General features: G+C 47.3%; 5 protein-coding genes and 1 long non-coding RNA gene across 42 annotated transcripts; 4 read left to right on the forward strand and 2 right to left on the reverse strand.

Moving 5' to 3' along the window:
* Positions 1-4,439: 4,439 nt before the first annotated feature.
* NFE2 (nuclear factor, erythroid 2) lies at positions 4,440-13,342 on the forward strand. 3 transcript variants are annotated; one of them, XM_001170837.7, is made up of 4 exons: positions 4,440-4,654; positions 5,178-5,307; positions 10,128-10,297; positions 12,068-13,342. In XM_001170837.7, exons 3-4 carry the CDS (start codon positions 10,184-10,186, stop codon positions 13,073-13,075), a joined length of 1,122 nt encoding a protein of 373 aa, XP_001170837.3. In that variant the 5' UTR covers positions 4,440-4,654; positions 5,178-5,307; positions 10,128-10,183; the 3' UTR covers positions 13,076-13,342. The 3 variants fall into 3 exon arrangements, with proteins under 3 accessions (XP_001170837.3, XP_001170885.3, XP_001170865.3); XM_001170885.5 differs by lacking the exon at positions 5,178-5,307; XM_001170865.7 differs by lacking the exons at positions 4,440-4,654; positions 5,178-5,307 and adding an exon at positions 9,674-9,888.
* A 4,886-nt stretch (positions 13,343-18,228) lies between these two features.
* Positions 18,229-24,625, reverse strand: HNRNPA1 (heterogeneous nuclear ribonucleoprotein A1). Of its 4 annotated transcripts, XR_002938703.3 has the most exons (12): positions 24,503-24,625; positions 23,824-23,940; positions 23,385-23,531; positions 23,028-23,238; positions 22,842-22,934; positions 22,663-22,755; positions 22,454-22,528; positions 22,094-22,249; positions 21,361-21,516; positions 21,010-21,069; positions 18,590-18,660; positions 18,229-18,364 (listed from the first exon to the last, which is right to left on the reverse strand). XR_002938703.3 is itself a non-coding variant. In XM_063784894.1 (11 exons), the coding sequence occupies exons 1-10, from the start codon at positions 24,515-24,517 to the stop codon at positions 21,014-21,016; spliced, it is 1,119 nt and encodes a 372-aa protein (XP_063640964.1). In that variant the 5' UTR covers positions 24,518-24,625; the 3' UTR covers positions 20,080-20,778; positions 21,010-21,013.
* A 245-nt stretch (positions 24,626-24,870) lies between these two features.
* On the forward strand, positions 24,871-82,990 carry CBX5 (chromobox 5). Of its 5 annotated transcripts, none has more exons than XM_063785599.1 (5): positions 24,871-24,960; positions 56,563-56,741; positions 62,035-62,221; positions 67,719-67,819; positions 72,040-76,679. In XM_063785599.1, exons 2-5 carry the CDS (start codon positions 56,605-56,607, stop codon positions 72,188-72,190), a joined length of 576 nt encoding a protein of 191 aa, XP_063641669.1. In that variant the 5' UTR covers positions 24,871-24,960; positions 56,563-56,604; the 3' UTR covers positions 72,191-76,679. The 5 variants fall into 5 exon arrangements, with proteins under 5 accessions (XP_063641669.1, XP_016778771.1, XP_054519203.1 ...); XM_016923282.4 differs by lacking the exon at positions 24,871-24,960 and adding an exon at positions 25,200-25,317 and having other exon boundaries at positions 72,040-82,990; XM_054663228.2 differs by lacking the exon at positions 24,871-24,960 and adding an exon at positions 39,993-40,092.
* Positions 31,386-42,316, reverse strand: LOC129136529 (uncharacterized). Its single transcript, XR_008538299.2, has 3 exons — positions 41,388-42,316; positions 39,316-39,420; positions 31,386-31,598 (listed from the first exon to the last, which is right to left on the reverse strand). It is a non-coding gene; the product is annotated as an uncharacterized LOC129136529 (long non-coding RNA).
* LOC134807474 (uncharacterized) lies at positions 42,735-48,339 on the forward strand. Its single transcript, XM_063785598.1, has 2 exons — positions 42,735-45,125; positions 45,414-48,339. Exons 1-2 carry the CDS (start codon positions 42,735-42,737, stop codon positions 45,759-45,761), a joined length of 2,739 nt encoding a protein of 912 aa, XP_063641668.1. The 3' UTR covers positions 45,762-48,339.
* A 42,905-nt stretch (positions 82,991-125,895) lies between the features above and the next one.
* SMUG1 (single-strand-selective monofunctional uracil-DNA glycosylase 1) lies at positions 125,896-134,487 on the forward strand. 28 transcript variants are annotated; one of them, XM_063785573.1, is made up of 7 exons: positions 125,932-125,975; positions 126,326-126,407; positions 126,997-127,080; positions 127,889-128,007; positions 130,890-131,193; positions 132,227-132,346; positions 133,203-134,487. In XM_063785573.1, the coding sequence occupies exons 5-7, from the start codon at positions 130,909-130,911 to the stop codon at positions 133,329-133,331; spliced, it is 534 nt and encodes a 177-aa protein (XP_063641643.1). In that variant the 5' UTR covers positions 125,932-125,975; positions 126,326-126,407; positions 126,997-127,080; positions 127,889-128,007; positions 130,890-130,908; the 3' UTR covers positions 133,332-134,487. The 28 variants fall into 28 exon arrangements, with proteins under 28 accessions (XP_009423514.1, XP_016778773.1, XP_009423509.1 ...); XM_063785574.1 differs by lacking the exon at positions 127,889-128,007 and adding an exon at positions 127,605-127,861 and having other exon boundaries at positions 125,936-125,975; positions 126,326-126,411; XM_016923286.3 differs by lacking the exon at positions 127,889-128,007 and adding an exon at positions 127,605-127,861 and having other exon boundaries at positions 125,934-125,975; positions 132,227-134,487.
* Positions 134,488-139,902: the final 5,415 nt, after the last annotated feature.

Genomic DNA, 139,902 nt, shown 5'->3' on the forward strand with positions numbered 1-139,902 from the left:
TCCTTCCTCAGCCTCCCAAAGTGCTGGGATTAGAGGTGTGAGCCACTGTGCTCAGCCTCAAGCCCACGTATTAAGACTCAAGATCTATTATGCACCGTGAAACTACTTCTCTTTCTAGATTTAGAATTAAGCCCCAGGCCAACATGGTGAAACCCCATCTCTACTAAAAATACAAAAATTAGCTGGGCGTGGTGGCAGGCGCCTGTAATCCCAGCTACTTGGGAAGCTGAGGCAGGAGAATCGCTTGAAACCGGGAGGCGGAGGCTGCAGTGAGCCGAGATCACACCAGTGCATTTCAGCCTGGGTGACAGAGCAAGACTCCATCTCAAAATAATAATAATAATAATAATAATAATAATAATAATAATAACAATAATAATAAAATACAGTAGAATTAAGCCCCAGGGATTATTTCTTCTGGGACTATACTAGGTTTATCTATCAGCCTTCATCCATTTTGGTGTTAGTACTAGGCTCTGCTAAAGGGCATTAACTCTTAGATGCCAGGGTCTGGGAACCTCAGTCGTATCTAACTCCCTTGAAAGCCCCAAACCCTTTTGTCCTGAGAATGGGGTTCAGTCTCCCCTTAACTCCTGAGTCAATCGTCTAATAATTGTTATCTGAGGAAAGAAACCTCCTCAAAGACTTTTTTTTAATCCTATCCTTACCCAAACTGGAACACAAGGAACAATGAGTTAGATGCTTCAGAAAATCTAGTCCACCATCTGAGCCTCTGTGTATACCAGGGCCCCCCGCTAAGAGGGGCCTCACTATTCCTTGGTCCCAGACCCCTCTACCACCTCCCCCAAGCATCGGGGTAACCGCCTGGCTCTGCTGCCTAGGATAACGCCCAGCCCTCCCCTTGCCCCCTGTGGCTGCCTCCCCTTTCCGTCTGTTGAGAGAGGAAGCCAGGGGGTGTTGGGTGCAACCCTGCAGGGCACTGATAAAGGGCCAGCCCTGCCCCCACCCTCTGGGGCCACTGCGGTCAGACCAGCAGGCAAGCAGGCAAGGCAGCCAGCTCCCTCTGGGACCCATGGCCCTCCCCTGGTTCCACCTCTACCCACCCCGCCCTTCTCGGGAAGCTGGTTGCATAACTCAGTGGGGTGTTTGGCAACATTGCTTGTGGCTTGACCTGCTGCTGCTGGTGGTGTACACACACGTTATGAGGGTGAGGGTAGGGGTGGGTTGACCAGGTGTGACAAGAAGTGAATCTTTTAGGGGGTGGGTTAGCAGCATACGTGGAGAATGATAAAATAGTAAAGATATGTGGCCGTGGTTTTCTCCGTATCGTATTCTGTCTCTGCTACCTTTGATGAAGTGGGAGAATCTTGAGGATAGGAAAACCTTAGACATCCCTGCTTTACCAAGTCTTAGGCACTATCCAACCCATTCAGGCTGGCTCCTAATGTTTTGCAATTTGTAAATCAAACAAAGGAGACTTAAGGTAGAAAGGTGTTTGGTCTGGATTTCAGGAATCTGAGAGGAAGGGGCTAAAGGAACCATCCCCTCCTTTGAGGGCTGTAAAGGGTGTTCTGCCTCCAGAACACAGCCTGAGAACCACAGTGAAGTCCTCTTTTTCTGTAGGAGAGGAGTGAGGGTGAGATGGGAGAGACATCTCCACCTAGCCAGTCACCTTATTGAAGGAAGGCTGTCTCTTCACTTAGAACACCCTACTTGACTATGTCTGTCCCTTCAAATAAGTAGTAGATGACCTCAAACACTTCTATGAATCCCTACTATTTATAGGATAAAGTACACTCTCCCTAGATTGACTCTCAAGACATTGTATAATTTAGCCCCTGTCAAATTTTCCAGGCTTATCTTCTCCTACTTCCCATCCCATACCCCAACCTAGCAAACCCAAAGTATTGCTCTGTATTTTATACCTCCATGCCTTCACATCTTTGCTTGGAATACTCTTTTCCACTTCTCTGCCTGGGAAATTCCTAGTTTTTCTCCACAGCCTAACTTAATTGTCACCTCCTCTGTAAAGCCTTCCTTGAATTTCACTGGGCAGAATTTATTTCCTCTTCTTCTCCATAGCACTGTATACACACCTTTATTTTTTTAATTCAATTTTTTTTTTTTTTTTTTTTTTTTTTTTAGATAGAGTCTTGCTCTGTCGCCCAGGCTGGAGTGCAGTGGCGCGATCTCAGCTCACTGCAACCTCCACCCCCTGGGTTCAAGTGATTCTCCTGCCTCAGCCTCCTGAGTAGCTGGAATTACAGGCACATGCCACCACGCCTGGCTAATTTTTGTATTTTTAGTAGAGATGGGGTTTCACCATGTTGGTCAGACTGGTCTCGAACGCCCGACCTCAGGTGATCTGCCAGCCTCGGCCTCCCAAAGTGTTGGGATTACAGGCATGAGCCACAGTGCCTGGCCTATTTTATTTTATTTTATTTTATTATATACACCTTATTAATGTAATTCCCTGACTAGACTTGACTGAAGATACAGACTGTCTTGCTCATCTTTGTGTTCCTGGGATGTAAAACATAGTAGACACTCAATAAATATTTGTTGAATGAATGAATGATGAGCCTTGTGTTACCCATAATTGTCTATGCAACACCAGTATCCTGAACTGATAATTCTTATTCAATAAATGTTTGTTGACTATCTATAACCTGATATCATTATATAGTCAGCCACAAGTGTGACTGTTACCATTCTTCATCCCCTCTGAGTGGCCCAAATACATATGCAAATGAGAGAATTATATCTGAGAGCCTACATATGTGACCCAGATTCATGCCCAAGTCTGAAGAGATTCTGAACCCACATGTAACATGTAATGAAGGCATTGGATTGCCTCCTGTCTTACCTTGATCATGCATGTGCAGTCATGATCTACTGGAAAAGGGATGGAATTCAAAGCATTTAACCATAGGTTTGGCATGGGCATTGGCCAATTCCAGCAGAAGCAGGCAGCACAGGAGGCTCCTTATGGTACCAGCATTGCCTCTTTACTTCCATGGTTGTGTTGCTGGGTTGTTGGGGATCTTAGAGGAGAACTAGGCTATTGGTGGAGTCGTGGGGGACACTTAGAGGGCTCACAGCAGCTGCCTTTTATCAACTAGGACTGAACATTTTCATTATTTTAACAGCAAATACAATCCCATCAGAACATGCTGGTTGAATGCCAGTCCTACTCCAGAGTGGCACCTATCTGCTTCCCCAGTCTTCAGATGTTTCTAATTTAACTTGAACATTGTAAGAAGAAAAAATGTAAGCTGCAGATGTCAGGATTGAAGCTAGACATATAGAGCTGAAAGCCATTACAAATTAGGAGGAAGAAAGGCTCTTTTCTCACAGTCTGTGGAGAAAGATGTTTGACCTGGGGCTTTGGTGGTGTAGCTTGCAGGCAAAAAGATGAATAAGTGGGCTGGGTGAGGTGGCTCATGCCTGTAATCCCAGCACTTTGGGAGGCCAAGGGGGGAGGATTGCTTGAGCCCAAGAATTCAATATCAGCCAAGGCAATATAGTGAGACACCACTTCTACCAAAAAAAAAAAAAAATTAGCTGGGCATGGTTGCACTGACCCATAGAACCAGCTACTTGGGAGGCTGAGGTGGGAGGATTGCTTAAGCCTGGGAGTTTGAGACTGTAGTGAAACATGTTCACACCACTGCACTCCGGCCTGGGAGACAGAGTGAGCCCCTCTCTGGAAAAAAAAAAAAAAAAAAGATGAATAAGGGTACTTACTGGCCTAACAGAGTTGGGTGCCATGTGGCTGGGGTGCTTTGCCTGGGAGAAAGGAGGACAAAGGACACCTGGGGTCCCCTTTACGGAGGTGAATAATCTCCCTGCTGGGCGGCCCCCCACCTAACTCCCTTCACACACTGACAAAAACCTGGCCAAGAAAGAATCCTTTGTCCTGGGACTTCTGAGGCTGAGGGGGGAGGGGAGAAGGCTACAGGTGAAAGGACACATCAAAGCAGTCAGTTGCCCCTCCTCCTCCAAATAGTTCCCCTGCCCTTGTTCCCAGAGCCCAGGTTTTCTGTAAATGAAGGCTATACCCTAAACGTCCAACTGCCTAGACAGCTGGGAAGCTAGACACCTGGTCCTTACCTTCAGCTGCCTTCCACCTTGATATGACTCAGTTTCCCTGTCCCTAGGAGAGCCGTGGGGACACAAGGCGACGACAACCTGTATAAAGTTTAAAGGTCACATTCGAGTGGACCATCAGGTTGGAATTCGTCAAACGCATGGGAGAAACGCAGACCTGGCTGGACTCCTGGGCTGAAAAGGAGGGCTGGGAGAGGCTTGGAGCCATGTGTGCCCCCGCTGGCCAGGAGCAAGGTGGGGGCGGGGTGTGGGCAGAAACCACATCGGGCTCAAGTTTCCTCTCTTGGCCGAAAGGGGCAGGAGGAGAGGAGAGCCACGGGGAAAGGGGAGGGTTGGAGGAAGGACTGAGAACTCAGGCCGAGGGCTTCAGACGCTGGTGCGCCTGCTTGGGGCTCCTGTGCTCAGCTCAGCCTGAGCTTCCACACTCAGCGCTCAGCAATGGCCCGGGGGCGGGGCGCGGTCCTCGCAGATTCTCAAAGGTAGCCGGGATCCTCGTCCAGCAGTGTCAGCTCAGGCTCAGCCTCCCCAGAGACAACACCGGGAGCCTCATCTCTCTCCTCACCCTGCTGTGACTCCACCACAGGTGCCTGAAAGGCAGGGTGTGTGTGGGGGGGCGGATTCCAGTGAGATCCGAGGGGCAGGCTGGGGGGTGAAGGAGGTGAGGGGGGAAAATAACCAACTTTCGGTATCCTAGGAGACCTCAGACTTTCTAGATTGCCCCTGGTTTAGGAATCTGACATATTTGGGAACTCCTCTAGGAGAAGACCTAAGTGGTTTCTTGGGTGCTCTGGGATCCTTGGGGTGGAGGCTGTGAATGGGGACCAGAGAGTGGTCTCCAGAGGCAAGGCACCGCTGAGGGGCTGGGGAGTAGCCAGGAGGAATCCTTCAACTGGTGGGCTACCCTGAGGGAACCAATAGACTACCCTTTCCCCAACTCCATTCCATTACTCTGCCCTGTCTAGGCAGCTGAGAAGGTTTAGGGAAAGCTGAGGAATTGGAAACACTGGATATCTGAACCTCTGAGAAGTGTTGCAAGGTGGGGGGGTTGGATGGGAGATTGCCTCTGGGTTGTTGGCTCCTTTGCCCTTTCTCTTCTCTGTGCCCAGGGGCAGTAGAGATCAGCTGGACCTGGAGGGAGAAGGAAGACATCCCAACCCCAGCATAGTTGCTTCTAACTGGAACTCTTGGCTGCTTGGGAAATAGGGGCTTGGGAAGCAGTGGAAGAGAAGAGAGGAGGTATCAGAACTGCTGGGGCTGGGATCCCCTAGACATCGGTACCAAAGGACTGGAGTTTGGGGTCCAGGGATGAAGTGACACAATAGCAGAAACTCGTCCCCCTCTTCTTTGTTCTCACACATTTGTTTGAGTCATGCATGTCCCTAGGGCACTGAGCTCACTATACTCAAATCTCTCTCCCTCCTTTTTTCCCCCTTCATTCTGTCTCATCTCTGTGTGTCTCTCTCTCTTCGGGAGTTCTCCCTAATCTTTCTAAATAGGTTGCTTACCGGTTAACCAATACCCCAAGTTTTACTAATCCCTCCTCATCCTTTCACTGCACCTATTGACACCTGGAGAGGTGAGGTGGTCAAATAAGCCTCAGAAAAGGGATCCTGAGGCAAGCCCCCTCTCATCGTTCCCCCTCGTTAAGGAAGTTAAGAGCCCTGGGGCAGCAGCTAAGGCCAAATGTATTCCTCTCTCCATCATCCCTCTCCAAATAGTCCTCACTCTGTATTCCTAATCATGAAGCTCTGTATCATTCTGTGAGTACTTAGGGATTATGATAAAAATCTTTCTGGGTAGGACCACCAGGCTAAGAGTAAGGAGGATGGACTTTAGTCCCTGGTGACAACCCCATTTCTACCTAATCCATAATGTTGGGGAGTAAGAGAAGGAACAGACAACCCAGTGGGAGTAAGATGGTGGTGTGACCCCAAAATGCAAAAGCTAAACTGTAAAGTGGGAGCTTCTTATTGTAAAAGAAAGGGAACACAGGGAAGCCCACTTCACTTTCCCAGTATCTCCCCAGTTTCTATACCCTCTATGGTGTTCTATTTGATCCGATTCTGTCTATCTCCCTGATCTATCCCACTGCCTGCCAGCTCTGCTGTCCTCTGAAAGGTAGGCTCTGGAAACCCAGAGGGACCCTATGCCTGGTGTATAGAACACCATCCATCCTTGAGCGTCTAGGGAAAAGCATCCTGCTCCACCTGCCACCTGGTACAAACTTGCTACTGCACCCAAGAGCTGGTTGGAATGGATCCAGAGGTTCTCCTCAACTCTCTCCCCCAAACTCCTGCCTCCCCTTTCTCCCCTTCTTTTTTTTTTTTTTTTTTTGAGACAGAGTCTTACGCTGTTGCCCAGGCTGGAGTGTAGTGGCATGATCTCAGCTCACTGTAACCTCTACCGCCCAGGTTCAAGCAATTCTCATGCCTCAACCTCCTGAGTAGCTGGGATTACAGGTGCGCGCCACCAGACCTGGCTAATTTTTGTATTTTTAGTAGAGATGGGGTTTTGCCATGTTGGCCAGGCTGGTCTCAAATTCCTGACCTCAGGTGATCCACCCACCTCAGCCTCCCAAAGTGCTGGGATTACAGGTGTGAGCCACCACACCTGGCCACTGAGGCACTTTTAAAATGCTGATTCCTGGGTTTATGGATTCAATTCAGTAGATTTGAAGTGGCTTTTAGGAATCTGTGTTTTTACATGTAGCCCAGGTGAATGTGGCACACAATGAAGTTTGTGACTCCCTGAGCTAGATGCAACCTATGGCCTTTAATAGCAATTAGGTTCCTAGTCCTGTCTCCATTTAATGGAAGGGACTGAATGAGAAGCAATTTGCCCACGGTCATGTATCTTTTTTTTTTTTTTTTTTGATGTGGAGTTTCACTCTTGTTGCCCAGGCTGGAGTGCAATGGCATGATCTTGGCTCACCACAACCTCCGCCTCCTGGGTTCAAGTGATTCTCCCACCTCATCCTCCCAAGTAGCTGGGATTACAGGCATGCGCCACCATGCCCAGCTAATTTTGTATTTATAGTAGAGACAAGGTTTCTCCATGTTGGTCAGGCTGGTCTTGAACTCCCGACCTCAGGTAATCCTCCCACCTTGGCCTCCCAAAGTGCTGGGATTACAGGCGTGAGCCACCGTGCCTAGCAAGGTCCTGTATCTTAAGTGCCAGAGAACCTAGGTCTCTGGCCTCCTAGGGCAGGATCTTTGTACTGCACCTTAGAGTCAGATCCAAGAAGATAAAAGGAGAGACAAATGGGAGGATTGGGGTGAGTAAAGAACTGTGAAGCAAGAGTCATTGTCTCTGCCTCCTAAACCCCTTCTCCATTCACTTTGCCTTTGGGCAATTTCCGCCAGAACCTGGGTGGAGGAGGGTGGGGTTCCGGTGTTGAAATGGCATCCTGGACAGACATAAACACCCCACCCACTCTGCCCACTGGCAGAGTTGCCTACACCAACTCCCATCTCTGGGGATGGCAGTAAAACAAGGGGATGGAGGCAAGGGCTAGGGGAGATACTCTTTCAAAAGGATCATTTGTAGTTCCTACTAATTTTGTGGTAAGTCGAAGAGAAGATTCCATATTAAATTGCTGTGATGGGCCATCCTTGTGGTGAGTGGTCTAAGGTCATGCAATTTGAGGTCATACAATCCTATCCTCTGTCCTTCTTTTTCTTTCTTTTCTTTTTTTTTTTTTTTTTTTCGAAACAGAGTCTCACTCTGTCGCCCAGGCTGGAGTGCAGTGGTGCGATCTTAGCTCACTGCAACCTCCGCCTCCCGGGTTCAAGCAATTCTCCCTGCCTCAGCCTCCTGAGTAGCTGGGATTACAGGCGCCCACCACCAAGCCTGGCTATTATTTGTATTTTTAGTAGAGATGGGGGTTTCACCATGTTGGCCAGGCTAGTTTCGAACTCCTGACCTCAGGTGATCCACCTGCCTCAGCCTCCCAAAGTCCTAGGATTACAGGTGTGAGCCACTGCACCTGGCCTTTTTTTTTTTTTTTTTTTTTTTGAGACAGGGTCTTGCTCTGTCACCCAGGCTCTCGAGTGCGGTGGCACAATCATGGCTCACTGCAGCCGTGACCTTTCAGGTTCAAGTGATCCTCCCACCTCAGCCTCCTGAGTAGCTGGGACCACAGATGTGTGCCATTATGCCTAGCTAATTTCTGCATTTTTAGTGGAGATGGGTTTTCACCGTGTTTCTCAGGCTGATCTCAAACTCCTGGGCTCAAGCAATCCTTCCACCTTGGCCTCCCAAAGTGCTTCCCCTCTCCCATGTTTCCTTCATCCTAGCCTGCTTCCCTATACTGATATGGCACTGTATGTCTGTGTGCATGCACATAGACACAATGTCTGACCGTAGAGATCAGGAAGACCTTGCCAAATCTACTTGGAATCTCTTGCTGACGGCAGGGAAAACAGATGCAAGGAAGGTGGGTGTCAGGGAATAGGGAGGTAGCATGAGGAGAGGGACTGACAGAAGAAGATAAAGACACGGGTGAGGGTTTGCTGAGAATTCTAAGCTATCCAAGCAGAAAGGGACCTCCAAGGTCAATTTGTCCAACTCCCTGGTTTTACAAATGAGGAAACAGAGGCCCAGAGAAGTGAGATGGCTTGCCCAACATCACACTGCTGCTTTGTGGCAGAGCTGCAACTAGAACCCAGGTCAAAAGAAAAGGGACTGGAGGGCAGTGTATATTCAAGGCTCTACAGAGACATTGCCCAGAAGGAGAAAGAGAGACTGACACTCCACAGAAAGAACTGATGAATGTAGACTTCCAGTAGAGGTTTGGAGTATGAAGATACAGGGGCAGGAGGGGAAGGTGCCTAGAAGACATTATAGTCAGGTAGAGTCAGGTTCTGGACCTCATCCTGCTATTATTTATCAGCTTCAGTCTCAGTTTCTGACGTACCTTTAGAATCTTTGTGTAAACCAGTCTTTTTTTTTTTTTTTGAGACATAGTCTAACTCTGTCACCCAGGCTGGAGTGCAGTGGCGCGATCTCGGCTCTCTGCAGCCTCCACCTCCTGGGTTCAAGTGATTCTCCTGCCTCAGCTTCCCGAGTAGCTGGGACTACAGACATGTGCCACCCCACCACGCCCAGCTAATTTTTGTATTTTTAGTAGAGACGGGGTTTCCATGTTGGCCAGGCTGGTCTCGAACTCCTGACCTCAGGTGATCCACCTGCCTTGGCCTCCCAAAGTGCTGGGATTACAGGCCTGAGCCACCCGATGAAAACCAATCTTATAAACTAAGCTTGCAATACCAGCACAGTTCTTAACAAGTGCTTACTAAGTCTTTACTAAGGTTATATTACCTCAGAAGAGGAAAGACTTCTGATTGTATGGGTTAAGGTATGACCCAAATGACCCTGTGAGGACACAGGACAGAGGTCCAGTGTCTCCAGAGCCCATTCCTTCTGTGCCTCTGCTGCCTGCAACTGATAAACCTCTTATCTGGCCCAGGCAGGGGAGCCCAGGGCCAGGATAGGAGGAGAGGGCAGAGCTGCTATCAACCACCAGGCCTGGGCCATATCTTGGAGAGGGGGAGGGGCTGTCTGCTTGCCTCTTTCCACAACATGTTCTTGGGGATCCTCAAGCATATACTGTCATCATCTTGGAAAGAAAAGGCTGAGAACGTAAAACTGAGGACAGAGGAGGAAAGCAGGGTGACCCCTGATGTTGCCCTAGAAAATGGAAAACAAAACACAGCAAAACAGAAAAACAGAAGATCTGACTCTGCCTTTAGCCAGGAAAACAGTTTGGGGGAGTAAAAAGTATTAGGGAAAAGAGTGGGCATTTTGCCTGGAAAAAAGGTAAAGACCTCCTGTGCTACCAAAGCAACTGACTGTGGCCATAGTTGGCGAGGTGGAGATCACAACACAGGAAAAGACTTTCCATCTTAAGGGATTGATGAATCCAGCATGAGTGAGGATGGGGAGGAGGCGGTCTCTCCTTCCTTCAGGGGAAGCTGGAGGGAGCCCCTCCAAGGAGGTAGTGCAAACTTGCTGACCCTAGCAGGTGTAGCTCTAACACCTCTTTTCCTTTGACACAGGTTTCTAGAGCCATCTGGGCTTTCCGGGAACCTGGACCAGACTCTGGCCCAGTAGGATGTCCCCGTGTCCTCCCCAGCAGAGCAGGAACAGGGTGATACAGCTGTCCACTTCAGAGCTAGGAGAGATGGAACTGACTTGGCAGGAGATCATGTCCATCACCGAGCTGCAGGTGAGTAAGGGGGGATAGGGCAGGGGAGGCGGTGTGTCGGAGAAGAGAGAAGCAGGGAGTTGGCCTGGACTGAGGCAGAGGGCAGGAGCAAGCAGGGCTCAGGGCTGGTAATGCTCCAGGCACTGGGAAAGGAAGGGAAAGATCCGGATGGAAGACACTGAGGAACGTTGAGGAGGAGGAGTGGAGGAGCAGTGGTGGGGAGGGAATGATCTGATTGGGAGTGTAGGCTCTCTCAGCAGCCACTTGACTCACATCTCTCTCTACCCCACCTCCTGCTCTCCCTCCCTTGCTCACCTTCTTCTCTTCTGACCTGCCTCTCTGATCCTGCCATCTTCTTCCCTCATTACCTCCGCCTGCCCTTGGCAACTGGGCCCGTTTACCCCAGGTAGCAGAGCAGTAGTTCAGGGGCCTCAGGAAGGGGAGTCGGACTATGCCAGGGTCCTCTCCTCCTGCTACTTGGACAAAGGGGTGTCTGTTGGCTTGACAATGATGCCTTTGTCCCCAGCTGGGCTGGAGCAGGGTGGCTCCCTGATGTAGGTTGGGGGCCTTGTTTCTAGCATGTTCTCTACTTCTCGCTGCACCTGGGCAGGGACAGAGGGACTGAAGAGGAGAAGGCAGAGCTTGTGCTGGCTCCCCAAGGTGCTTCTTAGCCCCCAGCCACCCCCCTTTTACTACCCTGCTACCATGCTTAGCACCCTCAGGATCTGCCCTAGGCCCTCTTCCCACACAGCGGCTCCCTCTGCTGGGCATCTGGGGCATGGCCAGGATCTGAACTTGACCCTTTGACCCTAGATAACTGCAGCAGGAAAGGGTTCTGAGGGGTCATCTTGGATAAAAAGGCTTTGACTTCCTGAAGGAAATAAAGGAACATGAGCCATTTCTTTTTTTTTTTTTTTTTTTTTTTGGGACGGTGTCTTGCTCTGGCGCCCAGGCTGGAGTGCAGTGGTGCAATCTTGGTTCACTGCAAGCTCCACCTCCGGGGTTCACATCATTCTCCTGCCTCAGCCTCCCAAGTAGCTGGGACTACAGGCGCCTGCCACCACCCCAGCTAATTTTTTGTATTTTTAGTAGACAGGGGGTTTCACCGTGTTAGCCAGGACGTTCTTGATCCGATCCTGTGATCCGCCCGCCTTGGCCTCCCCAAGTGCTGGGATTACAGGCCTGAGCCACCATGCCTGGCCGAACATGAGCCATTTCAACCCAGTAAGAGCTTCTCCAAGGAGAGTTCATAATTGTTCCAATGTTAGGTAGTCTTTTCTGCAGTCCAACCTCAGTGACTTCCATTCTTGCTAAAGCTGCATTTTTCGTTTTTTCTTTTTTTGAGAGGGAGTCTTGCTCTGTCGCCCAGGCTGGATAGTGGCACTATCTTGGCTCACTTCAACCTCCACCTCCGGGGTTCAAGCAGTTCTCCTGCCTCAGCCTCCCAAGTAGCTGGGATTACAGGCATTCACCACCATGCCCGGCTAATTTTTGTATTTTTAGCAGAGATGGGGTTTCGAACTCCTGACCTCCTGACCTCAGGTGATCTGCCGCCTTGGCCTCCCATAGTGTTGGGATTATAGGTGTGAGCCACCATTCCTGGCTTTAAGCTGCATTTTTCTTGCAACAACTGTATCATAACTTTTCAGGAAGCTTCCCGTGATTTGTGGCAACTTTGTTTCCTTGTTACTACCTCACTGGGTCTTTCAGAAGAATCCAGCTTGGTCCTGAGAGAGTGTTGGTTTCTCTTCCTTAGTCTGTCTCCAAATCTCTTTGTGTCTTTCCTTGCAGGGTCTAAATGCTCCAAGTGAGCCATCATTTGAGCCCCAAGCCCCAGCTCCATACCTTGGACCTCCACCACCCACAACTTACTGCCCCTGCTCAATCCACCCAGATTCTGGCTTCCCACTTCCTCCACCACCTTATGAGCTCCCAGCATCCACATCCCATGTCCCAGATCCCCCATACTCCTATGGCAACATGGCCATACCAGTCTCCAAGCCACTGAGCCTCTCAGGCCTGCTCAGTGAGCCGCTCCAAGACCCCTTAGCCCTCCTGGACATTGGGCTGCCAGCAGGGCCACCTAAGCCCCAAGAAGACCCAGAATCCGACTCAGGATTATCCCTCAACTATAGCGATGCTGAATCTCTTGAGCTGGAGGGGACAGAGGCTGGTCGGCGGCGCAGCGAATATGTAGAGATGTACCCAGTGGAGTACCCCTACTCACTCATGCCCAACTCCTTGGCCCACTCCAACTATACCTTGCCAGCTGCTGAGACCCCCTTGGCCTTAGAGCCCTCCTCAGGCCCTGTGCGGGCTAAGCCCACTGCGCGGGGGGAGGCAGGGAGTCGGGATGAACGTCGGGCCTTGGCCATGAAGATTCCTTTTCCTACGGACAAGATTGTCAACTTGCCGGTAGATGACTTTAATGAGCTATTGGCAAGGTACCCGCTGACAGAGAGCCAGCTAGCGCTAGTCCGGGACATCCGACGACGGGGCAAAAACAAGGTGGCAGCCCAGAACTGCCGCAAGAGGAAGCTGGAAACCATTGTGCAGCTGGAGCGGGAGCTGGAGCGGCTGACCAATGAACGGGAGCGGCTTCTCAGGGCCCGTGGGGAGGCAGACCGGACCCTGGAGGTCATGCGCCAACAGCTGACAGAGCTGTACCGTGACATTTTCCAGCACCTTCGGGATGAATCAGGCAACAGCTACTCTCCTGAAGAGTACGCACTGCAACAGGCTGCCGATGGGACCATCTTCCTAGTGCCCCGGGGGGCCAAGATGGAGGCCACAGACTGAGCTGGCCCAGAGGGGTGGAACTGCTGATGGGATTTCCTTCATTCCCTTCTGATAAAGGTACTCCCCAACCCTGAGTCCCAGAAGGAGCTGAGTTCTCTAGACCAGAAGAGGATGACAATGGCAACAAGTGTTTGGAAGTTCCAAGGTGTGTTCAAAGAGGCTTGCCTTGAGGGAGGGCTGGAATCTGTCTTCCCTGACTCGGCTCCTCAGGTCTTTAGCCTCCACCTTGTCTAAGCTTTGGTCTATAAAGTGCGCTACAGAAATGGCTTTTCACTGTGTCTTCCTTCTTGAGGGAGGGTGGAAGCTGAGATAATTATCTGTTTGAATCTTACCAAGTTCACTTCATTCTCCCCAGAGCTCTGTGTGAGAGGTACCATAAAATTTGGGCTTGAGGCTGAGCATGGTGGCTCACACCTGTAATTCCAGCACTTTGGGAGGCCGAGATGGGCGGATCACAAGGTCAGGCGTTCGAGACCAACCTGGCCAAAATGGTGAAACCCCATCTCTACTAAAAGTACAAAAATTAGCTGGGTGTGGTGGTGCACGCCTGTAATCCCAGATCCTCAGGAGGCTGAGGCAGGAGAATCACTGGAATCCGGGAGGTAGAGGTTGCAGTGAGCTGAGATTGCGCCACTGCACTCTAGCCTGGGTGACAGAGCGAGACTCCATCTACAAAAAAAAAATCTGGGCTTGAGCAGTATGGGGATCTACCACCTTCACCTCCTTTTCAGAGTCAGAGGCCATGGATGATCTGAAGAACCCCACACTCCCTGGTGGTGCCCTATTTGTAGAGCTTGGAGAGCTGCCCAAACTGACTAGACACCCTGTGCAAAGGTTCCTGATGTTTACGTCTCTTTTCTCTCAATTCTCCCAGCACAAAAAAGCCCAGGATGCCCATAGGCCTTTCTTTTTTTTCTTCCCCTCCTGCTTACCTCTCAGCCTGGGTCCTCCTAATGTGCCAGAGTTCTCTCAGAAGACTGAATGGGCTGTTCTTGGCTGGAATTTATACATCAAAATTTCAGAAGATTTCACACCGAAGCTTTGGTAAAACCTGCTCCACAGTGGAGTACAATATTTATTTCTGTGAAACGTTTTCTCTGATTATGTTAGACAAACACTACCCAGATCTTTTTTTTTCTTTTTTCTGAAAGAGAGTTTTGCTCTTGTTGCCCAGGCTGGAGTGCAATGGCACGATCTTGGCTCACCGCGACCTCCACCTCCTGGGTTCAAGCGATTCTCCTGCCTCAGCCTTCGGAGAAGCTGGGATTACAGACATGCACCACCATGCCCATCTAATTTTGTATTTTTAGTAGAGACAGGGGTTTCTCCATGTTGGTCAGGCTGGTCTTGAACTCCCGACCTCAGGTGATCCATCCGCCTCAGCCTCCTAAAGTGCCGGGATTACAGGAGTGAGCCACCGCGCCCAGCCAACACTACCCAATTCTTGTTTTGGGGCCCTCCTTTTCTAGATCCTTAAAGATTTTTTTGTTTGTTTTCTTTGAGACGGAGTTTCGCTCTTGTTGCCCATGCTGGAGTACAATGGCGTGATCTCAGCTCATCACAACCTCTGCCTCCCGGGTTCAAGTGATTCTCCTGCCTCAGTCTCCCAAGGAGCTGGGATTACAGGCATCCCCCACTACGCCCAGCTAATTTTGCATTTTTAGTAGAGATGGGGTTTCTCCATGTTGGCCAAGCTGGTTTTGAACTCCCGACCTCAGGTGATCTGCCTGCCTCAGCCTCCCAAAGTGCTGGGATTACAGGCTTGAGCCACCGCGCCTGGCTTTTTTTTTTTTTGAGACAGAGTCTCGCTCTGTCACCTAGGCTAGAGTGCAGTGGCACGATCTCAGCTCATTGCAACCTCAACCTCCACCTTCTCTGCCTCAGCCTCCCAAGTAACTGGGATTACAGGCGCCCGCCACCATGCCTGGCTATTGTTTGTATTTTTAGTAGAGATGGGTTTCACCATGTTGGCCAGGCTAGTTTCGAACTCCTGACCTCAAATGATCTGCCTGCCTCGGCCTCCCAAAGTGTTGGGATTACAGGTGTGAGCCACCGTGCGCAGCCTAGATATTTTTTATTAGTCTATTTTGCTTCTTCTTGAAACAGAATATAATTCACTAAGTTTCAGATTCCTTACCCATATCAGTTAAAGTCCAGTCAAACCTCCCTGACAGGACACAATCTCCTTGCTTGGAGTTGTATGGTCTCCAGTATTCCCAGTCACTGAATTACACAGCTTACCTTTTCAGAATATTTTACATTTACTTTTTATTCAATTTTACTAGCTCCATTCCAACATTAAAACCTTACATCCAAGTTCTGATCTGGACACCACAGGCTGAGGTGGGAGGACTGCTTGAGCCCAGGAGCTTGAGACCAGCCTGGACAATATAGGGAGACCCTGTTTCTACAAAAAAAAAATTAGTGGGTGGGTACAGTGGCATATGCCTGTGGTCCCAGCTATGTTGGAAGCTGAGGTGAGAGAATTGCTTGAGCCTGGGAGTTCGAGGCTACAGTGAGCCAAGATCATGCTACTGTACTCCAGCCTGGGCGACAGAGCGAGACTGTCTCAAACAAAAATGGACACCACAGATACTGAGACCTAAAAGCAGCACAGTGATTAGGGAGATATGGAGTGTGGTCTCTAGCCTAAGTTTAGGGAACAAAAACAACTTGAAGCACTTCCTTTTTTTTTTGAGATGGAGTCTCTGTCGCCCAGGCTTGAGTGCAGTGGGCTGATCTCAGCCCACCTTAGCCTCCTGAGTAGCTAGGACTAAAGGCGCATGCCACCATGCCTGGCTAATATTTGTTAGTAGGGATGGGTTTCACCATGTTGGTCAGGCTGGTCTCCAACTCCTGGGCTCAAGCAATCTGCACACCTCAGCCTTCCAAAGTGCTAGGATTACAGGCATGAGGCATCCAGTGTTTCCACATTGTTTTTTGTTTTTGTTTTTTTTTTTTTTGAGACAGCGTCTCTCGCTCTGTCGCCCAGGCTGGAGTGCAGCAGCAGGGTCTTGGCTCACTGCAACCTCCGCTTCCCAGGTTCAAGCAATTCTCCTGCCTCAGCCTCCCAAGTAGCTGGGATTACAGGCACCTGCCACCATGCCCAGCTAATTTTGGCATTTTTAGTAGAGACGGGCTTTTCACCATGTTGGCCAGGCTGGTTTCAAACTCCTGACCTCAAGTGACCCTCCCGCCTAGGCCTCCCAGAGTGCTGGGATTACAGGTGTTGAGCTACTGTACCTGGCAATGTTTCCACATTTCTTTTTTTTTTTTTGAGACGGAGTCTTGCTCTGTCGCCCAGGCTAGAGTGTAGTGGCACGATCTCGGCTCACTGCAACCTTTGCCTCCTGGGTTCAAGTAATTCTCCTGCCTCAGCCTCCAGAGTAGCTGGGATTATAGGCATGCGCCACCACGTCCCGCTAATTTTTGTATTTTTTTTGGGCAGGGGGGACAGAGTCTCGCTCTGTCACCCAGGCTGGAGAGCAGTAGCGCGATCTCGGCTGACTGCAACCTCCGACTCCCCGGTTCAAGCAATTCTTCTGCCCCAGCCTCCTGAGTAGCTGGGACTACAGGCGCCCGCTGCCACGCCTGGCTATTTTTTTGTACTTTTTTAGCAGAGACGGGGTTTCACCGTGTTGCCCAGGCTGGCAACCCGCCCACCTTGGCCTCCCAGTTAGGATTACAGACATGAGCCACCGCGCCTGGCCAATTTTTGTATTTTTAGTAGAGATGGGGTTTCACTATGTTAGCCAGGCTGGTCTGGCACTCCTGACATTGTGATCCACCCGCCTCGCCCTCCCAAAGTGTTGGGATTACAAGCATGAGCCATCGCGCCCGGCCATCTTATTTCCACATTTCAAGCTGCAAAGGGCAGGGGCTTGGGCTAGCTGTTCAGAAATTTAATTAGTTTACCTAAGAGACGTCAGATCCCCCTGCTCTCATGAAAATCACTAGTGAGGTCTTATACACACACACACTTGTTCAGCGTGCTGACCTAAACAAGGTGGAACATAGTTTGAAAATAGAGCAATCTGAGTTATATGATCCAGTGGTTGCAGGAACTTGGGACAGGATTTTATCTTCAGCCTATTTCCTCATTTAGAAAATAATGGAATTTACTTTTCACAGTATTATAATAAGTATATAGCAAAGTACATGGACTGAAACAATGTTTCTCTTCAATAGGAATGCTTTTAGGAAACTATCCTTAGTAGTTTTCCTTTCCCTTCAAGGAAATTTGGTTGTCTACAATAAAAACCTCTAGCAAATGCCAAGTCACAAACTGAGACCCCTGACATTACTTCCCCCAAGTATCAAAAGGCTAATGGAACTTAGTCCCATATACAGTTATTTCAAAACAGCATGGGTGTTAAAAGGCAAAAATTTCCCAAGAATCCTACCTCCACTTTTGTTAGGCTCAAAACTGAGGCTGGATAAACTTTCCTTGAAAATAACAGAAACAGTTTAGTGGCCAGGCACGGTGGCTCACACCTCTAATCCCAGCACTTTGGAAGGCCAAGGTGGGCGTTGAGGCAGAATTGCTTGAACCCGGGAGGCAGAGGTTGCAGTGAGCAGAGTGTCACTGCACTCCAGTCTGGGTGACAGAGGGACACTTCGTCTCAAACACACCACACACACAAGAACCTAAGCATTTGCTAGAGGGTACAATTATTGCTTCCAAAATAGTCCTTACATTTTTAGGCTATCTTTGAGAGGCTAAGTCTTGCCTCTCATTCAGTTCACTTTCTTACTCCTGGCTTGAGAATTCTACTGAATTATGAGACAGCTGGCCAATAAACCCAACTTGTTTGCCAAAGATGAAATCCATTATGTCCTTCTGCAACAGATGGTGAGCGTAAGTCCCAATAGAGACCTACTGAGCTCAATGGCAGTGCTACAACTTGATTTTCCCTTGCCAGGGGAGCTAGAAAAAGGACATGCTCAATTGGATCAATAGTAAAGTTTACTTATAGTGAGCCAAGAATTACTCCTGTAGTGAGAACCCATTTCTATTTTCATTAAACCATGAAGCTGAATGGGATGAATCTAAATATAGAAATTCACATTAGAACCAACCATATCCTCTCTAACCTCAATTTCAACATGTTATTAACCATAGATATCACAAAGGAGGACAAAACAAGCAGAACTAAGTTAAATACAGTTTATTAAAAAAAAAAACCCCATTCACAAAATGGAATTTGAGCTGCAGAACAGCTCATGTAAACTGCATGGCAGTGATAACGAAGTACAGTGGCTCAGATAAAGGTCTTCACAAGGACGTTCCTGCAAAAGGCAAAAGAGGTTGTAAAGTATTCATATAAGCAGAGGTGAATGACTACACAGTTATATCCACTGTCACTACTGGGAATACCTGGTTGCCTAATAACTCTTTTTGCAATTGGATGAGATTACAAAGTGTTTTGGTTTAAGGTACAGCTTGTCATTCTCCCTTTTTACTTTGGGAACGCAGGGCATTCTTTTGCTGAGCACTAATTTGTAAAAACTTACCTTTCTGCCACGAACTGGGACAGATGAGTTTCTGTTTTTAAGAGCTGATAAGACTAGTAGCAGACTCCTCCCTAGAAAAGTAAACAACCTTTAGAACTAGCTCTAAGACCAAGTCCCATCTCAAGCTAAACCCCCCATACCTCCCATTAATAACCCACCCATCCCCCCACCATTTGGGGAAGAGTCTATTACTTTGAGCCATTATTTTAAGGAAATGGGTCAAAAGAAGATAAATAAAAGGGCAAAAATTTATATTCACAGTACAAATAATGTGCTCACTTCCTTCAACTGGGAGCCACCAATAGGGTGTCAATTTAAAACAATTCATCTCCAGAAAAACCAAGTTCAGCTTAACTGGACTAGTTTTGGCTCAATATATTAAGAAAAATGTTTTAACAGAAAACTGGACTTTAAGTAACTATATGGATGTAAGTAAAATCTGTTCTTACCTACCCGCATAGCAATAAAACCTTTCCTCCTGGTTCTGACTGCTAGTCCTAAGAGTCAGGTGTGCCTTACTCTTGTCTGCCTCCTTCCTTGCGATGATCACTGATATTTCACTCCCTCCTAGCTTTCATGGAGCGTGCCGTGGCCTGCCCCTGGCTTATCTGTACTCCACATACCACAAGTGTCTACTCTCAGCTGTAGAGTGTCTGAGCTCGGAGCCATTCGCGCTATACTTGCTAGCAGTTCCTAGTAGCTGAACATCTCTCCTGGATCTTTAAAGGCATTGTCACGAATCCTGAGGTATCTGCAAACTCCCTCAATAGTTAGGGTTCCACCTGCTATTGCAAACTCAGCCAGTATCATGGAACTATCACCCATGCTTTCCCACCCACCACCACCTCCCACCCACCTCCCACCACCCTCCTCCTCCCCAAACTTCCAACACACCCATGGGATGGAATATACAGTCCTATTGATAGACAAATCTCTATGCTACTAGGTACAATAGCACTGAAATTGAGAGAGCACCAAAGGTAAGGCTCAAAAGAATCTATGTACAAATAACACATTATTGGATATTAACTGTTAAAGGTTTAGAAATCATTTTCTATACAATTAACATTTTAGGTAGGTTGTGTGACCCCTTGTGCCATAAAGGGAAACTGCAGTTAACATGAAATTATGTAGAAAAATTTAGTTTCTACTGGTATGGTTTGAATCTCCAAATTAATTAGTATAGTTAACTGATAGAACCTCTGAAGGCCCACCCAACCAGAACCCAGTCAAACCGCAGTTTTCCTTTAATGTAAGCCTATCTTTACGTTCATTAAAATGCTTTCTGATATTAGTTATTTTTAAAAGGCCTCCCCAGACACTTCAAATCTGTGGATTTATGGAGCGGCATTAGCCAGCAGCTAGTTTCTATTCCCTGGCAGAGCTTTGAACTTGAATTGTGATAGAAGCATTCAACATTATTATCAGGGGGAGTGGGTAGGGAAAGTCCAAATCTCTGCCAGTCCCAAATCCATACAGTTGTCATTTCATTCAAGAGAATTAAATCGTTTATTGATTACACATGATAATGGATACACAAGCTTCATTCCCATCTATAATTTTATCTGGTACCATTATTCAATTTAGATATATTGCATAGGATGTGCCAACAATCACTTTTATAACCATTCCATGATTTTGCTTGGGTAATCCCTTTTAATGGTGAACTTCAGGTCACAACAGTAACTGTCAGTTCAACTACACCAAGGTTTCCGAAGACAATGGCTTCTCCACCCAAGCAGGTTGTATATAAATTCCAAATAGAACCTGGCATCACCCTGAAGGAATTCTAACTTCACACTGTTGGGGAAATTTACCAAGATGGCTTCAGAGTAGACTAACTTTACACAGCACATTAAAAAAAAAGACATTTATTCAGCGTCACGATCAGACTATTACATTTAGCAATCAACAGCATGGGGTGCAAAAAAAAAAATCTACATTAAAACCCTTTGTTGGAATGCTTTACACTTTCCACAGAACAGAAACTAAAATAACCTGTTATACAATTAGTCACAAATACAGTCCTCGAGTTTTTTGCCCATACACATGAGTATTTGTCTAAAACATGTCTTCTTTGTAGCAGCTAGGCCCTGCCACCACTGTGCTTGGCTGAGTTCACAAATCTGTTGTAACCTGTAGCTTCCCTGTCACTTCTCTGGCTCTCCTCTCCTGCTAAGCTTTGTTTCCTGTTGAACAATATGGAATAAAGTTGTTAATCTAAACATATTAAGACTCAAGGCTACAATCCAATATCAAGTTTGTTTCCCACAAATTTTGCTGATCTGAATATTAACTTTATATCCACAATTACTGCAATTATAATGTTAACTATGTTGCACTGCTCAGCTACATTAGGGTTATTGGGTTCATCAGCAATTTAAAAAATTATGTCAACACACAAAAAGGTGCTTACTTACCTAATTAAAATCTTCTGCCACTGCCATAGCTACTGCTGCTGCTGGAACCGCCATAGCCACCTGAAAAGTACAATTTTTCTTTTAAAGTTTCAAAGTGCCAACAGTAATGTTTTCATATTTGAGATAATAAAAGTTAAATTCAAGTGTCTGGCCATTTAAAAATGGCCCCTACTACAAGGGAGGTGGTAAAGAGGTCCCATGATTTTTCTAATTTGTAATCAAATAATCACTTTCTGAAGGTTCTAAACTATAAACGTTTTGCTGCCCAGACATAGCAGTTAAAGGGCTTTCTTCCCAGCAGTAGCTACAGACACTCTTTTGACATTATCCAAAATTACATAGATACCATACCTTGGTTTCGCGGTTTTGCAAAGTATTGGCCTCCACCGCCATAGGGGCCAGAGCTTCTGCCTCCAAAATTTCCTCCCTTCATGGGTCCAAAATTTGAAGACTGATTGTTGTAATTGCCAAAATCATTGTAGCTTCCACCACCTCCAAAATTGCTTCCTATGAATGGGAAAGAGGGCCTTTATCTGTTACCTGAGGATGATGTTAGTTTCCAATTCTGTTTAGCAGTCAGAATAAAATAAGGTTGAGTTATCAGCCTTCCTTTCTCCCAAACTATGGTGACTCCAATCTTTGCATTTCATTCTCTGGGAAAGGCATTCAGTTGAATAATCCAGTAATACAAAGAAAACTGGCCTAACTCACCATGACATAAAATAAAGAGATTTTCAGAGTGGCACAAGCATACCCTTCAGCCTTGAAGGCCTTCACGGATCCAGGGCCACAGCAAGCAGAAGTATCTTGGATACATCAACTAAGCGCCTAAGGTCCCAAAGGAGTTAAGATACTAAATCCTTCTATGATACTAATCTAACTCAAAGACAACACTATCCACTTATCTCTACTATTTGGGAGTGAGGCGGCCCCAGCTTAAAGCTAGGAGGAGGTAGCATAGCAAGCCCATTTGTTTTTAATATACCATGCAGTGTACCACACAATGCTTCAACAGCACCAGAACCCAAGCTCTAAAAGGCTAATCTAGCTGTCACACCAAGTACTTGGATCACTGGATACCTACCACTACCACCGCCAAAGCCGCCTCCGCCTCCGTTGTTATAGCTGTCATAGCTGCCACTCCCGCCATAGCCACTGCCCTGGTTTCCATAACCCTGTCCACCACTTCCATAGCCTCTGCTTCCTCCAGAGTAACCAGGGCCGCCTCCTCCATAACCACCTACAAGAATACAATTCTTCTCAATAAGACAAAAGTATTTGACAATGAAAACTTGTGCAAGTGTAACGGCTGAAGGCCTGCTCACAGCATGCGTGTTATGGGCAAAGTTGAGTTTGACATGCACCAGAATTTTAGTCTCTACTAACCTATTCTAAAGATCCAGGTTGCCAGGAATTTTTCTCTACTTATTCCTAAAAAACTTACCATCATTACCAAATCCATTATAGCCATCCCCACTGCCACCATATCCACCACCACCACGGCTGCCACCAAAGCCACCTGTAAGAAAAAGTTTCAAGTTTTAAGTATGACTTGCACTTAAAGTGACATTCTGAATGCACTTCCCGTACTGTAAAATCTTCATAGCAAAGATGGTGAGAAGTCAGAACTACATGTAGATAAACCATACATACCACGACCACTGAAGTTTCCTCCACGACCGAAGTTGTCATTCCCACCGAAACCACCTCCACGACCGCCACCAAAGTTTCCAGAACCACTTCGACCTTAAGAGATGAAGTTTAAGCATTAAATCATTCATACTGGAGTAACTCAAAGTTACCTTTAAGGTTTAATTAAGCAACAAGCATACCTCTTTGGCTGGATGAAGCACTAGCCATCTCTTGCTTTGACAGGGCTTTTCTAACTTCACAGTTGTGGCCATTCACAGTATGGTATTTCTGAACTAAAAAAAAAACACAGATACAACATGGTATCAGGGTTTAGAATGCCATACAGATTGTGGAACCCTTGCTAAATGCCACTATCTGATACTTACTGACAATCTTATCCACGGAGTCATGGTCGTCGAAGGTTACAAAGGCAAAGCCCCTTTTCTTGCCACTGCCTCGGTCAGTCATGATTTCAATCACTTCAATTTTTCCATACTGTTCAAAATAATCTCTTAGGTGATGTTCTTCAGTGTCTTCTTTAATGCCACCAACAAATATCTTTTTCACAGTTAAGTGGGCACCTGGTCTTTGAGAATCCTAATAGGAGAAAAACCATAGGTTTAGATTAGCAAAGCCTATACTCGAATAAAAAATTTTCATAAGTTTAGAAAACTCCCGAATCTTAAGTCCATAGCAGCACATATCCAAGTAAGTTTAAGAAGAAGAAAAAAAAACCCACTCACTTCTCTGGAGACAGCTCTCTTTGGTTCCACAACTCTTCCATCCACCTTGTGTGGCCTTGCATTCATAGCTGCATCCACCTCCTCCACAGTGGCATATGTGACAAACCCAAAGCCCCTGGAGCGCTTGGTGTTTGGATCTCTCATTACCTGAGAACAGTGTTAATTTATGTAACACGAAGTCTGACCGCAGAAGCTTTTGTCATTTTAACTTTGAATACGGCAATAGGAAACTTTACACCAGCCTTTTATAAAAAGTCGTTCAGTTTCCCACTACCCTAGATTTAAGAGGTGGCTTTTAAAATCAAAGCAGGACGTTCCTTTGCCAACAAAGCTCTAACTATAATGCTATTAACTACTTTCATAAGCATTCGGAGAAGACTGCACCAAGATAAGCCAAGGAAATCGGCTGTTTTACTGCTTTGTCCCTTCCAAATCTTACCACACAGTCCGTGAGCGTTCCCCATTGCTCAAAATGGCTCCTCAGGCTCTCATCAGTTGTTTCAAAGCTCAACCCTCCAATGAAGAGCTTCCTCAGCTGTTCGGGCTCTTTAGGAGACTAGAGTGGGGGGAGGGGGAAGTGTTAAATGGGCTACAACACGAAACAATTTCCATCGAGGAAAAGAAAAACTATACACCAACTGTGTACCTAGCACTTATTGTTCGTTCAGGTCGCAACAAGACACGTGCTTCTGCCTATCAAGGGAGGCCGTATGCTGGGGTTGGGAGTGCTAGGAAATCGCAAGCGCAGCGTCCCTAGTCGCCTTCCGACGCACGCGCAACAAAGGCTTGGGCGGTAGGGGTGCATCTCCACAATGGGACTAATCGCTCTTTAGAAAACTCGCTCACCAAGGCAAGGTTTAAAAAAAGACAAAGATCCTGTGTGCCTAAGAATTTTGCTACGAGTAACGAGTCCCGCATGATAACTCATGGTTGGCGGAGAGCGGCCTCATGGCGATCAAGAGGACAAAATGGCGACTTGAACTTTGGGAGGGGTAGGCCGTGGCAGCGACCGAAGGAACTGTAGAATGGGCTGGTGCAAGGAACGAAACCAAGCAGCATCTTACCGATTCAGGAAAGGAAGAGAAAAAAATTCAAGTGGGAAAGCGCGCCTAACTCACCTCTGACTTAGACATGACGGCAGGGTGAAGAGAGACTTTAACGATGCTTCTTCGGCGGCGTCCACGGGCAGAAAGGAGCAAGTAGACGAACGTATCTGCCAGCCTACCTTCGCCCTCTCTTTTTTACCCCGCCTCCTCGCTTTCGGCATTGGTAGACTCCGCCCTGGAACAGCTCTGATTGGATACTTGAAATCGCTTCCCCCTGCTATTGGCCTGTGGTGCCACATTGCTGTGTAACGTCATTCCTTCGGTCGTTCTACGCCGTCTCCACCCCTTGGAGTCCATTGGTTCCCGAGTAATGTTATTGTTAACCAGTCTGATTGGCCAACCGACCAATCATTCACATTTGAATCTACCTTGGGTGTTTAACACCTTTTTAATCTTCCACGCGCAAATATTACAGTCAAGTCGCTTGGCAAAGCATGATTAACACTATGTATTAGACAAGCAGCCAGGAGGTAACAATTTTTTTGCAATGAACTCTTGTTGACCGCACGTGTAGTAAAATGGCGAGTTTTGCGCAGGCGCATTAAGAAGTTCCACCTGCCTCTGAGAACACGTGAAATGGCGGGCAGGACTAGGCAGTGAACCTACGGCGCCTGCGTGTTGGCGGGAGTTTGTCCTAGCTTTGCGCATGCGTAGTGGGCGGAGAAAAAAGGTCCGGTCCCAGGATTGGTTGCGCAGGCGCAGGGAAGGATCCGTTTTGGCGGGCGGTTGGCGTTGCGCAGAAGGCGGCGGCGGTGGTGGCTTGTGGTGCGGCCTCACCATACAGGAACAGGGCAGACGTTAGCGTGAGTGATCACTCTCAATCCCGGGTAAGTGGCAGACAGTCTTATCTACCCATAGTGGGTCTTGAACTGACTCCATTTGGGCACGTTATTGTGTGAAATGAATGGACGGCGGGGTGGGGGGATAGTGAAGGGGCAGCGGTGGGTCGGGCCAACCAATAGAAGAACAGGGGGCGGGATGTTTTAATCGCCGTAGGTTCTTTGGAGCTGTGCAGCCGAAGACTTTGACTGGCTTGTGTATAGGCCAATTGGGTCTGCCTTGAGCTGCCGACTGATCGGCCCTTGGGCCATCGGAATGTGGGAGACGGGTTTTCCCCTTCTGAGCAGCGTCTCACTGAGCCAGTGAGCAGGAAGCGCGCGGTAGGTTGGGCTTCTCCAGGAGGCAGCGGTTTGACTCCAATGGGGAATGCGGGATCGGGCGGTTAAACGGATGGAACGAATCTGGAGCCAGTAGACGGACAGCCTAAGGAAAGCGCTGGGACCAGTCGTCCAATCGGCTCTCCAAAAGAGGGAGGTCTTCGATTTGGGGTTGTGAGGAAGGGGAGTCGGTGCCTGTAATGGCGTGTGAGGGTGGATGTTTTATCCACGATGACTTCTCTAACGAAGCCTTTAGGCCTCAGTCCCATACGCCTCCTTGAAAGCGTAAGTTTGCTCCTGTATTCCTCGACTTGAGCATTTTTCCCCCGCCCCCTCACCACTTGAGGTTTGGGGAACGGGAGTTTTTTTTTGTTTTTTGTTTTTAAATAATACTTTCAGAAGTCGCTTCTTTAGGAAGACTGTTAAAATGTTAGAACGAATGGGAGAAATCTCTATGTACTGTCATGGAAAGGCGTTCAAGAAATATCTCCTTCCTGATAGTGCATATTTCTACTGACAAATATGTTTGTAGGTCCACAGAAAAGTTTTGGAAAGCTACACACCAAAGTGTCAATCCTAGGGACACAGTAGGATCGAGGCAGATTAGATCTTTAATGTTTAAAACTTTGCAAGGTTAATAATTTGTGATTAAAATTAAATAAAAAATGAAGTCGATTGTTTTGTGTTTCTAGTCATAATCACATACTTACAACCCCTTTTCTGTTTTATGTAATCCATGTGCCCAGTGCTTTTATTTTAGTCTCTTTCTCCCGGGAACTTTCATATATTTCTTTTCTTTACACCATTGAAGATATCCTAAAGTCCCTCTTTTTGCTGTTCCTTTGAGGATATTTGACTTTGGAATAAAAAAGAAACACTTAAAGAGGGTAATATTTAGGGTTCTGGGGACAGAAGATTCATCCATCACCTGGATTATTCCTTGCCTTTTAATTAGATTTCCTTCGAAGTGTGTTTTACATGCAGTCTATCTCCTTTTGGTAATGCCCGCTCTGCTTATTCCAGGATCTTTTGGAGAAATAAATAAATTTTGATAACATTGGCTGTATCAGAGTCTTACTGCTTTATTCAATAATTTATTCAGGATCAAGGGAAAATATTTAAATACTGAAAATCAACTACCTATGAAATACACTTATAATTAGAGACCTTTCCGACTTTATACCAAAGACAGACGATTTTAATAGCAGTTTATGAACAGAGGAGAAATTTCCATGTTCTCTGGCACTAGCAAAAGGACAAACCTATAATTTATACCTGGCTGTAAACCTATTTGTAGGTATGCTAGTAATGGAGTTGCTGAGCTTCTGAGAACTAAAGTGATACTGGTTAAGGGTATCTGTCCTGAATTTATTTAGGTTTGGAAGGAATACAGTCTTGACCTACAGCAAGGTTTCTCAGCATTAGCACTGTTGGTATTTTGAGGCAGATAATTCTTTGTTGAGGGTGCTCGGGGTGTCCTGTGCATAGTAAAATATTTAGCAACATTCCTGGCCTCTACCCACTGTATGCCAGTAACATCGCATCACTCGCCACATCCCCATTTGTGACAGATTGTTTCCAGACATTGCCAAATGTCCGGGGAGGTAGGGATGGGGGATAAAATCTCCCTCGGTTGAAAACCATTCATTTAAAATACTGGAGTATGCAGGGCACAGTTTCGTGTTCCTGTAGTCCCAGCTACTCTGGAAGCTGAGGCTGAGGTAGGAGGCTTGAGTTCAGGAGGTCAAGGCTGCAGTGTGAGATGATTATGCCTGTGAATAGCCACTGCACTCCAGTCTGGGCAGCACAAGATCCCATTGCTAAAAAAATAAAAATAGAACGCTAGAGTTTATTATTTTTTCAAAATCCATTATTTTACCAATTGGAAAATAGGTAAAGGTGAGAGAAGATGGTTGAAATGTTTAGGGAGTGGCCTTTGGTAAATGGATTACTAAATCCTGATGTTATCTCCTTAGATACAGAATTGATCATTGTTCCATTTAATAAAAGGAAATTTTTATTAAAATTTTTACCACTTGGTCTGGCGCCGGTGGCTCATGTCTGTAATCCCAGCACTTTGGGAGGCCGAGGCGGGTGGATCACTTCAGGTCAGGAGTTTGAGACCGGCCTGGCCAACATCGTGAAACCCCGTCTCTACTAAAAACACAAAAAATTAGCCAGGTGTGGTGGCGGATGCCTGTAATTCCAGCTACTCGGGAGGCAGAGTCAGGAGAATTGCTTGAACCCAGGAAGCAGAGGTTGCAGTGAGCCGAGATTGCGCCACTGCACTCCAGCCTGGGCGACAAAGCAAGAGTCCGTCTCAAAACAAAACAAAAAAAAACAAAAAAACCCACAATAATTAGCCAGTCATGGTGGTGGGCGCCTGTAATCCTAGCTACTCAGGAGGCTGAGATGGGATAATCGCTTGAACCTGGGAGGCAGAGTTTGCAGTGAGCCGAGATCATGCCACTGCACCCCAGTCTGGGCGACAGAGTGAGACCTTGTCTCAGAAAAAAAAAGTTTTTACCACTTTTTGCAGCTTAAACTTACACATACGATTGATTGCATCTTGTCCTTGTTTGGCTTCCTAAAATAATGGCAAATATGTTTTTGAAGAAGGTAGACTTTGCCTCACATCCTTCTTTTTCACTTGATTCTAGCTAGCCTCTTTCCTTTCCTGGGATTCTTTTGGATCCACGTCTCAAAACTTTTTTGACCGCAATAAGAAATACATTTTACACTAATCCTGTACACACATTGAAACATTTCACTAAACGTGCAGAGTACTCTGATATTCTTTTGTCTGCAGTATACTATTTCATTGTCTTAAGAAAGCAGTCAATTTCCATTGAACTGATTTCACAGCTGTTTATAGACCCAGGGTTTTGGGGGAAAAAGACTGCTGATCTGAACAATAGGTCACCAAATCATGCCAACTTTGATTACTTTCTGAGTCAGTTCCTTCCATCTCCAGCCCCAGCCACTTGTACAGATGGTCCCTTGCTTGTGATATTTCGACTTAAGACTTTTCACCTTTACAATGGTGTGGAAAGCAATTTGCATTCAGTAGAAACCATATTTCAAGTATCCACATAACCATTCTGTTTTTCACTTTCGGTACAGTAATCAACCAATTACATGAGATATTCAACACTTTATTATAAAACAGGCTTTGTGTTAGGTGATTTTGTCCAACAGTAGGCTAATGTAAGTATTCTGAACACATTTAAGGTAGGCTAGGCTAAGCTATGATGTTCAGTAGATTAGGTGTAGGAAATGAATTTTCAATTTTTCATATTTTCAACCTATGATGGGTTTATCAGGACATAACCCCATCAAGGAGTATCTATGTAAACAGATTAAGCAGTGACCCATTATTTGGTGTTTTTACTCATGTGTTTTACTTTGAAAGATTATAGGAGCCAAACCGAGACTTTCTAGTTTACTGTGGTGTGCAAGTGAAAACTGCTTGTTTTATTGTGAAGTCTCACGATGCTTAAAGAGGGAAAACAATAAAAATATTGCAAAATGTCTCCCAATGTGATAGGTTTTTTTGTTTTGTTTTTTTTTTTGGAATGGAGTCTCGCTCTTGTTGCCCAGTCTGGAGTGCGGTGGCACAATCTTGGCTCACCTCAACCTCCGCCTCCCAGGTTCAAGCAATTCTCCTGCTCCAGCCTCCTGAGTAGCTGGGATTACAGGCATACGTCCGGCTAATTTTTAGTAGAGATGGGGTTTCTCCATGTTGGTTAGGCTGGCCTCGAACTCCTGACCTTAGGTGATCTGCCTGCCTTGGCCTCCCAAAGTGCTGGGATTACAGGTGTGAGCCACTGTGCCCAGCCTCCAATGTGGTAGTTAATAGATATGATGAACTTTTCTCTCTGGTGGTGAAATTTTAGTGGGTAATTTTTCATTGAAATTCTGGTACTATCACAGAGTTAGAAATCCTAACTTCCAATGTGATATGTGTTGGGCCTCCAATTACAGAAGTTATAACACTTGTGCTTAGAACTTAGAGACATACTGGCTGGGCGCAGTGGCTTATGCCTGTAATCCCAGCACTTTGGGAGGCCGAGGCGGGCAGATCATGAGTTCAGGAGATTGAGACCATCCTGGCTAACATGGTGAAACCCCATCTCCGCTAAAAATACAAAAAATTAGCCGGGCGTGGTGGCACACGCCTGTAGCCCCAGCTACTCTGGAGGCTGAGGCAGGAGAATTGCTGAGCCTGGGAGGCGGAGGTTACAGTGAGCCGAGATTGCACCACTGTACTCCAGCCTGGGTGACAGAGCGAGACTGTCTCAAAAAAAAAAAAACAAAAAAATTAGAGACATACCTACTATTGCAACCAAATCTAAAAGGGGTGTTTATTAAAGGGGAATATATTCTGTCTGAAAACTAGTAAGTGGAAAGCTTCAATTTGGGTAGTAGGTGAGCAGGATGATAGTTGGGGAAAGAAAGAGTGAGCCTACATTTGAAGCGGCTGGATTTGTATATGGCTAGGGAAATTCTGGAGATTCTCAGAGCCCTTAACAATACTCTAGAAAAGAGAAAGGTTTGGTATCAGGGTACAAAGATTTTTGAGGAAGACTAAGTCGCTTTTTGTTTCTATTGAGATTTGTTTGTTTTTGAGACAGACTCGCGCTCTGTCACCCAGGCTAGAGTGCAGTGGCGTGATCTCGGCTCACTGCAACCTCTGCCTCCCGGATTCAAGCGATCCTCCTGCCTCAGCCTCCCGAGTAGCTGGGACTACAGGCACGTGCCACCATGCCTGGCTAATTTTTTTGTATTTTTAGTAGAGACAGGATTTCACCATGTTAGCCAGGATGGTCTCAATCTACTGACCTCATGATCCAACCGCCTCGGCCTCCCAAAGTGTTAGGATTACAGGCATGAGCCACTGTGCCCGGCTCTATTGAGGTCTTTAACCACATAGCATGATTTCCATATCTTATTGGTATAGCCCATTTAATTAATAACTGTCCTGGTAAAGCATTTCTAGTCTTTATTTTGTCCTTTTACTTAGATTATTTTTATTTCCATTCATCTTACATGAAACTGGGCCTAAAGCTGTGTTATGGATATTGATTTTAAAAGTAATAAATTACAACATGAGATACCACTTGACTTAGTATGGCTGTTTACATATCTGCTATTCGTGAACTCGGACTCTGGGCAATCATCTTTTTCTCCTGACATAAACTTTTATTTTTCTTCCTTGCTTATAGAGAATGATTTTAACTGATCATTGTACTAATAGGAAGGAGTCCAGGTCATCCTGAGAAGAGTTCGCTTGTCCAGAGTCCAAGATGCAGATTTGTTGGATTTCTGTAAGCCACTCGAAGCCACATATTCATTTCTGATGACAGCTTTACACTTGTGCTGGAAGAACACCCACTGTGACAACTGCTGCCTATGTTTAGTCTGTCCAGGAGCTCTACCAACTAGCATGTTTGCAGAAAAACCTACACTGTTCTTGTTAGCTATGTAAATATTAGATCTTTCTGAGTTTCTCTTCTCAGATCTGCCAATTTCTTTGGGGCAAATTGTATCCTGCAGTAGCCTCAATTTACCCTTTGAAATGAGGGATTAAAGGTTTTAGACATTCTTTGGGTTATCTGAAACACAATTCTTTTTGGATCAGTAATGTTTTATATATGTCCACTTTATGATTTTTAAAATTTTATTCCCCCTATGTATTAGTTTCCTGTGGCTGCTATAACAAATTACCACAGACTTGGTGGTTTAAAACAAGAGGAATTTATTCTTCTCAAAATTTTGGAGCCCAGAAGTCTGCAATCAAGATATTGAGGCCCCTCTGGAGGCTCTAGGAGAGAGACTGTTCTTTGCCTCTTTTAGCTTCTGATTATGGTCAGCATTCCTTGGCATATCTCTCTGCTCTGTTTTCACATTGTCTTCTCTTTTGAGTACTTGCATCAGAACTCTCCCTCTACCTGTGTATTATAAGGATACATATGATTGCAATTAAGAAACCACTTGGATGAACCAGGATAAATTTCTCCAATCCTATCTTTTAATTCAACCTGAGAGAGCAGATTTAAAATATATTTTATTCCTAAAGTGGCAGGTCCCTGAAAAAAAAATGTAGATTCATGTTTATTTTGAGACAGAGTCTCGCTTTGTCACCCAGTCTGGAGTGCATTGGTGTGATCTTGGCTCACTGCAACCTCCGCTTCCCAGGTTCAAGCTATTCTCCTGCCTCAGCCTCCTGAGTAGCTGGGATTACAGGTGCCTGCCACCGTGACCGGCTAATTTATGTATTTTTGATAGAGACAGGATTTCACCATTTTGCCAGGCTGGTCTAGAACCCTTGACATCAGGTGATCCGCCTGCCTCAGCCTCCCAAAGTGCTGGGATTACAGGCATAAGTCACCGCGCCCGGCCAGATTCATCTTTTAATCACATCTTTTGCTATATAAAATAACATTTACAGGTTCAAGGGATTAAGATATGAATCTCTTTGGGGGAGGGCCATCATTCAGACCACTACACATTGGTTCCCTAACCTCTACCCAAATAGATTTGAGCTAATTCAGAAAAGAAAATGTTATTTTTAAAGAAACAGAGGCAAGTGAAAAAAGGCTCAGAAACCTGGGTTCTTGTCCTGCCTCTGCCATTATCTAGTGGTGTAACCATGGGTGAGCCATTTGCCCTCTTTAGTCCTTAGTTTCTTCATCTTATAGGGAAGGAGTTGCATAAGTGATCGTTAACAAGCCTTCTAGACCTAAGACTTTATGAAGTGATTCCTAAGTCATCTTGGAGTTTGTTTTTTAAGTCAATAATTTAAAATGTGAATCAAAACATTACAAATTACCACATTTTGGGTGAGGGTAGTCCTGTTCTTGCCTAGGACTTGAAGGATGGAAGACTGAGCTGTTGGCTGACTGTCAACTCCTTGGGGTATTAACACAGGATAACTAACCTGTATTTGTTAGCTGTGTGCTTAAACCTTTCTGAAGAAAAGATTTTCTACAAGGGATGTAATAGACTAGCTGGAACATTTTCACTACATTTCTAGTGAGACTATAGACTGTGTAGCCTGAATTTTCTTTCCAGTAGTAGTAGTTCATCAAAATTAAACACTGACAGATTTTTTTCTACCTGAAACTAGGTCATAGAGTAAAAATTTTCACTTGCAGTCTTACTCTTCAGACTCACTAAATGCCTGTTCCATCCTGTTTCATTGCTAGGAAGGACACTAGATAAAGCCATGAGCTTGAGATGGTGTACTTGAAAGGACTTTCAAGATCAGGTTTTATAACACACTCATTATTTATTTCTTCTGTGGAGAGGAGAAACCAAATTGGATTCAAGTATTTTTCTGATAGTAATCTATGTTTCTTAGAATAAAGCAAGTTCATATCTGAGCCAGAGGGCATAATTATGTCAGAATAAAATATAATTATGTCGGAATAAAATGCCCTGTACTAAAGAGGTCAACTAACAGGCTGGGAAATCTTAAGTTTTGTTTTTAAGACAAATCCTTGAACTCTCTGTGCCTCGTTTCTCATCCCTAAATCTGTGCAACTCACCTCACAGGGAGTTGTGGAGGGTAATATACTGCTAATTTGTTCAGTGTTTCACAACAATAAATTATGCCTAAGATCTGATAAAACATAGCAAACCTCATTTATGTAAGTAGAGACAAGCATGGATAAGACTTACAGATAATAAGGAAAATTCATTAAAATTTTTTTAACTTCCTTGATTATTAAACATTTTTCCTTCTGTTTCCTATATATTTTCCAAAGTATTTTCCTATTGTTTTTCCATAATAGACTTATGAGATAGGGCAAATAACAAACACCAGGTTATATAATAAATGAATAAATTCATCAAGCGGACATAACAATCCTAAATGTCCTAAAAGCTAATAATAAAGCTTCAACATACACAAAGGAAAACAGAAATGAAGTAACAAGCCAGGTGCAGTGGCTCACGCCTGTAATCCCAGCACTTTGGGAGGCTGAGGTGGGTGGATTACCTGAGGTCAGGAGTTCCAGATCAGCCTGGCCAACATGGTGAAACCCTGTCTACTAAAAATACAAAAATTATCTGGGCATGGTGGTGTGCGCCTGTAATCCCAGCTACTTGGGAGGCTGAGGCAGGAGAATCGCTTGAACCTGGGAGGTGGAGGTTGCAGTGAGCCGAGATCGCGCCACTACACTCCAGCCTGGGTGACAGAGCAAGACTCCGTCTCAAAAAAAGAAAAGAAAAAGGAAATAACAGACATCTGCAATTATATTTGGAAATTTCAGTGCCTCTCAGTAATTGATAAAACAGGTAGATGAAATCAGTAAGGAAACAGAAGACTTGAACAACACTACCAACAACCTGATATAATTGACATTTATAGAATAGTACAAGCAACAGCAGAATACATGTGCTTTTCAAGTGCACATGGAACTTTTACACAGACAGTTTATCTTCTGGGTCAATAAGTCTCAAATTCAAAAGGATTCAATCATAAAGGTTTTTTTAAAAAATTTAAACAGGGTCTTGTTCTGTCACCCAAGCTGGAGTGCAGTGACACAATCAACTCACTGCAGCCTGAAACTCCTGGGCTTAAGTGATCCTCCTGCCTCAGCCTTCTGAAAAGCTGGGACCACTGGCATGTGCCACCATGCTCAGCCACCCACCCTTTTTTCTTTTTTTGTAGAGACAGGGTCTCGTTATGTTGCCCGGATTGGTGTCAGACCCCTGGGCTCAAGTGATCCTCTCATCTCAGCTTCCCAAAGTGCTGGGATTACAGGCATGAGCCACTGTGCTTGGCCAAGGTATGTTTATTTCCTGATCATAGTGCAATTAAATAAAAAATCAGTAACAAAGACATCAAGAAAAATCCCTAAATATTTTGAAATTACACAACACACTTCTAAGTAACCCACCTACAAAGAGGAAATTACAAAGAAAACTAATACTTGGAACTGAATGAAAATGAAAAGATGATATATCAAAACTTTTAGAATGAGGCTAGGTGCTGTGACTGATTCCTGTAAACCAACGCTTTGAGAAGCTGAGGCGAGAGGATCACTTGAGCTCAGGAGTTCAAGACCAGCCTGGGCAACATAGTGAGACCTAGTCTCTAGAAAAAATTAAAAAGTATCCAGGAGTGGTGGTTTGCCAGTAGTCCCAGCTAGTTGGGAGGCTGAGGTGGGATGCTTACTGGAGCCTGGGAGATCAAGGCTGCAGTGAGCTATGATCCTGCCACTGCACTTGAGCCTGGGTGACAGAGACCCTATCTCAAAAACAAAACAAAACAAAATTGTGGGATGCAGTTAAGGAAGTGCTTAAAGGGAAATTTATAGCATTAAGTACTTTAACAACAAAAGCAGGTCACTGACAGGTTTGGCCCTGTGAACCTAGAAAAAGAACAAATTAAATCCAAAATAAACAAGAAAATAGTAATGATAAAAGCAGCAATTAATGGGATATAGAACAATAGAGAATAGAAAAAAACGGAAAGTTCTTTGAAAAGATCAATAAAATTGATAAATCAGGAAAAAAGATACTAATTAACAATATTAGGAACTAAGGAATATCACTATTGATCCTACAGATAATAAGGGAATATTTTGAAAAACGATACGAATACATTCAATGTCTTAGTTGAAGTTAGTAACTTCCTTGAAGACAAACTACCAAAACTCACTTAAATACAGAACCTTGGGTGGGCATGGAGGCTTACACATGTAATCTCAACATTTTGGGAGGCCAAGAGTTCAAGACCAGCCCAGGAAACATAATGAGACCTCTCTACAGGCAAAAAGAAGAAAACGTCAGAACCTTACTAGCCCTATCTCTATTAAGGAAAAGGGATTTTTAGATAGAAATAATCCCACAAAGAAAACGCCAGGCCCAGGCCAAGCATGATGGCTCATGCCTATAATCCCAGCACTTTGGGAGGCTGAGGTGGGTGGATCACGAGGTCAGGAGTTCAAGACCAGCCTGGCTAGCATGGTGAAGCCCCGTCTCTACTAAAAATACAAAAATGAGCCAGGCATGGTGGTGTGCTCCTGTAGTCCCAGCTACTCAGGAGGCTGAGGCAGGAGAATCGCTTGAACCTCGGAGGTGGAGGGTGCAGTGAGCTGAGATTGCACCACCGCACTCCAGCCTGGGCAACAGAGCAATCTCTGTCTCAAAAGAAAAAGAAAACTCTGAGCCCAGATGGCTTCACTGAAGAATTTTACCAAACCTTTTAGGAAGAAATACCAATTTTATACAACAAACTCTTCCAGAAAACAGAAGCAGGAACGCTTAAAACAGTTATTTATTTATTTATTTTGAGACGGATCCTCGCTCTGTCACCCTGGCTGGAGTGCAGTTGTGCAATCTCGACTCACTGCAACCTCCGCCTCCTGGGGGGTTCAAGCGATTCTCCTGCCTCAGCCTCCTGAGTAGCTGGGACTACAGGCACGTGCCACCACGCTTGGCTGCTGTTTTGTAGTTTTAGTAGAGACAGGCTTTCACCATGTTAGCTGGGATGGTCTCTCTCCTGACCTCGTGATGCGCCCACCTCAGCCTCCCAAAGTGCTGGGATTATAGGCGTGAGCAACCGTGCCTGGCCCAAAACAGTTATTTTTAACTTCATCTACTATCAGACATTTAACTTCTATTTGCTTTATATTTTTCAAGTATTTTCTTGTTTTTCCCACAACAGATGTTTAAGTAGGGCTAATAACTAACACCCATGAGAGTCAATGAAGTTGTCCAATTTGACCTTTTAATGATCTAGTTGGGTTAGGACCCACATGTACTTATTCCTGTCCTGATCTTTCCACTATTGACAAGTTACCTTTTACCTTTTCTATAACAACCTTTGGAGAAGTTGCTAACTTGACCAAGGAGAAACTTCAAAAATCCTCGCCTTAAAATTGGAAACTGGAATAGACTGTGCTCATGTAATGCTTGACACTTTTTAGGCCCTCAATAAATATCTCATAATCAACCAATTTTAGAGCAAGGATCAGAATTACTATATTAATCATATCTTTGGCATAGGATTTGAATTGGGAATGTAGTTGGAAATTGGACAAAAAGGGAGTCAGAAAAATCTCATGTAACACATCAAAACACTCACTTGAAGAGCTGGGTGGTCTGAGATTGCCCATCCCTTTAGCATTTATCTGATGCCTTTCTTTGCATTTAACTGTCAATATAGCTGAAGTGTAGAGCACACTTTTATGATATTGTGGCATAGTAACTCAACTTAAATGTCAATAGAGACACTTGAAAAGACCTGCAAGGTTCGATAACTTCTGGTGTGGGTTTGTTTCTCCTGTCATCACCCATTATGTATTTTTTTTACAGCTTTTAAATTCCCACAGAGAGAAATTGGTCAGGATCATAATACATGGCCCAGGAGCTGCCAAGGATACCCTTGTGTTTTTGTTGTTGTTGTTTGTTTGAGATGAAGTCTCGCTCTGTCGCCCAGGCTGGAGTGCAATGGCGCAATCTTGGTTCACTGTAACCTCCGTCTCCCGGGTTCAAGCGATTCTCCTGCCTCAGCCTCCTGAGTAACTGGGATTACAGGCGCCCACCACCACGCCTGACTAATTTTTGTATTTTTGGTAGAGATGGGGTTTCGCCATGTTGGCCAGGCTGGTCTCGAATTCCTGGCTTCAAGTGATCCGCCTGCCTCCACCTCCCAAAATGCTGGGATTATAGGCGTGAACCACCATGCCCAGCCAAATGTCTTCTTTAAACTGATGCTAAGAAAACATAAATTGTCAGCTGTGTGCTGTGTCTCACGCCTGTAATCCCAGCACTTTGGGAGGCCGGGGTGGGTGGATCACAACACGAGGCCAGGAGATCAAGACCATCCTGGCTAACACGGTGAAACCCCGTCTCTACTAAAAATACACAAAAAAAATTAGCCGGGCGTGGTGGCGGGCGCCTGTAGTTCCAGCTACTCGGGAGGCTGAGGCAGGAGAATGGCATGAACCCAGAACATGGAGCTTGCAGTGAGCCGAGATTGTGCCACTGCACTCCAGCCTGGGCGACAGAGCTAGACTCCGTCTCAAAAAAAAAAAAAAAAAGAAAAGAAAAATTGCCTGACTTAACACAGGCTCTTCGTTAAAATGGATGATTTGTTGAAATGACCTGAAGGAGCCTTTGTAACCCTTAAGCTACTGATGTCTAAAATGTGCAAGCTAGATGATGCCATGGTAAAGACTGAGTCTTAATTTTATGGCTGACGTTTGGAAAATGCTTTATGACCATAATTTTATTTGGGGACGAGTGTTTTCAGTATTCTTTTAATCCTTCCATATTTTGTGAACATGATCTGCCAAAGTGGTATGTATAAATCTAAGATTCATGATAATCTACTCAAATGTTGCTGTTACCCATTTTTCTCAAGATTTACTTATGATGAAATTGCCAGGTTCTTTGTGAAAGGTGACGAGGTCTCCAAATTCATGTTTCATTACACTTAAGAGGAGTGGATGTGAGATTAACACCCACCTGAGAGTGTGGTGCCTTAAGATGAGTTCAGTACATTTCCAAGGATAAAGTTGTTGGAAAACACCATCTGGAAGGCATTTTCCCATGGTGGTGCCAAATTCTGCTTTCTCATAAATCTTGAAACAATTGGATATTTAACCTCTTGCCCAGTGGTGGGTTTAGGTGTACCCTAACTAAATTTAAAGAAAACTGATACTTTTTTTTAATAGGGCAACATCTTATTCTATAAAATAGAATGCGTGTTTCTGAAAACTGATAGTTGAGAGAAGAAATTGAGTGGATTTTAATAAGAGGGTGAAAAAAAATCCAATATAAAATGATGAGATATCAAGCAAGAATTTTTGTGTTATTGCTAAATACACCAGTTTACCAGACTGATACCTTCAAGCAATTCTGAAAATTGAGTCTTGTAGCCCACATTCATTTGTAATATATTGGTAATCAGAGCTTGGGGGACATACAACCAAATGGAATTTATAGGGCAGCCTTTATCGTCATTTAGAATGTGTATATATACAATTATTATTTTAAATATTGCGGAGGTCTCACTATGTTTGTTCATGCTGGTCTTGAACTCTGGGCCCAAGCTGTCCTCCTGCCTCAACCTCCCAAATTGTTGGGATTATAGGTGTAAGCCATGGCACCCAGCCAAGTATATGTTTTTATATTTATTTATTTATTTATTTATTTTTTTGAGATGAAGTCTCGCTCTGTCGCCCAGGCTGGAGTGCAGTGGTGCCATCTCAGCTCACTGCAACCTCTGCTTCCCAGGTTCCAGCAATTCTCCTGCCTCAGCCTCCTGAGTAGCTGGGATTACAGATGCCCACCACCATGCCTGGCTCATTTTTGTATTTCTAGTAGAGACGTGGTTTCGCCATGTTGGCCAGGCTGGTCTTGAACTCCTAACCTCAGGTGATCTGCCTCTCAAAGTGCTGGGATTACAGGGTGAGCCACCGCACACAGCCGTTTTTATCTAAAAGAACAAAAGGCCCTTTACTCCCTTGCTCACTGTAGTAGGAGGTTTCGCCTGGTTTTTTTTTCTTTAAGACAGAGTCTGCCTCTGTTACCCAGGCTGGAGTGCAGTGGCACCATCTCCGCTCACTGCAACCTCCACCTCCCAGGTTCAAGCGCTTCTCCTGCCTAAGCCTCCTGAGTAGCTGGGATTATAGATGTGCACCGCCTTACCTGGCTAATTTTTGTATTTTTATTAAAGATGGGGTTTCACCATGTTGGCCACGCTGGTCTTGAACTCCTGACGTCAAGTGATCGATCTGCCTGCCTCTGAGAAGCCTTAAGAAAATATAGCCATTAAAATAGAAAAACACTTTGGGAAAACATTTTAGAAAAACAAGCCAGAAAAACATTTACCAGATGAACAGTACCCCACCCGGGCGTGTCAACAGATGGACAGGAATCCGGGTCCGGGTGTGGCTATCAGGGACACCAGATGTCCAGGGTAGTGTCCCCTACATTCCCAGAACAAAAGTAGAAAAACATTTCCAGGAAATACCCCTACCCGCCTGAGAGCCCCCTGACCAACCAGTATGGGACAGCTAGCTCAGGCCATAGTTAGAAACCAATCAGTTACTTCCAAACCTCGCGCCTTGAACCTTTTCAAATGTGTGAACCAATCAACTTATTGTACCCCACCCTGTTTGAATTTGTAACCTCCCCCTGTGTGACTTTGTGGTTTTTGCCTTTATAAGCAGTGTGCAACAGCCGCTCGGGGTCTCTCGGCCTCTTGTGCTGGAGACCCTAGCGCGCTAGCAATAAAGAGTGTCTCTTTGCTGTGACCTCCGTGTCGAGTGGTCTCTCGCGGCGGCCCCTCTCGAACTGGGAATCTTGAGCAAGGTTCCAACATTTGGGGGCTCGTCCGGGATTGGTCGCCGCCTGACGACCCCCGACCCGCACGGTAGGGACTCACTCGGCCCGGGCCATCGACGGACGACCAGACACCTTCAGGTACTTTCGTTTTGTTTTGTTCGTCCTGTTCGTCTGTTTGCGTTGCCGGCTAATTTAATTGAGTACTCAGTCTGAATAAGTGCGGAAGGGGAGCAGACGTGCTCGGCACCTTCCCACTTGCGCCCCGGGGGACGCCCTGGTGGTTGTCTGGAGGAGAATTGACGACCCCGTCAATCTCCTCGCCTCTGTAGGCAGGTTTTTCCTGCCATCTGAATCCGTAGACTGCCCTGGCGGTCGTCTGGAGGAAAACTGACGATTCCGTCAGTCTCCTCGCCTCTGTAGGCCGGTTTTCCCGGCCATCTGAATCCTTCGTAGAACTGTGGCGCCGATCTTTTGCCGCGCGGCTTCTGGGCTTGTGTATACTCGTTGGTTTTCCTGTTGTCTTGTTTGTGTGTGTGTTAGAAATTGAGGACGCAACTATGGGACAGACTCTGACGACTCCCCTATCTTTGACTCTCGCTCACTTTCCTGACGTAAGGGCGCGAGCCCACAACCTCTCTGTAGAAATTCGCAAGGGGCGATGGAAAACCTTTTGCTTCTCCGAATGGCCCACCCTCGGTGTAGGGTGGCCCCAGGGTGGAACTTTTGACCTCTCAATTATCTTGCAGGTTAAAACAAAGGTGACGGACCCGGGGCCCAGAGGCCACCCTGACCAGGTGGCCTATATCCTTACCTGGGAAGACCTAGTTCGGGACCCACCCCCATGGGTGAAGCCCTTCCTCCCCTCGGCATCCCCCTCCCAGTCGACCCTCCTCGCCATGGAAACCCCCCAAAACCAGACCCCGGTCCCCCTGAAGCCTGTACTCCCGGATGAGAGTCAGAGGGACCTCCTCCTCCTAGACCCCCTCCCTCCTCCATCTCACAATCCCCTCCTTAATCCCCCTCCTTATTCCTCACCCGCACCCTCCGTGTTGTCCCCTGCCCCTTCCTCTAACCCTTCGGCACCGCCCCTTACTCCCTCCACCGCTTCGGCTCCTTCCACCCCCTTGTACCCGACTCTTTCCCCAACCCCTTCTTCCACCCCCACTCTGACCCCAACCCCCTCGCCGGCACCACCTGAACTCACCCCTCAGACCCCACCTCAGACACCCCGCCTCCGCTTGCGGCGGGCCAAGGACCCTGGCGACCAGCCCACCTGGCAGTCCTCCCTTTTTCCCCTCCGCACCGTGAATCGCACGGTCCAGTATTGGTCCTTCTCGGCCTCAGATCTGTACAATTGGAAGACCCATAACCCTCCCTTCTCCCAAGACCCGCAGGTCCTGACCGCTCTGATAGAATCTATCCTTCTCACTCACCAACCCACTTGGGACGACTGTCAACAGCTCTTGCAGGTTCTTCTGACCACAGAAGAGAGGCAACGAGTCCTCCTCGAGGCCCGGAAACATGTGCCAGGGCCAGGAGGACTCCCGACCCAGCTCCCCAACGAGATAGATGAGGGATTTCCCCTCACCCGCCCGGATTGGGACTATGAAACAGCATCAGGTAGGGAGAGTCTCCGAATCTATCGCCAGGCTCTGCTGGCAGGTCTCAAAGGGGCCGGAAAGCGCCCCACCAATTTGGCCAAGGTAAGAACTATTACTCAGGAAAAGAATGAAAGCCCGGCGGCATTCATGGAGAGGCTCCTAGAGGGGTTTCGAATGTACACTCCATTCGATCCGGAGGCCCCGGAGCACAAGGCCACTGTGGCTATGTCATTCATAGATCAGGCAGCTCTAGACATAAAGAGCAAGCTCCAGAGATTAGACGGGATTCAGACTTAGGGGCTGCAAGAACTAGTTAGAGAAGCAGAAAAAGTTTATAATAAAAGAGAGACTATTGAGGAGAAAGAAGCTAGGCTAGCAAAGGAACAGGAAGAGCGAGAAGATCGACGAGATCGTAGGAGAGACAGGCATTTGACTAAAATCCTGGCAGCAGTAGTGACAGGGAAAGGGCCAGGGCCAGAGAAAGGGGGGAGAACGAAGGCGCCCGAAAGTGGATAAGGACCAATGTGCCTACTGCAAAGAACGAGGACATTGGATCAAAGACTGTCCTAAACGTCCTAAGGACCGGAAGAAACCCACCCCGGTCCTGACCCTGGGAGAGGACAGCGATTAGGGGCGTCAGGGCTCCGAAGCCCCCCCCGAGCCCCGGATAACCCTTTCTGTAGGGGGGCGCCCCACCACCTTTCTAGTAGACACCGGGGCCCAACATTCAGTTTTGACAACAGCAGACGGGCCCCTTTCATCCCGCACCTCTTGGGTCCAAGGAGCAACAGGAGGAAAGCTGCACAAGTGGACCACCCACCGAATAGTAAACCTTGGAAAAGGTATGGTGACTCATTCTTTCTTAGTAGTACCTGAATGCCCCTATCCCCTTCTGAGACGGGATCTGTTGACCAAGCTCGGAGCCCAGATACACTTCTCGGAAAGAGGGGCCCAGGTAATGGATGAGGATGGTCAGCCTATCCAGATTTTGACTGTGTCCTTGCAAGATGAGTATCGGCTCTTTGAGACCCCATCCTCACCAGCCCTTCTGATAATTGGCTACAAGAATTTCCCCAAGCTTGGGCAGAGACAGGGGGACTTGGACTGGCAAAATTTCAGGCCCCAATTATAGTTGACCTCAAACCCACCGCGGTGCCCGTGTCTATTAGGCAATACGCCATGAGCCGAGAAGCCCGTATGGGCATCCAGCAGCATATTAATAAATTTCTAGAACTAGGAGTCTTGCGGCCATGTCGCTCACCTTGGAACACGCCACTCCTTCCAGTAAAGAAACCTGGGACCCAAGATTATAGACCCGTCCAAGATTTAAGAGAGATTAATAAAAGGACTATGGACATACATCCCACAGTCCCCAACCCTTACAACCTGCTCAGCTCCTTGAGACCAGATCACAACTGGTATACGGTGCTAGACCTAAAAGATGCATTCTTTTGCTTGCCTATGGCTCCCCAAAGCCAAGAGCTTTTTGCCTTTGAATGGAGAGACCCTGAGAAGGGAATCTCAGGCCAGCTAACTTGGACTCGGCTTCCCCAAGGGTTCAAGAATTCCCCTACCCTCTTTGACGAGGCCCTTCACCGAGACTTGACTGACTTTCGCACCCAGCACCCAGATTTGACTCTGCTCCAGTATGTAGATGACCTCCTCCTGGCCGCCCCCACTAAAAAGGCCTGTCTACAAGGCACCAGGCTCCTGCTCCAGGAGCTCGGAGACAAAGGATACCGAGCATCTGCCAAGAAAGCACAAATCTGCCAGACTAAGGTAACCTACTTGGGGTACATCTTAAGTGAAGGAAAAAGATGGCTCACTCCTGGGCGGATAGAGACAGTAGCCTGCATTCCGCCACCCTGGAACCCCAAGGAGGTGCGTGAGTTTCTGGGGACTGCCGGGTTCTGCCGCCTGTGGATACCCGGTTTTGCTGAGTTGGCAGCCCCCCTTTATGCCCTCACCAAAGGGAGCAACCCCTTTATCTGGCTGGAGGAACACCAACAGGCCTTCGAAGCTCTGAAGAAGGTACTCCTCTCTGCCCCAGGCCTCGGGCTACCTGACACATCCAAGCCTTTTACCCTCTTTATAGATGAGAGAAGGGGGATAGCCAAGGGGGTCCTAACCCAAGAACTGGGGCCATGGAAGAGACCAGTAGCCTACCTGTCTAAGAAACTGGACCCTGTGGCAGCTGGGTGGCCTCCTTGCCTCCGCATCATGGCAGCCACCGCTATGCTAGTCAAAGACTCTGCCAAGTTGACTCTTGGGCAACCTTTGACTGTCATTACCCCGCACGCCTTGGAGGCCATAGTGCGGCAGCCCCCGGACCGTTGGATCACCAACGCCCGCCTGACCCACTACCAAGCCCTCCTGCTGGACGCGGACCGCGTCAGCTTTGGCCCTCCAGTCACTCTGAATCCTGCCACCTTGCTACCTGTACCGGAAGACCCGCTGAGTCCCCACGACTGTCGACAAGTGCTGGCGGAGACCCACGGGACTCGAGAAGACCTCCAGGACTACGAACTCCCAGACGCGGACCACACTTGGTACACAGACGGTAGCAGCTTCATGGACGCAGGTACCCGGAGGGCGGGGGCGGCAGTAGTGGATGGACATGCTACGATATGGGCGCAGGCACTGCCTCCCGGAACTTCTGCTCAAAAGGCTGAGCTAATTGCTCTAACAAAGGCCTTAGAGCTATCGCAGGGGAAGAAGGCTAACATCTACACAGACAGTCGGTATGCCTTTGCCACAGCCCACACTCATGGGAGCATTTACGAGAGGCGAGGTCTCCTAACATCCGAAGGGAAAGAAATCAAGAATAAGGCTGAAATAATCGCCTTATTAAAGGCCCTCTTCCTCCCTAAGAAGGTGGCCATAATTCATTGTCCTGGACATCAAAAAGGACATGACCCTGTCGCCCAGGGTAACAGGCAAGCTGACCAAGCAGCCAAGCAGGCTGCTAGAGTAGAGACATTGACATTAGTTTCAGAAACCAGCAAGGCTGACCAGATGCCCCCTCCCACAAGCTATACCTATACACCAGAGGACCAGAAGGAGGCAGTAGCCTTACGAGCCACAGAGAACCAAGAGACTAAAAATTGGGAAAAAGACGGGAAGACAGTCCTCCCACAAAAAGAGGCCATGGCCATGCTGCAACAGATGCACGCTTGGACACATTTAAGTAGCAAGAAACTGAGACTGCTCATTGAAAAGACTGACTTCTTAATCCCCAGGGTTGGTACCCTTCTGGAGCAAGTGACGCTCGCTTGCAAGGCCTGTCAGCAAGTAAATGCCGGGGCCACGCGAGTCCCGGCGGGGATAAGGGCACGGGGCAACCGCCCTGGGACCTATTGGGAAGTGGACTTCACTGAAGTAAAGCCTCACTGTGGAGGATATAAATATTTATTAGTATTTGTAGACACATTTTCAGGATGGGTAGAAGCCTTCCCCACCCGGCAAGAAACGGCCCACATAGTGGCCAAGAAAATATTGGAAGAAATTTTCCCCAGGTTCGGACTCCCCAAGGTAATTGGGTCAGACAATGGGCCAGCCTTCGTCTCCCAGGTAAGTCAGGGACTTGCCAGGATACTGGGGATTAATTGGAAACTTCATTGTGCTTATAGACCCCAGAGTTCAGGACAGGTAGAAAGGATGAATAGGACTATTAAAGAGACCTTAACAAAATTGACCTTAGAGACTGGCTTAAAAGATTGGAGACGTCTCCTGTCCCTAGCTCTTTTGAGAGCCCGAAATACGCCTAATCGCTTTGGGCTCACCCCTTATGAAATCCTCTACGGAGGACCACCTCCCTTATCAACCTTACTTGATTCTTACTCCCTCTCTGACCCTAAGACTGACTTGCAGGCTCGCCTGAAAGGACTGCAGGCTGTGCAAGCCCAAATTTGGACTCCTCTGGCAGAACTGTACCAGCCTGGACACTCACAGACCAGTCACCCTTTCCAAGTGGGAGACTCCGTCTATGTCAGACGACATCGCTCCCAAGGACTAGAACCCCGGTGGAAGGGACCATACATCGTCCTCCTCACCACACCCACTGCTGTAAAAGTTGACGGGGTCGCCGCCTGGATCCACGCATCCCACGTGAAAGCAGCTCTGGAGGTGTCCGGGCCAGCGTCGCCTGAGAGATGGAGACTTCGTCGCTCCAGGGACCCCCTCAAGATAAGACTCTCTCGCGTCTAACCTTTTGCCAATTGTTAGCCCTTTTCCTTTCCTGTGCTACCGGGGGCAGCAACCCCCATCAGCCCTATCAATTGACTTGGCAAATAACTAATTTTGAAACTCATGAAGTCCTCAACGAGACTTCACACGTAGCCCCCTTGAACACCTGGTTCCCTGACCTATATTTTAACTTAGACAAAATAGCCCTGACCGATAAACATCACCAGGGCTTGCCCAAACCTAATCGTTTTACAGGACCAACGGGGGGCCTATTAGGAACCTATATTACTGATCAGACAGAAAAAGACTGGCAACAGGCTAGGAGAATATCCGTAAGCCGGAATGGGTTCTACGCCTGTCCAGGATTCAGGACAGAACCAATGAAAAGTACTTGTGGAGGAATAATGTCCCTGTACTGCGCAAGTTGGTCTTGTGTGACAACTAATGATGGGGCGTGGAAATGGAAAACCCAACCCTGGTACATATCCATGTCCTATGTCCAGCCTTGTACCAGGACCCGGTATTCGGCCACCTGTAACTTAATCCGTGTCAAATTTGAGGAGGCCGCAAAAACTGACCCCCGCTGGACAACTGGACTAATTTGGGGCCTAAATCTATACCAAACCCCAGCATATGGGCTCCCTATCCAAATTAGACTATTAGTGAACCCGGTATCTGCCCCAGTTCCGGTGGGACCAAACCCGGTTCTAACAGGGAGAGCACCTCCTCAGTCAGGGATCCGGCAAGAAGCCCCGACCGCCGGTGCCCAGTCTCCTCCAGGAGTGCCAAACCCAGTATCTTTTCAGTCAAGTAACCCACCTTCCCAAACAGGGAACCCAGTTCTAACAGGGAGTGCACCTTCTCAGTCAGGGGACTCAGTTATAACAGGGAAGGCGCCTCCTCAGTCAGGCTCCCCGTCTCCCCCACCATCCAAATCCCCATTGGCGCTCCCGGAGACCACCCACATGCCTCCGGACCCGGAAACAAGCAATAGACTCCTCAACCTCATCAGAGGCGCTTACCTCGCCTTGAACCAGACAAGGCCTGAATCCACCACCTCCTGCTGGCTCTGCCTGGCCTCGAGCCCCCCTTACTATGAAGGTATTGCCTCTATTAGTAATTTTACTAACTCCACTAGTCATTTTGGGTGTGCATGGGAACAGCACAAGAAACTTACCCTAGCAGAAGTGTCAGGGTCGGGAACCTGTATAGGCCGGGTGCCCCCCAGTCACCAACATCTCTGTAATAGAACCTTGGCAGTACCCAGAACTAGTCACTATCTAATACCCTCTGGGCCAGACTGGTGGGCTTGCAACGCCGGACTCACCCCTTGTGTGTCCACGGCTGTCTTCAACAACAATGAAGACTATTGTATACTAGTACAAGTTGTGCCTCAAGTTTACTATCAAACTGCAGAGTCCTTTGAATCCCAGTTTGACCAGAAATACCTCACTAGCCTCACTAGAATGAGAAGAGAACCTGTTTCCCTCACCCTCGCTGTTATGTTAGGATTGGGAGTAGCGGCTGGAGTCGGGACAGGAACTGCGGCACTAGTAAGTGGCAGCTACCACCTGCAGCAACTCAGAACAGCCGTAGATGAAGACCTCATGGCCATAGAACACTCCATTACCAAACTTGAAGAATCTCTAACCTCCCTGTCCGAAGTAGTACTCCAAAATCGACGGGGACTGGACATAATTTTTCTAAAAGAGGGCGGGCTCTGTGCAGCCCTTAAAGAGCAGTGTTGCTTTTACGCTGATCACTCAGGAGTAGTTAAAGACTCTATGGCAAAACTTAGAAAAAGACTAGATGATAGACAGAGAGAGAGAGAATCCCAACAAAGCTGGTTTGAAACCTGGTACAACCAATCCCCCTGGTTTAGTACTCTCATCTCCACCATCCTAGGGCCCCTGATCCTGCTTATGCTCATCTTAACTTTCGGGCCCTGCATTTTTAACCGCTTGCTTACCCTAATTAAAGATAAATTAAACATAGTGCATGCCATGGTCCTGACTCAGCGATACCAGGCAGTCAAGACTGACGAAGAGACTCAAGATTGAGCCTCTAAGGTACAAAAAGAGGAGGGAATGAGAAGCCTTAAGAAAATATAGCCATTAAAATAGAAAAACACTTTGGGAAAACATTTTAGAAAAACAAGCCAGAAAAACATTTACCAGATGAACAGTACCCCACCCGGGCGTGTCAACAGATGGACAGGAATCCGGGTCCGGGTGTGGCTATCAGGGACACCAGATGTCCAGGGTAGTGTCCCCTACATTCCCAGAACAAAAGTAGAAAAACATTTCCAGGAAATACCCCTACCCGCCTGAGAGCCCCCTGACCAACCAGTATGGGACAGCTAGCTCAGGCCATAGTTAGAAACCAATCAGTTACTTCCAAACCTCGCGCCTTGAACCTTTTCAAATGTGTGAACCAATCAACTTATTGTACCCCACCCTGTTTGAATTTGTAACCTCCCCCTGTGTGACTTTGTGGTTTTTGCCTTTATAAGCAGTGTGCAACAGCCGCTCGGGGTCTCTCGGCCTCTTGTGCTGGAGACCCTAGCGCGCTAGCAATAAAGAGTGTCTCTTTGCTGTGACCTCCGTGTCGAGTGGTCTCTCGCGGCGGCCCCTCTCGAACTGGGAATCTTGAGCAAGGTTCCAACACCTCAGCCTCCCAAAGTGCTGGGATTACAGCCCTGAGCCGTTGTGCCCAGCCTCTTGGCTTGATTTTTAAAGGATCATGAACTAGAGCTGTGCGAGCCAATGGGAGAACATTTCTTGCCTCCATGCTCTCTTCTTTTAATAAAGTTTGTGTTGTCTATATGTGGCTCGTTAATGATAGGGGTGTTAACGACCATAGTTAATCTTTCTCTTCAACTCTTTCCTAATCTAGTCTCTTAAACAGACATTTAAAAAGCTTTTAACTCCTCTTGAATTGTGTGCTCATGGGCTTTTGGTGGAGGTGGAGTGATAGTTATCAGCCCATTTAACAAAACCTGAGACAGCCAGGACAGCTGTAATGTGCATCTCTATGCTGTGTTTTTGTTAAAATGCCACATGGCTAATACTTTGGAAATCATAAATCCACTGCAAGAAAACATCTTTATAGAGGATATTTTAGTTTTATGCTGTTTGTGTTACACACCTAAAACCATCAGTACTTCAAGCTCCATAAAGAGCAAGGAACATAGAGCAGATTAAAATGTTTCTGTAAGTTTGGTTTATTTTCATCTGTTTTATTTGCTGCAATAAGGCTATATAGAGGATGCTTTGAAGACAGTGCTGTAGCTGACAATTTAATCTTCACCTAAGCCACTCTCTCCCTAAGGGTCTTAAGGAGAAGTGGGAATTGTGCAAGTCTGGGCCAACTGCAACCACTCATCAATGGCATATCTAATTAATCCATGTGATAGGGAGCTTTGCATATGCGCTCTCCTCTGCTCTTTAACCCTGGCTTACTTCCTAAAGGATTTTGCTTAGTTAGGGGGCTTATAGAATTTATGTTGAAACTCTACAATGGAGAGCTCATTGATTATGCATCTTGACATTTGGTTTGATTACCATCTTTAAATAATTCAGTGGGTAGTTCAGTGAGGCAGCTTACCAATTGGCTTTCTTTTTCTTTTTTTTTTTCTTTGAGACGGAGTTTCACTCTTGTCTCCCAGGCTAGAGTGCAGTGGCGCAATCTTGGCTCACTGCAACCTCTACCTCCCAGATTCAAGCAATTCTCCTACCTCAGCCTCCCCAGTAGCTGGGATTACAGGCACCTGCCACCACACCTGGCTAATTTTTGTATTTTTAGTAGAGACGGGGTTTCGCCATGTTAGCCAGCCTGGTCTCAAACTCCCGACCTCAGGTGATCCACCCACCTTGGCCTCCCAAAGTGCTGGGATTACAGGCATGAGCCACTGCGCCCAGCTGGCTTTCATTCTTAATAAGAAGAAAGCTTAGTGAAAGATCTAGAATTATGTGTACTTTTGCTCATAAGTGGTGATGAAAATAAAATGACTATAACAAGATGTAAGAAAAGCCACCAGAATTGGTATTGAGAAGTAGTGACTGCTTTGTGGGGGTAAGGCAGGAGGATTGCCTCAGCCCAGAAGTTTGAGACCAGCTTGGGCAACACAGTGAGACTGCATCTCACCAAAAAATAAAAAAATGTAGCCAGGCATGGTGGCGTGCCCCTGTGGTCCCAGCTGCTCAGAAGGCCAAGGTGAGAGGATTGCTTGAGCCCAGGAGTTTGAGACTGCAATAAACTGTCCGCACCACTGCACTGCAGCCTGAACAACAGAACGAGGCCCTGTCTCAAAAAAGAAAAGTAATGACTGGAGGGATGAGAGTAGAACCTGAACTGGACAAAGCAGACAGATACCAGGGACCCTATGTGGGTTCTTCCAGCATTAAACGGTCAATGCTGAGGGCTAACCATTACCTCTTTTTTATTTGAGACGGAGTCTCACGCTGTCTCCCAGGCTGGAGTACAGTGGTGCGATCTCGGCTCACTGCAAGCCCCACCTCCTGGGTTCACACCATTCTTTTGCCTCAGCCTCCCCAGTAGCTGGGACTACAGGCTCCCGCCACCACATCTGGCTAATTTTTTGTATTTTTAGTAGAGACAGGGTTTGACCATGTTAGCCAGGATGGTCTCGATCTCCTGACCTCGTGAGCCACTGCGCCTGGCCTTTTTTTTCTTTTTTCTTTTCTTTTTCTTTTTCTTTTTTTTTTGAGATGGAGTCTTACCCTGTTGCCCAGGCTGGAGTGCAGTGGCGCGATCTCAGCTCACTGCAACCTCCACCTCCCGTTTAAGCGATTCTCCTGCCTCATCCTCCTGAGTAGCTGGGATTACAGGTGCGTTAACTGCCTCAGCCTCCCGAGTAGCTGGGATTACACCACGCCTGACTAATTTTTTTGTGTCTTTAGTAGAGACGGGGTTTCACCATGTTGGCCAGGCTGGTCTCAAACTCCTGACCTCATGATCCACCTGCCTTGGCTTCCCGAAGTGCTGGGATTACAGGCGAGAGCCGCTGTGCCGGCCTACCTCTTGTTTTTCTGGGTTGCCCTAGCTTGCTTGTGATGCCCTCTCTGTAATTGCTGAGGACTGATAAGTTTTTTGTTTGTTTTTTTTTTGAGACGGAGTTTTGCCCTTGTTGTCCAGGCTGGAGTGCAATGGCTTGATCTCGGCTCACTGCAACCTCCATCTTCTGGGTTCAAGTGATTCTCCTGCCTCAGCCTCCCAAGTAGCTGAGATAACAGGTGCCTGCCACCACACCTGGCTAATTTTTGTATTTTTAGTAGAGACAGGGTTTCACCATGTTGGCCAGGTTGGTCTGGAACTCCTGACCTCAGGAGATCTGCCCGCCTCGGCCTACCAAAGTGCTGGGATTACAGGCGTGAGCCACCGCGCCCAGCCTCTTTTCTCATCTCAATGGGCCTTAGGTGCTGTAATCTATAGTTATTGGTAGCTTTACCAGATAGTTCCTATGTATATTTAAGAGAAAAGGCTGAGAGCTGTTATGCCTGAAAGACTCCAGAAATTTGAGAAGCTACTCACCCTTTCCCTTGGAGATTTCCACAATGATAAGGTTGTGTTCAGAGGCTCATCTTCTTTTCCTCTGTCATGGTATTGGGATTCTATCTTAATCAATCCATCATCCTGCCAGCCATGTCTCATTTCTCATGCTGGAAAGCTCCCTCCTCCTAAGCTCAGTGTGAACCACCAGTCTTGATGCTTTATCTGGTCCAGGCTCTAGCCCTTAAATTGTTTGACTGGTCTTGTGTTTCATTTGACCCTAATACTCCAGGTCACACTGTCTAAAAGAGAATTATGTCCCCTCCGATGTCTGAGTGCATTTCTCATTTCTTACTGCTGCTCCTGAGCAGATCTGTAACTTCAAGGTTAAGATAAGACACATTCCATCAGAACTATGTCGTCATCCTTGCCAGCTTCTGATCTGTGACTGTCTAGGAGATTTACAAGACAATTGCATGCCATCCTTTAAAGAATATTATGGTTGTACTCTGACTCCTGGCATCAGGCCCAATTCGATTTGTCAGTGGTTACAAAACCCATTTCCCAAAAAGAAAAGGACCTCAGCCCATGTGCCCTTTAGGCAGTTCTTAAGGGTGGAAAGGAGGGAATTGAACTCAATCTTTATTTTCTGATGTTTTGTGGGGAGGGGTGGACACCAGAATATTTTTGTCTCTTTCCTCATTAAATTCACTTTTCTTTCTCTGAAAGGTTTCACCAAAATGTTAGTATTGCTGTCATTCTCTCCTGTTCCTTATTCCTTCACAAAGTTACTATTAGTCTTTTCATTCTGCCATCTTTAAAGTTTGTCTGAGTTTTAAGGAATAAGTATTTTGCCCTTGAGAGAGAACATACCTACCCTGTTCTCTGAAGGTTTATTCGTTTTCCAGTGCCTAGTTAACAAAGACACTGTTCCTCTTTTTCTTGCTATCTACTAATGTGTTGAGCTGCAGGAGTTACTGCATGTGATATGGTTTACTAGCTTAGGAATTTGGAAGGTCACATATTTTCTTCTGCTGTTGTATTCAGCCCTGACATATTTTTACAGAAGGTTCTTTTTGGGGGACTTAATAGATCTTTGGTTTCAACATAAACTCACTTTTTCCCTCGGAGGTACGTAGGGCAGGTAGTACAGATTTATTTAGCCCATTTAAATGATGCCGGGGTTAGATGGAAAATTTATTTACTCAGGATAACACATGGCAAGTTAATCAGAGTCAGGATCCTATTTAAATGTTTGTTATTGTTTTCATATCCCTTAATTATGAAAAGTTTAAAACAAAAGGTAAGAAGAGTTGAAAAATGCCGTTTTTAATTGGAGGTTTGCTGATGATCCATTCAAATCTGAGGAAATCTTTTGTAATTAAAAAATTTCTGGCCGGGTGCAGTGGCTCATGCCTGTAATCCCAGCACTTTGGGAGGCCCAGGCGGGCGGATCACAAGATGAGGAAATCGAGACCATCCTGGCCAACATGATAAAACCCCATCTCTGCTAAAAATACAAAAATTAGCTGGGCGTGGTGGCGCATGCCTGTAATCCCAGCTACTTGGGAGGCTGAGGCAGGAGAATCCCTTGAACCAGGGAGTTGGAGGTTGCAGTAAGCCGAGATCGATCGTGCCACAGCACTCTAGCCTGGTGACAGAGCGAGACTCCGTCTCAAAAAAAAAAAAAAAAAAAAGAAAAGAAAAAAATTTCTACTTTGGTCTTACACCCTATGTGGTTTCTTCTGTTTGACAGTCGTAATAGTCACCATTGTGCTTCTTCTCAACTGAGTTCTTTTTTTTTTTTTTTTGAGACGGTTTCGCTCTTGTTGCTCAGGCTGGAGTGCAGTGGTGCAGTCTCGGCTCACTGCAACCTCTGCCTCCCAGGTTCAAGCGATTCTCCTGCCTTAGCCTCCCAAGTAGCTGGGATTACAGGCAAGTGCTACTATGTCTGGCTAATTTTTGCATTTTTAGTAGAGATGGGGCTTCACCATGTTGGTCAGGCTGGTCTCGAACTCCTGACCTCAGGTAATCCACCTGCCTCGGCTTCCCAAAGTGCTGGGATTACAGGTGTGAGCCACTGTTCCTGGCTCAACTGAGTTCTTTGCTTTTGATTGTCCCTTGTTCTTACTCTCCTATGGCAGCCACTTCTGGCTTTAAAGTTCCCATATCTATAAAGCAGAGTAGAGTTTTGGAGCTCTCTAAAATGTTCTTTAGAGCCAGAAGAATGGAAAACTTACAGTATTTCAAGTCTTTATATATCTTTTTTATTTATCCTAGTACTCCTTTTCTCAAGTATTGAGACATACTGATACAGAGAGTTGTATATTAATAATGTATCAGGTGATGAATAATTATTTAAAAATCTGTTTTATAACATTATAGAGCAACCTATAAGTGGTTTAAATTTATCAACCATTAGGTTGTGGCAGAACTGCTCTCCTCTTTTTTTTTTTTTTAAGCTTCTTAGGAATTTTTTTCCACCTAAATTCATTTTGTTTTATTTTTTCGAGAGAGTCTCACTCTTGTCGCCCAGGCTGGAGTGCAGTGGTGCGATCTAGGCTCACTGCAACCTCTGCCTCCTGGGTTCAAGCGATTTCTCCTCCCTCAGCCCCCTGAGGAGCTGGGACTATATGCGCCTGCCACCACACCTGGCTAATTTTTTTGTATTTTTAGTAGAGACGGGGTTTCACCACGTTGGTCAGGCTAGTCTTGAGCACCTGACCTCAAATGATTGCCCCGTCCCGGCCTCCCAAAGTTCTGGGATTACAGGCATGAGCCACTGCACCTGGCCCTCCACCTCTAATTTTAGTTAAAAGGGTTTTTTTTTTTTTTTTTTTTTGGTTGTTGTTTTGGTAGTGCTTCATGTCTTTGGATTTTGTCTCTAGTAATCCCCCCAAAGAAGGAAAGTTATATACTGTCTTTAAAATACTTCCCCTCCCCTGTTTCCTGTTATTTTTCCCCTCAAGCAATTTTAATTAACTGTTCTGTGACAGACGGTAAAATGGGATTGCCCAAAGTGCTCTGGTGGGCTGGATTAAGTGATGGGTGGTTTGTACTGATCGTGTTGTAGAAGGATCGAGCCTTTCCCCTCCCCCCTTCAGTTGAGCTGTAATCTTGTTAGATGATCTTAAAATGTTATTGATTAATTCACAGTGCTGTTAGAGGAATAAGCATAAATACTGGATTTAAAACCTAAGAAGTAATTCCCTTGAGCTCTGAATGCCTTAGCCTTGAGGCCAAGAGAGGTACCTTCCAACTTCTCCACCCAGTCTTCACTGAAAAGGAAAGTTAAGCCTTTTAACTTTTCCATTTGCTTCTCCCCCTTAGTGTAGTACTGCTGCCAGTTGCTATGGCAACGGACTGGGACAGCTGCGCAGTGGCGCCCAGGCAGCTGGGTGGGGGCAGGGGAGCTGCCAGCCCGCCAAGACCCAGACCTGGGAGGGGAGGCCCCTCCTGTTAGCCCAGAGGGAAAGAAAGAACTGGGGCGATCCGGTAGGTAAAGGAGGGAACCCCCATTCATTTTCTACCTTTGGGGCTCCTCTTCTGCATGAAGGTATAAAGGGAGATTTTCCTTGTCTCTCCCTCAAAATGAAGAACACATGTAAATCCTTGTTTTTCCTGGTGAGGCAGGGGAGGCCATAGCCACAATGCTTAACTGCATGCATCTAACATGGGGCTGGTTTTAACCCCAGCGCTCTGACCTAAACTGCTCAGCTCCCGGAAATTCCAAGGTGAGTGGTGGTGGGGGTGGGGTACTCTCCCTGGAATATGACATTTCCTGTCTCTGGTGAGGTTGGAGGCTGTTTTATTTTAAATAAACCACATAAGATATTTTCTTGAAGCTTAGGACTCTTCTAAATTCATGGAAAAATTATTTTAACCCCCCCGCACCTACATTTTGCTACTACTTCCTCTTCCAAATAGAGTATTTTAATAAAAACTTAGTCTTATAGGGCAGTAATGGGTATAGGCAGTTTTTTAGGTGGGCAGACCTATTGCTAATAAGTTCTGGAGATATGGTTTCCAACTATATATTCTTGTAATAATTTTTAAAATTTTGCTAATTTGAAGTGAATTGATAATTGCCACTTTTTATGTGACTTGAACATCATTCTGAGATTAGTAGTGGGCCCTCCCTGACCCAGTGGTTTTCTGGTCAGGGTGGAAATATTTAGAGGGTGCTGATAAACATCTTTAAAGATTACAGGAAAATAATAATGGAGTTCAGCTAAGAAAACAATTTCTGCTACTCTGTAATCCAGACTGTAGGCACCATTTAGCATGGTTAAGGAAGAATTCTTAAAAATGATTATGGAACAACAACATGGGAATTTTTAAAACTAGATTCTCTGTTGAGTACCCCCTGGTGTGCATATTTCTGAGCTTAACTCAATTTCCATTTGTGTTTCCTTGCTTCAGCTTTCCTTGGGCCTATGAATGGTTCCTCTGTATTTTGAGGAGGCTTCATGTTGACGCTGAGTCTGGGGCCAGACTTCTTTTTCCTCCTCCTCTTCCTTTGGCCCTGAGTCAACTTCAGTTAAGAGGGAGAGGTACCTTCTTAACTATTTGGGTTAGTTGCATCTTGGGAATTACTGAATGATCTAGTGACTAATTTTGAATTTTAGGACTGAAAAATTTTTTCTCCTTTCTGCCTCCCTCCCATCCCCAAATTAGCTTTCTAAAAAGGAAGATTAGTGTGTTTGAGATGTCAGCCTTGCTTTTGTGAGCTGATGGATGCTCTGAAGGGACAAGCTCAGTTTGTTTAAGGGAAATGTACCAAGTCACTGAAAATGTGGTGAAAGGTGCCTAAGCAAGCCTTTTTTGTGTGCTGGTAAGAGACTGGGCAAGATGCTCAGAGCACAGAAAACTCATATTTTAGTGGCTTTTCTTTTTTCATTTTTATAAAGACGCTTATTCACCTTGGAGAAAAAGGTTTTAATTTTATCTTGGTTCATTTAACTAAAGATTTTGCACATTTCTGTTTGAGTTCCTGGCTTGTAAACAGTTACAAACATAGCCAGGAATAACATACCACACTACTTGTCTTTTGGAATCTGAAATAGAAGAGTTAAACAGTTGTGCCTTCTAATAATTTTGGTCTCTTTAGCCGAAGAGGAGGTTGTGGTTGAGGAAGTGAAGACTGATTCATTTTTAAATTAAACTCTTAGGACTCATCTGTAGAATGATTTGAGACTTAAGAGCAGGGCACATGGCAACTTAGTGTTATCCCCTTTTCATCCCATCAAGAAAAGACAAAGTTTTTAACTCCTCACATGGATTCTAACCATTTTGTCCTTTGCCTTTGCAGGGACCCGGTGGTCTTAGTCTTTCAGGTGGAACGGTGTGCGACATGGGAAAGAAAACCAAGCGGACAGCTGACAGTTCTTCTTCAGAGGATGAGGAGGAGTATGTTGTGGAGAAGGTGCTAGACAGGCGCGTGGTTAAGGGACAAGTGGAATATCTACTGAAGTGGAAAGGCTTTTCTGAGTAAGTTCCTTTTTTTCCCCAGGCGTTGGGACTCTGTAGAGATAGATACCTTTGGTTTACTTCCTTAGAAATCACAAGCATTTTTGTCTTTTTCTTCCCCCTCCTGCACTCTTCCTAAGAGTTAGAAGACACAGCAGTAAAGAAAACAAAATCTCTCCGCTTGTGGAGCTTACCTTCTAATGATACTGCTTTTGAAAGGCAGTATAATGAATTGGTTAGGAGCACAGACTCGAGAGTCAGATTGCTTGGGTCTAGATTCTAACTCCACCACTTATGATACAAACTGGATGGCCTTGGCTAATTTCCTTAATCATTTTATCTCCTCAGTGAAATAAGGATAAGCAGTAGTGCTTATAAGGCCAGGCGCGGTGGCTTGCACTCTAATCTCAGCACTTTGGGAGGCTGAGGCAGGTGGATCACCTGAGGTCAGGAGTTTGAGACCAGCCTGGCCAACATGGTGAAACTCCATCTACTAAAAATAAAAGAAATTAAGTGTGGTGGCAGGTCCCTGTAATCCCAGCTACTCCAGAGGCTGAGGTAGGAGAATCACTTGAACCCAGGAGGCGGAGGTTGCAGTGAGCCAAGATTGCGCCACTGCACTCCAGCCTGGGTGACTGTGTTTTTAGTAGAGGCAGGGTTTTGTCATGTTACTCAGGCTGGTCTCGAACTTCCAGGCTCAAGCGAGCCACCTGCCTTGGCCTCCCAAAGTGCTGGGATTACAGCCGTGAGCCACCGTGCCTGGCTGTGAAATTAATTTTAATAATATTTTATTTAACATAATACGTGAAAAATACTATTTCAGCGTTAATCAGTACAAAAGTTATTAATGAAATTTGTGTGTGTGTGTGTGTGCTAAGACTTGAAAATCTGGGATGTATTTTATACTTCATAGTGCATCTCCATTCAAACTAGCTGCATTTCAAATAGGCACATGTGGCTAGTGGTTACCATATTGGATGGCACAGCTCCTGCAGTATAGGACCTAAATACACTAAAAGATACAGTGGTTTACCAATACTTTTGGATAAAGGCTATGTGTCAAGAACCTTTGAAACATACTGGAGGTTATTTCATTACATGACTCAAGGTTTCTCATCTGGAGAATTATTGGCGTTGTAGGTGGGATCATTCATGCATTGCAGGATGCTTAGCATCTCTAGCACCCAGAGTGCAAGTATGGGTAGCACAACAATCAGAAGATGTCCTCTGTTTGTAGAGAGGAGTGGTATCACAGCTTCCACTAGAGATGAGAACTGTTAAAGTTTGAGAGACCTCTAGAGCACTAACAGATAGGAACTAAAGTAACACCAGAAGATTTTGAAGATGTTTATTGGGCCCATTTCCACTGGAAATATTTGGGTGTTTGAAAGATACTTGAAACTCTTTCTCTGTCATTGAGCTACTGGTACCTTAACCATAGATGAAAGGGGAAAAGGTAAGGTTTGGGGTAGACAAAGTAAACATTGGTCCTTTTTCAGAAATGCCCTGGATTTCATAAAAGACTGGAACAAATCAGCATTGTCTATAACTAAATGCCTACTTTGTGCTAGACAGTGATCAAATTCTACCTCTTGTGCTCTCTTCGATTCTCACAAAAGCATTTAGAGTCCAGGCATGGTGGTATGTACCTGTAGTCCCAGGTACTAGGGAGGTTGAAGTGGGAGGATTGCTTGAGTCCAGGAGTTTTGGGCTGTAGTGCACTAAACCGATCAGGTGTCTGCATTAAGTTTGGCATCAATATAGTGACCTCCCAGGAGTGAGGGACCACCAGGTTGCCTAAGTAGGAGTGAACCAGAGCAGGTCAGAACTCCCATTTTAAGCATTAGTAGGATCGTGCCTGTGAATAGCCACTGCACTCCTGTCTGGTTAACATAGCAAGACCCTTGCCTCTTCCAAAACTTTAATTCTTTTTTTAATTTAAATTTTTACATATTTTTATCTTTTTTTTTTTTTTGAGACAGAGTCTCTCACTATCGCCCACGCTGGAGTGCAGTGGCGCGATCTCAGCTCACTGCAACCTCCGCCTCCCGGGTTCAAGCGATTCTCCTGCCTCAGCCTCCCGAGTAGCTGGGATTACAGGTGCCTGCCACCACGCCCAGCTAACTTTTTGTATTTTTAGTAGAGACAGCATTTCACCATGTTGGCCAGGCTGGTCTCGAACTCCTGACCTTGTGATTCGCCCACCTCAGCCTCCCAAAGTGTTGGGATTACAGGCGTGAGCCACCACGCCCTGCTTTTTTATCTTCAAAATAGAGACAGGGTCTCACTGTGTTACCCAGGCTGGTCTCGCACTCTTGGGTTCAAGCGATCTGCCTGCCTTGGCCTCTTGAAGTGCTGGGATTATAGGTGTGAATCACTATTCCTGGCCAACCCAGGCTCTTTTTAAATCATACTATGTTGTCTTTTGGGTGGAAACTGAAGTAGAAGCAGCAGTACCAAAGTGTTAGGAAAAGGGATAATCGCATTATAGGACTGGCTTTTCTAGCTATCAACAGACTCTTCCCAACCCCCAAGTGTATTCAGCTTGTGTAATAGTCTTGGTACACCTTTTGATATTGGTATGTTAATTTCCTCTGGGATGGTAAACTATATGGTCTGTGGGTTTTGGGGAAAGTTACTGTGTGAGGAATTTTTTTTCTTGACTTCTTTTCTTTTTTTGAGACAAGAGTTTTGCTCTTATTGCCCAGGCTGGTGTGCAATGGCGTGATCTTGGCTCACTGCGACCTCCTTCTCCCGGGTTCAAACGATTCTCCTGCCTCAGCCTCCTGAGTAGATGGGATTACAGGCGCCCGCCACCACGCCCATCTAAATTTTGTATTTTTATTAGAGATGGGATTTCACTGTGTTGGCCAGGATGGTCTCGACCTCCTGACCTCAGGTGATCCACCTGCTTCTGCCTCCCAAAGTGCTGGGATTAGAGACTTGAGCCACCGTGCCCGGCCGAGGAATTTTTTTTCTGCTGAGAGAAGGGATATAAAGGAGAAACTTTCCCATATTAGCTCAAATGATTTAGAAATAAATTTTGTCTCAATATTATGTTCCTTTTGTAGAAAGTTGTTTAGGTCAAGAGTAAATAGCTCAGATTTTCCCGTCTTTCTGCTTTCTACTTGAGTCAGGTTATTATGGCATGTGTTCAAATCATTCCCATCTAAATAAACCTTTTTTTTTTTTGAGATGGAGTTTCACTCTTGTTGCCCAGGCTGGAGTGCAATAGCTCGAACTCAGCTCACCACAACCTCCTGCCTCCCGGGTTCAAGCGATCCTCCCTCCTCAGCCTCCTGAGTAGCTAGGATTACAGGCAGGTGCCACCATGCCCGACTGCTTCAGCCTCCCAAAGTACTGGGATTACATGCATGAGCCACCGTGCCTGGCTGAATTTTGGGTTTTTAAATAGCTTTATCGAGGTATTATTTAAACACCATAAAATTCACCCATTGAAATTGTACAATTCAGGCTAGATGCGGTGGCTCACATCTGTAATTCCAGCACTTTGAGTGGCCGAAGCAGGCGGATCACTTGAGGTCAGGAGTTCGAGACCAGCCTGGCCAACATGGTGAAACCCCGTCTCTACTAAAAATACAAAAATTGGTGGCGCATGCCTGTAATCCCAGTTACCGGGAAGGCTGAGGCCGAAGAATGGCTTGAACCCAGGAGACAGAGGTTGCAGCGAGCCGATATCACACCACTGCACTCCAGCCTGCAAGACAGAGTGAGACTCCATCTCAAAAAAAAAAAAAAATTGTACAATTTAGTGATTTTTTTTTTTTTTTTTTTTTTTTTTGAGATGGTATCTCACTCTGTTACCCAGGTGGGAGTGCAGTGGTGCAATCACGGTTCACTGCAGCCTCAACCTTCTGGGCTCAAGGGATCCTCTCATTTCAGCCTCCCAAGTAGCTAGGACTACAGGTGCAAGCCACCATGCCTGAGTAATTTTTAAATCTTCTGTGGAGACGGGAGTCTTGCTATGTTGCTTAGGCTGGTCTTGAACTGGTGGGCTCAAGTGATCTGCTCACCTTAGCCTCCCAAAGTGCTGAGATTACAGGCGTGAGTCACTGCGCCCAGCCCAATTAAATTATTATTATTGTTTTTTTTTGAGATGGAGTCTCAGTCTGTTGCCCAGACTGGAATGCAGTGGTGCAGTCTTGGCTCACTACAACCGCAGCCTCCCAGATTCAAGCAGTTCTCATGCCCTAGCCTCCTGAGTAACTGGGACTGCAGGTGTTCACCACCAAGCCCAGCTAATTTTTGTATTTTTAGTGGAGACAGGGTTTTGCAATATTGACCAGGCTGGTCTCGAACTCCTGAGTGCCTCTCAAAGTGCTGGGATTACAGGCGTTAGCCACTGTGCCTGGCTCCAATTAAATGATTTGCAATAAATTTATAGAGCTATGCAACCACCACTATGATCCAGTTTCAGAACATTTTTGTGTCCCCCAAAATTCTCTTGATTCCCATTTGTAGTTAATTACAACTCCCTCCCTCAGCCCCAGGCATTCACTGATCTGCTTTTTTTTTTTTTTTTTTTTTTTGCGACAGAGTCTGGCTTTTTCGCCCAGGCAGGAGTGCAGTGGCACAATCTCAGCTCACTGCAACCTCCCCTTCCCGGGCTCAAGCAATTCTCCTGCCTCAGCCTCCCGAGTAGCTGGGACTACAGATGTGTACCACCACACCAAGCTAATTTTTGTAATTTTAGTAGAGACACGGTTTCACTGTGTTGGCCAGGCTGGTCTCAAACTCCTGACCTCAAGTGATCTGCCTGCCTCGGCCTCCCAGAGTGCTGGGATTACAGGTGTGAGCCACCGTGCCCGGCTGATCTGCTTTCTGTCTCTATAAATTTGTCTTTCCCAGACATTTCATGTAAATGGAATTAGTATGTAGTATCTTGTGTCTTATTTCTTTCACTTAGTATAATGTTTTTGGGGTTCTTCCAAGTTGTAGCATGTTTTAATATTTTGCTTATTGTTGTTGGATAATATTCCTTTGTATGGATATACCACATTTTGTTTTTCCATGTCACCATCCATTGATGAACATTTGAATTTGTTTTCTGTTTTTGGCTATTAAAATGCTGCTGTAAACAATTGTAAATAAGTCTTTGTGTGGGCTTTTTTTTTTTTTTTTTCATTTTTCCTGGGTAGAAATCTAGGATCAAATTTGTTATCTTCTTTAAAGCATAGGGTTTCTCTGTCCTTTTTGTCTGAATGTCCTCTTTGAAATAAGGCATTGGATTTTTTTCCTCATTCTTTACTGCCCCCCCCTTTTTTTTTTTAATTTTCCCATTTTTCTTACCCAGGGAGCACAATACTTGGGAACCTGAGAAAAACTTGGATTGCCCTGAGCTAATTTCTGAATTTATGAAAAAGTATAAGAAGATGAAGGAGGGTGAAAATAACAAACCCAGGGAGAAGTCAGAAAGTAACAAGAGGAAATCCAATTTCTCAAACAGTGCCGATGACATCAAATCTAAAAAAAAGAGAGAGGTAAGCTTCCTTTCCCTTTTCCCCAAAAACTATTCTTTTGCCACCAAAATAATAATAATAAATAAAAGTATCATATTTTGGTTATTTCTATTGTAAGGATGGACCTATAAGGTAAATTGTTGAACAAAAGAGCTTCCAGGGAGGTATGTTGATTACAGCTCCCTCTCCTGGCTAAGTGAGAAATGTAATTTGTGGCCACTGGATTGTATTAAGGGGGCAAAATTAAATCTTTGTAAAATGTTAAACCATTCCTCTGCCTTCTCCATAAGTAGAAGACTTAGTTATCTTAGAGAAGGAGGATCATTGGTGAATTTTTTAAGAATAGAAAGGGGCTTTGAAATGTTTTGTTTTGTTTTGAGACAGAGTCTTGCTCTGTTGCCCAGGCTGGAGTGCAGTGGCTGGATCTCAGCTCACTGCAATCTCCAACTCCCGGCTTTAAGCGATTCTCATGCCTCAGTAGGAGCTGGGATTATAGGCACATGCCACCACACCTGGCTGATTTTTTTTTTTTTTTTTTTGAGACAGAGTCTTGCTGTCGCCCAGGCTGGAGTGCAGTGGCACTATCTTGGCTCACTGCAAGCTCTGCCTCCCGGGTTCACGCCATTCTCCTCCCTCAGCCTCCCGAGTAGCTGGGACTACAGGCGCCTGCCACCACGCCCAGCTAATTTTTTTGTATTTTTAGTAGAGACGGGGTTTTACCATGTTAGCCAGGATGGTCTCAATAATTTTTGTATTTTTAATAGAGACGGGGTTTCGCCATGTTGGTCAGGCTGGTCTTGAACTCCTGACCTCGTGATCCACCTGCCTCGGCCTCCCAAAGTGTTGAGATTATAGACGTGAGCCACCATGCCCAGCCGGGGCTTTGAAATGTTTACCATTTCACTTCCTTTTTTCTTTTTTTTGGAGACAGAATATCGCTCTGTCGCCCAGGCTTGAGTGCAATAGTGCGATCTTGGCTCACTGGAACTTCCACCTCCTGTGTTCAAGCAGTTCTCCTGCCTCAGCCTCCCAAGTAGCTGGGATTACAGGCACACGCCACTATGCCCAGCTAATTTTTTGTATCTTTAGTAGAGACGGGGTTTCACCATGTTGGCCGGGCTGGTCTCAAACCCCTTACCTTGTGATCCATCCACCTTGGCCTCCCAAAGTGTTGGGATTACAGGCGTGAGCCACCGCGCCTGGCCCTTTCTTTTGTTCCAGTGATAGCATTTGCTTTCAATCCTTGATAATCTTTTTTTTGCAGTGAAAATCATATAATATACAATTAAATATTTTATTTATTTATTTATTTTGAGACAGAGTCTTGCTCTGTCACTCAGGCTGGAGTGCATGGGCGTGATCTCGGCTTACTGCACCCTCACCTCCTGGGTTCAAGTGATTCTCCTGTTTCAGCCTTCTGAGTAGTTGGGATTACAGGCATGTGCCACCATAGCCAGATAATTTTTGTATTTTTATTTTTATTTTTATTTTTTATTTATTTTTTTGAGACGGAGTTTCACTCTTGTTGCCCAGGCTGGAGTTCAATGGCATGATCTTGGCTCACTGCACCCTCCATCTCCTGGGTTCAAGTGATTCTTCTGCCTCAGCCTTCCAGAGTAGTTGGGATTACAGGCATGCACCACCATGCCCAGCTAATTTTGTATTTTTAGTAGAGAGGGTGTTTCTCCATGTTGGTCAGGGTGGTCTTGAACTCCCTAACTCAGGTGATCCACCTGCCTTGGCCTCCCAAAGTGTTGGGATTACAGGTGTGAGCCACCATGCCTGGCTCAATTAACAATTTTAAAATGTACAGTTCAGTGGCATTTATATTCTCTTGATCTATTATTTCTACATACTTGGCGTACAAAATTAATTTTTGTCTTTTGAATCTTCTTCAGTTTGGGAAGTGTATTTATGAAATTTTGGTTTGATTTAGTTGCTTTAATCCTTCTGATCTTTAGCTCTCAAGTAAGTAGCATAAGCACTGTTATTGCCTCTCTCTCTTTTCATCTGTGTGTGGGCGCATAAATACACACACTCTACCACCTCCTCCCGCCCCCAGCTTCCATTCCTTTTATTTATTTCAAGGTTATGAAGCCTTTTGTGGTGAAGGATGTATCATACACTTTACATTTCATAAAAGCGTAAGTCTACTTCGGAATCTTCCAGCCTTCCAGAGTAGCTGCCACAATCATCCCTATGTATCTTCATTCTAATTAGATTTATACCTTTCTAGAGCATTAGTTCTCAATGCTACACATTATAATCACCTGGGGGGTACGTTAAAAAAAAAAAATCTCCAGTGCCTAAGATGCACCCCAGACCAGTAAAATTAGAATTTTTTTTTTTCTTTTTTTTTTTTGAGACATAGTCTCACTCTGTTGCCCAGGCTGGAGTGCAGTGGCACAATCTCACTGCAACCTCTGCCTCCTGGGTTCAAGCGATTCTCCTGCTTCACCCTCCCTAGTAGCTGGGACTACAGGCACATGCCACCATGCCTGGCTAATTTTTTGTATTTTTAGTAGAGATGGGGTTTCACCGTGTTAGCCAGAATGGTCTCAATCTCCTGACCTCGTTATCCGCCCATCTTGGCCTCTCAAAGTGCTGTGATTACAGGCGTGAGCCACCACACCTGGCCTCTGTCATTTTTAAAAAGGAGCAGTCTGAATAATCTGGCTTGGAGCCACTGACCAGTGCAGAGAGTTTTGTTCCTAGGCCAGGTTCTGAAGCTGCCGACCTTGAAAACAACCCCCACATGTCCCTTACATCATAATGTTCATCTGGGGCCCCTGATAGCATTCTTAGCAGTACTGGCTGCTGTCAGGTAGACAGCTGGAAAGATAGGTGATTGTATGTTTTAAAGGTATAGGAGGGGATTGTGTTTCTTTCTTAAGACCACTGGAGAAGAAATTTGTTAGTTTGCATTATGCCTGATTTAAGATTACTGCCTGTATGATGATTTTAGCATTTTCTTCGCCCCGGCTCCTTTTCAGCAGCTTGAACGTTTTTCTTCCATTCGCCTCCTCTTCCCTCCCTATGTAGCAAACTGTTTTCAGTTGCCAGTTATGATTTACAACTTAGTCCATGCACCAGCATTCCAGCTGTGAGCAGCTGTGTGCACATCTGGGAACTTCTTCCCCTTAAGCGCCCCCAAAAGAGGCTATGTTTTTAAAAGTCAGTATCTCTCATTGATCCACGCATGGAATTTCCTTCCAATTGTGAATTTTGGTATCTTTGGGGACCACCCGGACCCCAAATGCTTTGTATGTCTCAGAGGAAAGCAGGTGAACATAAGATCAAAGAGATTTTATTATGAAAATCGGGCAGTAGAGATTTAGTTCATTTGGGCATCTCTAAATCTTTTGTGTGTGTGTGTGTTGCCACTAGAGAGGCTAGCATTATCTTCCATAATAAAGTTTTTTCAAATTACCTAGTTTGGGCCGGGTGCGGTGGCTCACGCCTGTAATCCCAGCACTTTGGGAGGCTGAGGCGTGTGGATCACTTGAGGCCAGGAGTTCAAGACCAGTGTGGTCAATATGGTGAAACCCTGTCTCGACTAAAAATACAAAAAATTAGCCAGGCGTAGCCGGGTGTGATGGCTCACATCTGTAATCTCAGCACTTTGGGAGGCCGAGGCGGGGTGGATCACCTGAGGCTAGGAGTTTGAGACCAGCCTGGCCAAAATGGTGAGACCCCTGTCTCTACTAAAAATGGAAAAATTAGCCAGGTGCGGTGGCACGCACCTGTAATCCCAACTACTCAGGAGGCTGAGGCAGGAGAATCGCTTGAATCTAGGAGGCAGAGGTTGCAGTGAGCTGAGATTGTGGCACTGCACTCCAGCCTGGGCAACAGAGCAAGACTCTGTCTCAAAAAAAAAAAAAAAAAAAATTAGCCAGGGGTGGTAGCAGGCACCTATAATCCCAGCTACTCAGGAAACTGAGGCAGGAGAATTACTTGAACCTGGAAGGTGGAGGTTGCAGTGAGCTGAGATTGTGCCACTGCACTTTAACCTAGGCAACAGAGGGAGACTGTGTAAATAAAAAAATTACCTGGCTTGTATAAAATTTTGCTTTTTGGCTCTCATCAGTGTTACTACACATGGATTTGAACCTGTGCTCCTTGTCTAGATTGTATTACTACATTTAGACCAAGTTTCAATACTCATCTCATGAATTATCAAATTTTTTCTCTCTCTTAAGAGACAGGTTCTCACTATGTTGCCCACCATGGAGCACAGTGGCGTGATCATAGCTCACTGCAGGCTTGAACTCCTGGGCCCAAGGGATCCTCCCACCTCAGCCTCCTGAGTCGGAGTAGCACACTTCAGGTGTGCATCACTGTGCCCAGCTAATTTGCAGAGACAGTTGCCCATGTTGGTCTCCAATTCCTAGTCTCAAGCAATCCTCCTATGTCAGCCTCCCAAAGTGCTGGGATTACAGGCATGAGTCACTGCACCAGGCCAGTTTTTTGTTTTTGTTTTTGTTTTCTTTTTTGTTTGTTTTTGTTTTCAGTCACAGTCCGGTTCTACCTTCTAATGCTAACAATCATCTATATCCAGAGGGGATAGGCACTGACCAGGGCCTTCTCTCTAACCAAGCATATAGGTATTGGTGTTTATGATCTCTGAAATTTTGCTATTTAATAGTATTGGCCTTACATAATTCTTACCTCTATTCTTCCATAAATACAGGTGACTGTGAAATGTGTCAAAATTATTGTTTAGTGTTAAGGTAAACTGAAAGTCTAAAAAAATAAAGATTGAGAGAGAGGTAGTATATTTGAAGTTTGTAAAATGAAAAGATACAGTTAGGGTAAACATGGTATTCTTTATCATTTCAGAAGCTTATTTACAATATTAAGGAGATTCCAAGTGAGTGGGATTAGAGGAGTTCCTAGATGTTGACTCCAGAGTATCTTTCTTTTCGCCCCTTTTCTTTTTTTTTTTTTTTTTTTGAGACGGAGTCTTGCTGTGTTGCCCAGGCTGGAATGCAGTGGTGCGGTCTCAGCTCACTGCAACCTCCGCATCCCGGGTTCAAGCAATTCTACTGCCTCAGCCTCCCGAGTAGCTGGGGTTACAAGCACCTGCCACCATGCCTGGCTAATTTTTTGTATTTTTAGTAGAGATGGGGTTTCACCATGTTGGCCAGGCTGGTCTTGAACTCCTGAGCTTGTGATTCGCCTGCCTTGGCCTCCCAAAGTGCTGAGATTACAGGCGTGAGCCACCATGCCTCTGACTCCGGAGTATCTTATAGGACATTAGAGACTTTTAGGGTTCACCACCAGTCTTCTGGAGGAATTCCAGGAAAGATAATCACATCTTACAAAAATATCTCTTGGCATCACTGTCACTTCATTGTCACTGTCAGTACTTAGTATTAAGTTCTAAAAATTTTTCTGAATTGGTGAAAGAAATGATATCAGGAGATACTAACTTAGGTTATGTTTTGTTGAGCCTAGAAGCAGGGAGTTTCTTTACTCTTTCCACAAGCTGTAACCTTTCTTTATCTTCTATTTATAGCAGAGCAATGATATCGCTCGGGGCTTTGAGAGAGGACTGGAACCAGAAAAGATCATTGGGGCAACAGATTCCTGTGGTGATTTAATGTTCCTAATGAAATGGTGAGAGAGATTTGGCTTCGCTTTACAATTGTGTTTCTTTGCCAGTGACTTGAATTTGTGTGGAAGATAGGGTGGCAAGACTGCATAGTCCCAAACCATGAATTTTGAATGTCAGAGATCTTTTTTTTTTTGAGACAGTGTTTCGCCCTTTGTTGCCCATGCTGGAGTACAGTGGTGCGATCTCACTCAGCTCACTGCAGCCTCCGCCTCCTGGGTTCAAGTGATTCTCCTCTCTCAGCCTCCCGAGTATCTGGGATTACAGGTGCCCGCCACCATGCCTGGCTAATTTTTGTATTTTTATTATTTATTTATTTATTTATTTATTTTTGAGACAAAGTCTCTTGTTGCCCAGGCTGGAGTGCAATGGTGCGATCTCGGCTTACCGCAACCTCCGCCTCCGGGTTCAAGCGATACTCCTGCCTCAGCCTCCCGAGTAGCTGGGATTACAGGCATGTGCCACCATACCTGGCTACTTTTATATTTTTAGTAGAGACAGGGTTCCTCTATGTTGGTCAGGCTGGTCTCAAACTCCCGACCTCAAGTAATCCGCCTGCCTCGGCCTCCCAAAGTGCTGGGATTACAGGCGTGAGCCACTGCGCCTGGCCCATTTTTGTATTTTTAGTAGAGTCGGGGTTTTGCTGTGTTGGCCAGGCTGGTCTTGAACTCCTGGAATGTCAGAGATCCTTAACTGATACCAATTATTGGTGTTAAACGGGAATTATGCTTCAGAATGGATTGCTATTAAGCAAATTATAGTACTACATATCAGAAAAAAAGGTAAATTTGAGGTAGAAAATATATAAAGGTCGGATGCAGTGGCTCACACCTGTAATCCCAACACTTTGGGTGGCCAAGGCAGGCGGATCGCTTGGGGTCAGGAGTTCGAGGCTAGCCTGGTTAACATGGTGAACTCCCATCTCTACTAAAAATACAAAAATTAGCTGGGCGTGGTGACGCATGCCTGTAGTCCAGCTACTTGAGAGGCTGAGGAAGGATAATTGCTTGAAACTGGGAGGCAGAGTTTGCAATAAGCTGAGATCGAGCCTCTGCACTCCTGCCTGAGCGACAGAGCAAGACTCCGTCTCTAAAAAAAAATAATAATAATAAATAAATAAATATATATATATCTATATAAACATGACTTAACCATTTGTTTACACAGTTCTGAATTACTTACTGTAAGACCATGGGCCTGTGATCCTGGGCTAGGAATCAAATGAGGCTTTCTGCCATCACTGAGGGCCAAACCTGCTGAATAATGTCTAAAAGAGAAAAATAATCTCAACAAAAAGCATTAAAGCTAATACTGGCCAAAGCACAAGTTATTTCATCCAGTAGAGAGAGGATGGCTCTTAGATGAAAAGGAAGTAGTTCTTCTCAATTTGATTTCTTTTTTTTTGAGACAGAGTCTCTTTCGCCTGGAGTGCAGTGGCGCGATCTTGGCTCACTGCAATCTCCGCCTCCCGGGTTCAAGCGATTCTCCTGCCTCAGCCTCCCAAGTAGCTGGGATTACAGGCGCCTACCACCATGCCTGGCTAATTTTTGTGTTTTTAGTAGAGATGGGGTTTTGCCATGTTGGTCAGGCTGGTCTCGAACTCCTGACCTCAAGCAATCTGCCTGCCTTGGCCTCCCAAAGTGCTGGGATTACAGGTGTGAGCCACTGCGCCCAGCCCTAATTTGATTTCTTAAAGACAGAGTGATTTATGGTGTGGTCCTCACTACCTCTGTTTCCAAGTATTCTGAATTTGTGATACATAAGAGGGTTTGTGTTGCAGTGCCACTAAAGAAACATGTTACCTTAAAAGTTGTATAATCAAGGCCGGGCGTGGTGGCTCACGTCTGTAATCCCAGCACTTTGGGAGGCCGAGACGCCGAGACGGGCGGATCACAAGGTCAGGAGATCAAGACCATCCTGGCTAACACGGTGAAACCCCGTGTCTACTAAAAATACAAAAAAAAAAAATAGCCAGGCTTGGTGGCAGGCGCCTGTAGTCCCAGCTACTTGGGAGGCTGAGGCAGGAGAATGGCGTGAACCCGGGAGGCAGAGCTTGCAGTGAGCCGAGATCCTGTCACTGCACTCCAGCCTGGGCAACAGAGCGAGACTCTGTCTCAAAAAAAAAAAGTTGTATAATCAAAAGGCTTAACATTTTATCTGATGAGAGTACTGCTGGTAAATTACCCAGAAACCTGTATTTGAAGAATTGCCATATTCTGTCAGAAGTAAGGAGCTATATGGACTGCTTGTTTTGTTTTGTTTTTTTGAGACAGCGTCTTGCTTTATCACCCAGGCTGGAGTGCAGTGGTACCATCTCGGCTCACTGCAACCTTCGCCTCCCAGGTTCAAGCAGTTCTCATCCCTTAGCCACCTAAGTAGCTGGGATTATAGGCATGTGCCACCACACCTGGGTAATTTTTATATTTTTAGTAGAGACAGGGTTTCATCATGTTGGCCAGGCTGGTCTCGAACTCCTGATCTCAAGCAATCCACCTGCCTTGGCTTCCCAAAGTGCTGGGATTACAGGTATGAGCCACCACGCTGAGGCTGGACTGCTTTTTAAAAATTTTATTTTAGACAGTGTCTCGCCCTGTCACCCAGGCTGGAGTGCAGTGGCGTAATCACAGCTCACTGCAGCCTTGCCCTCCTGAGCTCAAGTTATCCTCCTACCTCAGTCTCCTGAGTAGCTGGGACTACAGGTGCATGCCACCATGGCCTGCTAATTTTTAAAAAGTTTTTTGAAGAGACCAGGTCTTCCTATGTTGCCCCAGGCTCAAGTGCTTTTCTCACCTCGGCCTCCCAAAGTGCTGGGATTATAGGTATGAGGCGCTGTGCCTGGGCTGGACTGCTTTTTCCTACTCACCCATATGTGGTTACTTACAATTTACATTAACATTAATTGGCTTTTTCCACCATAGTCCAAATTTGAGTATCTGCTCCAATAAGGTGGTAATTTTTCTTGTCCACATCTCAGGATAATTTTATTTTGTTTTTTATTATTTATTTATTTTGAGACAGGGTCTCACTCTGTTGCCCAGGCTGGAGTGCAGTGGTTCAATCTCAGCTCACTGCAACCTCCACCTCCCAAGCCCAAGTGATCCTCCCACCTCAGCCTCCCAAGTAGCTGGGACCACAAGCATGCACCACCATGCCTAGCTGTTTTTTGTATTTTTTGTAGAGATGGGTTTTGCCATGTTGCCCAGGCTGGTCTCAAACTCCTAGGCTCAAGAGATCCACCTGCCTCAGCCTCCCAAAGTGCTGGGATTACAGGCATGAGCTGCTGCACCTGAGCTTCTCAGGATAATTTTAATTTTTTTTTAATTGATTTGGAATCATGCTTAAGGAACCATGTGGCTAGATTTTTTTTGTTATACTTGGTATTAGAGGCCCTACTGAGATAATTGAAATTTGTAGCTAAATTTTTATTTGCTCGTTGTTCCAATCCACAGTTCTGGCCAGAGGGGTAATGAGTATTTAAACGGACACAAGGTGAGGAGGGTTAAGACCCCTTCACTTAGATGATCTGGAAACTGGATTGACCAACCTGTGTATAATTGACTTGTGCATAATCAATAGAGCTGAATGTAGGGTTTTTTTTTTTTTTTTGAGACGGAGTCTTGCACTGTTGCTCAGGCTAGAGTGCAGTGGCGCGATCTCAGCTCACTGCAAGCTCCGCCTCCCGGGTTCACGCCATTCTCCTGCCTCAGCCTCCCGAGTAGCTGGGACTACAGGCGCCCGCCACCACGCCCAGCTAATTTTTTGTACTTTTAGTAGAGTCGGGGTTTCACCGTGTGAGCCAGGATGGTCTCGATCTCCTGACCTCGTGATCCACCCGCCTCGGCCTCCCAAAGTGCTGGGATTACAGGTGTGAGCCACCGTGCCCGGCCCCTGAATGTAGGTTTGATTGGGTTCACTCACATGCTCATATTCACAAATAAAAATTTTGGAAGCAGATTAATATTATTTATTATTCATCTTTTTAACCTAAGCCCACCATGGTTTACATCTAACTTCTAGCTACAGACATCTGTTTCTGTATAATATATTAGCTATTAATCCATTTACTTAAATTTCTTCTTGAAAATATTGAAAGGGTCCTTTTCACCTTGAAACCAAGGTGAGGAGGAAATCAAGTCAACTAAATCCATATAATGACATAAACGTATGTCTGGACAGATTCTTTCACTCTTCCTCTCCTTTTAAGTCTCATATTCTTTCTCTCCAGGAAAGACACAGATGAAGCTGACCTGGTTCTTGCAAAAGAAGCTAATGTGAAATGTCCACAAATTGTGATAGCATTTTATGAAGAGAGACTGACATGGCATGCGTATCCTGAGGATGCGGAAAACAAAGAGAAAGAAACAGCAAAGAGCTAAAGGAGGGGATGGTCTCTGTCATTTCTCTTTGTACATAATACATTCACCTCCCTGCCTCCTCTCCTTTCTACCCACCCCTTTCTATCCTAAACACATCCATAAAAAATGTGCTTATCACTGTGCTCCACAGGAGAAATATTGGTATTGGTTCTCTTGTAACATAACTGATGGTCTGATTAATGATAAGTGTCTCTCTGTGAAGACCAGGCATTTACATACTGAGTGTAATACCCACAATTTTTTTTTCCTTTGCCCTGATCTCTTCCTTCTGCTTCCCTGTGACCTCAAGATGAGTTTTAACTTTTTAATCACCTTAGAGTCTTGATCTTTTCAGGGTTGGTCGCTTTTTAGGTTGGGGGATTTTGTTACAATGATGTTGAATTTTGGTTTCTTGCTTTGGTTCTTAGAACATGTTGCTGACTAGCTGGCCTTTGTTCTGACATGTTGAGATGGAAAGGATGTTGCCCATCTGTTAAAAAGCCAATAGCAACTGCCTACCTGTTGGGGCTTTCCCAGCCTTGCTCAGCTCTACCCAGGAGAATACAGGGTTTCTGGTGTGGTCTTCTGGGCCACCCTCTGTTGTTCATCCTCACTCATCCTCCCAGAATTACTCCATCCTTTGGAAGATTTGAAATTTTACACTGAAATCTGTCAAGACACTCTTTTTAGCCCCAGGACTTTCGGTATTGCTTTTAGCACTCCCCACTTCTGCTTCTGTAAAGTGATATCAATTTGTGATAAAATGACAAGATTATTAACTGTGGAGATTTGTAGCTATAGTACATGAGGATGATGGGGTAGGGTACAATTGTCTTTATTATCATATATGGTATGTATGTATGATTTCTTTCCATTCCTCATATTTAGACTGTATATTTATGTAGGTGTGAGTGATTGCCTGGTGCTTGCTTGTGCCAAGGTGCTAGGCACCCTCCAACCCTGCCAACTTTTGTGGCCTCCCAAAGCATTCCTGTTACCAAAGAGGCTTCAAACCTGACCCTCACTTCTCAGTGGACCCGAGTTTCCCTTCCATGCCATTATTTTCAGTGGGGAAGTTTTAGAGGTGAGCTGTTGGCCACAATATCAATTTTAAGTGTTCATAGCAGTTATGTCTCCTGCATTCTTGGCTCCTGGATTTACCACCAAGAGTCCCCAAAATATTAATGCTCTTCCCTTTTTCTACCCTCAAACTTATAGTTGTATCTTATTTTTTAAAATGAATTTTCATGGCCAGGCACAGTGGCTACCGCCTGTAATCCCAGCACTTTGGGAGGCTGAGGCAGGAGAATTGCTTGAAGCCAGAAGTTTGAGACCAGCCTGGGCAATGTAGTGAGACCCCCTGTCTCTAAAAAATATAAATAAAAATAAAGGCATGTTCCTGAAAGACTGTCACCTTGGAAAGTGACAGGCCCTGGCATTAGCATGTTGACACAACCTTTTCTTCTTACTCAGCAAAATACTTCGTTTTGGTTTCTTCTTGTGTTGCTATTGAGAAATTTGTCTGATCATATCCTTCTGCCTTTGTCCCCCAAGAAATGCCCTACTTTATCCTTTTCTTTTTGTAGTTGAGGAGGGCTAGAGAATCACAATTAAAAGTAAGGAAATAGCAGGGTTTTGAGGATCCTTGTCCCAGCCCCAAAGCTGAGGAAATAAGAATAAATGCTTAATATAGCCTTAATTCTAGAGTGCACCAGCCATGAGGCTGCTTTTCTTGTTGTTTTTGATTTTTAAAACATACAGCTGTCTGGCCAGGAGCATCTACCATTTCTAGATTATTCAGAGCAATGAGGGGAATGGATGGATTGCTCCAGTCCACAGATGAGCCACATAATATGCAAATCATATACCCATTCATAGCATTTGTTAACATTGCTTCCCTGGTCAGCTGCTGATTGAATTCTGTGTGCTTATATAAATTATGTCAAAAATTATACTGCATAATTGAGGTGACAGCTGTTGCTGCAGTGACATGACAGACTGGAACAATGAAGCTTTTGGTTTAAGTCAGCCAGGAAAATCCTTCTGAATGGTAATGTGATTGGGCAAGAGCTCATAAACCATACCTCAAGTGGGTGGGAGTTTTATCTCTATATTCCTTCTCTCTCTGAAGGAATTAAAGGCCTAGATCAAGTGCTGGATAATTGACAATTGCTTGTACTTAATCTGATCGTTATCTAAAAGAAGGAAAGGATGGTCAGGAAACATTTATCATAAATGTAGCCAAGGATATCAATTAGGGTAGACAAGAATAGGACAAAAATAGGCCAGAGCTCCTGAGGAGGTGATTTGGGTCTCTTGATTTGCAGAAAATGACAGCCTATCCAAGTGGCCCAGTGTATGCCTCCCAGTAGCAGTGGGCATGTAAACTGCAGCGACCTTATTTTTAAAACCAAAAACCTAGTATGTGGACAAAGAACATGACAATATTTGGTACTGAGATTGGTTCTGAGAAACCTGGGGCATGTGGCTGCTGTGGTTATAGGTAATATTTAAGACATTCATAAAAATCTGATATTCTTTTACCGAAATAACCCCAGTATCATCTACTACTTACCATCTCTTAATAGACTTTACTCTGCCTTTTTTGTCTTCGGTTTATTGTACTGAGTGCCGCCAAAACAACTTTTGTTCTCTTCCTGCCTACCTGCAGCTGGTTCTATAGGAATGTAGGGAGCCAGAGGCCAGTATTGATTTCAGCCCTTAGCACAAAGGAAATCAGATGCCTGCTTCCAGCATTTGTTAGTGTTGAGTAGATGTTCTTGCCCTAGAAGAATTACAGCCTCAAACAGAAACCTGTTTCATGGAGCTTTCTCCCCTCAGAAGAGTTAATAGTTAAGAGCTAAGCACTCTTAAACACCTAAGTCTCAAATGCTAAAAATTTATTTTTCTTGTGTTTAGTCCTCTTTCAAGACATCTTTCTAAGCCTTTCAGTAATCAACATTAAAAGATCTCCCTTTCTTCAGAGTTATAGCACAGCTTTGCCCAGTAGAGGCTACCAAGGACAGCTTAGCAGCCCTTTGATTGCTGGGCTGGGCAGATGGCCTTCAAGTTAAGATCAAATGCCGGGAAAATCAGCCTACATGGGAGCACCCATTTTAAACCTGGAGAGAACCATGATGTTTTCTTCTTCAAATAACAATCTAGTTTTTTTCCCCCAGTACTAAAATTGTATTGTCTTTCAGACAATATAATTTTTATTTAAAATTGGAACATACTATCTTCATGCTTTCTAAGCTAAATCTTAATTTAGATTTCACTCCTCAGTAGATCCCAGAGAAGAAGCTATATAGGATCCAGATTCAAATTTAACAGTGTCTTCTACTTTTTTAGTTATGTTTTCTATCAACTCCTGCTGCCTTTTCAAATAAGGATATTTTTCAGGAGACTCTTCTACTTGTCCACTGACTGTATTTTTTCCTTTTTGATCCGTAGCCCTGGTTAAATGGCTGACATCCTTCCGTGGATGATTCTTGGAGGTAGTCTCCGAATTCCAAAGTGATTGTCTGTCGTCTTCTTGTCTTGATCCTAATGCAGACATTCACCTCTATTATTTATTTATTTTTTTTAGACGGAGTCTCGCTCTGTCACCAGGCTGGAGTGCAGTGGCACAATCTTGGCTTACTGCGCCCTCCACCTCCTGGGTTCAAGCGATTCTCCTGCCTCAGCCTCTCGAGTAGCTGGGACTACAGGTGTGTGCCACCATGCCCAGCTAATTTTTGTATTTTTGGTAGAGATGGGGTTTTACCATGTTTGCCAGGATGGTCTCGATTTCCTGACCTTGTGATCTGCCCACCTTGGCCTCCCAAAGTGCTGGAATTACAGGCATGAGCCACCGTGCCTGGCCACCTCTATTAAATTTTTGTGGACAAAAATAAAATTGTCATTATTTGTTTGCTCTCATGGAGCACTTTCAGTAATACAATTTTTTTTTAATTCCAGTTGCCCTCTTTGTTGCTCTGTCCTCTGTAATACCTGACTTTGCTAAAGACTTGAGGGGTGGTTTCAGAAGAGGGTCAGGTGATGGGAAGGCAGGATGAGAAAAGCCCTGGACTTGCATGTTTGAGAAGGCTTCCAACCACATCTTCACTCAGACTCTTGGAATTCCTGTCCCCAAAACAAGCTTCTGTTTTTTGCTCACAATGCTATATTTCTAAATTTTTCCTGAATTACTGAGAAGCAGTCATTAGCTTTGTTAAGTTTGGTTTGGGGACATTGTTGGTATCAAAAATCGAAGTCTTATTCATTTGATGTAGGCCATGAATCATCAATAACTGGTTGCTGGAAAGCTTGACTACCATCCACTGGGGTGCTATTTTGAGAAGGATTTTTGGGTATCTTTGTAGTCTGCAATTAGTTGATGATTGCTTTCTAGTTTATCAACTGCATTTATATTTGCTTTTCTGTTCATGGAAAATCCATTATTTGCTGGGGTTTTTTGTTTGTTTGTTTGTTTTTCCCACTTACAGCAAGTAAAAGTGGTCTGAGGTTATCCTTGTTTTTCTTCGCGGTTTGCCATGTGTGAAAGTAGATTTCCTGCTATTGATATATTCTCATTATAGACAGAATAGTGGAGAACAGTGTTGCCATGGACAAAATCCAGTTTTGGTCCACTCTGGGGAGCATTTGGACCTGTGGTGCTTCTAACAATTAAAAGTCTAGATGGTCCTTGACTGTCCCCCAGCCATACTGCATACTACTTTGTGCATTCTACTTTGTGTCATTAATGAAAGATTGGTTCTGTCCCTGTAACTTAGGCATTTATTATTCTTAACTCTTCATTCCTGTTCTGTAGCCAACCTGCAGTCCATTTTCCCTATGTTCAGGCCAAACCACAGGGCATTGGGGAAGGTTTTTGGGATTTTCATATTGAGATTTTATTGAATCTGTAGTTTACCCCAGCTTTCCTAAGGTACAGTGAGGGGTTGGAGGGATCTGTGTTTGGCCCGGGGAGCAATTGTCTCTACCTTAAGGTTCAGTTTTGAGGGCATAAAATACTACTTTGCAATGTCATGAGAACACCATTAGATCTGAAATGTGGAAATGGTTTCTCACAATTTAAAGGAAAAACCCACTTTGCACCCATGATCCCATCATTTTGGTTGAGATTTTAGAATAAAAATTATAGTGTTGAGATCCGTACTTTTGTAATCAGACCACCAAGCATGCCTGTGGCAAGGCAGAGAGGAAAGGTCTGGAGCCAGTGTATTGCAGTTTCATGCTACCTTTACCTGCTAATCATAAAAATTATGTTTTCAAAAGTAGATGATACTAGCCTTACACCCAAAAACATGTTCTGAATTAGATGCCCCCTCACCCAATTTTTATTAAGCTTTCTAAATTCCAGCCACATTGCTGTACATCAACATTGGTTTCATTCAACAGACATTTTTTTGGCCTGAAGATACAAGGTTCAGAAAGAGGCCATCCCTGCCCTCAAATAACTTTCATACTGGTGTGTGATGAACTGACCATTAATAGTTTAAGTGCTTACAAGCTATGTTTCTGTTCAAAAAAAAATAGTTTGGTATAATAAATGCTATAAACCAATACACATTTCTGACTTGGGGGCAGAGACAGACTGGCTGATGTTGTATAGTTTGTAGCCCTGGAGTAAGAAGTTGACATTAATTTCGGCCTATATGTGGAAAAGACCTATAACATTGGGTGAACTGAGCCAGCTGGCCATAGAACACAAGAACATATTCCAGGAAATAAATATAGCTGGAGGGTTGGAAATGCTGTTATTACTGAGAGAGAAAACAGGTGAGTTGGGATTGAGAACTCCTGATTTTCATCCCTGGTTTAGATTCTTGGCCAAAGTAGTGGCAGAGTTAATCTTTGCTTGTGGAAAGCATTAACTATGTTGCAGATTCAGTTGTGTTACATTATTGTGGGTTCTATAACAACATATTCCTCATGGACACTTTACCAGAGTTGCTCACACCTTTTTCAATTTCTCATCCCTTTTGGAGGAATGAACATGAGACTTACTGCCTTTAAGCCTAAAACGGACATGCTTTCCAATGACAAGAGATTTTCTAAAGAGAAGGCTTGGAGCACATCTGTTAATACCTGAGCATCTACTCTGAGCAGTGCAGTTTTATTCAATACTGGAGAGAGGGTGATTTCTTTTTTTTTGAGACGGAGTCTCGCTCTGTCTCCCAGGCTGGAGTGCAGTGGCGCAATCTCGGCTCACTGCAAGCTCCGCCTCCCGGGTTCACGCCATTCTCCTGCCTCAGCCTCCCGAGGAGCTGGGACTACAGGCGCCGGCCACCACGCCCGGCTAATTTTTTGTATTTTTAGTAGAGACGGGGTTTCACTTTGTTAGCCAGGATGGTCTCAATCTCCTGACCTCATGATCCACCCACCTCGGCCTCCCAGAGTGCTGGGATTACAGGCGTGAGCCACCGCCGGGCCGAGAGGGTGATTTCTAAGCAGAGAATTGTATCAGTTATGTGGAAACCTTTGCCAGAAATACATATACCTTGTATATTAAATCTGAGTCTCAGATTTAATCATCGAAGCCTAGCTGGGTTAAGAAACAGTCTGATCGTAAGGATGTTGTCGATTCTGACCCATGGATGACCACAAGAAAAAAGATATTTATTTCTGCCTGGATAATTGAGAGTTGACTAACTTTGGAAGTCAGAATTCCCAGGAATTAGAGTAACTGCTCTGGAAAGTTAAAGTGTGAAGTTTTTTAGATAGTTTCATAAAAACAATTCTGGTTTCTTTTTGCTTGTGCTGACTTTCTTGGATTTTAATCTACCTCATCTTGTCTTTTTAGAGTTACTTCAACTTGTCACTTTAACATTGTGCTTGACTTTGGTTGTTTTCTAAGATGGAATTTTTCCTGTTCATTGACAGCTTGTTCTCTTGCCTTTTCATTCTGATCCTCATTTCATCTAACATCATCTCATATTGCTCCTCTGTCAAGAGAAATGTTTTAAAATAGTTTAAAGTCTTGTTTTATGGGAAGAAAGTGATCCTCCAATGCTATTTGTTTCTGAGGTCAGTAAGAGAAGGAGTTAAAACAAGGCAGTGGGGAAGGGAATGAATCCTGCACTGGAGGCAAAAGCTGACAAGGAAAGAGCCATTAATTAAGACAATTTCAAAGTCAACTGATTGTGATCATTAATGTCACAATAGATCAAAACCTAATTATCACAGCCTAGGTAAGAGCCATCAGTATTAATCGGAAAATCTAATAGGAAACTATTATCAAGAAATTAGGCCAAATTGAATGCAGTGAACTTTTTATCTTGGCATTCTCTATTTTTTTGTGATGTCCCCTGGCATTGGCAGGTGTGACCCTAACAGTCGATTCAAGGCCAAGTGGTCAGTTTGTCAGCCTTTTTTAAGGGATTTCTTTTTATTTTTAGGAATTCCAAACAGAGTTAACCTAAACTGTCATTGCCAAAAGATCAGTCTTAAACTTTCATAGCACCTGTCACTGTTTAATGTGATCAGCTATCAGTGAGGAAAAAAAAAAAAATCTATTTAGGTCTTGGAATGGTTCCTGTACCTAGAGTATCCATATTGAACCTTTTTTTTTTTTTTTTTTTTGAGATGGAGACTTGCTCTTTTGCCCAGGCTGGAGTGCAGTGGCGTGATCTTGGCTCACTGCAACCTCCGCCTCCCGAGTTCAAGCAGTTCTCTGCCTCAGCCTCCCGAGCAGCTGGGATTATAGGCGCCTGCCACCATGCCCGGCTAATTTTTGTATTTTTAGTAGAGACAGGGTTCACCATCTTGGCCGTGCTGGTCTTGAACTCCTGACCTTGTGATCCGCCTGCCTCGGCCACTCAAAGTGCTGGGATTGCAGGCGTGAGCCAGCACCCAGCCACAGTATCTTTATTACAGCTCACTGCAGCCTCAATCTCCTGGGCTCAAATGATCCTCCTGCCTCAGCCTCCCAAGCAGCTGGGACTACAGGCGCACACCACGGTGTCTGGCTAATTTTATTATTTAAAAAATGTTTCGTAGAGACAGTCTCCCTGTGTTACCCAGGCTGGTCTCCAACTCGTGAGCTCAAGTGATCCACCTGCCTCAGCCTCCCAAAGTGCTGGGATTACAAGCATAAGCCACCGCACCCGGCCCCTAGTGAACATTTTACTGTATGTGTTGATAAATCATCTTTTGAGTTTCTGTTGTATGTGGGGACTTCCTACACTGGCTGCTGTGAAGAGGTATGGAAGAAAGGAGAGGCTTTCTGCCTAGAAATTCTTTGAGAACACCTGAAAAGACAGTTTAATCATGTCACAACACTCTTAAGGCTCAAGTCAGTGTTCTGGTTTCCGGTAGCTTTAGGATTGGATTCTAAACAAGAGCTGGTGGTGAGTTTGGTGTTTGTCTCGTGTCACCCTCACCCCTCACCTCCTCAGTTTAGGATAAGAGACATAATGATTTCTACCAGAATCCAAAGTAAATCCAAAGGGGGAGAAAAGACATAACTGTTTTTTCTTCTACCTTTTTTTTGTTAAAGAGTTACATCTCTCACAGGAGGAAAGAATTCAAGAGTCTATATGATTAGTTACAGAGAATATTTTCATCCCCTCTCCCTGAATAGAAAAGCAGGGGTCACCATTTGTATCCTTACCCTTGAGGTGTTTTTGAAGATGCTGTAACTCTTGAAGTTGGGCTGAGGCAGAAAGGTTGGAAAAATGCAGCCCTCTGGGTATTGTGGGGAGGGATGTGATGTAGTAAGAGGGTGTTTTGTGGTGCTAGGATTCCCACGCCACCAACTTGCAGCTTTATAAGAGCGCTACCAAGAACCACCACTGGGGAAAAGGTTCTTATTCATTGTTTCTGTTGGAATGTGATCTTGCTTTCTGGATTTTAGGAATTCAGGTTACTCAGTATAAAACTCTGAGAAATCAGTGTGACTTAGTCCTTCACCTCCTAAGATAAAGTGAATATTTCTTTACAAAATAATTCATGTCCTTAATGTTAAAGATGTAATTTTATTTTCAAAACATCTATAACATGACTTTCAGAAGCAGTTCATTTTTCCAAGATTCCTCACATTATACTAGATAAATAATAGGCCCTCAGTTAATACCCTTCAGTTATTGAATTAATCTAGTTTGTGGAATGAGGTGTATCCTGCCAACTTCCCTCTGCTCCCAAGTACACTCTGAGAAGTAAAATGCTCTGGGAAATGGAACAAGAATCGAGTGGATGCTGACTCTGTGTGCCCACCTCCTCAACTGATTGATAATGGTTGACCTTGGGCAAGTCACTTCTTTCAATGCCTCAGTTCCCCATCTGTCAAATGGGGTTAATAATACTGACCTACCTCACAGGGGTGTTGTTGTGAGGCATTGTAAATCAAAGTTAATAGAATACTTCAGGGTCCTCTGTGGAGGATGTCTTGAGCCAGAGTTTAAGCCTGACACACAGGCTTTGGTCCTCACTGAGCTGTCTCCAAGACTGGAACTACTTAGTGACTCGGCAAATTTTCTGCCCCCCACCCCTCATCAAAGCTGCTAGTTCAGATGTTGACAGTGTTTTCATGAATGTTGGAATCTTACTAGTCCAGACTTACTTAGGATGTTGTTGGGGAAGGCACTTGGGATTTTCTGTGTCTTGCATTCACAGAGGGAGGCCATTTCAGATTCAAGAGCATTGGATTAGGGAATCATGAGGCAGGGATGCTACTGCTTATTTCTCTCTGCAGGTTGGGGATTAAAGTTCCGTTCGCCATGGGTTTGAAGCAGACTCAGACTGTCTCAGGATCAAAGCAACCCTCAATGGTTTTGATTTATGTCATTGCTTACCACTCCCCAACCAATCCCAGGACAGCTGGGTCATTGTACCCCTTTGTGGTATCTGTACCTGGGCCTCTCCTTCCTCATAGGGACCAGCTGATTGAATAAATGTGACCACCTTATTTCCACCCCCCCCCAAAAGCTACATTGGAATTAATTTTCCTAGAAATGTGTATAACACTCAGAATTGGGCATTGATCCTTAAAGCTTCATCCCATTCACCGTATTCAACATCTGTCATCTCTTAGTGTCTGCAGTCTGAACCTAACCTTGACTTTTTTTCCCTCTGGTTTGAGAAAACTTTGGACACTATTTCTACTTGGCCAGGTGTGGGCTCAAGAGCCTTACTCTTTCCATCTCAGTTTAGGGGCGCAGCCAGCTCCTCTTCCCAATAGGGCTCTTTCTGCTTTCCCTCTCCTTGGCCCTAGATTTGTAATCCATGAAAAAGCACAAGGTCCTGGCTCCTTGCGGTCACATTCTGGTTCTCTGTGTTTTGTGGACTCTGCTCTCACTGTTCACCCAGCACTAGCAGTACCAGACGGTTCTGTGGAGTCCTGGGGAATGGAGAGAGCACAGTCTGACTCCCTGCCAAGTAGCCAGGAGTTGACTTGCCCATGGTCCGCTGGCTTTCCCACCACTTCCTACAGGATGGGATCTAAGAGACTCAAGAGCTGGGTTTCTTTCAGCACTCTGTACTGTCCCAAATAGCAAACAAATCACTTTGTAGCCAGATTTCTGAATGGAAATGAGAAATTGAATTCTCCGTGGACTTTTAGGTTTATGGGGGAGTTTTAGCTGTGTTTCTTGGTTTTATTTCAGCCAAACATGTCTGCTTTTGATTTTTTTTTTTAAGTATAAGTGGTCTATATATATGTTCACCTTTTAAATGTAAATGTTTAAAAAGTAAGCATTTATGTGTTTCCATAACTGACATCTGATGCAGACCTCATTCTCTCCCCCTCTTCTACCCTCCTCTTTTCCCCCTTTTCATACTCTTGTATTGGTTCTAATAAATGGTTGCTTTTCAAATATGGATTCTGAGTGGTGGTTTAAAGATCTGGGTCTTATGCCCCTTCTTTAATTTGGGCCCTGGAGTGTCAGCTCAATTTCTGAAAGAGCAACAAGACTTGGAGAACATGGGCTTCTTTTCTAAGGATTACTGGTCTCTGACTTTCTGCAAATAACCACAGGTTGGCGCAAGCCTGAGGAAATAAGATAATGCGTATCCTGTTTCCTACTCTTATTTCCTTAACTGGTTCAGTGTGTACCTTTCCTGGTTTCCATGCTCTTCTCTGCTCCTAATGGTTCAGAGAATAAATATTAGCCTTCAGCAACCTAGGGATCCCTGGAAGAGTCATCTCATGGCTATTAGAACTTATGGAATACCACATCAAGCAAATGCAGTCTAAATCAGGTTTGAAAATATGTGAATTTGTAAACTTTGTATTTTATCTTTCTGATTTGCTTCACAAATACCAAAGAAACTTCTCTGAGGATGGAAGGCTTGCAGGTCAGGAACATGGTGTGAGGTCAGTTGGAAGTTAGGAGGAGGAAAGTATGTGGATAATCAAGAAATTATTGAATAATATAAGCCTGATGTGGCCCTGAATCTAATGGAGATAGGCAGAAACTCACAGAAGAGAGAAGTGAGGAAGATGAAGGGGTCACCAAACCCAGATACCCTCCCACTGATATGTGAGGCCTCTGGAGCGGAGCACTTGTTTCTACCATCTCTTATCTGCAATTCTCCCATCTTGTTTTCCTTTCTTGCTGAGTTATAGGGTCTCCCCAGTCTAATCTCGTAAAGTCTTATGAAGACATCTGTAGGTTGGCTGGCTTAATGGTCCATGACCTCATAAACATGGGACAGGAGAGCCATTTGGTCCACTTCAGAGCCAGACCCTTCTGGACATTATTTATTTCCTACCACGGAAGCCTGAGACTGCTTGCCCTCTTCCCTTTCGATCTCTTTCTTGCTCTCTAAACATCATGTCACTTTGTCTCTGTCTCAGGCCCACTGGAAAGCACAACTCCAGGGTTTTGACACCCACGCTTGTATTCCTAAACAACTATGTCTTGGTTTTTGTTTCCCTCAGTGAGGGGCTGTGCCTGCATGGCGTTCATTCAGATGACCTCATCATTGCTCATAGCTCTCCTCCCAGGAATCTTGCCTCAGTGTGCTGGAGAAGTCAGGAACTGGGCAATTTTGCCTCTCCATTTGTCTTCATTAAAGAGCTTCAGAGCTTGTGAAATCAGTGCAGCACTGGCAGCCTGGGGAAAATGGAGGATCACTGTGTGGGAATCCCCTTCATTGGATCACTGAGCACACAGTTCTATGTTTTTCTTTTTTTTTGTTTTTTTGAAATGGAGTCTCGCTCTTTTGCCCAGGCTGGAGTGCAGTGGCGTAATCTTGGCTTACTGCAACCTCTGCCTCCCAGGTTCAAGCGATTCTCCTGCCTCAACCTCCCGAGTAGCTGGGACTACAGGCGCCCACCACCACACCTGGCTAATTTTTGTTTTGTTTTGTTTGAGACAGAGTCTTGCTCTTGTTGCGTAGGCTGGAGTGCAATGGCATGATCTCGACTCACTGCAACCTCTGCCTCCCGGGTGCAAGCGATTCTCCTCTCTCAGCCTCCTGAGTAGCTAGGATTACAGGCGTGAGCCACTGTGCCCAGCCTAATTTTTTTTTTTTTTTTTTTTTTTTTTTTTTTTTTTTTTTTTAGTAGAGACAGGGTTTCCCCATGTTGACAAGGCTGGTCTCGAACTCCTGACCTCAAGTGATCTGCCCGCCTCGGCCTCCCAAAGTGTTGAGATTACAGGTGTGAGCCACAGCGCCTGGCCTGAGCACACAGTTCTAAATCGCTCTGTTAAGAGTCAGCAGCCCTCAGCCTCTGCTCTTTGGAAGTAAGTGTGAGCTGGGGGTGAAAGCCCCAGTACTGAGGGCTGCTGAATGTGAGTGTGTGCAGAGGAGAGCCCATTATATCCTGTGGACACACCAAAGTGCTCCCCAAGCCTTGAGAGTGACTTGTGCATCTGTGTTGGGGAACAGGAAGACAAGGTGAAAGCTGGGGGCCAACTGGTGTGTGTGGGCATGCCACACAGGCATTGCGGGGGTTCTGTTGTTCAGGCCAAGATGAGGCAGCAGCCACTGTGAGAATACCCCAAGAATTCACCTGCTTAAAGTCACAGAGAAGATGAAGACAGATGAAGGGAAGGGTCTGATTCTCAGCTCTTTGGCTACTTGGCCTTTTTTCCTCTTCCCTGTTGCTCTCCTGCTTTCCCCTCCCACTCCGCAGCTGTAACATCTTGCTTTCCAGGTGCTGGCTCCCTCCTCTCTCTTAGCTTCTGTGTTTATTTGTGAGGCTGTATTTTTTATGGTTTCTCCCCTTTGTCTACTATATTGTGTGTATTTTTCTCTTTGTCTTCTTTTCTTCCTTTTCTAGTCTCTCCACCCCATGTTCTCAACATCCCCTTTAAATTCCATAAGCAACCTCAATTTGGACATTTAATTTTAACCCCATCAAATTATTTCTTATAACAATCTGGGACTCTTTATGAGCTCTTTCTCCCCCATGCTGCTTCTGGAAACAGGTGCTTCTGTTTATGTGTATGTGATGCCCCCTCCCACACTGGGAGAGGTGATGCTGGCTCAATAGCCTCATGCCTCGTCTCAGCAAAGCATTGTTTGATCATTTGGTTATGAGCCAAGGAGGGAGGAAGAGATGCTGAGAATCGAGCTTGCTGATGTATTTGGGGGCTGCTGAGATGAAAAGGTTTAGGGTTATTATTGTAGCCTTTCCTTTTAATTCCTCTTTCTGCTGCTGCTATCTTCTGGAAAAGGAAGCTGGTAGGAAGCTGAGGTATTGACCACAGCTGCTGCAGCTTATGAAATTCTTACAAAATTAGCTATTAGGGAGGCTGAGGCAGGAGAATTGCTTGAACTCGGGAGGCAGAGATTGCGGTGAGCCGAGATCACGCCACTGCACTCCAGCCTGGGCAACAAGAGCAAAACTCTGTCTCAAAAAAAAAGAACAAAAAGAAATTCTGCTTCTACATCTGCAGCAAGGGTAGGGGTAGGGATAGGGGGTGGAGATGGGGTTGAGGTAGGAGGGCAGGTAAACTAGGGTCCTTGCCTTTGCTGTGTAGGAAGGAATGGGAGAGTCCATTCCTTCAGACTGTTTCCATGCAGCACTTACTTATGCAGCCTGTTTCCCCTTTGCTTCTCCCCACTCCACTCCACACTATAATCCTCTGCTTCTGTACATTTCAGCTATTCTTGGTAGGAGCCAGGACAGCCCAGCTCCTAGATGCCTGGGCCTGTCCTCTGTCACATACCCCCTTGCTCTAGTTCCTGCCTTACCCTTCTAGTCCTGTCTGCACATGGAGCTGGGAGATAGAGAGGATGGGGCTGCCACAATGCTCCCAGGAGAGAGCAGGGCTGGGGCTCCCTGCTGCTCAAGGGTGTGGTGCAGCCACATGTCTTGCTTCTGGAGCAGGTCACAGGATGCTTCCTCCGTGTTTTTTTCTGCCCTTTTAATTTCCCTCTCCCTGACCTTTTCACTGTTCATTGTCCTTTCTAGTTACTGTATTTTCCTTTTTATCGTCTTCTCAGTTCTTCCCATTTTCCTCTCCCATTTTTTGTTTTTTTTTGATATGGAGTCTTGCTCTTGTTGCCCAGGCTAGAGTGCAATGGTGCGATATCAGCTCACTACACCTTCCGCCTCCTGGGTTCAAGTGATTTTCCTACCTCAGCCTCCCGAGTAGCTGGGATTACAGGTGCCCACCACTATGCCCAACTAGTTTTTGTATTTTTAGTAGAGACAGGGTTTCACCATGTTGGGCAGACTGGTCTCGAACTCCTGATCTCCGGTGATCCGCCCACCTCGGACTCCCAAAGTGCTGGGATTACAGGTGTGAGCCACCGCACCCGGCCCCTGTTTTTTATTTTCATGTGTCAGAGAGTACAGAGCTAATAAGGGGGAGTGAGGGAAAGGTTTAAGTTGGAAAGAAAAGTGTAGATGGTTTTTCCTCATTTCCTTTGGAAATGTGGGGAAGCGGGGAGACTACCATCTTTCTCTTCCTGGGAACTGGAGCATCTCTCCATCCCCAGCACTCCTGATTCTCTCAGCAGTGATGTCTAAAACGGATTCATTATCTTGAAAAATAGTTCCAATTCTTATTTTTGTGTGTGTGTGTGTGTGTGTGTGTGATTACATATTTGTGAGAGAGAACACAGTTATCTGTGTGGTATATTTCTGTTAAAAATTTAAAGATGATCACTTTTGAGAATTTTATAACCCTCCTTAACATGATTGGAGCCATCTGGTTGTTGCAACAAGACTGGAAATTACTGGTCTCCAGTGTCCCACTAAACCAGTTGGGTCCTTATTTCTGTCCGAAATTTTTGCTGCCTTATTTAGCATGGGAATGAAAACTTTCTTTGGGGATCTGCTTTTGTCTCATTCATCAGCCTAAAGGATCATGGGGCAGGTAGAAACCATTTCCCTGATTCCTCTCCCCACCAACCCCACCAGCCTCTGCCCAACTCCGCAAAAGACAGGCCCAGCCTGCCTGTAGAGGGAGGTGAGGAACAGTTCCTGGGCTCAGAGATTGGATCTCTCATCCTCACCCTTTGCTTCTCCCCATACTTCTTACACTCAAAACAGAGAAGAGGGGTGGTTGGAGACCCAACTTATAAGCTTGGATAGAGGGGGTGGAAGAGAGAGAGGCACAAGGTTGTCCCTGTGAAAAACTAGGAGACTGTGGAATAAAATGAAAAAGGATAGCCAGGGATGGGGGCTCAAGCCTGTAATCCCAGCACTTTGGGAAGCTGAGGCAGAAGGATCGCTTGAGTCCAGGAGTTTGAGGTTACACTTATCTATGATGGCGCCACTGCCCTTGGCCTGGGCGACAAAAGCAAGATCCTGTCTCCAAAAAAAAAAAAAGTGGAGATGAAGGAGTTGGAAAAATAGATGTTGTGCAGGGACATGTATGCACCACAACACAGATGCTAGGAATGTAGAAGCTCACGAAAGGGGCAATTGAGGCCCTCTAAGGCTGTGTATCCTCTGCCTCCAGGCAGTATCTTCTTCACTCAAACAGATGGCTGGAACTTCACTTCTGCAGAGCTCTGGGCAATGAATCAACTTAGCATCCACTCTCATGTGTTCTGAGTTAGAATAATCTTTGCTCTGGACTGTATCACCTTCCTGAAAATCTGAGAAATACTTGGATTATTTCTGCATCCTGAATGACTTCAATTTTTACCCTAGTATGGGGAGTTGGAGGGCCTGGAATCCCAATGCTTTCTTAATTCCCAAGCCTGTTTTAGGTGGTCCCAGGAAGGGAATGAGAAGGGGGTGTGTATAAAAGAGGGAAGTTGAGGGGATGGCAGTGCAGTTAGCCGCAGGTAAGGATTCCCCAATCCTCATTAGAGATCTCAATTGAATAACTGTTGCTATCTTCAAAGAAGAGATGGGACAGACAGCCCCCTTTACTCCACAAGGAAATGGCAGGTCTGTGTGTATATAAGTTGGAAGGCTATATTCATTTGAATATAACTCTCTGAATACATTTTTGTCCTCATTTGAATATATTAAATTTCACTGAGTCCAAGTTGAGTCACTTTAATGGAGGGGAAGCAATGGCCTAAATAATTCAAGGCAGTAGATAATCCCCAAATCATTTATGAATGTGATTGAAAGGCACTTGGAAGGGGCTTTGGAAGGTGCTTTGTGGACTTCTCTGGGCCAAAAGGAAGAAATCATTAATGGAGGTAAATGAAAAGCTACTCTTAGACCTGTACCAGAATAGCTGTACAGACCCCATGCTATTGGAAGAGCAACAAGCAGGTTGGAATTCTGAGGGCACAAAGAGAGTCGCAGTTATGTATGGATTGAGAGAAGCTAGGAAACAATAAGCTCACAACTGGCATCACTCCCGAATTAACCAATATACCACCTCGGAACAGCCCAGGCAACATCCTTAGGTAAGAATTTAAGTCTGGCTTTGTTATTCACAAGGTTGAGTAATATTGGCTAAATTAATTCCCTTCTCTGGGTATCAGTTTCCTAAGGGGACTCAGCTCAAATATGGGATAATTATTTCATTTTTCACAAAGTATTTTATCTTTTTATTGTAATCATAGCAAAAAATTGACAAAAGTAGACATTGGGAAAACTATAATCCTATGATGTTAATATGACATATTTTTACATTTGTGTGCTTGACCAGATTTTTGTCCATATGAAACAAAATCCCGTTTTTACATAGTGTGTGTACCATTTTGTATTATTATTTTCTGAGATAGGGTCTCACTCTGTCTCTCAGGCTGGAGTGCAGTGGCATGATCACAGCTCACTGCCGCCTCGACCTCCCAGACTCAAGCGATCTTTCCACATCCTGGGCTAAGCCTCCCTCCCAAGTAGCTGGGACTACAGATGCGTGCCACCATGCCCTGCTTTTTTTTTTTTTTCCTAAGAGATGGGGCCTCCCTGGCTGGGACGCCTGTAATCCCAGCACTTTGGGAGGCCAAGGCGGGCAGATCACAAGGTCAGGAGATCGAGACCATCCTGGCTAACACAGTGAAACCCCACTCTACTAAAAATATAAAAAACTAGTTGGGCGTGGTGGTGGGCGCCTATAGTCCCAGCTACTTGGGAGGCTGAGGCAGGAGAATGGCATGAACCTGGAAGGCAGAGCTTGCAGTGAGCCAAGATCGTGCCACTGCACTCCAGCCTGGGGGACAGAGCGAGACTCCGTCTCAAAAAAAAAAAAAAAAAAAAAGAGATGGGGCCTCCCTATGTTGCCCAGGCTGGCCTGGAACTCCTGTGCTCAAGAGATCCTCCTGCCTGGACCAGTGTTGGGATTACAGACATGAGCCACTGTGCCCGTCCCTATTTTGCACTTTTTTTCATTTAACATAAAAAACAGTTCTGGGCTGGGGGTGGTGGCTCACGCCTGTAATAATCCCAACACTTTGGGAGGCCGAGGCATGAGGATCATTTGAGCCCAGGAGTTCGAGACCACCTTGGGCATCAAAGTGGTACGTACCCCCATCTCTACAAATAACACAAAAATTAGCTGAATGTAGTGGTGCATGCCTATAGTCCCAGCTACTCAGAGAGCTGAGGTAGGAGGCTCGCTTGAACCGGGGAGGTTGGGGCTGCAGTAAGCGTTGTTTATACCAGTGCACTCCAGCTTGGGCAACAGAGTAAGACCTTGCCTCTTAAAAAAAAAAAAAAAGAAGTATCAATGTACTGTGTATGGATTCTACCAGGATCCGTGGTCTGGAGGGCCCCCTGGCCACTTCGTGTTAGTCTCATACCTTTGAAACAGTAGTGGTTCCAGTGTTCCATTCTCAGTTGTTTTTTTTTTTTTTTTTTGAGATGGAGTCTCGCTCTGTCGTCCAGGCTGGAGTGCAGTGGCGCGATCTTGGCTCACTGCAAGCTCCGCCTCCCGGGTTCAAGCCATTCTCCTGCCTCAGCCTCCTGAGTAGCTGAGACTACAGGCACCCGCCACCACGCCTGGCTAATTTTTTGTATTTTTAGTAGAGACAGGGTTTCACCGTGTTAGCCAGGATGGTCTCGATCTCACGATCTCGTGATCCCCCCGCCTCGGCCTCCCAAAGTGCTGGGATTACAGGTGTGAGCCACCATGCCCGGCCTCAGCTGTTGTTCTTACCCCAGTTTGTTCCCATCTTCTAAAATAGCTTCTATACTTTCATTATTTCAACCATTACTTATGGACTTATGACCCCCCATACCGGTATCTCTGGGCCTTGACTGTATCACTGTTCTCTCTGTATCCACTTGCCCTTTGCTACCTCCTCCTGAGAATCCTGGAAACTCCTCAAATGCAGACCCTTCAAAGTCTGCCCCAGGCCTGCCTTTACTGCATTTTCCTCCACTTCTATTCTCCTTATCCCTCCCAGAATTTCACAGAACTATGCTCCAAGCCCCAACAAGCTGGTCTCTTGGATTTCAATGCTTCTGCGCCCACAATCCACTCTGCATATTTTGGTTTCTTCCTCCCTGATGCCTTCATGGGTTCCTCCAAGTAAAATTACTCATTCTCTCTTTGGTGCTTTCACAACCTCTTATGCCTCATCTGTATTATAAAATAAACTGTGAATTCCTGTGGACAGAGTCCATTTCTACTTCATCTGTGGATCTTCAATTCCTGGCTGAGTGTGTAGCACATAGCAGATGCTTATTAAATAATTGTGGGATGAATCAGTGATCAAGTCATGGTTCCCACTTGCTTCATTTTTCACCAATGCTGTCATTGTCACCACTGATCAGTGCCCTTACTGTTATCATCATTAACTTGATCATGATCACACTTCCTTCATGGTCACTATTATTAACTCCATTGACCACATCATCTCATCATTTACAGCAACAAAAAAAAATCTTCATTAAACATCTGTTCCCAGAGGATAGTATGCAAAGAGCTTTTAATGGAGTTACATGTCATCCCTGCCTTCCAGAGCTCATAGTCTAAAACATAGTTTGTGCTGGGACATGGTCATTATAGACTTTCTGAAGGATGAACAGTGAACAAGAAAGTGAAAATTATTTAAAGAATGACATGAGGCCAGGTATGGTGGCTCATCCCTGTAGTATCAGCACTTTGCGAGGCTGGGGAAGATTGCTTGAGGCCAGGAGTTTGAGACCAGCCTGGGCAACTAGCAAGACATCTTTACAAAAAATTAAAAAATTTGCTGGTCGTTGTGGAGCACACCTATAATCCTAGCTACTTGGGAGGCTGAGGTGAGAGGGTCAGTTGAGCTCAAGAGGTTGAGGCTGCAGTGAGCCCAGATCATGCCACTGCTCTCCAGCCTAAATGTCTGTCCCCTACCCCACCAAAAAAGACATGATGTGACATTTAGAGAGGCACAGTGGAATCCCCAGCCCTCTCACCTCCTACTTGGACTTGTCTCCATCATCACCCACAGTGTGAAACTCACCAAAAACACTAATAATGGTTAGTAAGACTTCACTGCCCAGACTTTCTGGCCAGTCCCCGCCCCAGCTCCATAGTCTTCCCTTCTGCCTTCTTGCTTTCTCCATGAGACTGTCTTGGTCTAGATATCCTTATCACTGAGTCTGATCACAGCAGTAAGATTGCACAGTATGCCCCTTGAAGCACCAGAAGTTTTTGGTTTCTGAGTTTAAAAGGTGGCTCATAAATCACTTACGCCCTTGTGGTGCCTCAGGCCTGGGAGGGGAAGCACAGAGACGGGAGATGGAGAGCTGTTGCTGGTGGTGGTAGTTATAGAGGAAAGCATTTGGGATGGAAAGAGGACAGGATTTCTAGAGAGTGAGAAGGATGGGAAGAAACCAAGCCCCAGAGGGAAAAGGGGAGAGGAAATGTAAGTAGAAAGGGTGGGTGCATAAAAGGAGAGGAAAATAAAAGGCAGTAAAAAGGCAGGAATGATGTGAGGTATGGTAGGCAGTGAGAGAAAAGGCGCTATGTGAGGGAGAGCCACCTGAGTGTGTCCAGGCATCTCCTGGGCACCACAGTGTGAACGAAAGGTGAGATAGGAGTCTCAGCAGGGAAATTCACCAAGCCCTCGTGTTTGTAGGATGGGAAGTGAGAAGGCTGGGGATTCCAAAAGTGCCCAGCATCTTGGATGTCACACACACACCAGCCTCCTATAAGGTCATTGAGTTTTCTGTTGTTTCACTCAGAAAAGAGGCGTGGTGGGAGTGGGAACCTTATATTAATATCAGTTCCCTCAGTGTTGGGCACACCCATGAGTGATGTGACGCTGGGTCCCGACTGTATCTCTTGGTGCGGTAGGACTTGGTACATGTAGCCAAGGGGGAGGTTAGGGTTAAGGGTGATAGATCTTTGTCATTAGTTCGAGGAGTTAAGAAGACCAGAAATAGGGCTAGTATGAGGGAGGCTCTGGCCTGTACAGGGATAGGATGAAGCCTGGGTGGAGTGAGAGGGAACAATAATGGATCAAACAGAGAGAAAAGTGGAGCTTTCCATGCAATGAATGCATGTATATCTAACAATTCTGAGAGAAATTGAGCCCAGGAGAAGGCTCTGAGTAGCCCAAAATGTCACAGTTGTCCCTAGGCCTGGAACTCAGGTCTGTCTTCCTGAGCACCCCCGACTGTGTTCTGTTCTCAGAAGCTTTGACTGTGCCCCTCCCAATCCTGGGATGCACACTTAGGGCATAATTGACCATAATTAAGGGCAGTCTGGACGGTTAGGAGGCCTGGACATTTTTTTCCCTTTCCTTTTGAGATGGAGTGGCGCTGTCTTGGCTCACTGCAACCTCCACCTCCCGGGTTCAAGAGAGTCTCCTGCCTCAGCTTCCTGAATAGCTGGGATTACAGACGTGGGCAACCACGCCGGGTAAATTTTTGTATTTGTAGTAGAGACGGGGTTTCACCATGTTGGCCAGACTGGTCTCAAACTCCTGACCTCAAGCGATCCATCCGCCTCGGTCTCCCAAAGTGCTGGGATTACAGGCGTGAGCCACCGAGCCCTGCTGGACATTTGTTATAAATTGACCAAGGGAACACAAAACCAGAGAAGACAGGAAGCACTGGGGGAGGCGTGGTTTGCACACCAACAGCTGTCTGGGAGAAGACGGTGGAGACAGGGGAGGCATGTTCAGACTAGGGCTCAATACTCAGAGGGAAGTCCAGAAGGGTCCTTTCTTCTAGCCCCTTTAGGCAGCCTGAGGTGATTTGGGGAGTTTGTGCTGCCCCCTGGTAGCCACTGTGGGAATAGCACTGAGAACTATGCTCAGCAGAAGAACCGGTATGAATCCCATCCTACAAGATGAATTCTTGCTGTCTCATACTTTTTCTTTCTCTCTCTCTCTTTTTTTTTTTTTTTTTTGAGACGGAGTCTCGCCCTGTCACCCAGGCTGGAGTGCAGTGGCGCGATCTCGGCTCACTGCAAGCTCCGCCTCCCAAGTTCATGCCATTCTCCTGCCTCAGGCTCCCGAGTAGCTGAGACTACAGGCGCCTGCCACCGCGCCCGGCTAATATTTGTATTTTTAGTAAAGACGGGGTTTCACCATGTTGGCCAGGATGGTCTCGATCTCCTGACCTTGTGATCCGCCGCCTCGGCCTCTCAAAGTGCTGGGATTACAGGCGTGAGCCACCGCGCCCGGCCTTCTCTTTTCTTTTCGTTTCGTTTCTTTGTCTCGCTCTGTCACCCAGGCTGGAGTGCAGTGGCACGATCTCGGCTCACTGCAAGCTCCGCCTCCCGGGTTCATGCCATTCTCCTGCCTCAGCCTCCCGAGTAGCTGGGACTACAGGCGCCCACCACCACGCCCGGCTAATTTTTTTTTTTTTTTTTGTATTTTTAGTAGAGACGGGGTTTCACCATGTTAGCCAGGATGGTCTCGATCTCCTGACCTCATGATCCGCCGCCTCGGCCTCTCAAAGTGCTGGGATTACAGGCGTGAGCCACCGCGCCCGGCCGCTGTCTCATACTTTCTTGCAGAATGCATACTGGTAAAATTCCTTAAGCCTCTTGGCCTGGATTGTTAGTGGAGGTGCTCTCCTTCTCGGGGGCAAGGGAGTGAGATGGAACCTCATGTCACCTGTCTGGACTCTCAAGACATGTTGTAAGCATTTTATGTACTATTCTCGCTCCATCATTACAAAGTCCCTATTAAGTAGTCACTATTATTCCCATTTTAAGGTGAGGAAACAGCCTTCGAAGGAGGCAGTTACTTCTCCAAGATCATGCAGTGCCAGAGTTTGAACCTCAGCCTCTTGGCTCGGAGTCCAGTGCTTTTTCACGGCATCAGCTCTCCACTCATAATCCCCCTGGTTTCTCACCCCTCACAATCTTGGGCCAAGATGCGTAAGGACCCAAAAAGTACCAAGAGGAGGGGCTCTCCCATGGGATGTCATGTAAAGGCTGCTTGGGACCACCAGAGCCCTGGGTATCTATGTGTGCCTGAAATAATCAAGGCCTCACTCATTTATTCAGTATTTGAGTATCTCCTGGTCTTCAGACTTTGTGCCCAGAAGTGGGATACAGCAAAGAACAGACATATTCTCTGTCTTAAGTGAGAGCTCACAATTTGGTAAGTGCAACTGACCAAATGTTTTTGCAGTAAGTGCTAATAGATGTCATTATCAATTGCCAGGGGTGAGAGGAATCTCAGAGGTCTTTCCAAAGGAAAGAACGTCTGTGCAATGATTTTCAAAGAATGTGTCTGTCAAACAGACAAGAGGGCAGAAGAGCAGTCCAGGTGGAAGCAAGGTGCAGGTAAGTCCAGGCAGAGTGAGAGAGCTCATGAGGAGATTAGGGACCCTCAGAGCAGTTTTGTGTAACCGAAGCGCTGGCTGTTGTGTGCCTGAGTCTGGCCATGATGCAGAAGATAAGGCTAGAGAAGGGGGATGCTGACAGAATGTGAGGGGCTTTCTTTGGCAAGGGTGAACAATATAAGCTTTATTCTGCAAGCCTGGGAGTCCAGAGTTTTTAGCTGTTGACCTCCATTAGACCAATTTTTTAGCAAGGTAACCCCAGAGGCAGGACTACCACCTAAGAGGCTATGCACCAGTCCTAGCAGGAAAATCCCACCAGAAGCCCCTGGTCCAAGGCGTCAGGTAAAGATGAGCGCATTCAGGAGACATTGACCAAGTCGAGTCCAAGAGAAATGGAGGAACCAGAATCTGAGATTGCAGGCTTGGCCTGCGCCAGTGCGAGACAGACATGCCCAGAAGGTGGCTCGAGCCGGGGGAGCCGGGTCCGGGCAGGACTGATCCAGCGGTTACTCAGGGAGGCGTGAGAACGCGCCAGTACCCGGGGCGTGAACAGCCGCGGAGGAGGCGCGCAGGGAGAACGCCTGCACCGCGTGGGGCCTGCTCACCCAGAGCCGCCAGCCACGAATTTATGGCCCAAAGCCGAATGCAGCTGTGCGCAGCTGGGTATGCAAATGTATGCAAATTCGCGCTGCCCGGCCCGGGCTAGGTTGCGAGCGGAGTCAAAGGGTGGGGGAAGGGGCGCAGCATTGTTACTGTTCTTGCGCTCCCAGAGGAGTTCAGACGCGGTGCGGGAGGGGATGCAGGGGGAAGAAATACATCTTCCCTGTCCTGACCGTCCCGCCTCAGGACCGTGACAATCTATCGGGACGAGCGTGGGTTCCCTCCATGTCCTCAATGACTTGTGCCCTCACGCCCTCAGCCCCACCCTGCGTAAGATGCGTGCAGGAGGAAGGGTCCTGACACCCAGAATACCTGAGCCCCTGTTGGTCAGAGCGTCCTTCCTTCACTGCGAGCGGGAAGGAGCCGCAGGGTGGGTAGATGATCCCACACCCGCCCGCGTCTCCCAGAATTACCCCTCCCCATAGCCAGGGAAGGGGTCGTCCGGAAGACCTGATTTCTTTCATCCCTTTATTGTGACCCGTCCTTCTGCCTCCCATCCGCTTCTTGAGAAGTCCCTACAGAAGTCTAACCATAGTCACACTTGCTATTGTTTCTGTTTTATTTTTCCGGGTGGTTTAGTGAGAAGACTATTTCCAAAGTCCCAAATGTTGGGTTCTGAGGGTGTGGGAGTGGGGCCCGGGCATCAACTCCCGCCCCCTCTCCCCCACCCAACGACCAAAGAATAAGTCCCCACGCTAGGCAAGAACTGGAAGGGAGTCTGGGCTGAGGCTGTCATCTCCCGGCTCTGGCTTTTTTTTTTTCCCGCCTTTTTTTTTCCCTTGCTGACTCTTCCCACAATGGCCACAAGGGGTCTTCCTTGCGCTAAGAATGGGAAATCCGGCGTCAGGTTTGAGCGCTGTGAGGGTGGGGCGCCTAGCGATGCTTCCTCTCCGCGGTTTCCGAGCGCCGAGACCTGCAGGCGTCCCACCTCCCCGCCCCTCCTCGGTGGCTTCACTCAGTCGCAGACGACTTCAGTTCTCTTACCCCACGCTCCAGACTGGAGATTGGCATTTCAAGATCTCCTGCTCCTTCCCCTAAGCCTATGGAGCAACCGGAGGGCTGTGAGCTGAGACAAGAATTCGGGCCAGACATATAGTAGGCGCTCAATAAATGCTTTTCAGATGAATGACAATGTGGCAGTGTCCTGTTCAGAAGCTTGGGCAGGGAAGAGATGACTCGGGTGAGTTGAGCAGGACACCCCTCCTCCCAAAGCAAGAGGGTGCCAAGAGGCGGCTCAACTCCCTACCAGGGAAACTGAGGCCATCTGTGGGACTTACATATTGATACAGCAGGGGAGGTTCTGAAGTGACAGGGGCAATTAGAAGGGGGGGGTTAGCCAATCAGAAAGCTGTCATGGATTGATCTGACGTCGGAAGGCGGGAAAAACGGAAGATCCAGGCCCCTAAAGGAAAGCTTTGTTAGAACGGGAAAATGGGATGTGAGCGTGGAAAAGGGGCTGGAGATTTGGATTGTTTAGCTCAGAGAAGGAAAGTTAAGGCAGCCCCTTTCTCCTGTGACGGCAGAACTTGTTAGGTTTAGCTGAAGCTGCAGCAGGAGGAAGGGCGGTCAGACACCAGGAAGGACTTCCCCGTTGGAGTCAGACGTGGTGGCAGAGGGTGAAGGGGTGATGACGTCGTTCCCGGGGTGGGAGGTGAGTTATCTGAAACCCTCTTATAATGGGAACCCGTCAGGGGTGGTGGGGGCGGGAGATAGAGTTAAGGGTTAGATGCAGTAGGTGGAAGCTTAGGTGAAGTCGGCTGCCCTTCCCCCACGGAAGCGGCTGCAGGGCCCGAGAGGTGGGAGGTTCCTGACCAGGTGCTCTCACGCTCACTGCCCACCTGGATGGACACCTGGGTGGTCCCGCCACACACCCCCACTCAGGGCTTGCAGGAAGTCTTTCCCCAGCCGGATGGGGCGAGGTGTGTTTGGATGAACTGTAGCCTCGGGTTGCACCCGGGTGGCGCAGACCTCCTCGAAGACCCTCACGTGGGCTCCCGTGGCAACTCGCCAGTCCCATCCCCTAGCTTTGGCGCATTCAGGGCCGCTCCTGAAATGTCCTCCCTGCAACCCTAGAAAAGGCTCCTCTGGGAAGCTTGCCCTGTTCTCGCCAGCCTGGTCAGAAATCCTATGGCTCTTCTACTTTGTTTCTCTGGGTGACCTGGGTGAGCAGGAACCACACCTTGATTAGCACATAGTAGGGACACCAAATTAAGTTTTGGGTGGAGGCCTGGCTTTAAATCATGCACTGTCCTAGCTGTGTGACCTCGGTTTGAAGCCCCATGTCCTGATCCGTGAAATGGGTACTTCTGTCTTGCTCACTTCTTAGGCTTTTTTTTTTTTTTTTTTTTTTTGAGACAGAGTTTTGCTCTTGTCGTCCAGGCTGGAGTGCAATGGCACGGTCTCGGCTCACTGCAACCTCTGCCTCCCAGGTTCAAGCGATCCTCCTGCCTCAGCCTCCCAAGTAACTGGGATTACAGGTGCGTGCCACCACGCGCAGCCAATTTTTTTATTTTTAGTAGAGACAAGGGTTTCACCATGTTGGCCAGGCTGGTCTCAAACTCCTGACCTCAGGTAATCTACCCGCACCGGGCTCCCAAAATGGTGGGATTACAGGCGTGAGCCACCGTGCCTGGCCTTCTTAGGCTATTTAAAGGACTATGTGCCTGAAATAACCAAAGGGAAAGCATTTTGTTTTATGCAAATGCAGGCTGTGGGAGTCCAAGCCATGCAGACACCCGTGTGCACAGGGGTGGGTACACCCACATTCACACAGGTTGAATCTCTTGGAGGGGCTAGGTCCGCGTCTTTGGAGGCAATCAAGCAAAAGCTGGAGATGGTAGGCGGGGGGGGCCAGCTAGGGAGAGCTAGCTGTCAGATGCCAGAGAGGGAACCCAAGAATGCGAGGGGTGGTCCCCAGAACTGGCTATCCTAGACCCAGGATCCGATTCTCCAGGGCGGGATCCCAGTTCCCTGGAGGATTCTGGGTACAGGCCAGTGGGCCTGGACCCTGGCGCAGAAACACGGGACCGAAGGCCCCGCTGTGGGAGCCCCGAGTCGGGGCTGCCCGGCAGAGGGCGCCCAGGCTGGCTCGGGCACAGCGCTATAGCCATCTTCGGGTGCGGCCCGCCTCCTATTGCGCCCTCTGCTGGCCAACAAGGACACTATCGCGCTGCGGGTCTTCAGTGGCCACAAAATGGGCGGGGTTCTGCTAATTCAGGGGCTGTTGGCCACGCCTCTTCTGCTGAAGCCTCATGCATCCTGGACGCCAGAACTCCCAGCCAGGCCTGGCTCTAACTCCTCCACCCTTCAACTCCTTGTGGAGAAGGGAGCTCCTCTCCATCCTTCAAAAGGTGAATCCAAGTACTAGGTTGCCTGCCCAGCTCCACACTCACGCTCGACCGGGGAGGGTGATGAGAAGAATCCCCAGCAGCGTCACGCTTAGGGTATCTTTATATCCAGATTATGGAGGTTTAAAATTCAACCTGCCTGCTCCCAGCTGCCTGGCCACTGCCTGGTCCCAGCCTGTCAGTCCTTCAGGATGTCTTAGCTTGGGCATGTTCCAGCCTTCTCATTGGACCCCCTGCCTACTGTCTCTCCTCTCCACTTACCAAAATTATCTTTCTAAAACACAAATTGGCCGGGCGCGGTGGCTCACGCCTGTAATCCCAGCACTCTGGGAGGCCGAAGTGGGTGGATCACTTGAGATCACGAGTACGAGACCAGCCTGTCAACATGGCAAAACCCCGTCTCTATTAAAAATACAAAAATTAGCCTGGTGTGGTGGCGTGCCCCTGTAATCCCAGCTACTCGGGAGGCTGAGGCAGGAGAATCGCTTGAACCCGAGAGGCGGAGGTTGCAGTGAGCCGAGATGGCACCATTGCACTCCAGCCTGGGTGACAGAGCCAGACTCTGTCTGAAACAAAACAAAACGAAAGCAATAACAAAAAACACAAATCAGTGTAGGTCACTCTTTTACTTTAATCTCCAGTAGATCCCCATTGCCTAGGAGAAAAGGTCCAGACTCCTTCTTAGCCCATCTCCATCTTTTATGTTTGGCCAAATCTAAGCCTCTGATCTCATCAGATCACCTCTTTGCCTACTCGAAATTCTCCAAACACATCCTGCTCTTTCTTTGTTTCTTTTTTTGACAGGGTCTTGATCTGTCACTCAGGCTGGAGTGCAGTGGTGCGATCTCAGCTCACTGCAGCCTCAGCCTCTGGGTCTCAAGCCATCCTCCTGCCTCAGCCTTCCTAGCAGCTGGGACTACATACGTGCTCCACTGTGCCCAGCTAATCACATCCTGGATTTTGGTCTCTATTTGGTAAATTTCTACTCATTCCTCAAGGCCTAGTTCAAATATCCCCTTGCTGGGCATTCTTTTCTCTAACACCCCCAGGAAGCATGTTTCTGTGCCCCCATGGACTTTGTACTCGCCTCCTTTTTATGGCATTTTTCCTGGGGCATTATCTATTCACAAATCGGTTCCCCCCAGCTCCACTAGAACTTGAGCATCACTAGGTCTGAGTCTGATTCTTATCCATCCTAGTACATACTGGGAATCCAATCTAGAGCTGCTTGGCCAAGGACCCACTTGTGCCTCAGCCCCAGATTGGGAGAAGTCGTGTCTCATGTCTGCCCCGGGCCTAGAACATGGCAGAGATGCCTCTGCCTGTTCACAAACTGACTAGACAAGCCAGTTTTCTCATTCCCTCACTCCTGGGGTGAGCCTCTGCTTCCCTCCTCACTTCCTAGGAGATCAGTCATCCTTTCTTTCTCCTTGCTATTTGCTCCCTTCCCTGCTAGGGGGCAGGTACTCCAGAGTCTCTGGGTTCTGGGGACCTAAATTTAAGTCTGATTCAGAGGTTTATTTCTTAAGAGCTCAGAAACTAATGGTAGGGGAGACTTCTCCCCTCTGCAGAGTCCCAAAGATTCCCCACTGATTCTTGGGCCCTACTCCAAGTCAGCCTCCCCACCCCAGAATTTACCTAGTCCTTGCTTGTCTAGCCTGGGGCTTGGGGGCAAAATCATAAATTTGGGAGACAAGAGGCGAGATAAAGATCATTTGTTGAAAATGGTGTCATCAATCATTTGCTGGAGAGAATACATCTAAGAATTCCCCAAACCTGGGTGCTCAGATGCACCCCCTCAAGCTCCCTGTTATGCTCCCCTATCCCAATGTCCCTGGCCTCCCTGGTCAGCTCTTTTCCTGGGCTTGAGGTTACATGGTCATTTTTGTTTCATTCTTTCCAGTCTGCATTCTCAGAAAGCCCTCGGGCCCTTTCCTACCTTGGGAGGGTCTCAGGATGGAGAATTTCATCCCCCACCCTTCCCAGCCCACACTAATGATCATATTTCTGAAAGAGCCTGGAGGGGAGATTCCTAAACTCCTAGTTGTAGAGTTTCAGGCTGAGGATGAACAGATAAATAATGGCTTGCCAAATTAATTAATTATTTTATTAGCCTGAGTAATTATTAATCAGGTCATTAATCACCCAGTTGTGCACTATGAATAGTAATTATGTGGTTGGGGGTGGGGGACGACAGTGGTGGAGCAACTTATGGTTTTAAGGTCTGGCAATGTATGGACCTTCTCTTGGTCCTAGGAAGATTTCAGAGGATTTATGGGCTCCATCTCTCCCCTCACCCTCACACCCATGCTTAGAGATTAGGAACAGAATGGGATCTACCTGGATCCTTTTGCAAAGGCAGACATCAATTTCATCCTTCCCCTCTTGACTTCCAGAGTTCAGAAGGATGGAGAACATGGAGGCAGAGACATGTACATGGAGATGAAAGTGAAGAGAACGTGCTCTTGTGAGTGTGTGTGTGCGAGTGTGTGTATGTGTGCGTGAGTGTATGTGTGAGTGTGTGGTGTGTGCGTGAGTGTGTGAGTGTATGGTGTGTGTGAATATGTGTGAGTGTGTGAATGTGTGTGCGTGTGTGGTGAGTGTATGTGAGTGTATGAATGTGTGTGAGTGTGCGAGTGTGTGAATGTGTGAGTGCCTGAATGTGTGTGAGTGTGTGTGTGTCAATGTGTGTGAGTGTGCATGTGTGTGTACCAGGGTGAGACTGAGACAGAAGCAATTCCTAAATGTGCCAGACGTCTCCACGGCCTCAATTTGACTGGTCATTTGATATAAGAGAGCAATGCTGGGATTCACTAAAAATTTTGCCTTTGAACCTCATGTTTTGGGAGGTATAGATGCCGCCAGAAGCAAGGAAAAATAGAGGAGGCTGAAAACAGAGACAGGAGGAAGTGCAAGGTGAGACAGGAAATAAGTGGAAGAGGGAAGGAGGAAAAGTAGAATGAGCTCTTTACCTTTGAATGGACTTTATGTTTTTGTCTTGCTGGGATGGGTGGTATTCCCTTCCGGGCCTTCTTTTCCACACTCCCCATCCTACTCAGGACCTTCTCTTTCCTGAGATTTGGAGTGGACTCCAGCTTCAGAATCTTTCTCCTCGAGCTATTTCCAAAGACTCTGTCCACTGCCCTGTAGGGTTGGAAGGAGGGGAGTGAGGATAAAAAGAGATGGTGAAGTGATGGCAGGTTACACTCATCCTTGACACCAGGAAATCATTCTGCAAGTCCCACCTCCATGCCTCCTACTGTTTGGAGATCCCATCAACTCATATCCCTGTGTGGTATCCCTTTGGATAACAGTAAACTCCTGCCTCTCAAGGTGCCCCTTTCTCCAGACCTCCTTTTCCCTGGGCCAGGTGCTCCCAGATCCCCTTCCTTCCACTGCTCACTTGGGGAGGGGGCACTGATCATGCTTTTCACCCCCCTGAGGCCCTCTGCTCATAGCCCCTTTTACTTTCTGTTTATGGTAAATTTCACCCTTATTTACAGTGGGTCCTGCTTTGTTTATGACCTGCTTGAGGTCAGTTTTATTTTTGTATCTCCAGTTCCTCTCCCATGCACTGTTTGTTTATGCCTCCTGTTGGTGCCCCCTTTGCAGGCTCCTCCGCAAGACCCCACTCTGAGAGGGCGTAGGGGAAGGGGGAAGGCCTGGATCTGAGAACCTGGGTCCTGCAGCTCCAGGATATGGTTGGGCTAAGGAGGGGCTGAGGGGTGGCCGTGGCAGCTCCATCTCCTGGGTCTTACATCAAATGACCAGTCAAATCGAAGCTGTGGAGAAATAGAAAGATACCTAGGAAGAGGAAGGGACTGGAGGTGGCCGCTGGGTCCTGAGAAGCCCTTGCAGAAATTGGCCAGGGAAGAGGCCCTCACATGCCCGATCCCACCTGTTTGGGGCTCAGGCTGCTGTGAGAATATGGAACCCCCAGGCTCCTCAGGCCCCAGTCCTTGCAGGCCTGTCCACTGGGCATCCCTGTTCAGTGTATCCTCTCAGCAGAGCTCTGGGGGCAGGGCAGGGGGTCAGACTCAGGGGCAGCTCCTGACATGACAGAGCCTGCCATGAGATAAACATGGGGCCTGGAACCCAGCCTCTTGTTTGGAATTCTTGGTGGTTGGGGAGGGTGATATGGGGAGGGAGCGGTTGGTGGGAAAATGAGTGGAGTGGGGAGAGCGGACCTCATGGAGGGTCCATGGGTGCTGAAAGAGGAGACCATAGCCTGGCGGCCCTTGACGTCACTCAGGGACTTGTTGCTAATGGCTCTGGGGAAAGGGCTAGCATCCAAAGTCCCTTGAGATTGACTTACCCTCTTATGAAATCACCCAGCACCACCTCTGAGTAAGCACCTGATGGGCACTGGGGAGGGAAGAACGGAGGATGGAAAGAGCTGTGGATTCTCAGCACCTTAGGGTAGCGCAGCAGCGCTCACAAGTTCTTCTCTCTGACTTCCACCTCCCTCTGTAAGGGATGGGGGCGTAGGGAGGGTGGAGTGAGAGTGCCCGAGATTTCTTGCTCTTCCCTCCAGAGTCTCCCTGGGAGTTGTTCATCTTCAGCCAGGTTCTGAGTGTTATCTAGAAGACACTCCAGGGAACTAGCTCCAGCTCTGTGGGAGCCTTATCTTGCCTGCAGACAGACTCAATTAACCTCTTCTCGCCCTCAGTGCATGTGTGGAGGGCATCTTCCTCCCATCCCTGGTGGCCGTCCTTTGTTTTTCTTTTTCTTTCTTTCTTTTTTTTTTTTTTTTTGTTTTTTTGAGATGGAGTCTCGCACTGTCGCCCAGGCTGGAGTGCAGTGGCGTGATCTCGGCTCACTGCAAGCTCCGCCTCCCAGGTTCAGGTCATTCTCCTGCCTCAGCCTCCTGAGTAGCTGGGACTACAGGTGCCCGCCACCATGCCTGGCTAATTTTTTGTATTTTTTTAGTAGAGACGGGGTTTCACCATATTAGCCAAGATGGTCTCGATCTCCTGACCTCTTGATCCACCCACCTCAGCCTCCCAAAGTGCTGGGATTACAGGCGTGAGCCACCGCGCCCGGCCTGGCCCTCCTTTCTGTATGTCTCTAGGGGCATCCCAGATATTCCTCCATCTCCATGTCCTCCCCCTCCCCAGTATTTATCAGGCTAGGACACCTCTGGAAAGGAGGTGTCTTCTATTTTCTCTTGCTCCTTTCCCCTGAGCTAACCCTGCCCTGCATCCCTGCTAAGCCCTTCTTAGGTTCTTCCCTTCATCTCTCTTCTTCCATTCATCCTTTCCTTAGAACACAGGCATTCTATGGCCAGGCGCAGTGGCTCACTACTGTAATCAATTCCAGCACTTTGGCAGGCCGATGCCGGCCGATCACTTGAGGTCAGGAGTTCGAGACTAGGCTGGCCAACATGGCAAAACCCTGTCTCTACTAAAAAACACAATAATTAGCTGGGCGTGGTGGCGCGCACCTGTAATCCAAGCTACTCGGGAGGCTGAGGCAGGAGAATCGCTTGAACCTGGGAGGCGGAAGTTGCAGTGAGCCGAGATCGCGCCGCTGCACACCAGCCTGAGCGACAGAGTGAAACTCCGTCTCCAAAACAACAACAATAACAACAACAACAACAACACACACACACACACACACACACACACACAACACAGGTACCCTAGTTTCTGATTCCTACTCCAAAACCTCTCTGGGGCCTATTGTCTACGGTTCTTTTATGGATTTCACAGTGGTAACTCTTCTCCACTCCGTCTAAAGCCTCAGCTTTCCAGGCTGCAGAGGGGAGAAGAATGTGCAGTTCTTTCCATTGCCAGCAGAGGGCAACACACACACAAAACCAGGCAGAAGGGTGGGGAGGTGGAGAGGCCTGGAGTGGGACCACCCTATTGAGAGGTGGGACGGACACTTGCAGCATAGGGACTGCCTTGGGAGCAGGATTAGCGAAAAATTTCTAGGACCATTAAGTGGGGTGAGAATCTCTAGTTTTTTGCCTTGTTTACAAACTCTGTAATAGCTAATAATATCAGCTACGTTTTTTTTTTTTTTTTTAATGGAGTCTTGCTCTGTTGCCTGGGCTGGAGTGCAGTGGCGCGATCTTGGCTCACTGCAACCTCCGCCTCCCAGGATCAAGCAGTTCTCCTGCCTCAGCCTCCCGAGTAGCTGGGACTACAGGCGCCCACCAACACCCCTGGCTAATTTTTGTATTTTTAGTAGAGATGAGGTTTCACCATGTTGGCCAGGCTGGTCTTGAACTCCTGACCTTAGGTGATCCTCCCACCTCGGCCTCCCAAAGTGCTGCGATTACAGGCGTGAGCCACTGCACCTGGCACAATATCAGCTACAATTTGAGGCAGGCACTTTATATATAATATGTCAAATTCTCGGCTGGGCACGGTGGCGCATGCCTGTAATTCCAGCACTTTGGGAGGCCAAGGCAGGTGGATCACGAGGTCAGGCGTTCGAGACCAGCCTGGCCAACATGGTGAAACCCCTAAAAATACAAAAATTATCTGGGCGTGGTGGTGCGCGCCTGTAATCCCAGCTACTCGGGAGGCTGAGGCAGGAGAATCACTTGAACCCAGCAGGCGGAGGTTGCAGTGAGCCAAGATTGGGCCACTGCACTCCAGCCTGGGCAAAAAAGCGAGACTCCATCTGAAAAAAAAATTATTATATATATATATGTCAAATTCTCAAAATAACCATGAGGAACTATTATGTCCAATTTACAGAAGAGTAAACTGAGGCTGAGGAAGGTCAAATCATGCTAAATCATGTGCCCAAGATCACACAGCCAGGAACTGGCAGAGGTGGGATTCAGTGGTCCTTTCGAGGTGGCCCATGCCTGGGGGAGTCGGCCCCCTCCCTCCCAGGCTCGATGTAAGGAGCCTGGAAGGGGCCCTTGTGGTGCCCAGGCAGCCCCCTCCTTCTGGCACCCAGCAGGGTTCAAAGGAGGGGCTGGGAAGCTGGGCGGGGGACCCCTGCCTCCACAAGCCTCCCCCAGCCTGGCCAGATGCCTTTGGGGCCTGGAGACAAGGGGCAGAGAATGGAGCTGCCATAAACAGTGTCCGGCTGCACCATGAGGCTGTAAAACCAGCCCAGCAGAGCTGGAATGTGGAGGGATCTAGGAAGGATTTTCCGGTGGGTCTGGCCTGATAGCATCTTTGGGGCCTGGGGTCAAAAGGGAGCCCACCTCCCTTCCCTCCCTCTTCCCAGCCATCCTGCTGCCCTCTCTTTTCCCCTTCCCCCACCTCCTTTGCTCCTACTTCTCCCCCCATCTTCCTCTGCTCTTCTAGAGACTTCTGTAATGTTTCTGTAGCTGTGTCTAAGTGTCTTCACCCCTACTTGGTCTCTCTTGGCCCCTTCCTCTCTGGGAGGTGGCGCAGCACCCACTTGAATCTGTTGGCTGCGTAACTTTGGGGCTCCTCTACCTTATTCCCCCTCATCTGTAAAATGGGGAATAATGCGGCACCTATCTCAGAGGCTAGATGAGGTAAGATCTGTAAAGCACTTAGGACAGTGCCTGAGTCATATTAAATGCGATCTAATTGTCTGTTAATGTAATAAATATTAGTGTGTCTGTTTATTCCGGTTTCTCTTCCCTGCAGAGAGATCTGGGTCAGCTGGTGGGCTTTCCTCTACTTATTCCTTTTCACAGCCTTCACTTAGGTCCAGGAGGCGGCTGGTGGTGCGACTCTAAGGACAGGATGAATGCTGGACATCCCACCTCCCACCAGGCCAGGCCCCCAAGTCTAGCTTTGCAGACCAGGCTGCCATCCCTTCTCTGGCCAGCAGAGGGAAGCAGATGCCCAGACTGTGACCTCCAGGAAGGGGTGTGCGCTCACCTGGCCCTGCTGAAGGCCGAGGAGGGCGATGGGAAGGGCCCAGTGGTTTTGTGTCTCGGTTAATTCCCAGATGCTTTGCTCCTGCTCCCGTGCTTCCGTGTGTGAGGATGAGCTGGGGAAGGGGTGTCTTGCCTTGTTACCCATGTTGTGACATGTACAGGGGCAGTTGTGTGTTTTAGAATGTACCAGGACCACCAAATCAGCGTCCTGTGGCCCCAAAGGACTCAGAGATTGTCTAATGGGCCAATCCCCTTATCTTCAGCTGGGGAGACCGAGCCCAGGGAGGGCAACGTGCTTGTTCAGGCTTGCACGGTGAGCTCATGGCCGAGCTTTCAGACGGTTACTGCACCATTCTTACTGGTGTGCATCTCTGAGTTGATGAGAAGTGGGTGTGTCTGCTGTACCACACAGAAACCCAGGTCTCAGAACAAGTGCCTGCTTCCCCCCACCTCCACTGCTGGGGCTAACTCCTGGAAGAGGCCTTGTCCTCCCCTTCTCTGGCTTCCCTGTCTCTGCACCAGCCTCTTCCTCATGGCCCAACTGACCAGCTGAATGAAGGATATTCACTTCCTTCCCTAGAATCCAGGTGTCTGGAGATTGGGGCTCTTGTAATGATAGTGAAAGCTGCTGTGATTACTATTGTGGCCAACCTTTGTAGACTAGTCGTTGTCATGCATCAGATCATTTAATTACTTAATCTCGCATCGATCTTTCAAGGGAGGCACTCTAGCTATTCTCATTGTACCCATGAGGAAATTGAGGCACAGAAAGGTGGAGGACCTTGTCCAAGACTGCACAGCCAGCAGGCAACCAGGCCATCCCAACCCAGCGACGAATACTAAGCAGGATGGATCCCATGCGATGGTGCTAGCCATACCCCCAGTAACCACCTCTGGCTGCTTGTGGAATGCTCAGCATGTGCCCAGCACTTCTCATTTGATCTTGGCTGCTCACAATAACCCTGTGGCATATGTTTTATCTCCACTTTGCAGATGAATGAACAGAAGCTCAGCTAGTAAGCAGAAGGACCAGGCCTCTATCAGAGCTCTGGGGGGCTCTATGTTAAACCCATGCACTTAATCATCCACTGGTCTGGTGCTCTGAAACTTTACATCACCTTAGGATTTGTCAAAATGTAGATTCTGACTCAGTAGGTCTGGGGGCAGGGCCTGAGATGCTGCATTTCCTTTTTCCTTTCCCTCTTTTTTTTCTTTTTTTTCTTTTTTTTTTTTTTTTTTTGAGACAGAGTCTCGCTCTGTCGCCCAGGCTGGAGTGCAGTGGCGTGACCTCAGCTCACTGCAACCTCCGCCTCCCGGGTTCAAGTGATTCTACTGCCTCAGCCTCCCGAGTAGCTGGGACTACAGGGGTGCGCCACCACCATTGAGGCACCTGGGAGCACGCTGCACTCCTTTTGTTGGCCTCATCCTGTTTGTCTGGGGTTCTCCCTCCTTCCTCCCCACCTCCTCTGCTTCTTGCTGTCTCTACTCTCCCAGCCCTGGCATTTCATCTCATCTCTGTTCTCTGGTTGACTCTGTTCCCAGCCCTCCAGGACTCAGAGTCACAGGTGTGATTTTGAATGGTCATTGACCAGTTGCATGGCCAGCTCACTATCCCTTTCTCCAGCTCAATCCGACCTTCCCATGACCCGAGCCTGGCTTTCTTCAGCAGGAGACCTTTAGGACAGACAACACCCAGAGGCTGACAGAGGGGACCTCCCTGTCTGAGAGGTCCTAGAACAGGAAAGTGGGGCTCATCCAGGCTGTGGGGATGGACCTTCTGCAGGAGCCAGACTGGATGGGGGCCTCTAGAACCTCCCCCCTGCATTCAGTGGCAGCATTCAGATTAATCTCTCTCCTGGCCTTCAGCTGGGAGTGTAGTGGAGTGTTCACAACCCTTGGTCTTTTCATGCCGTTGATACTGTCTGTCCTTCTGGGAGGTCTGCTGGCCTCACATTTACCTGGAGAATGAGCTGCTCGTCAAGTTGCTTACCAGGGCAACCACACCACAGAGCAGGCGTGCAGAGCTGGGTCCTGCAGCTCTCCTGGCCCCAGATGGGGCTCAGGTGGCTGAGGGAATGACGGTATCTCAGCTCTCAGCTGGGACTCAGACTGGAGAAAATAGGAGCAAGCAGCTCTCTTCCTAGCCTTTTCCTGGGTACTTTAGGAAAGTTCCTGCCCCCTGGGTGGAGACCCGATAGTTGTTCATCCCATAAATGCCTACTGAGCACTGCCTATGTGTGAGGTGCTCTGATGGCCATGAGAGCTTGAGCCCACCTCAGGTCTCGGTGACTGAAAGAGGAGGGCTCTGTCCATGGGCCAGAGTGGGAGGGAGGTCCCAGCAGCACCAGACAGAGAGGAAAGGCCAGACAGACCTTTTCTGGAGTCAGGAGCTGAGGAGGCATGGAGGAGGAGTGAGATGCCTCCCTGCCCTCTCTAACTAACCCCCTCCTGCACATGGGGGTTCTGGTCTGTAGATGGTGAGCTGGGCAGGTTGCTCTCTCTGCCTCTCCTGGCCTCATTTCTGTACTTTGAAATATGACAGCATGAGGCTAAGCCAGGAGTTCTCAGGAGATGACTTAGAAGCACCTGGGAGCATTACAATTCTGATTCCTCAACCCCTCTGATCTAACTGCTCTGAGGTCCTGGGGTCAGGACCTAGCATTTGTTCCCCTAAGCCCTGCCTGATTCTAATGGGCAGCCAGGTGATGGGTAGTGGAGGCAGAAGGCTGGAGGACCTCCTACAACCCCTCCAGAAGGCTAAGGGGGCACCCAGGGCCCTTCCGGCTCTGTCAGGCTGCAGTTTGGGGGAAGCCACTGTGCTTGAGTTTTTATAGTGCTAGGCACTGAGTGGCGTTCATTTAGACCCCAGACAGGCGCTTACTATCCCCACCGTGGGAAGGAAACTGAAGCCCAGAAAGGTAAGTGGAACAACCCTGAGCTTTTTATTTATTTATTTTTTATTTTCATTTATTTATTTATTTTTATTTTTTGAGATGGAGTTTTGCACTTGTCACCTAGCCTGGAGTACAATGGTGTGATCTCTGCTCACTGCAACCTCTGCCTCCCAGGTTCAAGCCATTCTCCTGCCTCAGCCTCCTGAGTAGCTGGGATTGCAGGTGCCTGCCACCACGCCCAGCTAATTTTTGTATTTTTAGTAGAGACAGGGATTCCCCATGTTGGCCAGGCTGGTCTCGAACTCCTGACCTCAGGTGATCCACCCACCTTGGCCTCCCAAAATGCTGGGATTACAGGTGTGAGCCACCGACCGCACCCGGCCAATCCTAAACTTTTAAAATCTTAGGTCCCCACCACTGCAGGTCTATAGCGTTTTCCTCCACTTTCTCTGCGTTGGTTTCTCTTCTCTTGATGGACAAGACACTTTCTTTTTCCATCTCCTGCGCTCTTACCTACCTCTTCCTCTCTTCTCTCTCCCTCTAATCTCCAGAGAAGGTGCTTATCAACTATTTTCTGAGAAGTCCTCCCTGTCATCTGTCCCAAGTTTCTTCTCCAAGGAAAGTCCATATTCCCTGATCTCCCCTTGTAGGTGGGGAGGAGAGAGCGCTGCAGACACTGCCTCTGACTGTCACTGCTGTTCCTGGCTCCCCTGGCCTCCTGCTCCCTTCTTCTCATCTATCACCAGTTTTTGCCCTTCTTCCCTCTTCAGAATTCTTTGTTTGGTTTATAACAGAGGTAAAAAGCCAGAGTAATTAATTCCCAGAGAGAAATCCTCTCCAATTCCAGCAGGAAGGATTGAGGCTAGATGCCTGGAAAAACTTCCAAATAGCCTAAGTGAGTAGTTCTGAATAATGGTGTGGATCCAAGGGGAAAGACTGGTCTCTCTCCAGGCTTATAATCCTCTTCTTCTTCCTGGTCTCCCATTTTCACATGCCCACAAACCCCTGCTAGGGTGACTTTGTGCCCATCCCCTGACCTCTTCATGAGTGCTGCCAGGGGCTCAGAGATCATGGGCTCCTCAGGGCCACACTGATACTGAAGGATGGTTTGGGGCACCCTCCTGCCCTGGCCTTGACCATTGTCCCTGCTCTGGGCCCTGTGGCCTCACCATCCACTCCAACCGTCCCTCATCTTCTCAGGATGGGATGCTTGGAGGGTCTGTGTGTGGGAGATCTGAGGGTGTGCTGGGTCCATCTGTGGAGCCAGCCGTGTGTGTGGCTGTGCATGGGGTGAAGGCATACCTGGGGGTCTCGGTGTGCCTTTGCCTCAGCCCTTGACCCAGAACTCCAGAAGGCCCCTCTGGTCTCTATCCTGCCTCTGGCCCTGGGGTCAGCTGGTAGGTGGGATGAGTTGGTGAGTGCACAAGCTTGGGAGAGCCACTGACACTATGAAGTAGGCATGCCGACACCTGAGGCTTCCCCGATGTTGTACTGAATGCCCTCGGGCCCCAGGCCAGCTCTGCTGTCCACTATCTGGCTAAATGGGCCCTTACCAACCAGGCCCAACCTTCTGAAAGTAGGCACTGGTGGAGGATTGAAGGGCTGTGTTGGGGACCTTTTGGCTCTTCCTTCTAAGGGCTCCTAGTCTGCCTCCCTCCAGGAGCTCTGGAGTGGTGGGTTTCGAGATGGGCAGAACCCATCAGTCCCATCTGCACCCACCATTGCAGGTCCAGAATTATTCTGTAGCGGGTCAGTTCCTGACCCCTCTCTCCACATCTTTGTTTTTTTTTTTTTTTTTTTTTTGAGACAGAGTCTCTCTCTGTCGCCCAGGCTGGAGTGCGGTGGCGCGATCTCAGCTCACACGGCAAGCTCTGCCTCCCGGGTTCACACCATTCTCCTGCCTCAGACTCCCGAGTAGCTGGGACTACAGGCACCCACCACCACACCTGCTAATTTTCTGTATTTTTAGTAAAGACAGGGTTTCACCGTGTTAGCCAGGATGGTTTTGATCTCCTGACCTCGTGATCTGCCCACCTTGGCCTCCCAAAGTGCTGGGATTACAGGCATGGGCCACCGTGCTTGGCCCACACCTTTGTTTTTATTTTAATTTTATTTTTTGAGACACGGTCTTGCTCTGTCAATCAGACTGGAGTGTAGTGGCTTGATTACGATTCACTGCAGCCTCGACCTCCTAGACTCAAGTGATCCTTCTGCCTTGGCCTCCCATGTAGCTGGGACACAGGTGCACCCACCGTGTCTAGCTTTTTTTTTTTTTGTACAGATGAGGTCTCATGTTGTTGCCCAAGCTGGTCTCGAACTCTTGGGCTCAAGCAATCCTCCCACCCTGGCCTCCCAAAGTGTTGGGATTACAGAAGTTAGCCACTGCGCTTAGCCTTTATTGAACTCCTGGCCTCAAGTGATCTTCCAGCTTCAGTCTCCCAAAATGCTGAGATTATAGGTGTGAGCCACTGTGCCCAACTCTTCCCACATATTTGAAGAAGGGTGTTTGTTTGTTTGTTTCTTTTTTGAGATGGAGTGTCGCTCTATTGCCCAGGCTGGAGTGTAGTGTTGTGGTCTTGGCTTACTGCAACCTCCGCCTCCTGGGTTCAGGCACTTCTCCTGCCTCTACCTCCTAAGTAGCTGGGATTACAGGTATGCACCAGTACGCATGGCTAATTTTTGTATTTTTAGTAGAGACGAGGTTTCACCATGTTTGCCAGGCTGGTCTCAAACTCCTGACCTCAAGTGATCTGCCCGCCTTGGCCTCCTAAAGTGCTGGGATTACAGGCGTGATGGCGCCCGGCCTGAAGAGGAGTTTTAAAAATGATTCAAGTTCACGTACGGAACATTATCATTGCATTTGGTTCTTTCCACACTTCTTTAAGGTAAAATGGTGGGCCAGAGGGAGTTTTACTTTTTTTTTCAGACGGCGTCTCGCTCTGTTGCCTAGGCTGGAGTGCGGTGGCATGATCTCAGCTTGCTGCAACCTCCGCCTCCCTGGTTCAAGCGATTCTCCTGCCTCAGCCTCCTGAGTAGCTGGGACAGGCATGTGCCACCACGTCCAGCTAATTTTTGTATTTTTAGTAGAGACAGGGTTTCACCGTGTTAGCCATGATGGTCTCGATCTCCTGACCTCGTGATCCGCCCGCCTCGGCCTCCCAAAGTGCTGAGATTACAGGTGTGAGCCACCGTGCCTGGCTTTTTCTTCCTTTTAATGAATGAGGTCACTGAGGCTCTGCGGGGAGGTGTGTCCAGGGTCACCAGATGGAGAGCGGCAGATTAGGAACAGAATGGGGTTAGCCTGTGTCCTCTTCCAGTGCTCCTTCTGGGCCCTACTCCTTCCTGATCAGGTGCCCTCGGGGCTGGGGCTGCCGATTTGGCCTCTCACAGAAGGTGGGGCCCTGGGTTCCCTGTCCTCTGCATCAGCAACCCTGGGCCCCAGCTCTAAGCACGGGTGTGGTGGTGGGAGGTGGAACTGCCTGTCCTGCCTCTGCACGGCCACAAGGGGGCTCCAGGACCAGGTTTTTCTTTTTGCTGGAGCTGCAAGGGTTCCCAGTAATCCCAGCACCCTGAGCTTTTCTGGAAGTGCCGGTTATCCTTCTGAAGCTGCCACTGAAGGGTCTCTGCCAGGCTGGGAGGCCACCAGAAAGGGCGCAGCCTTTGCACTTTATAATCCTATTCCAGAAGTACCTTCCTTTGCTTGGCTAGGAAGTCCTTCCAGTTGTCTACCCTCCATTTCTACTGCTACAGGCCAGGAGAGATGAGGCTGAGTGAGCCACTCTTCTTTCTTTGCTTACTACTCCCCTACCCAAGGCTTGAAGGGAAGTACTTGTTCTTGTCCCCATTCCCTGATCATTAGAGCTCAGACTGCTCTCCTGTCACTGCTAAGGGCTGGATAGACAGCAGCAGGAAAGATGTAAGTTAGACATCAGGAAGGACTTCCTGACAGAGAAGGCCATGGGCTGCTGGGTTTGAGTATCTGAGGAAGGCTGAACAAAGGGAAGTTGGCTGTTCATCTGGGGTGAGGCTCTGGGAAAAGTCCTCTGTGCTCCACACCCCAAAGCTATACATCCCTGGAAGTGGGGAGTGGGGCCTGGGTACAGTTATTTGCTACTGTGTCTCTCCGAACCTCAGGGAACCACAGATATTGCTGGCTCCTTGGGCTTCTGGGATGGGGAGGAGATCTGCGTGGGGGCTTACAAAGGGGTGGAAAGGAAAACACCTGAGCCACTCCCTCCCTTGGCTGGTGACCCAAGGCAGAGGGAAGGATGACATGATGGAACAGTTTCCTGCATCTACTTCAGTTGGCTTTCAGAGCCCCTGTGAGGTCTTCAGCTTCTTAGGTTATCATCAACCTACTGGGCAAAGACTGAGTCATGTGGGTGGAGTGCTTCTTGCGGCAGGAGATGACGCTGCGCAGGATATGAAGGAGTCTGGTCCCCTCTGTTTTCTGCACCTTGACTTTCCAAGTGGGACATGAAATGTCATTTGCCTCTTCTGTCTTCAATGCTGAGGGGACCCTGGGGTCAAGGGAAGAGCAGGCCTTTGGAGTCAGACCCTACCTGTTGGAGCCGCATGGCGGACCGCTCTGTCTCAATCCCTGCATCAGAAGGGAAGGGTGGAATAAGAACTCCTACTTCCCAGGGCTGTGGTGAGCTTTGGGAGACGGCAGATGTGAAAGGGCCTCTGGGGGGGGGGGGGGGAAGCACAGCACAGCAGGTGCTCCCTGCCCAGACTCCTTTGTTCCTGGAGAAGGGGAGATGTGTCCATTTCCCAGATTGGAACATGGTGGCAGGAATGATACTAAGGCTCAAGGCCAGGATCTCTGCTGGACATGCTCCAGAGTCAAAAGTTTGGCCTCCCGCTCCCCTGGCTCCTCCTGTTTCCTCCCCTCCGTCTTCCCACAAGGCCCTTCTCTGGCTCTACTTTCTACCCTGCATCCACCTCTTTTCTTACTTTGTTTTTTTATTCTCCCTTCCTTCTTTCTTCCCCTTTCTCCTTCAGCTCTATTTCCTATTTCCTCTGTTCCTTTACTTTCCTCTCTTCCTCCCTTCCTTCCTTCTTTTTTTTTATGAGACGGAGTCTCGCTCTGTCGCCCAGGCTGGAGTGCAGTGGTATGATCTCAGCTCACTGCAACCTCTGCCTCCTGGGTTCAAGCGATTCTCCTGCCTCAGCCTCCTGAGTAGCTGGGACTACAGGCGCCCGCCACCACGCCCAGCTAATTTTTTGTATTTTTAGTAGTGACGGGGTTTCACCATGTTAGCCAGGATGGTCTCGATCTCCTGACCTCGTGATCTGCCCGCCTTGGCCTCCCAAAGTGCTGGGATTACAGGCGTGAGCCACCGCACCCAGCCCCTTCCTTCCTTTACTAAGCATTAAGTTAGGTGAAAGAGATGATCAAGAGCACTAAGTAATGCACGTGCTGTACCCCCGATCATCTCCTGAGTTGTTTTCTTCTCAGTCTTTCTTTCTGACCTCCCCACTAGGCTGATGCTTCTGTTCTGTGGGCCTGGGATGGGAAGGAAGTTGATAATAAAATCTGGTTCAATTAAATGTGTGCCTGTATTTGTGTGTATCCTGGGGAGACAGCTGAATAGCACATGGTGGTCCTTGCCCTTGAAGGACTTGTGGCTAGGGAGGGAGGCTGCGGTGTCAGCAGCAGTGTGACAAGTGCTGCCTCAGACGTTTGAATATGTTGCTGGGATCTGAAGAAGAACATCAGAAAAGGCTTCACAGAGGAGGTGATGGTTGAGATGGGTTTTGAGGGATGAGCTGGAGTTTGCCAGGTTCAGCAGTGGGTGGAGAAAAAGGCAGTCCTGTCAGAGGGATTACCACAGGCAAAGACATGTTGCTAAGAAAGGGCAAGGAGAATTTAGGGAACCGGCAGTAGTTCTGTATGGCTGAAGCCTAGGGAGTCATGGGAGACTGAAATCCCAACCCAGAAGGGGAGCAACGATGCCCAATGGTCAGCTCACTAGCCATGCGAGAGTGGTGCAGAACAGGGCATTGCTCCCTGCTAAATGAATGACAAGGGGCAGTGGGAGCTGGGGGTGTGGAGAGGTGTGCCCTGGGCCTTCATCTCCTCCCTACTTGCTGGCTATTCTGCTCTGGGAAACCTACATTAACTGATCCTGGGCCTCGGTTGCCTCATCTATAAAACGGGGATGGTGAAGCCTTATCTCCTGAAGATGGGTAAGACAGATCTGATTTCTTTAGGTGCCTTTCAGCATTGAGAGCTGTAGGATTATGATCACTTGGGGTTTGTGTGATCAGAGAAGCCTTCATGGAAGTGGAGGACTTGGTATCTGGCTTTAAAAGATGGCTAGTCTGTGGCCGGGCGCAGTGGCTCATGCCTGAAATCCCAGCACTTTGGGAGGCCGAGGTGGGCGGATCACGAGGTCAGGAGATCGAGACCATCCTGGCTAACACAGTGAAAACCCATCTGTACTAAAAATACAAAAAAAAAAAAAAAAAGTTAGCGAGGCGTGGTGGCGGGCGCCTGTAGTCCCAGCTACTGGGGAGGCTGAGACAGGAGAATGGTGTGAACTCGGGAGGCGGAGCTTGCAGTAAGTCAAGATTGAGTCACTGCACTCCAGCCTGGGCAACAGAGCGAGACTCCACCTCAAAAAAAACAAAAAAGAAAAAGATGGCTAGGCCAGGTGCGGTGGCTCACGCCTGTAATCCCAGCACTTTGGGAGGCCGAGGCAAGTGGATCACGAGGTCAGGAGTTCAAGATCAGTCTGGCCAAGATGGTGAAACCCCATCTCTACTAAAAATACAAAAAATTAGCAGGGCGTGGTGGTGGGTGCCTGTAATCCCAGCTACTCGGGAGGCTGAGGCAGAGAATTGCTTGAAACCAGGAGGCAGAGGATGTAGTGAGCCGAGATCATACCATTGCACTCCAGCCTGGGCGACAAGAGTGGAACTCCGTCTCAAAAAAAAAAAAAAAAAATGGCTAATGTTGAGCGAAATTGAGAGGAGTGGGGAAGACTCGGAGGACCATGACAAAAGTTGGAGACAGGACAGTACAGGGCATGTCTGGAGGATGATGTGTCCAGCCGACTTTTGGGGTTGAGGCTGGCTTTAAGGTAGGAGAGGACAGGAACACGCCTTGTGCTGTCAGGAGGTACGTGAGAGTCATGGACTCTGGTGCATGATCCCCTCCCTGCCCCCAAGCCTCTTGGGACCAGACTGAACTGGGAGCCAGAAACATGCAAATGAGATGCAAACAGCAGGTGACTCACACCCCTGCACCCACTGCCTGAGGCCTGTTTTGTGTGGGTTTGAGCCACAGGACAGAGGGTCCTGTACCCTTTACCTTCCCTGCCCGGGCTCTTCTTGCCTTACTGGCTAAGCCTGCTAGATTTTGGGGACACAGGCCTATCAGCTCTTTCCCTTCTCCAGGCCCAAGAGCTATTCCTTCCCCACCCCTCCCCTGCTAGAGCCCTCGCCCCTCCCATTCATCCCGGGAGGACTGGCTCGGTTCCTGTGGAAGCTTCCCAAAGCCCGCAGGAAGCGTCTGAATTTCTCTGACAGGGAGAGTGAAGAGCAGGTCAGAAAGATGACCTGAGACAGAGGGAGTGACTGGGATGGGGTCTTAGACAGGGGAGACCACAAGGTAAGGGACAGTCTGTTGAGAGGCCCAAGAAAAACAGAGATTTCCAGGGAAGTAGATAGATGCAAACCCAGTGAGCAAAAAGCGCCTGAGACCCTGAGAGACACATTCCAGCAGAGACCCTGAGTGACAGAGACAGACGGAGAGAGCCCTTCTCATGTGTCCAGCCTGGGACATGCTGTACCAGCGCCTCTGTCGGCTTTCTCTTGCCTGTCTGCCTGTCCCTGGCTGACGGTCCCTTTGTCTGTCTAGCTCTTTGTTTGTTTGTCTCTTTGTTTGCCTGTCTCCCTCCTGGTTGCCCCTTTCTTTCCCTTCTGCTGTCTATCTGTTGGTCCAGAATTCTCCGTCTGTCATTGCCCTCTGCCTGTCCACTATCTATGGAGAGCAAACTGCCCACTGGGATCGTGGGGCCCCTGTGTCCTTGCCTCCTGATCTTGGACAGGTTCTTGCTTTTCCTTCTCCTGATTTTGGGTCTCAATTTCCTCCTTTCTAAGGCGGCCCTACTTTCTGCCTCCTATCATGTTTATGAGCCTCAGGAGTGTGGAAAAGTGACTGTATTTATGGTTGCTCAGGCATCCTAACAAAGGGTTTAACGCATTTGAGGAACAATATTGCTCTTCAACCTTCTAAGGACAAAGCAAGAAGACAATAATGGCTGCAGCATGGAGCACAGTGGTTAGACATTCAGAGAGACTTCCTAAAAGGGCAGTGTGGAAAATATTAGAGAAGGCCTGCTAAGACGTTAAACAACCCCTTTTATAATGTCCTGAGGAGGAGTCCCATGGCAGGAAGATACGCAACATGACCTTCCTTAGTCTGTGTGGTCTGAGAAAAAGGCTTTTGATGTTATGAGATAGCAGTGACTGGCAGGAGGAGGCTAGGGTACAACCCTTGCCATCAGCTATCCTAGGCTCCCACCTGCACAGCCTCTCAGGTGGCTGGGGATTGGGCCCTGAGGGAAAAAGCGTGTGGAGGAAGTGCTATCTATCTCCGCACCTCCACCCTGTTTCTCTGTCACCTTCCCAAGCTGAGGACCACCCCGCCCTCGCCCCCCGACAATCCATGAGAGATGGCTGCTGGGGACGGAGTGATGTATGTAATGCAGATAAAATGTCAGCAATTCTAAATGGGTCCGGAGATGCAGCCGTGGGTTGGGGGGAGGGAGAGAGGGCGGAGCAGGGGGGAGAGAGGAAGGGAAAATGAGATGTGGTCCTTACCAGGGATGGCAGCAGGGACAGACACCCTCCTCCCCCCAGCAAAGGCCAGAGGAGGGGTGGGCCCAGGAGACAGGAGCCCAGATGAGATTTTGAAGAGGGAGCTGGAGGGTGGGGGGTAGAGGGGAGGAGGACGCGGGCGGGGGCAGTGGGGCCGGAGCTGCTGATGTATAGCGGTTTCATAACTTCCTCAGTATTAAAGGCAGGTTCATGGGGAGGGCAGCGCCATTAATCACCAGGCTGAATGGGGCTGGGATTTGCTGAGAGGCGCGCTTGCTGTCTGCTGCGCCTGCTCAGCTCAGGGTGGGAGGGGGCAAGCAGGGATGTCCCTCCTAAACTAAGGGGTGAGACCCCAGGACGCTATTCTGGGTGTTGGGCAAGTGGGTCCTTGCCTGTAGAGCAGGGGAGCCAGGGGCTGGGGACTGGCAGAAAGAAAGAGAAGGATGAGGAAGGTTGTGGCAGGGGCTAGGAGAGGAGGGTCAGGGGCTGTGGGGAATGATGGGGGCAGAGGCTGAGAGGATTCTAGGGGAGGAAAACTGGGGAGGGAGGATTGTGCATTTGAACATGAAATTGATCACATGTAAATATAATGCAAATGACATGCAAATAAGCATAGGATTTCTGTGGGTCCACAGCTCAAGCATTCTCTTTCTTGGATTGAGCACTGGGGCCAATTTGCATTCAGTTCTAGGCCTAGTGCCTCGTTTCTTTATTATTCATATTTTCAGAGGGAGAACTCAAATCTCACTTGTTAAGGGAGTGGTGGGGCCAACGTGGGCTGGTCCTCTGGACTTCTTGGAAAAGGGTGAAACATCAGGAAAATCAACATGCTTGAGTGACAGTGAGTGACAGTGAGGGAGCAGAGTGGTAGGACTCCTGGGCTACATACCTGAATTAATGGGGGTCAAAGAGGCAGAGGCTCAACAGTAAGGTAGAAAGGTGGAGAGAACAGACATATCCCCACAGCTTATCTGATAGACTCAGAGCAGATAAGACAAGGATGCATCACGTGTCCCGTGAAGTAGGCATTGTCATCGTCTCTTCCAGGTGAAGAACGAAATGATTAGCCCAAGGTTCACAGAGGTCATGAGCTTCCTAAGGTCACACTGCTGGCAAGTGGCAGACTCCCAGCTCCAAATTTCCTTGAAAGTTCAGTGCTCTTTTCAACCTGCTATCAGAACATCCTTGAGCTGGACATGGTGGCTCATGCCTGTAATTTCAGCACTTTGGGAAGCTGAGGTGGGAGGATCACTTGAGCTCAGGAGTTTGAGACCAGCCTGGGCAATATAGTGAGACCCCCATCTCTACAGAAAAATTTAAAAATTAGCAGGGTGTGGTGGTGCACATCTGTAGTCCCAGCTACTTGGGAGGCTGAGGTGGGAGGATTGCTTGAGTCTGGGAGGTGAAGGTTGCAGTGAGCTAAGATTGTGCCACTTCCCTCCAGCCTGGGCAACACAGTGAGACTTTGTCTCAAAAAAAAAAAAAAAAAATGCTGGGCACGGTGGCTTACTTGCGCCTGTAATCCCAGCACTTTGGGAGGCTGAGGCAGGCAGATCACCTGAGGTCAGGAGTTCAAGACCAGCCTGGCCAACATAGTGAAACCCTGTCTCTTCTAAAAATATAAAAATTAGCCGGGCGTGGTGGCAGGTGCCTGTAATCCCAGCTACTCAGGAGGCTGAGGCAGGAGAATCCCTTGAACCTGGGAGGCAGAGGTTGCAGTGAGCCGACATTGTGCCACTGCACTCCAGCCTGGGTGACAGAGCAAAACTCTGTCTCAAAAAAGAAAAAAAAAAAAAAAGTATGTCCCTCAAAGTGTTGCTGAGAGGAGTAAAGGAAACAATCCACATAAAGCACTCAGGGTGGTGTCTGGTGTGGACAAAGCACTCACTAACGGTTAGTTATTGTTACTATCACCCTTACCACTGTTCTGAAAGATGTGGAATGGAGGACAGAGACAGAGAGAGGGATCACCAGAGAGATGAGAGGGGCAGTATGGGTGGGAAGGAAAGGACAGGTTCAAGAGGGCTGCAGGAGCAAGAGAAGGCAAATGACAGAGCCAGGGCCAGAGGCAAGGAAATTGTCTTTTGGGAACATTGCAGGGGAAGGAGCAGAGCTCAGAAGAATCACCCTAGGTTCAAGTTCCTGCTCTGTGACTGGTTCCCTGGGAGTGCAGGGCAAGGCAGGGCTGGGCCTCGGTGTTGAGTAGGCTGGAAGCTAGGATTCTTGGGTCGTCCTCCCGCTTGGTCCCATGGCCACTCTCTCAGACTCATCTTGATCCTCTTCTAGTTGCTCAATTTGGCTCAACCTGTGGGAGATGCTCCTCCCATTCTCCAAGTCTCACTTCCATCCTTCCTGCTAAAGGACTTGGGGATCAGTCCCATTCCCTTGTCTGTCCGTCTGTCTGATGTCTGTGTGGTCCCTCAGGATAATTGCTCTGGACAACTCTAACACCACTCAGACAGATTGTCCGGCCTCCTGGCCCTGACATCTCCCACCACTGCATCAAGCCAAATTACTCGGCCCCCCAAGCCCCGGGCTCTGGTGAAATCCAATTAGTGAGGAGAGAGCTGCATTGAGCTGACAGCTCCTCTGATAATTGCTTCCCAAGTAAGTGATGCAAATCAGCCCATCCAGCCTATTCCTGCTCCTCTCTTGGGGACCCAGGCGTCCAGGCCCCAGGAGATGGAGGACACCAGAGTTGAGGAGACCTAGACGCTGTCATCTTCCTCCAGTTAAGTAGGCACAATCCATAAAGCTAGGTTGTGCTGCCTTGGGGCTGAGGTGTGCGTAGCAGGGTAGCGAGGCTGAGCCAGGGACCCCACTGGCTCTGCATTTCTGTCTTAACTGAGAGGGTGTCACTTTGTCACCTTATTCTCACCCCTTGGAGAATAATCCCATTTCTTGTAAGGTAGATGAAGGCAGAGATATAGAAGATACAGAGACAGCGAGATGGCTGAACCTGTTGAGAAACAAATCAGGCAGGTGCGGTGGCTTACACCCATAATCCCAACATTTTGGGAGGCCGAGGTGGGAAGATCACTTGAGCCCAGCAGTTCAAGACCAGCCTGAGCAACATAGCAAGACCCTGTCTCTACAAAAAAAATTTTTTAATTAGCTGGGTGTGGTGGTGCGCACCTGTAGTCCCAGCTACTGGAGAGGCTGAGGCGGGAGGACTGCTTGAGCCTAGGAGGTCGAGAGTGCAGTGAGTCATGATCATGCCACTGCATTCCAGAGTGAGACCCTGTCTCAAAAAAAAAAAAAAAAAAAAAAGACACAAATGGATGAACTCACAGCCTAGCTCCTCTGGTTGTGGGCCCTGCAGATAGCTTTCTCTCCTTGTAAGTGCCCCTCCTCACTAGGCTGAGGAAAAGACATGGAGTGTTAAGTCCCCACAGATGGAATGGGGAGGCATGGGGAATCTGATCAAGTCTGGAGACTTTTGCATCTGTGCCAAGGACATGTCCTTGGGATGCAGTGGCCCTTGCTTAACTCACACATCAAGGAGCCCTTTTCCCTTCCCCAAATCAGGGCCCTTTAAAGGGCCTGTTAATGCTTCTTCCTTAATGCATTTCCTTCCTACATCTTTACTTCAGGTTCTTTCTTGCTGTGACCTCCTTATCCCAACTCCTGCTGACCTTGGAGACCTGAAGAGTTACTTTCCTTGCAATCCTGAACTTCCAACTCCAAACCTAACCCTGCATGCAGGTCACTGTCTTTGGGAAATCTACAGGATGAGCTCCCCAGTCTTGTCCTCCGTGCTTGTGTGTCTGATAGGGCTTCATGGACTGGGTCTTGGGTACTCAGACTAGCATCTGCCTGAGACCCTGGCAGAGCAACAGCAATAACTACCCTTTGTGGAGCCCAAATTCTGTAATAAGCACTTAATGTAATTAAGTCATTTAAACATCACAAAAGAAGATACAGATTACAATGATTATCCCATTTTACAACTGAGATAACTGAGGCACAGAGAAATTAAGTAGCATGCCCAAGGTCACCATGAGTAAGTGGCAGAGCTTGGATTCAAACGCAGCAGTCTGATTCCAGAGCCCAAAGTCCTGAGGCCTCTGCTATGCTGTCTTCACTGTCCTATGCTCTTTTGATGTTTGTTGGGCTAATCGGGACAGGACCCAGTGTAGTGGAAGTGGGGAAGGTGGCTACACTGAAAGTTAAACACCAGAACCCCCTTTGGGGCTCCCCAGGTCAGAAACAGTGAGTGGGAACTGAACAGGGTGAAACTTAGTATCTATGAAGGGGGAAACATGGCCTTCACCTTCTCCAATTCCCGACCTTTGTTTTGTGCAGTGGGAGGCCCCGCAGCTAGACAGCCCTTCCCCGTGAGAAGCGGCGAGGCAAGGGAAAGGCTGAAAGATCCGCCTAGCAGCCCAAGTGAGCAGAGTCGGAGCTGGGACCCAAAGAGGCCGATAGATGGCGCTCATGGCCCAACACAGCTCCAGCAGCCCGAGGAAACCAAAGGAAAACAAGTGAGCCGGTTAACCCCTTCCCTCCCGGGCTCAGGACAGAGGGGCTGGCTGGTGGGTATGCCTGGAGCCCTGCCCCAGGCCCGGTGACTCAACTCTCTAGGCTCTTACCCAGGCGATAACCTGGGTCATCTTCTGTTCCTGCCCCACAAGGCTCTACCCGTAAATCACAGTCAGCAGCCTCCTGAAGACTTCCCAGAAGACATGAAGACTAATAAATGGAAGAGACTGGTTGGAAGGGCTGCACCCAAGCCCATGTTTCATCTCTTGGGCTCTATCTCTTGAAAGCCTCAGGGTCTCTGTTTCTAAGCACGCGTACTTCAGGAGAGCGCCTCACCTCCATCTTTCCTGGGAGTGACTCACTGGGCGGGGAGGAATAGCATGGACTAGAGAGAGAGAAGGCCCCAGGCCCCTCTGGCATTGGCTGTAGGGACTCACTGTGGGCTGCCTAAGCCTCAGTTTCTCCTTATATCTGGACTTCCTATCTCTGGGTTCCCTGGGGTGGATGGGCTTATAGGGACAGAAACAGTTATTCAAGCCTTCTAGGAAATTGAAATCAGGGGTGGGGAGGTGGAGGTCCTGGGGGATCTCTGCTTGCCTGTTACTCATTTCACTCATTACTGTTCTGCCAGAAGCAGACTTTGAATGTGGAGGGGCTGCCAAGATGACAAACTAGAACAGAAGTGCTGGGCAAGCAAGTGACAGAGGGGTCGGGGTGGACAGGAGGGTTGTCCAAGGGATGGTGGAAATCCTGGAATTTTTAAGCAATGAGATGACACCACAATGAGGTCCCCTCACCTTATTTTTGGTCAGAAACACAGAAATACATAGACACACAGAGATGGGGGAACTTGTTCTAGAAGCTCAGATTCTCTTATTCCAGTCATTCTAGGGTAAGAAGCAGAAACAGGGAGATGTTCACAGAGGGAGACAGAGACCTGCAGATACAGAGAGAAAGCTACACAAGAGACTAGAAATAGAGATAAATTTACATAAGTAGAGAGGGGCAAATAACACAGGCAGAGAGAGACACAGAGAGGGAGAGGATCTGGTAAAAATTAAAGCTCAGGAAATTATGGGCTTCATGAGGTGGATGATTAATTCCATTTCCAAAGTCTTGCAAGGGTCAGGGTAGTTTCTCACCCTTGATGTCAGCAGGTCACTGCTCACAGCTCCCTGAAGCTCCTACTGCACCCATTAAGTTTTTGTTGATAGGAGATCAGACAAGTCCTGGGAAGGGAATAGCATCCTTTTTCTCTCACTTCTTCCTGTTCTGGGGTTTATAGGTCTCCTTTTCTACCACTCACAGGGAGACCTTGCTTCTGTGATTAGAGCCTTGGCTGTGCTAAGGTGTGTGGAGATTGTGGGGTGGGAGGAATATAGAAGATAACTAACCTTAGGGGGTTCCCAGTCTAATGAAAGTTTTAGAGTCAGGACACAGAACCAGACCCAGATAGAGCACAAGAACAAAACTAGGAATAGGACAGATTTGGACATAGATATTGGGATGGGGGAATGGTGGGGGAATGGACTGTTAGGTGCAGCCATGGGATGAGGATTGATCAGGGAAGCCTTCCTGGACAAAGTATTTGAGGGAGAAGATTTGGATGGAAGAGTGATAGCTAACTTTATGTGTCTACTTGAGTGGTCTAAGGGACACCCAGATAGCCGGTAAAACATTATTTCTGGATATGTCTGTGGAGTGTTTCTGGAAGAGATTTGCATTTGAATTGGTAGACTGAGTTAAGAAGATCACCCTCATTAATATGGGTGGGAACCATCCAATCCCTTGGGGGCCAGTAGAACAAAAGAGTGGAGGAAGGCAAATTCTCTTTCTTCATGAGCTGGGACATCTATTTTACCTGCCTTTGGACATCATTGGAGTTCCTGGTTCTTCGTCCTTCAGGCTCTGGGATTTAGCAGTGAGCCCCCTCCCCTGCTTTGGACTTTCCTGAATTATACCACCTGTTTTCCTGGTTCTCCAGTGTATAGACAGCAGAGCGGGAGACTGTGGGACTTCTTGGCCTCCACAATCCTGTGAGCCAATTCTTGGAATAAATCTCGTCATATAGATAGATATCCTGTTAGTTCTGTTCTCTGGAAAACTCTTGACTAATACTGAGGTTATAGGGTTGGGCAGATAGCAAGGCAGAGAAAGAAGTCAAAATGGTGACACTCTGGAGATGGGCTTGGACAGTAATGGGGGATGCTCCTTGCTAAAAAGTTGTTAGGAGCTACCAGAAATGTCTTCGTGGATGTTCTATATAAGTAATGGCAGGCTGCAAAGGAGAAGCCTCTTATACCCAGGGTGGCAGGGGGCCTAGAAATGGTCTTTAGCTATTGTTAATACCCTCAGGTGGGTGAGGGATTGGGGATGGTTGAAGCTTCCTGATTTGCAATCCCTTCGGGAAAATAGTGAATGAACTTTTGGAAGGGCGATGCCCTTTAGGGATAGAACCCAGGATTTCCTAGGTACTTACAGGCTGTGGCTTTTCACTTCTCAAGACTTCCTGATTTAACGCTGATGGAAAGATTAAACTACAATTCCCAGCGATATTTAGGGCTAATTTAGCGCGCCTTCCGGGATTGGAGCATTTCCGGCGGAAGTGGCTGCGGGTACGCCAATCTCCTTCCCTAAACAATGTAGACTACGACTCCCACTGTCCTTAGCGCCGGGGGTTGGGTTTGGGGTGGGGGAAAGGAACCGGAAACTGGATGGGGAGCTGGACCAGGTGAGGAAGTAGGGGGCTGGGAATCCGGGACTGTGGGGGCAAGTTGACGGCTCCCAGGGTCGTCGGGGCTGAGCCGAGAGGGTGGTTAGAATTTCTATGTTTTGGGGTCCCTCCCTCCGTATGGGGTAAGACTCAGTGCAGGGAGAGCCCAGCCTATGAAACCGCCTGGGAGGTCTGCAGGATCAAGGCTTTCCAGTCGGCCGGAGCCAGCGGGCGCCCCCGGAGGTTTTGTATGGTGCCTTAGTAGTCGGCCCCTTTGGAACCAGATGAAATGCTCTTTTTGAGTTTATGCTTTATTATTATTATTGTTTATTTATTTTTCTGAGACGGAATTTTGCTCTGACTTCCAGGCTGGAGTGCAATGGCGCGATCTCAGCTCACTGCAGCCTCCGCCTCCTGGGTTCAAGCGATTCTCCTGCCTCAGCCTCCCGAGTAGGTGGGATTACAGGCGCGCGCCACCATGCCCGGCTAATTTTTGTATTTAGTAGAGACTGGGTTTCACCATGTTGGTCAGGCTGGTCTCGAAGTCCTGACCTCGTGATCCGCCCGCCTCGGCCTCCCAAAGTGCTTGGATTACGGGCGTGAGCCACCGCGCCCGGCCTATGCATTATTATTATTATTATTATTAATTATTATTATTATTATTATTATTATTTCGTTTAAGGATATTTATTATTGTCCCTTGGACTCCCAGAGTGCCTCCAAAGGACAGGGGAGTGCATATGTGATTTCGATTCCTTCCTCACTTCCAGGATTTGATGTCAGAGAAGTCTGACATCAGTCTGAAGTCGGCCCTTGGTGGTCAGCCTTATCGCTTGGTCCAACTCCGCTGTCTTTGTGCTTAATGTAGTATGACACCGTATTTTATAAAATATCTACATTTCTTAAGCCTCTGGCTTTTGGGGCGACTTTGGGTAGAACTTACAAGTTCCTCCTTTGGGTTCTGTTAGTGTTTTGTTCCGGGTATTAAAGCTCACATCACACTGTATTACAGTTAGTTGTTTATTTGCCCTCACAGCAGATTATGAGCTTACGGAAAGCCTGGCCTACATTTTACTCTTTTTGGATTTCTTCCTCATCAAGAGACTGCTGCAGTGCCTGTCATGTAAGAGACTCATAAGTATTGAAAAAAATAAATGAGTTAACAGGTGGTAGGTTGGATGGAGTATGTGATTTTCCATAGAGAAGAGAGTTAAATGAGTTGCTCAAGAGAACCTTCTTAGAGATGAAACAGGAGTAGAATTCAAATCAATTGACTTCCAGCCTGTGGCTCTTGCTATGAGATCAGGCTTTGAAGTTACGGAACAATGAAAGTAGTGTCTTGCCACTCTTTTCCCCAGCCTTGCTGTTTCCAACACAGGTGTCTAAATGTCAAAGGTGGGCTCAAGACTTCTCGAGATTCTAGAGCTGGAGCAGCCAATCTGCTAATGTTGGTGTTGCATGGGGAGATGCAAAGCAAGGTCCCCTGAAACACTGGCGTTCTCCACAGCACCCTTCTCAGCTTTTGTATGAGCCCAGTTTGTCCTGGGTAGCCACCTGGACAACAGATCAGTTAAAGACTACTGAGACAGTCAGGGAAGGACTTCCTAAGTTGGGCCTCTGATTTTTTTTCTCTCCCACTTCCCCTAGGCTAGGGTGAGAAAATAGGTTTATCAAGCTGTTGTGTCAACCTTGAGTTCTCATCTTGGAGAAGTCACTCCTGACCCAGGCAGAAAGTTGAGAGGAAGGAATGACAATGGTCCTTGTCGCATGGGAGGCACACATATGATGGGCACAGACCCAGAGTCTGGAAAACAAGCAGAGTGCAAAGTGGGCAGCTAAGCCTTGAGTGAACTCAGGATATAGAAGTGGAGAAGGATCCATCAGGAGTGCCTCCTTGGTAAAAGGTGTTTATTTTATTTTTATTTTTACAGATGGGGTCTCATTATGTCAGCCAGGCTGGTCTTGAACTCCTGGCCTCAAGCAATTCTTCTGCCTTGGCCTCTCAAAGTGCTGGGATTACAGGCATGAGCCACCGCGCCCAGCACAGAAGGTAGTTTTAAACAAAAGTGAAAAAGAAGATGGACATTGCTGAGCAGGTGTTTGTTGAGTACCTAATAAGGGCCAGGACCTTGGGCTTATGGAGGGAGATTGAACAAGGCCTGGCTCTTGATCTGCCCAAGTTTAGCTGGGGAGGCAAAAGGAATTCATTAAGACGACGGTAACCACGGTGACACACAGTGGTTCTCAGCCTTTCACCAACCATCAGAATCGCCCTGGGAAGCTTGTTTAAAATACAGATTCCCAGGCGGGGCACGGTAGCTCACGTTTGTAATCCCAGCACTTTGGGAGGCTGAGGCAGATCATGAGGTCAGGAGTTCGAGACCAGCCTGACCAACATGGTGAAACCCTGTCTCTACTGAAAATACGAAAATTAGCCGGGCGTGGTGGTGCGCACCTGTAATCCCAGTACCCAGGAGGCTAAGGTGGGAGAATCACTTGAACCCGGGAGGCAGAGGTTGCAGTGAGCTGAGATCGCGCCACTGCACTCCAGTCTGGGTGACAGAGCAAGATTCTGTCTCAAAAAAAACAAAACAAAACAAAAAACACAGATTCCCAGGCCTCACACGGGACCTACTTGTGTTGGGGGTGGGGTTGGGACACTATGGCAAATACTGCAGTGTTCTGAGGCGGGAAGACTTTATCAAAGGGATGGTTTGAGCTGCATTTTGAAGGATGGGAGTGACTTGGATATGTGGACAGGTTGGGGAATCAACAGTCCTAGTTGACTGGCTGACTGCTGGATGATGTCCTGGTTGACTTCAGGAGTGTATTTGGTTGGACTGTAGAAATGGTATGTGCAAGGTTTTGGGAGTTGAGGCAGGAAAGGCATTTTGAAAATGTGAGTAGAATGGTCAGATTGGAACACTGGGTTTGAATGGGAGTGGAGTGAAGCAATGGCCTTTGCAGTTTACAAAGCTTGCTGTCATGTTCCTGCCCCCTCCCTTCTCCTTCCTCCCACCTCCCTTCTCTCTTCCCTTTCTTCTTCCTCTCCCATTTCTTCCTTTTCTCCCTTCACCTAAACATAACATCTCATTCCATCCTTACGTCTGTTTGTTTGTTTTGAGACAGTCTCCCTCTGTAGCCCAGGCTGGAGTGCAGTGGCACAATCTCGGCTCACTGCAACGTCTGCCTCCCAGGTCCTGGTTCAAGCAATTCTCCTGCCTCAGCCTCCCAAGTAGCTGGAATTACAGGCACGTGCCACCATGCCCAGCTAATTTTTGTATTTTTAGTTGAGACGGGGTTTCACCATGTTGGCCAGGTTGATCTTGAACTCCTGACCTCGTGATCCACCTGCCTCAGCCTCCCAAAGTACTGGGATTACAGGCATGAGCTGTTGCGCCCAGCAAATTTTTTTTTTTTTTTTTTTTTTTTTTGAGATGGAGTCTTGCTCTTTTGCCCAGGCTTGAGTGCAGTGGCACGATCTTGGCTCACTGCAACCTCAGCCTCCCGGGTTCAGGCAGTTCTCCCTGCCTCAGCCTCCCGAGTAGCTGGGATTACAGGTGCCCACCACAACGCCCAGCTAATTTTTTTTTTTTGAGACAGAGTTTCGCTGTTGTTGCCCATGCTGGAGTGCAATGGCATGATCTTGGCTCACCGCAACCTCCACCTTTCGGGTTCAAATGATTCTGCCTCAGCCTCCAGAGTAGCCGGGATTACAGGCACGTACCACCATGCCTCATTTGTATTTTTAGTAGAGGTGGGAGTTTCTCCATTTTGGTCAGGCTGGTCTCGAACTCCCGACCTCAGGTGATCTGCCCACCTCAGCTTCCTAAAGTGCTGGGATTACAGGCTTGAGCCACCACGCCCAGCATGCCCAGCTAATTTTTGTAATTTTTAGTAGAGACGGGGTTTCGCCATGTTGGCCAGGCCAGTTTTGAACACCTGACCTAAGGTGATTCACCCGCCTTGGCCTCCCAAAGTGCTGGGATTACAGGCATGAGCCACCATGCCTGGCCTTCCTTATGTCAACATTATTAAGTGGATATTATTATTCTTTGTATTTGAAGGCAGAAACCTGAGGCTCTGGCCATGGTTGTGTAGCTCGTAAGATTCTATGAGGAGTCTGTAATCATCCTACTCGGTATTCCTGAGTATGGGAAAGAAGCTAGGCTGGGGTTAGGGGGTTGTAGAATTAGCAGGGTGGCTGATCAAACCATCTAAGGCAAGATGGCATGGGTGGTTAAAGCATAGCCTTGAGCCAGAGAGATTGGGCTCAATCAAATCCAGCTTTATTACTTACTAACTGTAAGACCTTGGGCAAGTTGCTTAATCTTGCTAAGCCTCCTCACTTATAACAGGGGAGCAGTAATACCCACCTCATGGGATTGTTGTGAGGATCAATGAGGTGTACCTGGTGCAGAGCAGTCGCTCACCACCTGGAAGCTATTGTAATTAGCCTTCCCAGGTCTCTGGGCTGTGGCTGTGCACTTGCATTTCATTCTTCAGCGCCGTGCTTTCCAGAACAGTCCATTCTGGCTGGGCTTTTCTTTTTTAGGATGACCTTAAAGGTGCTGAAAGGATGCCACCAGTAAATGTTTATTGAAAACCTACTATGTGCTCGGCATAGCCCAGGAACTAGTGACCTATGCCTGATGGAAAGGAGATTTGGAGTGGGAGATGTTTGGTGGCTATGGCTTATCCTCACCAGGTGCCATGTGAAGAGGACAGATAATGGAAGTGGGGAGGGAAAGGGCCCTTCACTACCAAGAATTGAGATGAGTTCAGTCCTACTTGGTGGTTGGTAGATGACTGACATGGTCTCTTAGGGTCCCTTCTGAGCCCAGGAAATGGTAGTGGGGGCCCTGGCAAGCATGGATCCCTCCTACTCTGTGGCTGAGGGTTGATGGGGCTTCTGTCCATCTCTTTTCCCAGGTGACAGCGGCATGGACATATGCCCCAGGCTTTCCTGCTGGGGTCCATCCATGAGCCTGCAGGTGCCCTGATGGAGCCCCAGCCCTGCCCTGGAAGCTTGGCTGAGAGCTTCCTGGAGGAGGAGCTTCGGCTCAATGCTGAGCTGAGCCAGCTGCAGTTTTCGGAGCCTGTGGGCATCATCTACAATCCCGTGGAGTATGCATGGGAGCCACATCGCAACTACGTGACTCGCTACTGCCAGGGCCCCAAGGAAGTACTCTTCCTGGGCATGAACCCTGGACCTTTTGGCATGGCCCAGACTGGGGTAAAGGGTTTGGCTTCCCCAGTGGGTGGAGTGGGGGGTTCTAGGTGGATGCTTGGCTGGGTGTGCTGTGGAGAAGGAGCATGTGCATGGCTGTAGACATGTGTAGGTCCTCCCGCCCCATTCTGTCTCAACACATATACTGGCTCCTGTGGTCCGAGGCCCTCTCCCAGCGTCTCTGCCCATAATTAACCAAGCACATTTATGGTAGTTTCGTTTTCCCTGTGAGCTGGCCACTAATTGCCTCTGAGAGCCCTTCCTTCCGCCAGCCCCATCCTTACTTTACTGGATCTCCCCTGTCCCTGAAGTGTGGTTGGGGTCAGAAGAGGGACTAGGACTGCTGGGTCCTCAGAAGAGACTGGTTGACAGGGGTGGGTATGTAAGAGATGCAGGGCGTTCTGGGAACCTGGGTTCTGTTTCCTAGCTAAGGCGAGGTTCAAAACAGAGCCTGGCTCCAGTGCCTGCCCGCTTTTCTTTCAGGGCTCAGGATGAGTGACTGCCCCTCAGTGGGGGTGCTTGGCAGGTGGGGGAGGGGAAGAGGCTTCAGGGCAGAAGGCTCAATCGCTTTTATTGACCCCAACTGGGTGATGAAAGGTGATCAATGATGATCGATGGAAATGACAGCCTGAGGCTTGGGGCTGAGAGGGCATCCAGACAGCAGTGGTCAGCCCATCCTTGTGCCTCCTTTAACCCTGGCTGCCTTTCTGTCTCAGACCATCTGTCTGTCCCCAGTACTAACCATCAAACCCTGTGTAGGGCTAGATATCTCAATGTAGTCCCTGTACTTAGTCCCAAAGGCTAGTTGGGCTAGAGGGAAACAAATTTTTCTGGACCACGGTTCACAATGAAGAACTGGAAAAAGACAGACAGGCTCAAACCATAGGGCCAAGAATCCTTGTCTCAGGCCTTTGGGTGAAGGTAGGGGTAGGGGGTGCAGGCTGGATCCTCATGTAAGGTATAAAGAAGTCAGTTGGTCCAGAGCCCGGGCCTCAGGTCTCCAGTTTGAAGCCTTTCATGTCTCTCTCCTTCCTCACAGGTGCCCTTTGGGGAAGTAAGCATGGTCCGGGACTGGTTGGGCATTGTGGGGCCTGTGCTGACCCCTCCCCAAGAGCATCCTAAACGACCAGTGCTGGGACTGGAGTGCCCACAGTCAGAAGTGAGTGGTGCCCGATTCTGGGGCTTTTTCCGGAACCTCTGTGGACAGCCTGAGGTCTTCTTCCATCACTGTTTTGTCCACAATCTATGCCCTCTGCTTTTCCTGGCTCCCAGCGGGCGCAACCTTACTCCTGCTGAGCTGCCTGCCAAGCAGCGAGAACAGCTTCTTGGGATCTGTGATGCAGCCCTCTGCCGGCAGGTGCAGCTACTGGGGGTGCGGCTGGTGGTGGGAGTTGGGCGACTGGCAGAGCAGCGGGCACGACGGGCTCTGGCAGGCCTGATGCCAGAGGTCCAGGTGGAAGGGCTCCTGCATCCCTCTCCCCGTAACCCACAGGCCAACAAGGGCTGGGAGGCAGTGGCCAAGGAAAGATTGAATAAGCTGGGGCTGCTGCCACTGCTGTTGAAATGAGTGCCCTTGGGGCCTTGCATGGGACACATTCAAGACCTTGAAGTCATTCTTGGCCAAGCAGATGGCAACACATCTCCTGGACTGGAGCAAAAGGTCCTTCTGTGCACCCTGGTCACTGGGAAACGTATTCTTTGATCTGTTGAACTGTCTTCCAACCTGCCATGGCAGTTTTGACACTACTCCTGTTTGTCCTCCTGATTCCTGCTTTCTTTACCTTTTAACATTGCCCCTTTCAGGGGACCCCACTTTGTAGGGAATCCGCAGAAGGTGTGCTTTTGCACTTGCAGACTGCTGTACCTCAGTGTTTCCTTGGGAGACTTTATTCAGCTGAGAGTACCCTAAACAGTAACTTCTAAGGTCACGTTTACTATTTCAGAGGAAATATCTTGCCAGGATACCTACCCATCCTTATAGAACAGCTGCCTTTAGCTGACCCCTTTCCTCACAGGGACCAAGACAAAGCATGGGACATGAAATTAAGAGTGAACTTCTTATGGGAGGCTGCAGCTGGATCAGAGGAAAAATCCAGTGTGGCAGAGTGAAAGTCAGAAGACCTGGCTTTTCATCCCAGCTTTGAAACTTGGAACTTTTTGATTGACAAATTAATAAACCTCTCTATGCCTCAGGCTCCTCATCTGTAAAACAGGGATGCCTACCTTATGGGGTTGGTGTGAGGATTAACTGAGATCACACTTGAAAGTGCCTTGCATGGGCTTGGCATGTGGGTGCTCATTACATAGTCTTCTTGTTTTCTTGCCTCTGGGTTGAGGATTCACAGCACTGCACTACAAGGGTAGCCCCTCTCCATTCTGGATACCTTGCTAGGAGAGAGTCTGGGCTTCCACCTGCGGCCAGGGTGAAGGGAAAATTCTTGCCTTGTCAGAGATGGATCAATGACTATGAAAAAACTAGCCTGTGATTTTTTTTCACTCTAAGCATTAGGAGCTCCTAAAGCCTTTTGTCTTGTTACTTTTTTCCCCCTCTTGCATGCCAGAGGTGGAAGGTAGTCATTTAGATTTCCCCCCTCTTCCCTCTTCATTGTTGGCCAAGGGTTCTCTTGGGTAGCTGGGGGAAGGATGTAGTAGATCTCTCTCTCTTTTTTTTTTTTTTTGAGATGGAGTCTCATGCTGTTGCCCAGGCTGGAGTGCAGTGGCGTGGTCTCAGTTCACTGCAACATCTGCCTTCCCGGTTCAAGTGATTCTCCTGCCTCAGCCTTCTGTATAGCTGGAATTACAGGCATGTGCCACCACGCCTGGCTAATTTTTGTATTTTTATTAAAGACAGTGTTTCACCATGTTAGCCAGGCTGGTCTCAAACTCCTGACTTCAAGTAATCCACCTGTCTTGGCCTCCCAAAGTGCTGCTGCCTGGCTGGATGTAGCAGATCTCTAATTGCCTTACCAAACCTGCAGGGTCTCTGTTAAGTGTCTGTTAGGGGTCTTATATGATACTCTGGACACCGTGAGAAACAGGTGATGGGGCAGATGGGAACCTGGTATCCAACTCATTTTTTATGTCTGCTGAATGGTTGACTGGGTGCCCCTTTGGTAAGGGCTGGGAAAGTGAACCAAGTTGGGAGCAGAGCAGGTCTTGAGACCACCTTAATGAGGAACACATGGTCTACTTCCTATCTCCTGGGACACAGGTCATTTCCAGCTTCCAGAATTAGTAAGATTTTTCATATAAATCCTCCCCTACTTCATTGTATAATAAAGAATTTGGCCTTTGTCTTCAGTTCCTGAGAAGGAGACTCTAAATCCTTGGAATTTCCCAAGTAATAGGAGTATCTTTGTTTTTCGTGGCAGGTCCCTGAAACTACACCTGAATTTATGTTGAGATTTGACCTTAGGCTGCACCTAATTTTATATTGAATTTGATCTCAGACCACACCTGAGTTTGCTGTAAGATTTGACTGAGGATGGAGGCTGACCATGCCAGAATGACCAACCATATAGTTACAGGGCTGGGACTTTGAGCTGGATGATACCAGCTTGATCCCCAGGGAGGGGAGAGGGGCTAGAGATTGAGTTCAGCCACATGCCCATGATTTTAACCAATTGTATCTATGGTAAAACTCTAGATATAAAAACTTCTGACACAGGTTTTGGTCAGCTTCCTGGCTGGTGAACACATGGATGTGCTGAGGGATGTGCAATGGTATCCTGTTTCTATGAGCAGAGGGCACACATCTGTGCCTGGGACACTCCTGGACCCTACCATGTATTTGTCTTCATTTGGCTGGTTCTGATTTGTATCTTTTGTAATAGAGCCATAATCATAAGTATAGAGTTTTCCTGAGTTCCGTGAGTCATTCTAGGAAATTCTCCAACCTCAGGGTGGGTGGCGGGGGGTTGTGGAGACTCCTGAATTTATAGCCAGTTGGTCAGAAGTGCAGGTGGTCTGGGGATCCTCAAGCTTGCAACTGACATCTGAAGTGAGAGCAGTCTTGGTGGGGAGTATGCCCTTAAACCCCGAGGGTATGCACTAACTCCCTGTAGTTAGCATCAGAATTGCATTACAGTATTGAACTTCCACATGCCGTAGACTCCTTTCCTTCTCTTTTTGCTGTCAGTGCTACGTAGTGAGTGCGCCATGTTGCAGAGCACTGGATTAGGTACGGTGGAATAACTGCACAGAGATAGAAGCCATCATTTCATTATATATTTAGCTGAGATAGTCAAGGAAAGCTCTCTGGAGGAGGTGGCATTTCAGGTGGCCTTAAGACTGGGAAAGTTTTGGATAACTTAGAGAACAGCACTGTTATGTTCAAGGGGTGGCAAGTTGTATTAGGGTCTAGAGAGACAGAACTAATGATACATGTATATATGAAAAGGAGTTTATTAAGGATAATTGACTCACACGATCACAGGGCGAAGTCCCACAATAGGCCATCTGCAAGTTGAGCAAGGAAGCCAGTAGTGGCTCAGTCTGAGTCCCAAATCCTCAAAAGTAGGGAAGCCGACAGGGCAGCCTTCTGTCTGTGGCCTAAGGCCCAAGAGCCCCTGGCAAACTACTGGTGTAAGTCCAAGAGTCCAAAAGCTGAAGAACTTAAGAGTCTAATGTATGAGGGCAGGAAGCATCCAGCATGGGAGAAAGATGAGGACTGGAAGACTCAGCAAGTCAGCTTCTTTCACCTTTTTCTGCCCGCTTTTTCTAGTCGCCCTAGCAGCCAATTGGATGGTGCCCACCCACATTCTGGGTGGGTTTTCCTGTGGGTGGGTCTTCCTCTCCCAGTCTACTAACTCAAATGTTAATCTCTTCTGCTAATACCCAGAAACAGTACTTTGCATCCATTAATCAAGTTGACAGTTAATATTTACCAACACACAAGTAGATTCCTATTGGCTTGGCCCAGTTTGGAGAAAAAGATGAAGAGGTAGATTGAAGCTAGCCTGTGAAGGGTCTTGAATGCTAGAATAATCTTTGAGAATTTAAAGTGTAGTGGGGGAAGTGACATGCACAGAACACACACACTGAAAATACCCAACAATAGATGGAAACCCATAGAAGGAGATGAAGGGGCAAACCATGTAGGAGTCAGTGTGGGTGCAGTGGGGAAAGGGATGGGAAGAGAGGGGATGAGTCTATAGGGAGGACATCTAGGGGCATAGCAGGTCTGGTTGAAAGCCTAGAGTTGGGGTCTCTAGGTGATGAGATAGTGGGATAGGATTGGGTAGTACACAGAGGCACTTGAACAGTAGTGACCAGAATGACTTGAAGGCCTGGGTATGGCAGAGTCGCTGCTGGGTCTGGGTCCTAGTGGGGCTGTTGCTTTCAATTCCTGGGGTGCATCTTGTTGGAGAGGTTGATTAAGGTCCTGGGCCTGCCTTTCCCTGAGGACACTGTATTACGCTGCTAGGGCTGCCATGACAAAACTACCACAGACTGGGTGGACTAAAACAACAGAAATTTCTTTTCTCACACTTCTGGAGCCCGTGAAGTCCAGGATGAAGATGGTTTGATCTTTCCTGAGGCCTCTCCTTAGCTTGCAGATAGCTGCCTTCTTGCTGTGTCCTCCCATAGCCTTTTCTGAGCATGTACCTCCCTGGTGTTTCTCTTTTTAGAAGGATACCAGTTGTACTGGATTAGGTCCCCCCTTATTACCCAATTTAACCTTAGGTGCCTCTTTAAATGCCCTATATCCAAATACAGTCATATTGGGGCTTCAACATACAAATCGGCAGGGGGGCATAATTCAGTCTATAACAGGCACACAAAGTCATGTCACTGCTTATTTTGTCCCCAACCAATGTCAACCATAAACAAACTAGGGTACTTAGGAGTGCCTTTTTTCCAGTCTGCAGGATTGGAAGCTGGTCTAGGGGCTTAGGTAGCTGATCAGACTTAGTCTCACCAGACTGGCTTTTACCCTTCAATTCATTCTAGAGCAGTTTCTTCAGTGCAAATGAGAGTGTCCTTAGGGTAAGGAAGGTCATTGTGTTTTTTTTTTTTCTCTGAGTGGTAGAGAATGGAGCCTTTAGTTGCTATAAAACAGCATTGTGAGAATTATTCTAAAGCCAAACTGAAATAATTTGGTGTCATCTAGACTTTTGTAGACCAATACAGTAGCCACTAGCCATGTGTGGCTGTTTTAGTTCAAAGTGATTAAGGAAAAAAATTCAATTCTTCAGTTCATATTTCAAGTGCTCAATAGCCACACATGGCTAGTGACTACTGATTGGATGACACAGAAATTGAACATTTCCATTATCACAGAAATTTGTGTTGGACAGCACTGATCTAGAGATCAGTGGCTTACAACCCTGCCAATGAATCTGAATTAACCGGTGGAGGTTTAAAAAAAACAAGTGTCTCAGCTCCACTTAAGATATTTTGATGTGTGAGGTGCGAGGGGCATCCTGCTATCCGTCTTCAACAGAATCTCCATGCTACCAATATGCAGCCAATAGGCAGGAGTGTCCTGAGTGTCTTGAAGGCAAAGGCCAGGGTCTCCTTTTTCTTTTCCCAGTATGTAATCCCACACCTGGCACAAAGTAGGTATTCAGAGCAGACATGGAAGTAATGCATGAATCTGGTCTGGGAAAGCTACCCGTGTGCCATCCAGAAACACTAGTTTCTCTAGAGTTTGTTCTTTTTGCCTAGTGATGGTATTTCAAGTTCTGATTCAGAGGAATGATAGAGGTCCCACCCCAAAACACACAAACTCAACTTGGTGGAGACCAAGGGTGTGCTTGGGGTGGGGATGCTTCTGAGCTTCTGAGGGATAGATTGTGTTGGTGAAGAAAGAGAATTTTCTTACCTCTGTTTTTTTTTTTTTTTTTTTTTTTAGTTTTTATTTTTTTGACATGGAGTCTTGCTCTGTCGCCCAGGCTGGAGTGCAGTGGCGCGATCTCGGCTCACTGCAAGCTCCGCTTCCCGGGTTCACGCCATTCTCCTGCCTCAGCCTCCTGAGTAGCTGGGACTACAGGCGTGTGCCACCACGCCCGGCTAATTTTTTTGTATTTTTAGTAGAGACGGGGTTTCACCGTGTTAGCCAGGATGGTCTTAATCTCCTGACCTTGTGATCCGCCCGTCTCGGCCTCCCAAAGTGCTGGGATTACAGGCATGAGCCACCGTGCCTGGTCTTTTTTTTTGGGGGGGGGGACAGGATCTTCTTCTCTTTCCCAGGCTGGAGTGCAGTGGCATGATCATGGCTCACTGCAGCCTTGACTTCCTGGGCTCAGGTGTCCTCCCACCTCAGCCTCCCGAGTAGCTGGGACTATAGGCGTGCACCACCACACCTGGCTAATTTTTTGTAGAGATGGGGTTTCACTGTGTTGCCCAGGCTGGTCTCTATCTCCTGAACTCAAGCAATCCTCCCACCTTAGCCTCCTAAAATGCTGGGATTACAGGCATGAGGCACCATGCCCAGCCTTTTTTTTTTCAGATGGAGTTTTGCTCTTGTTTCCCAGGTTGGAGTGCAATGGTGTGATCTTGGCTCACCACAACTTCTGCCTCCCGGGTTCAAGCGATTCTCCTGCCTCAGCCTCCTGAGTAGCTGGGATTACAGGCATGTGCCAACATGCCTGGCTAATTTTGTATTTTTAGTAGAGATGGGGTTTTTCCATGTTGGTCAGGCCGGTCTTGAACTCCTGACCTCAGGTGATGTGCCTGCCTCGGCCTCCCAAAGTGCTGTGATTACAGGCGTGAGCCACTGTGCCTGGCCCTGGCCTTTTATCTCTGTCTTTTTTTTTTTCTCCCTTACTGATACAGGATAGCTTAAAGGAAAATTGGGTCTTGAATTTGGCCACTGTGTGGTCTCACTTTCCTTTTTCAATTCAATAAACATTTATTGATGTCTGCTGTGTGTGTGTCATTCCTTGTGCTAGGCACTGTAGGGAGTGACAGAGGTGAATTAGATGATTCTTTACCCTCACGTTGTTCACTGTCTAGTGCTGGGAGATACAGGCATATAATTATATATAAATCAAGCTGAAAGGGTGTTGTGAACAAGTTATAAACACAGCGCTCTGGGCACACTGAATGAGGAAGTGATTAGCCCTCAGAGTCTGGGGAGGAGGTGTGTGTGCCTGTGAGAGACGGCGGAGACTGGGAGATTTCTTATCTCAAAACTTGCTAAATCTTACCACCTCCATGGAGTGGATATTTGCAAAACGGGACCATTGTGTCAGATATGTCCAGGAATTTCTCAGCCCCAACTGCAAGGGGCTAGGAAACAGGATGAGGGGAGGGGCTCAGAGGCCAGGAATTAGGCAAGAGCCAAGGGTTGGGTGTGGCCCTATGGAAGATGAGAAGTGGAGCTTCCTTTCAGAACACATCTGTTAACTTTGGGGATGGAAAACTGCAGCAGATGGTGGCAGGCAATGTCCAGGTAGCAGATCAAAAAAGACTGGAAATGCAGCCTGGCCACAGCTGGGGTAGAGAAGCTAGTGATGGAATGGAAGAAGGGAATAGAGATTGCAGCCTATCCCAGACTAAGTGTTGACTCTCAATATTCTTGTTTAGGAGGATATAGGGCAGCTGTTTCCTCTTCTTCCCTAGTGCCCCAGAGAAGTAAAGAACTTCAACTGGAGCATGAGACATTGAGGTTAGACACATGGATAAACTTCCCAGCTGTGACCATCAGGTGATATAGAAATAAATTACTTTGGGGGAAGATGAATTGCTTTCTTCTTCAGAGACCTTAAT

The sequence above is a fragment of the Pan troglodytes genome, chromosome 10, assembly GCF_028858775.2.
Source record: "Pan troglodytes isolate AG18354 chromosome 10, NHGRI_mPanTro3-v2.0_pri, whole genome shotgun sequence".
Classification (NCBI taxonomy): domain Eukaryota; kingdom Metazoa; phylum Chordata; class Mammalia; order Primates; family Hominidae; genus Pan; species Pan troglodytes.

What these genes read in the sequence shown, in the direction of transcription:
- NFE2 (XM_001170837.7), top strand. Translation starts at nt 10,184, where the DNA reads ATGTCCCCGTGTCCTCCCCAGCAGAGCAGGAACAGGGTGATACAGCTG. An exon ending in TGTCCATCACCGAGCTGCAG is followed by an intron (nt 10,298 to 12,067) that starts GTGAGTAAGGGG and finishes CTTTCCTTGCAG; the next exon opens with GGTCTAAATGCTCCAAGTGA.
- HNRNPA1 (XM_063784894.1), bottom strand. An exon ending in AGGAAACTTCAGTGGTCGTG is followed by an intron (nt 22,529 to 22,662) that starts GTATGTATGGTT and finishes TTTTTCTTACAG; the next exon opens with GTGGCTTTGGTGGCAGCCGT. An exon ending in TAATGGATTTGGTAATGATG is followed by an intron (nt 22,250 to 22,453) that starts GTAAGTTTTTTA and finishes GTATTCTTGTAG; the next exon opens with GTGGTTATGGAGGAGGCGGC.
- LOC134807474 (XM_063785598.1), top strand. Translation starts at nt 42,735, where the DNA reads ATGAGCCGAGAAGCCCGTATGGGCATCCAGCAGCATATTAATAAATTT. An exon ending in GGCCAGCCTTCGTCTCCCAG is followed by an intron (nt 45,126 to 45,413) that starts GTAAGTCAGGGA and finishes TCTGACCCTAAG; the next exon opens with ACTGACTTGCAGGCTCGCCT.
- CBX5 (XM_063785599.1), top strand. Translation starts at nt 56,605, where the DNA reads ATGGGAAAGAAAACCAAGCGGACAGCTGACAGTTCTTCTTCAGAGGAT. An exon ending in AATCTAAAAAAAAGAGAGAG is followed by an intron (nt 62,222 to 67,718) that starts GTAAGCTTCCTT and finishes TTCTATTTATAG; the next exon opens with CAGAGCAATGATATCGCTCG. An exon ending in TTAATGTTCCTAATGAAATG is followed by an intron (nt 67,820 to 72,039) that starts GTGAGAGAGATT and finishes CTTTCTCTCCAG; the next exon opens with GAAAGACACAGATGAAGCTG.
- SMUG1 (XM_016923284.3), top strand. Translation starts at nt 130,909, where the DNA reads ATGCCCCAGGCTTTCCTGCTGGGGTCCATCCATGAGCCTGCAGGTGCC. An exon ending in TTGGCATGGCCCAGACTGGG is followed by an intron (nt 131,194 to 132,226) that starts GTAAAGGGTTTG and finishes CCTTCCTCACAG; the next exon opens with GTGCCCTTTGGGGAAGTAAG.